The sequence below is a fragment of the Phaseolus vulgaris genome, chromosome 9, assembly GCF_000499845.2.
Source record: "Phaseolus vulgaris cultivar G19833 chromosome 9, P. vulgaris v2.0, whole genome shotgun sequence".
Classification (NCBI taxonomy): Eukaryota; Viridiplantae; Streptophyta; class Magnoliopsida; order Fabales; family Fabaceae; genus Phaseolus; species Phaseolus vulgaris.
In genome coordinates, this window is record NC_023751.2 from 11,560,509 (window position 1) to 11,704,687 (window position 144,179).

The 144,179-nt window shown below is 30.6% G+C and overlaps 9 protein-coding genes, 1 long non-coding RNA gene and 1 pseudogene across 12 annotated transcripts; 5 read left to right on the plus strand and 6 right to left on the minus strand.

Moving 5' to 3' along the window:
• Positions 1-18,679: 18,679 nt before the first annotated feature.
• LOC137822514 (heat stress transcription factor B-4-like) lies at positions 18,680-20,634 on the minus strand. Its single transcript, XM_068627411.1, has 2 exons — positions 19,934-20,634; positions 18,680-19,837 (listed from the first exon to the last, which is right to left on the minus strand). The coding sequence occupies exons 1-2, from the start codon at positions 20,180-20,182 to the stop codon at positions 18,992-18,994; spliced, it is 1,095 nt and encodes a 364-aa protein (XP_068483512.1). The 5' UTR covers positions 20,183-20,634; the 3' UTR covers positions 18,680-18,991.
• A 22,984-nt stretch (positions 20,635-43,618) lies between these two features.
• Positions 43,619-51,515, minus strand: LOC137820188 (probable E3 ubiquitin-protein ligase RHG1A). 2 transcript variants are annotated; one of them, XM_068624105.1, is made up of 7 exons: positions 51,201-51,515; positions 50,639-50,871; positions 48,701-50,486; positions 47,842-47,892; positions 44,438-44,539; positions 44,156-44,296; positions 43,619-44,072 (listed from the first exon to the last, which is right to left on the minus strand). In XM_068624105.1, exons 3-7 carry the CDS (start codon positions 50,390-50,392, stop codon positions 43,941-43,943), a joined length of 2,118 nt encoding a protein of 705 aa, XP_068480206.1. In that variant the 5' UTR covers positions 50,393-50,486; positions 50,639-50,871; positions 51,201-51,515; the 3' UTR covers positions 43,619-43,940. The 2 variants fall into 2 exon arrangements, with proteins under 2 accessions (XP_068480206.1, XP_068480207.1); XM_068624106.1 differs by having other exon boundaries at positions 50,725-50,871; positions 51,201-51,504.
• Positions 51,516-56,315: 4,800 nt separating this feature from the next.
• On the plus strand, positions 56,316-60,213 carry LOC137822219 (uncharacterized). Its single transcript, XM_068627118.1, has 5 exons — positions 56,316-57,363; positions 57,637-58,025; positions 58,233-59,154; positions 59,908-60,148; positions 60,210-60,213. Exons 1-5 carry the CDS (start codon positions 56,316-56,318, stop codon positions 60,211-60,213), a joined length of 2,604 nt encoding a protein of 867 aa, XP_068483219.1.
• Positions 60,214-60,230: 17 nt separating this feature from the next.
• Positions 60,231-60,749, plus strand: LOC137822220 (uncharacterized). Its single transcript, XM_068627119.1, has one exon. It carries the CDS (start codon positions 60,231-60,233, stop codon positions 60,747-60,749), a length of 519 nt encoding a protein of 172 aa, XP_068483220.1.
• Positions 60,750-72,985: 12,236 nt separating this feature from the next.
• Positions 72,986-75,735, plus strand: LOC137822671 (uncharacterized). 2 transcript variants are annotated; one of them, XR_011082958.1, is made up of 5 exons: positions 72,986-73,649; positions 73,784-73,941; positions 74,842-74,973; positions 75,058-75,227; positions 75,380-75,735. It is a non-coding gene; the product is annotated as an uncharacterized lncRNA (long non-coding RNA). The 2 variants fall into 2 exon arrangements; XR_011082957.1 differs by lacking the exon at positions 75,380-75,735 and having other exon boundaries at positions 75,058-75,299.
• Positions 75,736-82,550: 6,815 nt separating this feature from the next.
• LOC137822986 (uncharacterized acetyltransferase At3g50280-like) lies at positions 82,551-84,135 on the plus strand. The gene has a single exon (XM_068628050.1). It carries the CDS (start codon positions 82,651-82,653, stop codon positions 84,028-84,030), a length of 1,380 nt encoding a protein of 459 aa, XP_068484151.1. The 5' UTR covers positions 82,551-82,650; the 3' UTR covers positions 84,031-84,135.
• A 10,360-nt stretch (positions 84,136-94,495) lies between these two features.
• Positions 94,496-95,134, minus strand: LOC137822223 (uncharacterized). Its single transcript, XM_068627120.1, has one exon. It carries the CDS (start codon positions 95,132-95,134, stop codon positions 94,496-94,498), a length of 639 nt encoding a protein of 212 aa, XP_068483221.1.
• A 4,659-nt stretch (positions 95,135-99,793) lies between these two features.
• On the minus strand, positions 99,794-101,666 carry LOC137822983 (uncharacterized acetyltransferase At3g50280-like). Its single transcript, XM_068628047.1, has one exon. It carries the CDS (start codon positions 101,441-101,443, stop codon positions 100,055-100,057), a length of 1,389 nt encoding a protein of 462 aa, XP_068484148.1. The 5' UTR covers positions 101,444-101,666; the 3' UTR covers positions 99,794-100,054.
• A 2,317-nt stretch (positions 101,667-103,983) lies between these two features.
• On the minus strand, positions 103,984-105,663 carry LOC137822984 (uncharacterized acetyltransferase At3g50280-like). The gene has a single exon (XM_068628048.1). The coding sequence runs from the start codon at positions 105,577-105,579 to the stop codon at positions 104,194-104,196; it is 1,386 nt and encodes a 461-aa protein (XP_068484149.1). The 5' UTR covers positions 105,580-105,663; the 3' UTR covers positions 103,984-104,193.
• A 9,744-nt stretch (positions 105,664-115,407) lies between these two features.
• Positions 115,408-117,737, minus strand: LOC137822979 (uncharacterized acetyltransferase At3g50280-like; annotated as a pseudogene).
• Positions 117,738-133,751: 16,014 nt separating this feature from the next.
• LOC137822985 (uncharacterized acetyltransferase At3g50280-like) lies at positions 133,752-135,264 on the plus strand. The gene has a single exon (XM_068628049.1). The coding sequence runs from the start codon at positions 133,783-133,785 to the stop codon at positions 135,160-135,162; it is 1,380 nt and encodes a 459-aa protein (XP_068484150.1). The 5' UTR covers positions 133,752-133,782; the 3' UTR covers positions 135,163-135,264.
• Positions 135,265-144,179: the final 8,915 nt, after the last annotated feature.

The window sequence follows — 144,179 nt, forward strand, 5'->3', positions numbered from 1 at the left end:
CTTACTTACCATGCAGCTACAGTGAACTACTTTGCCTTTAATCCTTATTTAAATTAAATTATTGAAAGTTAAAGAATTGAAGATGGAGAAAAAAAAAGAAAAAGGAATGGAAATAAGTAGAAATTCATAGTTGTTTAAATTAAGTGAAATACAGTGAAAATGAGTGAAATTTTTTCTTTCATTTATTATTTGTTATGTTTTTTTTAATTATTTACTAATAAAATGTTTATAATATAATTAATTATATTGAAGAGATAATTAATTATATAATATACATTTACGTAAATATTTTAAAAATATTTATGACAAATGGATTATATTTTAATATAATTTAGTATGACATTTTTCACATCTTAAAATCCGAACTTTTCACACACAAGTCAATCAAAATAAGGAAGGGAGACAACTTTCAGCCGACAATGGAAACACATTGAATTATTTTTTTTAAATAAAAGTATTTTTAATATTAGTAACAAAAAAATTATTTTATTTTTTTCAATTTTACATAAAAACAATAAATTTATTCAATTTTTATGCAAACCTGTAACAGTTAAACTAAAACTGTAACATTCTATAATTAAGAAAATGAAATAAAAGAAATCGACGGTGTAACCTTCAGTTTTCAGCATTCACCAACTTTTCATTGACGGTATCCTTTTGTAAGTTTTACAAAGTTGAATTCATTTTGTAAATTTTAAATCAGGCAATTTAATCATCGTTCACTTGAAATTAAAACCAGTTGTGAATCCGAAAGTTGTTCCAAGTGTTTTAAAAACCAACATGGATTCACGAGATTTAACATGTGCAGAAAATATGACATAAGTAAAGTAATAAGGACAAAATTATGAATGAATTCAAGGAGTATATATTAGAATAAGAATTGTTTTTATTGAGTTTTTTTAGCATTTTACATTAATTAAAAGATGAATGTAAATGTCACCAATATAAGATAGGAAAGTTCCAACTTTTATTAATAAATAATATAAAACATAGATATGTTATATTTGTTACTATATATAACATATCCTCAGTTAGACTTAAAACATTACAATATGACTTATCTATATGAGTTGTATCTATACCAGATGATGAAGAAAACAAATACAAAAAAAATTAGAAATTGCAAGTAATTTATAAAAACCACATTGTCATCAACCCATCCAAATCCAAACACCAAACAAACAATTTCTAACTTCACCACTTCTTTTTTTTATCACATTAGGATTTAAACAACTTTAAACACAAATCAAATTAAATTAAATTCTGAAAGTACTATTAACACAATAAATATTAATTAAAGCAAAAATACTGTGATTTCATGTTAGACATATTCTAAAAATATGATAAAATTATAATATAACTGGATTGATACAAATTTTCTAAACCCACTTTTTTTTGAGTTAGACTTCAATTTTATTTTCTTAAAATATATTAAAATTTATCAATACATTATCTTAATAAAATTTATTAGACGTAATTTGACATCCACTATTGATTTTTCCTACATTTTTTTCTTCCATTTCTTTGTTTAATATCTTTAATAAACATTCGATATTTTTTTTTATATGAGAAGGTGTATTACAGTTTATGCATCATCTATATAACTAAAATATATAATATATATATAAAGTATGATAAGTATTTTACTATTTCAATTTAATTTTTTAAAGTTAAGTTGATTTAAGTTTTATTTTATTTTATGAATATAATAATTAAAAAATTAGAAATATTAAAATAGTGAAAGATGAGAAAAATTCTAAAAAAAAGACAAAATTATAAATAACAATAAAAGAGGAAAGAGAGTGAAAGTAAAAAAGGGAAATTAAAAAAATAAAACAATAAATACAGCACACATCTTTTACCATGTTAAATTCTAAATACTACACCTAAATCTTATAATAATGTATAATATATAAGTTATTCTAACAACAAATAAAGTTAATTTAAGAAAATTTTGATATGATGTAAGTTGGACAATCTTCTACCATGTTTGCACACACTATATATTTGCTTGAGTGTTAATATTTTGAATATTTATTAGCCATTATTTACATGTGGACCCCGCACGGCACAAACTATAATGAATTTCGAAGAGACACGATTGAAGATGCTACCAGACATTTTGTTTCCACCAATAAGACAAGTACACTTTTTGTTGCTAATTTTAATAATTTAATAACAAGCTTTTCTTAATTATTTTGGAGAGAGAATTTTACAGTTTTTTTTAAACACTCACATATATATTAAGATCAAATTCATTTTGTTTAAATTATTTCATTTTTAAAAATATTTTGTTTGGATAAAACAATTTAAATAGTGAATTCTATATTTTTTTCCAATGAAGTATTTCAACTACCACAAAGTTCAAAAAAAATATTTAAATACTAAATAATTATTAAAAAATTAAAAATAGTAATATTTTTATTTTTTTTTAGTAAATCTGGAATGATAGTTTCTTTCTTAGATTTTAAGATTTTTTTATTTCATTATAATTTTTTTCTCAATTTAGATTAAATGTTATAAGATGCTAAATTAAGTCATATCCAAGTAAGATAATATAGGGCCACACTTATCTAAAATGTGTTGAGTTTGGCATGTTAGAGTCAAACCAAGTTGACCCGAGTTCAGATTAAATCAAGTCAGCTTGAATTCAAGTTGAGCTAAGTAGATCGACATCCAAACTAAGCTTAGTTGACATGGAACCAAATCAAGCTGAGTTAATCGGGCCTAGATCTAGTCGAGAGTTTGGACCCAAGTCGATTCAGGGCAAAGTCCAATCGAATTTAGGTGAGTCCACATTTAGTTGAGTCGGGGGTGGGTCCACAATCATCAAAGTCAAGCCTAACCATTTTAATTGAGTTGGGATAAGTCCAAGTGGGTCTTAGTCTAATCAATACTAGGTCTGATTGGCTTAATCAAAACTAGGTCAAATTAAGCCCAGGTCAAGTCGATTCAGCTCGGACCCAGTCCAACAGAGTTGGTACAAACCAAGTTGAGTCAGCTCGAACCCGGTCCAACAGAGTTGGCGCAAACTAAGTCGAGTCAAGTCAACCCGAATCTAAGTCAAGTTAAGTCTAATCACATTAAGCTGGGTTGTGTTATGTCTATATCGAGTTAAGTTCACTCAAGTACAACTCGAGTTGGATCTAAGTCAGGTTGGGACCTAGGTGAGTCGAGACAAATAAGTTAGGTTTGTCCATGTCGAGTTTCGTCCGTGTTGGATCGAAACATTGAGTCCAAGTCACATCAAATTAAGTTTGGTCGATGTCACGTCAAGTCGAATCAAGTCTATTTAAGTCTATGTCGAGCCAAATAAGCTTGAGTCCACGTAATTTTAAAAAGTAAAATATATATTTAAGAATGTAAAAAATTATAAATTTATACTTTTCTAGACAAAATTTAAAATTTCAATTTCTTTCAAAATTCCTTACCAAAACATATTTGGTCATAAAATATTTTAAATTCTCTAAAACAAATTCAAAAATTCAATGAATTAATTTTTTTAGCTGAGTAGTTAAATAGATTCCTCTATAAAATAAAGAAGGAAAAGAAACTCGAGTTATGTTTCTTTCTTAAAGTGTTTTCTTTTTTTTTAGAAGACGTTTCCTAAATTAATATATATTCTTTTTAGTTTTATATAAAATACATGTTTTACTTATTATACTATTTTTTGATTTAATTCATATGCATAAAATTTCCTAAACCCGTTATAAGTGTAAGCGTTATCAATTTGATCGTCAATGTCGATTTACGTATGATTATCATTCTTATGCTTTTCACATCTCAATTGCTTGTTTTTATGATATAAAAATTTTGTTGTTTAAAATGATTTTATAAGGTTGTTCTTAAAAACCATGAAAATAAAGCACAGAAACACATGCAAAATTTAGTTATGCAAAAAAGAGAGGCTAGAATCGTATACCTAAATTGTCCTCAACGAAAGAAAGTTAATTATGACTGTTGGGCTTGCAAAATAACAGATTCTAAGCCAAAGCCAACGATAAAAGGTTTTTATAAAAGTTTTGAAAAAAATATTGTTTTGCTTAGGTTTTGTTTGGATTGAGGAGGGAATTTGTGAGGAGAGAAAATAGATTTGTGAGAATTAGAGAGGATGTGTGAGAATATGTGATGTTGTTTGGATTGAGGGATCATAGAGTGAATCTGTGAGGATGGTTTATTGTAAATTTACAAATTTATCCTTATTATTAAAAAATATTTGAATAATAAATTATAATTTTTTTGTAAATTTGAATTAATTAAATATTTTTAATATATAATATTTATAATTATTTATATTTTTTAATAAAAAATTAAAAAATGTAATGAAAATATTTCTGTGTTAAATTGAAATAAATTTATTAAATATATTAAAATTTATGAAAATAATATTTATTATTATATTCATTTGTTACTCTATATAACTATATTATATATATATATATATATTTTGTGTTGATATATATTATAATTTTTATTTTTTTATTTTTATTATTTACAATTATATGTTGTTATTAATAGTATAATTAAATATTTTTAAATTATAAATAATAAATAAATTTATATAATATTTAATTTTATACATTGTAATAAAATGAATGCAAAAGGATATTTTGGTAAAAATACAATAATCCACATCAATCCCTCCAATTCTCTTCATTTTGTGAAGAGTGAAATAAATCATCCACCCTTTCCCCCATCCTCTCACCCACTCTCAAAACCATGGAAACAAACACAAAAAAATACCTCCTCCCTCCTCCCACTTGGAAGCAAACACACCCTTACACTCGAACCAAGTTCTTTCGGTGATTAAAAAAAATTTATTAATCACTAAATCAGACAAATTCTTTCATTTTTATTATATTTATTATTATTAATATAATTTATATATATTATTATTAATAATTATATTATTAATAATAATATAATTTATATTCATATGTTAATATAGTTAATATTGTTAATATTATTAATAATAATAAGTATAATAAAAATTATAATAATACTAAAGAATTTGTTTGGGATAATGGTTAATTTTTTTTTGGTAACGAAAGAAACCTGGTTTCAAATTCCGTATTAATGCCTTTTTTAAACCATGATAAATAAGAAAATTAACAAAGAGGAAAAGATAGAGTCACAAATAATTTTATATATATATGAACAAAAAAGTGTATCATTATTATTATTACTAGTGGAAAGACATATTGCATTTTCCTTTTTTATTCAATTTTTATGATAATAAAATTTTAATATACATACAAAAATAATTTTAGAAGAATCAAAATTGAAAAACAAAAAATAAATTAAAATAAGAAAATGTGTGAGAGTATGCTCTCTCTTTCTTCTTGTTGCCTTAAAATAAGGAATTAAGAAAAGAGTGGTGAATCATATAAAAACTGTACATTAATATTAATTTAAAAAATAATTATATTTTTTTAAGTATGAAATGACAAAATATTTCATTGTATTAATAAAATGAGTTATATTAAACAGGAGTAAAACTGAAAAAAAATTGTGTACACCGATTATAAGGGATCATCCCTTTATATATTATTATTATTATTATTATTATTATTATTATTATTATTATTATTTTTTCATTATAGAAAACATTATTCTAATATGCATCTGTTGTATATGAAAACAAGAAATCACAACCTTCACTTATCTCGTAAGCCTTCCCACATGAACATATGTGTTTTTTTTAAAAAAAATTGGCATCGTATGCTAGTTTAACATAATTCACGACTTTACAGAAATAAATTACTAAATATGTACTCTAATAGTATAAATTTTCAAAATTTAAATAACATATTAAAAATAGATTTTTGCAATACTATTCGGTAAATTTAAAATTTTAAAATCTTGTTATAGTTTGTAGTATTTTTTATACCATGATTGAATTGGGATTTAAAAATGTATAGTTGTATTAAATTGTAGACTTAAAAAAAAAAAATGTATATAATAAGGGAGGGAGACAATTGTCTGCAAGAAAAAGTTGGAGAAGATAAAACGAATCCAAAAGGGACAGATTTTGATTTGGGTGTGTGATATTTTGATTTCTCTATTACATTATCACCTTATCCTCTCTTTCCCACGCATCCAATTCCTTCTCATTATTATTACCATCACATTCAAATAAAGAAAACACATATGTTTGAATTAGCTTTAATGATTTAAAATTTGGAAAATAAGGTTTATGAGTAATGAGATGGTTACAATATTTGATGGTCCCAGGCAGGTCTTTGTCGCTGAGAAACAGTGTGCCTGCTGCGACAGCATGAGCATGCGCGTTTGTGGGTGCATGATTTTCATCGCTCGCAACTTCAATAATTTTCTGCTTCCCCAATTACGCAAATCTTCAACTCAACAACCTCATTTCAATTGAATTGGTTTGCGTCATAATGTGATGCTGATCTCACCACTTGAATACTCCATTCCTTAATTTAGCATATTTCTTCTCTGAGGGTGCAAGTAGCACAATAAATTCCCTTGCCATTTACGCCCACAATTTTCAATAACCACACTTCACAACTTCTTTCATCCCTACAACCAATGGTAAGTTTAGTGTTTCCATTCCCTCTACAATTATGTCAATTAATTATCATTTTGCAAACAACACAAAAGGGGCAAGTACTGGTCCACCTCATCCCTCATTCCGATTATCCTACTTCCCCTTTAATTTCATTGTCTTTTTCATCTCGCCATTTTTAAATTACTAAACCACCTGTATCTGTATGTCAGGGTCAGAATAATGTTGATCCACGTCGATACGTAATTGTTATCGTGATTGTAACTATCTAATTTTTCGAGTCCTTCTTCCTTCTCGTGTGTGTTCGTCCGGTCGGCGAAGTACTTGCGATTGCACTCTGACGCTTAAGTCAGTGCTAGTGTTTTGTTAAGTCTTTCTGATATTATGAAAACGTACCTTTCCCCCTTTCAGAAGTTCCTTTTGTAGGTTGACTTGGGCTTTGGTTCATGTGGACCAAGTAACCGATTGCTAAAGACATGCGTAGTGGTCTTTTGGTCATGTGTAGTGGTTCCCTGATATTAAATGAGTGTTTCTCGAAGTGTCTCTGACTTATTCAAAGCTGGTTACAACCGTTTTCTTATCACGTATTTATCATATTTTATTATTAATATGTAGCCTTGGTCGTCCGGGACTGACCAGTACACCACCCTTCAAATTTTTAAAATAAAAATTTCTTTTAGTTTATTCAATATTATTTTCGTTATGAGTTCATCACAGATTAAATCATCTCCTGTAAATTCCTCCACTCTAAAAATTATAAAGAAAACCATTATTTCTAAAAAAAACACCTTCATTTTTATGCAACTGTCTCTTAAATTTAATTATCTTATTTTTCAAATTTTTGTAGTCTATTTATTTAAATACAACTTTAACTTCCTCTTGTTTTATATATATATATATATATATATATATATATATATTTCAAGGAAGCTTATGACAATCTTAATTAAAAATAAGATTAAATTACATTATATTAACGAAGTTAATCTTCATTTAATAAGTTGGATGGATTGTTGAAGATGGATTATATTTAAGATCTCTTTTTCATATTAAAAGTGTGTTTAAAATCTTAAATTCAAGATATACATATCTGGTGATAAGGTATATTAAAATATGAGTAAGGATAATTTGTACCTTAAAGAATGATTTTGGGAGAAATAATTATATTTAAATTTACTTTTTAAATATGAATAATTGCTTAAAAAACATTGGAAAACATACTAGTATTAGATAAAATGAAAAAAAAAATTGTGAATAAAGGGTACCTACGGTATGTACCTTCCACGTCCTAGGGGATGTATATATAAAAAATAAACAAATATTATATATATATATATATAACATTTCCCTTTCCTGTAGGATGTGGCACACTATAGTTTGGTTATCCCCACATATCTTCATGTTCTATTTACCTTTCTAGCATCTCTCCATAGTGGTGTATTGTGGGTAATTTGATTTTGTTAGTTAACTTTGTGTTTTCAATTGTGGTTAGGCTTAAGGGACTTCTTGCCTTTAAAAAGAGTCCTGCAGAGGGTAAGAGATACCAAACACTGCAAGCAACCATGACTCATCACTATTCTAGAAACTTTTTATTTATTTATATTCTAGCATTCTTGTTTTCTTATTTCGATTCCTTTTATTCTCTCTTCTTAATAAAATATTATTTTTAATTTTTTTTAGTTTTTATATAAGGGTTTGGACAGTCTGAAGTGTCCCCAATTTAATTTAATTAAATTTTTGTTAAAAAAAATTGTTTTTTAATTTATCTAACTAGTTTATTATTAATTAATAATCTTAAAACGCGGTTTGAATGGAATAAATTTGATAACAAGACAAGACGAGGCAAGATTTGTCCTGCCCTGCTCCATTTTAATATATCATTAAATTCCTTTTATAAAATATTAAACCAAATTTGCCACAACTAACTTGAACAAAAATATTAAACAAATCTACAAATTTAAGCATAACTATTATAAACACATAACTTTCAATCCATATGTTATATCTTTCAATATTTTTAAAATATATGGTAATAAATTAATTAATCAATTTATCCTTATGACACGAGTATTTTAACTATTTCATAACCATCTTCATTAGAATTATTTAGAAAAAATTTGCACAAAAATGGATCATCACTACTTTTATACTTAATTGAACACTTTCTTTCTTGTATACAAATTGAAATAATTCAATATCTTGTACTCGATTAATGCTCTTTGTAAGTGAGGAACGCAATCCAAGGATAGTTTAGAAACATTGTTATAAAATTTTTACTCTCTTCAACTTTTTCACCTATTATATTGAATTTATTTTCTTTCCAAGTCAAACTTATTTTTTTTGACAAAAAATAAATAAAGAAATATAGAATATTTGAGGGGTGTTGTAATCCTATTACAAAAAGAAGGTTCAACAAATATGACCTACAACTTAACCTACAAGACCCAAGAGAACTACATACTCTTGTGTCCTATGTAACAAAACAAAAAACATTTTTTTTATTTTTATGTAAAACTCTGCTCAACTAATTAATTACATAAAAACTAGCTACTAAGAAGTTCCATTTTAGATATATGTATTTCAGAGTACAAAAACACACATGCTACATAAGATATATATACAATATTCATTCATATTAAGATCACAACTTTGTTTAAACTCATAAAAAAAGTTGACCTGAGACACTGCTTCCACTTAGTCCATTTATAAGAAGAATGTCCAAGCACAATTTTGTGCACTAAATTGAAATGCACAATTATGCATAAAGAACTATAACACCAAAGTATACAATAAAAAACTCCACATCAGTATCATTCATTGATAGATACCTTTTCCTGACTGCATTTATTAATCCTTGCTATCTTGCACTCCAATCCAGACCACGAGATCATTCCTTACTAGCCAAATATTGTACCCTGCATTACTAACAAAAAAACCTTCCACAACCAGCTAAATGATTTATAGCTTAAAGAATACCTTAAAGCCAACAAGAAAACAAAACAACCATACATTCGATAAAAGGAACAATTCATTCAAGAGATTTTAAGCATAAAATTGAGTACATGAATTTGAGTTGGGTTATTTGCAAAATTTATCCGACATCAATAACTTCTTGTTCGAAAACAAGTAGTTTATATATTTCTATACTTGTCATACTATTACAAACCACACTACCTTCCAATAGTGATTATGCTTTTTACTCAAAGTCAATCAAAATTGCTCAAAATAATTAAAAAAATTATTGTGTTGGACTCCCCAAATAAATAGTCACCTACCTAAACAAGAGTTCCATACATTCATTCAAGAGATTCAATAGATTTTAAGCATAAAATTGAGTACATGAAATTGAGTTGGGTTATTTGCAAAAATTTATCCGACATCAATAACTCCTTGTTGAAAAACAAGTAGTTTATATATTTCTATACTTATCATACTATTACAAACCACACTACCTTACAATAGTGATTATGCTTTTTACTCAAAGTCGATAAAAGGATTAAAAGGATTAAAAAAGTTATTGTGTTGGACTCTGCTTTTTCCTCAAAGTCAATAAAAATTGCTCACAATAATTAAAAAAATTATTGTGTTGGACTCCCCAAATAAATAGTCACCTACCTAAAACAAGAGTTCCATACATTCACAGCTATTTCACAACCCAAAAAATTGAGATTATGCTACTTTTGTGATATACTAAATTTACCCCTTTATTACAAATATATATTTTTTTAATTTACTTTAACCAATAATCCTATAATTTTTTAGCTAATGAAATTTTCAGCCGTTATATGATAATAATTATCCACATTATTTTCGAACAAATAAAATATTTTGTTCCAGATGTAAGTTTAAAACCAAAACTTGAAAAAAAATTAAGTTTTTCATAAGTTGTCTTCCCATTACACCAAACAGATATTGACTTCTTTAATAAATACGCAGCCAATTTTTTTTAATGAAAAATCATTATCCATACCTATATACATTAACGAGTTCAGGGGTCTGGGTCCTATTTCTTTCTCATTATTTATTATTATTATTTATTATATATATATTAAGATTATTTTTTTATTAAGAAAAAATAATGAGCTTTTAAATATTATTTATATTTTTGTTTTTTTTTATAAATTTTACTGTGAAGAGAAATAATATTTTTTAACATGAATATTACATATATTTTAGTTTTTATTATAGGATGCTTTTAGACAATATATTGTACTATCGTTGATTAAATAATATAACTAAAGTAATTTTTGTTTAATAATCATTATTTACAACAAAAATAATCAAATAATTAATGTAATTAATTGTAATTTAATATGTATTAACAGTACAATTATAAAAAAAATCCTTAAAACAATACAATTTATTATAATATAAGTATATTTAATTTATTGTTTATGTAAATATATCTCTTTAACACATATTAATCATGAGTGTTATACACAAACAACCCCATTTTCTACACCTATCCAACATTACAAGAAAATCATAGAATAGAAACAAATTTTTAGAGATCAAAATAATTAGTTGCAATACTAACTAAATTAGAGACCATTTTAGAAACTAAAAAATTTTTTTGGTTTCTAAATTAGTTTCTATTATTGTGAGATAGTTTCTAAATAGGTATCCAATTAGCTACCAAGGTTTTAACTACCAATTATTTAGATTCTAAGTTATTTAGATTCTAAGTTTGGTATCAAAAACTTTAGTTGCTAATTAGATACCAATTTAGAAACCATCTAACAATAATAGAAACTAATTTAGAAACCAAAAATTTATTTAGTTCCTAAAATGATAATTTTCTTGTAGGACAACATCAATAAAATAACACCTTTTATCTTAAAATATAACATAATTTGGGATGAATCATTTAAAAAAGTTCAAGTATTATTTTTATTATTAAGTGAGAAAAGGGCGTAGAAAAGTTGAAAGGTGTACAGGTAAAGTTTGTGTTTATTCATTTAAATAATATATAATTATTTTGTATAAAATGTAATATTTTGATATTTATTATTTTTATGATATGATAAGCCCTCTAGTGTAAAACTCTGGCCATCCTCCACCTATTAAACCCTAAACAGAAAGGAAGACACTGAGTCAATATTCCTCTGCCGTGTTAAACAGATAAATTCTATCAATTGCAAAACTATATATGAAAAATACAACCAAATCCTATTTATCTACCTCCCACTTCAACCCATTACCCTTTTTGTTCTTGTTCATGAAAACTTGATGCTCTTTATAAATGAATTATAGTAAATTTGAGTTAGTTTAACTAGTTTGATATGATTATGGTTCTCCAATGTATAAAATAATAAACGTTTTATAAAATGGAAGTTCGAAAAGATATAAGAAAAATTGGTTGAAGAAAGTTATAAAACCAATTATTCATGAACTTTATAAATATAAATTCTGCTGTGTTTTGTTTGATAGTGATTTATGAATTTAGGCATTCTCTTAAATATCATCTTACTACTAATGTAATATAAGTTACTGCTAAGTTAGTATTTTCTAAGGTTAGTCTTTATTTACCAATGATGCCTAATAAATCATAATTTCATTTGGTTATATCTCAGTCCATAAGCAAACTAAGGGTAGAGTTAGAGGGATGGGTGTCATGATATAAAGTAAAAAAAACAGAGCACTTAAGGAAGTTCATCATTTTGAACTATACAGTGTTAGAGAGAGCTAGTTTAAGAAGGGGGTGTGTGATTCTGTATATGGGAATTTTGATCCATTGCAAAGAAATTGTTTGGTGGAAGTGTGAACGAGATGAAGATGGTGAAAGCAGGCCCAACGTTCAAGTATAATTTCTGCAAGGCAATTTCTTCCTGCAACATCTCAATTTGAATCAGCACCAAAAAAAATTGAAATACCAAATTTACCCATAATTCATATTGACTGTTCCAGATTTTAAATTCTACAATTCAATTTTTCAATTTCACCATTGACCTTCCAAAATCTATTCAATTGTATCTATTTTTTCTAACATGAACTTAATTTTTACTCAAAATATTATGGATCAGGGGTTTTCAGATGAAATTGACATGTGAGGGAGCGTAAATAATGTTGATATAGAACACTCAATATCTTGTAAAACATTAGATAGTGAATGTATGGCTAACAAATGTATTGATGTGTTTTAGAAAAAGAGATAAACGTCACTGTGTATAAGTGAAATGTACATATTACATTACTCGGATGTAAGTTACATTTGAACTCATTATCCATCAATCTTGATGTGAACTCATGTGCCAAGTTACACTTAAATCTATTGTCCATCTTCTATCATGTAATTGTTTTCTACCATTAAAGTCAATTACTGTTTCGCTCACCATAATATTGTTGCTTCTAAGGTACTTGCAACACAACCTTGCAAGGTTAATGCTTTAGAGTGTTTTCCTCCATTCTTCATATGCCATCAATCTTGCTTCACACGCCCTTTTTTGTCACAATGGTAAAATTTGAGATGCTTCTTACTTAAATACTTTGATATATCATAAATTTGACTCCCACTATACCACATCTTTTTTACAACCTCTCATCATCAATGCTTCGACTTGCTTTGAATTTTTCACCCTTTCTACCTTACTTTTTCGCTTGGATTCTTCTCCAAGAATAGCACCGACAACATTCTCAAGGTGTAGGTGTTCATCAATATTATTATTAGTCATATTGATGAAGACTTGATCATATGAATCAGATAAACTATGAAGTAGAAGTTTTGTACACTGATTTTCAACTATGTTAAAATTCGCATGAGACTTTCTTCAATTGTGAGAAGCTTAATTGTTTTTTCTCAATATTGTTTTTTATCTTTAGTTTTCACAATGAGAATTTATATCCATTGAACTTTTCTATTCCATATTTTGTTGTGATAACTTTAAAATTGACTTATGCATTTTTTATTATGGATAATATTGTCTAAACTACGGTAATTGGGAACGATCAAACTAACTACAATCATTGAGTATATTTAGATTTTTCTACAACACTATTTGTAGTGACAATAACAACAAAATATAATCATGAACTTGACTTTGATATCACTATTGGGTACTAGAGTAACAAGATAAGAAATCACAACTATAAAATAAAAGATAAAAAAGGAAACAAAATATACATTAAGCAATAATTACTAAAAAGAAAGAAAATTACAATACCTTCTCTCCATCTAAAAAAAAAAAAAACAATAACACTCTCTTTTGAAAATAGAAAAAAACAACTAAAAGAAATCGTAAATGAAAAACTAATTTTCGCTCTTATTTTTTTTAGTGTAAGTATACTAAGTAATAGAAAAGAGAAAGAAGAAATTTTGGTGTGTTCTATTATGGAGACATTGTGCTCCTTTTATAACATGAGCAATAAACACCATATTAATTTTTTTTAGTGAGACTTCTCTTCGCACACCGGCCAAAAATATTATAGAAAAAATAAAAATAAAAATAAAAATAAATTTATACTTTAGTGTTTAATAAGTATAAGTTATACTAATTTTACAACTTTTTATGTGTTAACCGTTAATTTAAAACATAAAAAATGTAATAACACATAAAAATGAAAAACATTGAAAGGATATATATAATTAATAAGTAACTCAAAATTATTTGAAAATAGAAAAAGTAAACGTTTTTAGTGAAGAAAAGCTTAAACGACTATTATAGAGAAGAAAAGGAATTTGAAATTATATAGAATTTTTTTATTTTGATTTAGAAATAAAAATAAATAAATTATAAAATTGTATAAAAAATTTATTGAGAGACAGAAAAAATTATTATAATTCTGTGTGTAACATCCTAAATTTTAGCCATATATAATAAAATAAAAGTAAAACAAGCAATATCTAATTACAAATAACATATACTACTTTCTCTTATGTGTATCTCAAAAGAAATATCCCACTTCATAGGGATTTAATATATACATCAAAAGTTTTAACAACAAAACAAAGCATTCAAATAAAACTATCTCATTCTCCAGCTGCTCACTAAGGAGCTCTATTATCTGCAATCTCATCTGCTCCCGTGTAAAACGATCATCACAGACAAAGAAACAAACACAAACAAATAACAGGGTAAGCTATCTATATAATTTTTTTTTATATAATTCAAATTTTAAATTAATGAGCATAATGAGCATAATTCATCAATTCTCATACGATTTCTCAAACCATCAAGTGTCTATTACATTCATAAAATTCATATTTCATATGTCGGACTTCTACTGACTCATAACACATAGACTCTTGACTCTACAAATCCACACAGTTATGCGCATAAAGAATCTCAATATCATATCTCTCCTAGTATGACAGGGTTAACTCATATAACAGGTCAAGTTAGTTATCTTTCAAACAACTTACCCATTCATATGAACCTCCTTCGACTCTCACCACCTGAATAACTTCATCTATATGATTTCATTATCTCAGGAGAGTCAGGATATCTCCTTTTAGACGAATCCCTAGTCAATGCACATCCTAAACAATCTTAACACGGTATTTTCTTTCCTGAAAATACTATGTTTTGATTAAAAAATATATTCTAAACATTAAAATCTCCAACATCAAACAATCAAATCATTCCACCATTTAGAATTTCCTAAACACACAACAATTCATTCACTAATCATATAAATGTCTTGAATCAAAAGGATTTCAAAGTGTATCTAAATAACATCAAGTTTTACCATCCAAAAAGAGAGACAATAAAAGAGAATGAAATAAAATTATCTTTCAACTACAACTATATCCAAACAGTATTTAATAAAAAGGATGAGGAAGCCACAACATGAAAATTAAAGTTTGATCACCAATTGTTAAACCCAACAACTAACTTATCTCAAAAACACCAGAATTCAGATTACAATCAACATAGCTCTCAAAATAATCAACTCATAATTTACTTTAAAAATTGTCACAAACAATTTTAGTTCATAAACTGAATCATCAGGAAATATTCAAAATATATGCTCTTTAAATCAATCATCATCTGAAATCTCACAATCACTTCTCATCAAACACATCTCACTTAAGTAATTCAACAAAATATTTAAAAAGAACAGTTCAACTCATTTATATTATCATTCAAACACTTTCAATTCTCAATCACAAACAATTTCAACAAATTATTCACCTTAAAATCAATATAAAAGATTCAAAATCAACCATTTCAGTCAATATATTACTTTACTCTTCAAAAGAGACAATACTGCAAGCAAAAACAATTGGAATTGGTGACACGTCACCTCCAAATCCAGAATCTTCTAACATAGGGTTTTATTGAAAATAATAAGACTAGCTTCCCTTACCTGAACTTTAGCTGATGCTCAAGAGCTCCAAATCTACCAAAAGCTTAAAGGTAATTAAGTTGTACCACGAAGTCCTAATCAAAATTTAACTATATAACTAGGAATTTAACAGAGATTAACCCTAAAGCTAAAAGAGTCACATGTAAAACTCATGTAGAGACAACCCTATCAAGTTCAAAATTTGACTCAAAGAAAAAGGCCAAAAATGAACTTACTCTGTTTAGTATTTTGATCGGGCAATCTTGTAGAGTTCATTGCCAGGAGTCCAATGGCAGACTCCGATTGTTAAACTGATAACTGAGGATGTCAGAATCATAGAAAGAAGGAGAGGAAAGGAAAATGGTACAAAATAAACTTAAGATTTTGATCGGGCAGTCTTGCAGACTTCGTTGTCAGGAGTCTAATGGCGTACTCTGATCTGATCGTCAAACAGATGAACGAGGGGATCAGAATGTTAGAGAGAAGGGAGAGAAAGGAAAATGGAAACTTTTAGAGATGGTGGATATTTTAAAATGAAACCTGAATAACTGAATTTTCTATTTATATGTCATTTTCATTTTAATAATAAAATATTCAGATATCATTTAAAATATACCACTTCTACTTTAAGGTTATTTTCTAGATCCTTACACTGTATATCTTCAAACTAAAATATAAAATTAAGCTAAAATTAAATTAACTTACATTTGATGAATGGAATAAATGTTGAGTCACTTAAAAACACACGAGAAAGCTTAGTAGTATAATTTTTTTGTCACTTTTTATGTTCGTGCTTTTCGCAGTTATTTTATTAATTAAGCGTGTTTAATTTTTGTTCTCTCCCTATCTAGATTTAAATACATTTATTCTAAAATATTACTGATTAAGCATCTTAAGAAACTTTAGAAGAATTTGATTTGTTTTTTGTTTTATAAGCAGGAATGTTGGTGTTGAATTTTGGGGTGTAATTGAAAGAGTGCTTTAGCGAGTAGTTCGATGCGGGTGTGTAAGATTTAGCAACAGCTATATCCGATCTCATATGCGTTTAAAAGTGTTAAACCGAAAGCTTCTTTATGCAGCATGATCGGTATCCACTTTTGAAACCCATCACTCACTTTATCTTCTTCGAACTCCAACTCCATCTCACTACTCATCTCTTCTCGCCCCAGACATTCGGATCTGAACCTCATCTGACATTCCACCCTTCCCTGCTTCTACACGTGCACTAACCTATCACGTGCCACACTCACCTTAAACAAACCAAAAAATCAATATTACTAATCATTACTTAATACAACACACAATTGCATACTTGTCTAAACTAGGGTTTCCAACTTTTTTTTTTTGCTTTTATATTATTTTTACACTTTTTATCCCACCTTTGTACTCCTCCTACCTTTAACCACCTTTGTTTTTATGAAGACTCAAATATCAAATATAGACATTGCTTATTGTGCTTTCTCTGATGCCTTTCAGAGTTTCTCTGTTTGAGATTTTAACACTCTGGAGTCCGCAAGAGTATATATATATGGTTATGAAATTATGAACGCATGATATATAATATAATAAAATAAATGATAGAACACTAGCTAGACAAAACATTATGGGACACTTTACCCTTATAGGGATGTAGGAGTAGGGCAATGCGACAAGAAAAGAAGACTCAACTCAAAGGAGCAAGAATCACGAAGTTCCGGGCAAAGGCACATACATGATACATTGTTTCAATGCTCGTGTTATTGTTTATGTAAGAAACAAAATATATGGAGAAAAGTGGAGGGAAAATAAAACAGACCCGATTGTGAGAGAGTGAAGAAGGAGAGAAATGGAATCCTAAGAGTGCTGAGAAAACGTTAATCAGATGACTACTCGAAGTGGGGAAAGACAAAGGTTTCTGGTCCTCAGAAGCATAGAAGAAGCCTTGATAGAAACATTTCAAACAACATTTTCAGTCAAGCTTCCCTTACATTTCGCTTTCATCGAATAATTCACTTCCTTGTTTTTTCTTGTAAACCTTCCATCACCACTTTGAATATTTTATTCCCGTGATCTTTCTCTCTCTACAGTTCTCCTTACGTTCTTATGGAGGGAAAGGAAAGGATAGGGACTTTCCTTTTCTGCCACTGACAATTTATTGCCTGCATTTTTCTGTCTTTTTATTGTATCTCTGCATTTGTTATTCTTATCTATCTCATTGTTATGAAACTTATTATCAGATATTTACGTACAAATGATTTTTTTTCATTCACTAATACGTGAGGCAGCACTATAAATAACCGTCGCTCTATAAGAAACATTATGATAACCTTTTTTCTAAAATCATAGTACTCTACACATCTCGACATCAAACAAAATGATTAATCAATCTTGATTACTAAATAGTATTATTTAATTAAAACGACTAATCACAAATCGTACACCTAATAATGGGAATATTTTTTTGAACGAATCAGTGATTTACTGTCAGCTCCTTTATAGTATGGATCTTTTGTAATATCACTCGTCTTTTCATCGGGTTTTGAATTGAGATGCAATGTATTTTGTGTTCTTTGCTTCGTACACGGACACCATTAATGAGGCTAGCTTCCTCAAGAAAGCCTTGCAAATTTGTCATTAAGCCAGCCTGTTACATTCTCAGTTCTCAGCTTTTTACCCAATAAAAACTGTAAGCAACTCTTCATCATTAACACACACTCTCTCTCTCTTTCTTGCTGGCATTAGCATTAATGCAACTGGAGGCATGCAGATACCAAAATAAGCGAAAGAGACTATGAACAAACAAGACGAAAAAAAGAATGATCCCACACAATCCAGGACAATAAAGTGTACCAATGAAAATAAGAAAAACCCGTCCTGAAAGAGGAGTTGGAGAACATTTAAAGTTTGCTTTAATTTCTGACCTTTTACTCTAACCAAAACCCACCTATATCAATAGATGATGGGTCGGGAACAAAGATAATAATATCGGCGCTAAGTTATATGTACACAGAATCACAAAAACAGTCACACAAACGAGCCCACGCACGCACACACACGTTTCCATCAATATCATCTGCCTCCTCCAAGACTCAAAACTTGAGAGTAGTGATGCAAAAATTAAAAAGAAAATGAAAACAAATCAAAGCAAGTAAAAGAAAATTAAGCTAGCTTGGGATATCTTAGAATCAATCAGTGGAACTAACAAGTGGATGGAGGCATGAGATTCAACCCCAAGTCATCCTTATCCAAAACCAAACGAGCCTTGTTGGTCTCCGAATTAGATCCATAATCAGGGTGCACCCTTTTCTTTGACTGGAGCGACACACCAAAAAGTTTTGTCTTGCAGCTGTTAATGTTGCCGCTAGGTCCTTCGACAATCGTTATAGAACTCCTTGAGGTGTTGGAGGGGGAGTTAACATGGTAGGTCTGAGGTTGATGTTGCTGATGTTGAGTTAATGGAGTAGTTCCTTGCTTAGGGTTAGTAGAATAATACCCCAGAAACTGGTTCATTGGCCTTTGCATCATTGAAACATTGGCACCATTTATTGGAGTAGCAGCAGGTGTATTGCATAGCAGCAAAGAAGAAGAGTAAGAGTTGCTAGGAGCCACTGGCTTGACATGGTTTTGAACAAAGTAGATAATGTCGTTATAAAGCTTCTTCATGTGCGCAAGTTCCGACATGAGCATGTTGTTGCTTCGCCTGAGTCTCTCGTTGTCCTCGGAAAGCGCGGTGACGGAAGTGCTGTAGTTGGCTGCACCGTTCATCAATGAGGTGGCTCCACGTGGAGGAGAGTCACACCAATTGGTTTGGTCGTCGGAGTCGTTGGAGGGGGAGATGCTGGCTCTGCTGGAAAAGGGAAAGAAAGTGGGAACGCCAACGTTGACTCCAAGTGGAGAATGTGAATGGTGGTGATGGTGATTCATGCTTCCTTGTTGAGGCTGAGCGGTTTTTCTCCTATGGATCTCGCACAGCAAGTGTTTCTCTCCCTTCTTGAAGAATTCGTTAGCGAACTCCCATCGGTCCGGTACAATCTTTCTGAAACCCTAGTTGAGGCATTCAAAATGAAGCATGTTAATTGGAAGAAGATAAAAGAAAGAAAAAAAGTATTGAAGAAGGAAGATGGTATGCGAATATAGTACATAGGTGTTGAGCTGGCGAACGAAACTTGAGAAGTTGTTGTGTTTGAAGTAGTTGGGAAGAAGGTCCCTAGCGAACTCAGGAGGACGCCAAACGACGAAAGTGGTGTCGTCTTCACCCCAGGAAACTATGTGATCTGTGGCGGGATCATCCACAAGTTGGTATGTTTTGGTGAGGAAAGGAGCAGGCACTGATTTGTGTGAGTCCAAAGAGAGTAGAATGCCTTCACAGTTGTCAAGAAGAAGAGCCATCAGAAGAGGAGAGAAAGAGAGGGTGGTGTGGTGTGCGTATGAGAGTGAGAATGAGAATGGTGAAGGGAAAGGAAAGGATAGATAAAAATGTTTAGAGAAGAGGAGAGAGAAAAGGGGTGGAAGGAGTAGTAGTATTTATTTACCTTGTTTTTATACATATTTTGTATTATTTTAATGTGAGTGTATATTAGATGTATTAATTTGGGTTGTTGTTTTGGGTGAAAGGATATTGTCTGGTAGGGGCATTATATTTTTTGTTACCCTCATCGGTTGTGTTGTGAGAGAGAATATGTGTCTGTCTGTCTAGGACTGTGAAATAAGGGCCTTTCAAGGCAAACCCGTGACTCACTTTCTCTCTCTCTCCTTCTACGTGTGTGGGTGAGTGTTTGTGATGCAGAGAGGCTTCTGAGTTCTGACATTGATCCCGCGCACACCCACTTAAAATCACGCACAAGAGGAAGAAGGTGCAGACCAATGTTATCTATTATCTCTTACAAATTGACCGTTCAACCCTTCCTCAACTCAATCAATCTCTCTTCCTTTTTTATATGTGTTCCATTCCATTAGTGGTAAACAGTCAAACACTTCCTATGCAACAGCCTTTTCCCTAATCATTATTTAAACAAGTTTTAATGTTTTTAGTTAACAGTTGTTGTTGTTGTAAATAATAATTAATTGAAATGTCTGTTCCATATATATGTGGTGGAGTGTTGGAATGATTATGTCATGAGGGGTATGGTATTGAATTTCGAATTCCAAAGGTAAGGGAATCTCGTAGAGAAGTACAATCTGATATTTGACAAACAATGTGATTTTTTTTTGGGTATTGACATTACATTTTCCGTATCCAAATAAAATATTGGAATTGGAATCAAGCAAAAGATGTATCAGAAATGTGAAGAAGGTGGGTTTCACTTCACGTCAAACGAGTGTCCTCTTTTCACAATTTGTACCTTTCCTTTTGTTGTTTAATGTCACCAGCCAAACACAGTCTCTAATTTCGAATCCCCATCAGTTATTTTTTGTTCTTGCGTTGCACATCTCTAGCAGATATAATAAGGCAAAGGATACATCGAAGTACGTGACGGAATTCAAGACTGTTGTGGGTGATCGATCACATTTCTTCCCTTCCTTCCTTCCATTTCCACTGCTTCTACCATTTCTCTCTTTCATAAATTGAAAAAAAGAAAAACATAACATATTTCAAACTTCAAAATCGTGTGCTAGAGACGTATGCTCACTGTGGCCACTAGTACCTTTTACTCCCTAGCTTACAATAGGTAGCTATAGCTACCCGTGTTTAGCTTCCCTTTACTTTTACATTACATTGAGCCTCCAACTTTGGCTCCGCTTCTTTTCCTCATGTAGGTGATTCAATTGAATTATTGACCCCAAAAGTTCCCATCAAACAACTACCCAAAATTTCACACCTTTTCCACCTCCATTATATTTTTATTATTATTTTATAATACGTACACACATATCACACTTGTTTCCTTTTTACATAAATGTATGCGTATATATAAAGGTTGTCCGTGTCCCAAAATGAATGCAACTACAGTAGTACTATGTAATATGTATAACATATGAACAAGCTAATTAACAAATCATTCTGTCCATTCATGATTTCACATCAACAATCATGCAACAAGTTTCTAACATTTCTTTGATTGTCTAGCTTATTAGTTTTTTTTTTTTGTGGGTGGGTAGGGTTGTGTTTGCATAGTAAGCTACAGGTTTGATAATTTAAAAGAAAAGAGGAGGTAAAAAAAGTTGCTTGAAAACCATAGAGTAATAAGTGGACAGTGAGGATCCAAATAATTAAAATGAGAAGCGCATTGATTTTGTGATAATAAGTGAAAGTAGAATAGTAGGGACGCAGAAGCAGATAGAGGGCCAAAGCAAAACAATGGGAAAATGATGACTAATTATTTCGGATAGATACCACAACTGATTATTTTGATAGTGTCTATGATTCTCATTATTGGAAAAACAAAGCTAAACTGTCCCGGTTCCCCACCCATGTAGTAATTATTTCTCACTTTACAATTTTCTTTGCTTTCCTCATATAACAATGTGAATATAGTTTAATAATAATATCTCAAAAGTTGCTCATTACCCAATTCAATCTTACAACACAACCTCCAACTTTATTATCCTCGGTATACCCCAATACATCAACTATTAACAATACAAACCAAGATACCTTCATTGAAAGAAAAACTCTTATTAACCTGGGAAATCAATAATGAAGAAATGGAAGATGAGATCATATTTTATTTTATTTGGTAGAAATGTGAAAATAGTAAAAAAAATAACCAAAAGGAGAAAGGATGCGATAATTTTTTTTTAATTAAATCCACTCAAATGAATATATAATCAATTTTATTATTACAAAATTTAATGTAAATACGTGTTTTTTTATATCTATAATCAATTATGAAACAACGTAATCCAGCTGTGAATTGTGATTCTAACGATAAATAATTTAAAATAATAATATTATGAATAATAAATATAATTATTTTTAACTAAACAAACTTTTCTTTCAATTCATTTTTACATCTTTATCCCTTTTTAACCTTTTCTATCCAAACCCAGCATTAGTTTGTTGCATACACAGTTGATAATATAAAACTGGTATCCCACGTGAAGTTCGAAATGCTGATGAAAAAAAAACCGTGAAGTTCGAAAAACTATAATTTACTGTCTACCTGTTTAACAGTGTTTATTAACGTATTTTTTTGCCTAAAAACTTAAACTATGTATTAGTATATGATAATATACTTACAGTAGTAAATAATTAAGTTAATTATTAGAAGAGGATAAAAATATACATTTCAAAGGTAGTGGAATGCATTATATTGCTAGTGTATATTTCTAAAGTCTATATGAGTAGCTTATTTTTCTTAGATAAAAGTTACACTACCTTTTTCTTAGAAAAAGTTGCACTACCAAAGATAATCGTAGACAGATGCCATTTTTATCAGTAAATGATTTTTTTTATACTGTGATAAAGAAAAAAATGAAATTTATTAGTGTAGTTAATAAAAGAAAATTTTGGTTTAAAATTGTACTATTGGCCTCATGGATTTAAAACAAGATTCGATTTATAACTCTTTGGTTGATTGGTGTCGCAAGAAAGATCTGACCACTAATTATAACCTCAAATATTTGTCCCATTATGGAAGTATTTTGATAATAAGACCAATTTGTATGGTCACAAACACCCTATCCTCACATGTTACACCAATATTTTAAAGATATGATAGTGCTCTAAATAACTTGGAAAGCAAGGTCCATGATCTCAAATACCTTGGCTTATAAAACCTAATTACTGGAAAAATAGAAAGAAGTTAACCTTGGGAATATTTCATAAAATAGGTCCATTTATGAAGTTGTTATATAATTTGAATGTTTTAGTTTAAAGTTATCACTTTTAACTAGAAAAAAAAAGAGTAATGGAAAGAAAGAATGCGTTATTTAATATTCAATAAAGAAGGTAAAGCTAGGAATAATCCACATTATGAAATTTAAATCGCCCTTGTAATTTTGTTTGTTTGAGAAAGTAAGTAGAAATAGGGAATATCTGTATGAATTTTTGTTTGTTTAATTACTAGAATGAATATAGTATAACAATGGTACAAGAAAAAAAAAGTAAATCAGATTTATTTAACTATTTCATGTGCTGGAATATTTATATGAAATATATATTATAAAAAATTGTAAATCGATTTATTTAACCATTTAAACCCAGTTTGTTTTCAATCACACGTTAATCATGTTGAATACAAGAGTTAATCTTTGCTGAAAAAAAAAACAAGAGTTAATGGATCAATCGAAATGGCCATTTTTATTTTAAGAAAATGTGATATATTATTTTATAATTGAATAAGCAGTAAATTATCTGTAATTATTCTTAAAAAGTAACTTTCCCTTTTCAGTTATTACTCTATCGGAGTTAAAACAATGGTTTTATCTTTAAACAACATTTGAATTGCACAAGAAGTTTACTTAAAATTTGGTTTTGAGGTAAAATATAAAAATATTAGACAAGAAACAAAAAACGTGTAGTCCTTTTTTGAGTAATACACAGTGATTAGTGATTTTATTAAGGTGGTGTAGGTGAGCATAAAGAAAAGAAGCATGAGAAGTGAGAAATAGTGCAGCATGAGGTAACAATGCCGGCAGCTTCAAGTCCCAATAATGAAACGAGAATGGAGGAATGGATGATGCGTTCTTGTTCTTCTTCCCCTACTCTATTATTGTATTGTAGGCTAGCATATGATAGAAAGAGAAAGAGAGAAATGTGAAAAAATAATTAAGAACAAGAGGAGAAGAGAAGAGAAGAGAAGAGGTAGCTATGTATGTATGTTATGTGGGAAGAGGAAAAGACCAAAGTGATAACTATCTGCCAAGTTTGTAAACAATCATGCCCTTGTTTCTATTTCTTTTTGCTTCTTCTTCTGCCCCCCTTCTGCTTCTTCCTAACCTTTTCTTAATTCCCAATTCCCAGTTCACACCCTCCTGACTCTTTCGCTGTACTCTACTGCACCGTAGCAGCAGAAGCAGCAGCGGCTGACATGGAGACAGTAGTAGTAGTCCTTTTTATTTTTTATGCATCTGTGAGTATTACTAGTCTCGTGATTCTTCTTTTGTTTTTTTCCCTTCCTAACATATATTTATTACCACCACCTTATTCCCTAGTTCATGTTACGTGCTTATTTATGGGAATTCTCCACACTTTTTTTTTTTAATTATTTTTTTCATCATACTAAGCTACCCTCAACCTTCATCTTCTCCTAGCTAGCTGTACAATTATCAATTTTAACGTTATCACTTACCCCTCCTTCTGTCCTTTTCCCTAGTTTGATTGCGTTTCCAATTAAGCTCACTCTCTTCTTTCAAAACAGGAGCGGGTGAATATTAAACAATTTCATCAACATGGAAACTTTTTCTATGTCCTCCCCATGTTTTCACAGTCCATAATATCATCTTCAAACTCATTCTTCCAGAATTATGCCCGCTTGATTGCCTTGACCACAACAACATATAATTTGACCTAATTATGTGTTTATAAATGAAACATAATAACTAGACTGGTCCTGGTCCACCGATGTGGGGCCCCCAAATTTGGTTTCAGGGCTATTTTGGTAAAAGAACTCTAGTGTGATGCACGATCCAATCCCACCAACGTCTCATTTTATTTTATTTCTTGGAGTGTGGTTGTTAAATTGAAATGGAAGAGTCCTTGCATTGTGATTAGGATGATTGTAATTTTAAACAGAGATAAGGAAGGGATGTGTATTATTAATTGTTTGAAAGAGAGAAAGAGAGAAAGAATGAAGATGGTGGACCCAAAGAGCAAGGAAATCTAGAAAAAGAAAGGCTGATTTTCCCTCACAAGTTGTCAGCAACTGAGACAGATCCTAGTGAGCCCACCAAGAGCAAAATCACTCCCAAAATTCACCCAACAAACAAATGATCGAAACTCACATCCCTCGCTCGCTTCACGCACTTCACACTCACTCACGTTGAAGAGCCAAGAAGATTCTATTCTAATTTCTAAAACGCAGTGAAAGTGAACCAACCCCACCTCCAGTCACATGACCACCGCCGGTACCTCTCAATAAAATCATTTTTCTTATTATTGGACAAAACTCCAATGGGAATTTCAAGAAGAGACAACTACAAAACACACACCCAATACGGATAAACCATTTTCTTTTTCATCTCATTCCAACCAACCAACTCATATTTTAATTCTCCACAGTACCAAACCTTTACATACTTAGCCTTAAGCTACCAACATCCTATGTTAATAACGAATATATGTATTTAACCATTTTAAAAGAAACAGTATAATAAAAATAATCTGTATTCTCTACACGACAACCCCACTGAGGTTCTTTCTTTCTTCTTCTGTCTGTTTCCGCGCTCTTTTTTGTCTGTTCCACTGACGCCCTCTTCAATTTCCATAAAACACACTTTTTATATTAGTTAAATTGCAACATACAGATACGTACATGCTTGTTAAATTTAGGAATTAAGATTGGATTAATAAGTAAAGATGTGGGTAGTTCATACGAGGTTTGAAGTTGTAGTACATATTTTGGCTATGATGTAGGTTTTTTGTGTGTAGAATTATAGAGAGAGATGAGTCAAATAAGTTGAATTCAAACTTTTTTTTGGCATAATTGGAGGGTCACGAGGGGCTATGAGGCTATGACATATGAATCCCACGAGGAAATGACACTGATAATAATGTAGAGGACAAGATAGCCGTTTGTTTTTATAGTGTCATTTAAATTTATATAGAAACATTGATGTAGCTGAGCCCCAGGTTCTTTTTGCTCTGTTTCTCTATGGATCATTCAAGTAATCCCTCCTACACCACACTCGTGCATAAATTTCCTCAATAACCAAGACGTTGCGTTTTCTTTCTTTGCTGCCTATTTCTGTTTTCTTCCAAATAAATATTATTTATAATAAAAAATTATTGAAATGAATTATTTTTGACATAACAAACTAATTTTAACTATATTATAATATTGTAATATTCATTGTTTGATATGTATATCTTGTTATGAACATTGCTTATTAGTTGGAGAGATAAAAAAAAAACCTATTTTCTTTAAATAAAATCCCAAGTTTAAAATTTTGAAAATCGAAACAAAAGTTTTATATTCTATAAAACAAGTTCACATATGTCTCAAATTAATCAAGGATTTAGAGACAAAAAAAATTATGTCCTACCAAAACATATACTAGCAAAATATAAAAACATTAAAAATAAAATTGTATCAAGCATTTAAAATTGATTTGATTTTCCTGTTAAAACTCTTCCTTAACTCTCTTAACTTTTGTATTTTAGTAAAGAATAAATTTTGTTTTGATACTCCTCTTTTACTCCCATTTCTATTTTATAACCCTTTTTAATAATAAAATATTATATTCAACCAATAAATATAAAAATAAAAATTTAAGATAAAATAATAATATTATTAGTGATCAAATGAAGTTTGAAAAAATTAGAATGTCAGAGTATGATTGCCTATTTTTTTAATTAAATTCTCTTCAAACCGGAAATTTAGGATTAACTCTTTGTTTCATTTATATATGCACCTTTCTTTATGAGCAAAGCATTATTAAGAGTACAAAGAGGTTCTAAACTACATACAACAATTACTATATTAGAAAAGCTAAAAAGAAACAAGTTGGGTGAATGTACAGTATGAAAATTAGCATTATGCAATGATCTTAAACCATGTCCACAATCGAACCTTTCATCAAACTGAGTACCTTCTTGAAAGTTAAAAGTAACACACTAAGACACAATACTCTTAGGATAATCAAAATAAGCACTGCCATTATCAACCTAAAGTATCCTCTTATTTATTTATTATTGATAAAAAAAAGACACTGATAACATGAAAAATAAAATTTTCAATATAAAACAATTTTTCTTTTAAAAATAAAGTTCAACGTAATATAATGAGCAAAAATATAAAAGTCCATAAAAATTAAGTCATGCCTACAGTACGTTCTGGATTTGTTTTGTTATTAGACATAATAAAAAAAATGATAATTATCTTCCTCAACGTGAACTAGAACAACAATATATTTTAAACCAAAAAAAAACTCAACTGTAACCGCCTATATGCAGAGTTAATAATCAATGGTATAAAACAAAAACTTCTAAAGAACATATTTAACAGTAGCACTTTAAAATAAAGAGAGTATACAACCTCACTATATGAGACACGATGCATCCAATCCTTACACATCTTAAACACTTCTCACTCAAACCAACTAACATAGACAAACTTCCTTCACAAACCGCAAAGTATACACCTGACAACCTATAGAAAATCATTTGTTTTTCGTCGAGTACATATAAATTAGGGGATCGAGACACCAATTTGAAAAAAGGAGAACCAAGTTGAAGGAAATTTAGAAGTTGTCCAGGATTAGACTTTCAATTGAGTCATGGAGAAGATTTTAGAATGATCAATCACTCCACCTTTAAAAATGTGTATATTTCTATATCTTCAAATCTCAATTACCAACGCAATCCAAACATTTCCCAAAAATAAATTAACAGATGTGCACCATGCAAATTAAATTGCAAGGAATGTGAGGTAGAATAAAGATGATCAGCCGAACTCAACGCTAACCACATGTAGCAAAGATTCCAAACTTGTCAAACAATTCTACATCCAAAAACAAATGACTTGTTGTATCCTCATTTGTCAACGCAAAATACTTTCAACCACAATCTCATATCTCTTCAAGTTGACCTTAGTAGCAATTTTATTTTCCGGTACTCTTCCAAAAATTACATAGTTTGAGAGCAAATCTTCCAGAAAGAACTGTATAACCGCGTAAATTCCCCTTCTTCCTCGCCCCTTAAAACAGTACAAGAAAATCATGAAATAAAAACTAATTTTTAGTGACAAAAAATAATTAGTTGCTATAGTGACTAAATTAGAGACAATTTTAGAGACTAAAAAATTTTTGATTTCTAAATTAGTTTCTATTATTATTAAATGGTTTCTAAATTGGTATCTAATTAGCAACTAAAGTTTTTACTACCAATTATTTAGTTTTCAAATTTGGTAGCAAAAATCTTGGTTGCTAATTAGATATCAATTTAGAAACTAATTTTTTTTTAGTTTCTAAAATAGTCTCTAATTTAATTACTATAGTAACTAGTTTTTTTTCTTTCTAAAATTAGTTTTTATTTCATGTTTTTCTTTTAGTGAGATTGCTCTTATATAAATTCACCTAAGACTTCAAAAGTAGCATAAATGCTAACAAAATTATTAGTAGCACTATCCGTAATTAAATAAAGACTAGAAAAAACAGTAAAATAACAATAAATTTGACAACAATCAAGTGGTGCTGCTATATACAATCATTGGAATGCAACAGTTATTCACCATCCAGCGTTATCCTAGATTTTATTAACAGTCCAGAACGGAATGGAAGAGAAAACCTGATAAAGGTTGATAAAAGGAATGATCACCCTCACTCATCAGATAACAGATATGCAATCTATAATGCGGATATATTTGTTAATAAAAAGTTATTTGATTTTTAGTTGTAAGGGTCTCGCCTTGAAACTTGATTAAGATAAATATACAGAAAACAAATTAGTTGTGGTTTCTGATATGATGTAACAAACAACTTTATATAAAAACACTTGCTGTGTAATTAAACAGTAGGTACTAAGCAAGTCCGCAATCTTACAACTAGTTATCTAAACACTACAGAGATGGTGATATACGAAAATAAGATGTAACATACATATGCAAAACTAGTATCCATAATTGATGAAACGAAAAAGTAACATAAAGGTGGTATATAGAATAAAGAGTATGCTGTACATGGGGGAAATGGGTTTGCATGCAAAAGTTAAATTGTCCTGGAAAAGACGTTGTAAAGCAGCTTCCTGGAAGAATATTAATATCTCTATGATCAAAACATTATACATGCATGGCATATTGATACCTCTCATCAACAAAAGAAAGTTCATTTTAACATACTTTAGAGTTACATTAAAAGGAGAGAACAACAAGAGAGGTCTTTCTTCCTCTGCTTTTCAAACCTTTCTTTTTTTTTTCCTCTCCTTTCCCCCCTTTTTCTTTCCCTTTATTTTTTTTCCTTTTCTTCTTTCTTTCTTAAAGCCATCATCCATACGACTTCTACGTGAAGAAAAAGAAAGATCCTTCTATTTATTATGCGAGATCATGAGATACTTTGCCTAGTACCAAAGAATAAGAATAGAACGGGGTAGTATATTCATATGCTAGTTCTACTACCTAACTGAGGAAAACACCAAACACATATCTTTTCTTAATTTATTAATGAAAAGAAAAGAAAAGAGAAGTATTGTGTAGTTGATGGGATGTTGGGCCTGAGAAGGTCACAATTTGAAACAAACTTTAAATTTGATGGATGATGAAGCACACATTAGGATGCATGCATGGCCGACCTCGCATGTCTAGCAGTGGGACCCAAAATGTGGATTCAGTACAATTAGCATTGAAATGTGGATGCTTGACCTAAACATGATTAACCAAAAAGCGAGAGTCACCGAATGTAAAAAAAGACAGAGATGGAAGCAATGGTTGGTGGTTTGATTTGGTTTAGAAATAGAGTGAAGTATAGAAGAAGGAAGATATGATAGATAGATATCTAGCTAGAGGTGGGAGGTAACGGGGAACATAAAGTCTGTTGGATCACATGCATATCACATTCTTTTCTCCTTCTTCTTCTCCTTCTCTTCTTTTCATACTGTGGCTGATTAATCGTTTAAAGAGAAAAAAACAAAAATAAAGGTGATTACTAAGCAACAAAATATTAAAAGAAAGAAGCAAGTAAAAAGGGGAATGGTTAATTCCACATCCACATTCCATATTCCACAGTTTGAAGGCTGCTTCTGCTACACCCTCCTCAATCCAAGGGATTCCATGACATGATGAAACTCCTTCATTCTGCTTCTGGGTCCCCCACGTCATCATTTCATGCATATAGTTGAAAGACCCACCTCTCTCACGTCCATAACTTTGCAAAGCATTCCCTTAAAGTGACATTTTTTTCTGATGCCAGCCAATAATGCATGACTGCATGTTTATCAAAATGGCAACCCCCTCACTCCCTCACTCACCACCACTCTCATTATCGTCTTGACATCGACTTTCAGTAAACAACCTAAATTAACTGAATCACAAACCCATCGCGTTTTATAATTATGTTGTCACCGGAAAATCATTTGATTTGTTTGATAGATTCGAACTGTCCAGTTTCTTGCTTCAACCTTTGCTTTTCTTGCTCCTCATAAAAATATAACATGTACTGTATACGCATATGTCTACATCTATAGTGCTAAAAAAACACAGTTGCCTTGCCACCAAATTTTCCACTAAACCAAAACCCTTTTGGCTGAGTCAATCATGTCTGATATAAAGTTCCTTTCGCTAAGTGATTGGATAGTGATACGCGTCTTGTTCGATTAACCAGGAACTATAATTTGAGGTTTTCCGTTCATAATCAGGTTAAATATATATTTATAGTGAGTTAAGCAGTCTAATCCAGTCGAATCAAATTAATTAACGATAAGAGGTTTCTTCATACATAACTTCAAATTAATTTTGTTTTTGTCTGTGGACGTACCATGTAATCAGTAATTAAATTAATCTCTTTTTAGCGTAAATATCACTGGAGCAAACTCAGTCTTTTATCTTTCTATGTATAGGAATAAGAGTGAAACCCTAATTATACATTTAATATACCCAACTATCTGTCAATTAGGCACACTTTGTTGTTATGTTTAAAAAATAATTGTAGCAGCATCCTTTTGAGGGTTCTATTCATTAATTTAGTGGCACTGGGACTTTCTTTACACTTTCATGGACACTATATTTATCTTCATGGTTTAATTTCTTGTGGCTATCTCTGGGACAAGTAATTCTCGAAAGCAATTTGGAGACTGGGAGTAGAATTGTTTGCGACATGTAGCAGCCTATTTTTTCTGTAATGTGTTGTCTTTGGTTAAATGACCCACACTTTAAGAATGAAGAAGTCAGTGTGTATACTTATTGTAGGAATATGTTTGATGCAGTTTTTTACATATTAGGTAAAATCTTCATTCTGGTGAATGTAGTATTATGTTGCAGGGATTCTACTTTAGTATCTTATTCTGTCTTGGGAGCTTTGATTCTCTATTATTTTTTTTATAAATGTTACAACATCCCTTAAATGGTCAAATTTCTTCTGTTTAATTTTTACTGATAAAAAATATTTCTGTTGAAAAGTTAACAAATGTTACGTGTTATTCTTTATTAAAGAATTTTTATTTTCTGCTTTGAATGAACTTGTGTTTTTGGTTAATTTTGAATTCCAATATTTTCATGAAGGTCTTTTTGTGAGATAAAGCATCGTAACAAAATGAATAAGTTGGTTAAGTAGAAAAAAAGACATTATCCTTTATTAAAAATTATAATCTTTTGGCTCCACAACCCTATGCGTCTAGTTATCCAAAGTGCACACCAGAAAAGAAAAAAGTAATCAAAATTATATTACTGTTATGGACCGACGTTTGCCCTTGCCGGAGAACGAAGCTTGCCTTCATTTGCCGCGTCTTCTTTTTCTACCCGGAAGTGTCTTGTGCCTTATGTGCTAGTAACTATCTAACAGGTTTTTAACACATTAACTCGTATATAAGATATCCTTTATTAACCCCCAAGGAATTAAACCACATGTGTCATGCTAGGTGGTGCTGCATTTATTCTGGAGCAGTTCTTGGTGATGCATAAGAGGAGCAAAACAATGTCAAGCTGGTTAACTGCGGATATGAATTTGCTGATAAAAAAAAAAACTGCGTATATGAATTGATCAATGATGGTTAGAGGGTTTTTATTCAGAGTTTTGGGTATATGCTTTAGATGTTTGTTATTAAGATGTAGACTATATGGTTTGGTTAATGTTCTCTTCTGAATTTTTCTTTGTTGTTTTTGTTATTATCTATGTATATTTGAAAATATTAATTTAAGTTGTTTTGTAAAAGGTTAGAACATCTTTAAATACTCAAATTTGTTGTCGATAAAAAACAATGATACTTAGTTAATTGAGTATTGAAGTTCTTATATATAGTGACCAATGAGTTCTTACAATGTTTGTTGTGCTCATGCTATTCATTCCTTGCCGTCTTTTTAAAATTGCTTATAAGTATCTATTCTAGTTATTGTTAATTACGAACAATTATCATGAGTTTTATTTTCATTTCCTGAAGCAAGAGATCATATTCCAATTATTAGGAAAAATGTTATGTTAACAAATGATGAATGCTTTGTGCCTGCATATAATTGTTACGTCGCATTGTGCACCGATGTGACCAAATTAATTTTTTGTCCAGTCAAACATTAATTTTTTTATCAAACAAGAAAAAATAAATAAATGTTATTCACGACATGCTCCAAACATTAATGAAATTATTTTAATTGGGAATTACAAGGACTTCCGGGAGCGGAAAATGATTACATTGCAAGGCAAAGAGATACAAACCTAAGACAAAGAAGGTAAAGTAGAGATTGTAGTGTTTTGAAACAGTGCAGTGAAGTAGTGTCAAACAATAAAGAATGACGAAAGCTTTTAAAAGAATAGCAACACTGGTAAGGTTTACAATTACATTGATTTTTTTATGGTTTTTTATTTATTTAGGGTTTATTGACAAATTTTATGCATTTTTGTTTGTGATTTTTTTTGCACTTTTTTGTTGTAGTGGTGGGCATGGTTGCTGCAGTATGCACCTAGTTTGGTTTGATGGTTATTTTGCTTTAGAGTTTACATATTAACGGTTTGGTGTTATGTATTCGTAAGGTTAATTTTTTTTTTGTGCTTTTTGTGGTGGTCGTCGTGGTTAGTGCATTATGCACTATCTGTGGTTTGTTGGTTATTTTTGATTTTTTTGTTTAGGGTGTAATTATTGACTGGTTGGTGATTTTCTCTATTCATGGAAAATTCCACTCTCTGTCCATGAAGAAAAACACTTCTATGATTTTCAACTAAAATCTGTTATAAAATAAAGGATAACAAGAAAAAAATGAATCACTCACACAATATCAAAATGAAAGGATTAATAAAGGGAATGAATTTGATTGAATGTTGAAAAGAAGTTAATGTACATAACACATGCTGCCACAAACACACATCATCTGTTTTTATAAAACAAATCATAAGAAGATGGAGAATGTTACATTTTTTATTTGTTGTTGTGTATAATTTACATGTTAATAGCATTTCAAAATAATGATAAGATAAAAAATATAACATATTTTAGTTGAATTTTCAATGAAGTGGTTGATATTTCTTGTTTTGGATAGTTTGTGAAATGACTTCTTCAAGTTTTATGGAAAAATATGATGGTCAAAACTTTGATGGTAAAGGAATGGAAATGAATGTTTGATTGTTTATATTACTAGATTTTTAATAGGTCATTTAATTTTGAAATTGTATTGAATACATAAATTTGCTTTGTATGCTGATTTTGTAGATAAGAGTGTGACACAGAGTTCACACTTAACATATTGTTGAAATCAATCGTAATTTGACATTATTCCAACATCGAATAATAGAGTGGACACCTATTAAGTGGATTCTCAAATTAGAAGATGAATTGCACATATCAAGTTATTTTTGGGAATTAATTAGTGAGTGTAGTGTTGATAATAATTGTTTAAGAATAAGGCAACATTTAGTGCCTTTTAAAGTTGTGGATATCTCTTTCGCTCTAGGGTTGCGAGTGGTCGAAGAACAATTAAATTTGGAGGATGAAGGTGATGGGTTGGTGAATGAGGTGTTTGATGAAGAAGACATAAAAATAGATATTATTTTGAAAAAATTGGTCAACAAAGTTTATCAAAGGAAAAAATAATGTTGATGAATTTTATAGGTTGTACATACTTCTTTTGTAGCTTTTTTATTTTATTTTCTTAGGACTTAAAGTTTTTTTTTTTTCATTTCCTTTTAAGATTTTAGAGAATTTGTATAAATTGGGACAATGCAGTTTATGATTTAATAGTTTCTAGTTTAACACGGACATCAGAAATATATAACAACCAAAGGAATGCGAGTAAAATATACTTGGTGATTGTGTTGTTACTTTAATGGTTAGTAACAATTTTATGACAAATAATTATATAGTTCAAATGTAATAAATTTATGAAATTGTTAAGGACCAAGTATTATTTTTTTGACTCCAATTTTGGATTGTTCAACATGTTAGAAATGACATCCGTGTGAATACAATTTCGTTTAATAAATTCAAAATGGTCATACCCATCAGAAACAAAAAACTGAAAACTCTTATTTGTTTGAACAACATCATTATCATTTATATCGAGTTTTCTCTTTAAACTTATTATTCTATTTCCTCTTAAACAACCTAAACTTGATTAGATTTATGTCGTGTGAATGTTCGCGCACCTTTAGCTATATGAGATATGCATAATACATGAATTATAAGAGCTAAAGAGAATAGCTTCAGCATGAGATATGGGTTTTGATGCAGTGTATGTGTTTTTTAAATCGGAATCAAACATATGCCTAATTCTATTTGTCTTCTTTATTTAATTAAAAACTTAGTTGACTAATAAATAATTCATATTGTTTTAAAATATGGCAACATTCTTTCTATTATTGTTTCCTTTTCTTAGTGATGTACTATTTTTTTTTTCTTTCATTAAAGGAACGTAGAAGAAAGCAGAAATAATTAAAGAAAAGGTGATTATTTGATTCCCAAAATCGTACTAATACTATCTCAATTTCATGATATAGGAGAAAGCATAGCTTTTTAATTTGATTGTACTAGTTTTTTTATCCTTTTGTTTAGCATGTTCGATTTCTCCTTGTGGACCAATGTAGCTAGCCTGTTCCTACTTGAGCTATTCCCCTTAGGTATACAATCATATACGATTTTTTAGGCAGATTAGATCGATTATTAGACAAAAAGTACCTAATCTAATTATAAAAGTAAACTATAGTTCAATTTTAATTAATTTAGACACGTATATAATCTTTTGTAATAGGAATTGGATCCATTATTTAACTATTTTTACCTTGATTTTGGTTTATATAAAAAACACATATGAGATAAAATAGATAAATACATAACAAATAAATAGAAGAAAGAAGCTTCCCCAAATTATAAAATTTATATCATCACCTCCCAGCACTGTCCAAATTATAAATAGTTAATTAAACAATGTTAAGATTTAAAAAAAAAAATAGATAGATAAACTCTACAATACTTAACGAAAATTCCTACCTCTCTTAGTTAGATTTATCACTTTTTTCCTTCTTCTGTCTGTTCTCTATGTATTAAACCTTGTTTTTCAATATAAAACAAAAATTTTAACTATATAATAGCAAACAATGAGATTAAAAGTTTGCAAACTCACACTAATAAAAAAAATAGTTTAATTAAGTTTTAGGTAATTTATAAATTTTAGTATTTTTAATTAAGCTCCTACTAATAATATTTGTTTTAGTGAATATCCAAAAAAAAAACTAGCTAAGTACCTTGTTTTTTCTAATTTTTTTGTAAATGAGATAACGTAGTTGTTATGTTAGATATCTCACATCGACTAGAGATAAGATCAATTGTAAATTGGTTTTGTGAGGATCAGTTAGACTTAAACTCACTTCTTAATATCATATTAGAGTCTGTCCTAACGAGCTTTATCGGGTATATTATGTCAGTCACTATTAAGTTGTTATCAGATCGTTCATAAATATTTAGTGTCACACTCGATATGTATATGCTTTGGCATGAGAATATGTTGGAAATCACATCAACTTTCTTAATATCATATTAGAGTCTGTCCTAGCGAGCTTTATCGGGTATATTATGTCAGTCGCTATCAGGTTGTTATCAGATTGTTCACAAATATTTAGTGTCACCCACACGCTCGATATGTATATGCTTTGGCATGAGAGTATGTTGAAAATCTCAGATCAACTAGAGATAAAACCAATTTTTCGTATATAAGTGAGTATAATCCTCATCTTATAAGTCAATTTTGTGAGGATATTTTAAACTAAAACTCTCTTCTTAATACATTCTTATGTCTCTTATCTTCAACTTGGTGCTCAACTTATTCTTTCTCTCTTCAATATCCTCCAACTCACCTCTTAACTCTTCAACTAAATTTTGGAAAGGGAGAATACAAGTTAAGGAGTTATGGGAAATTGAGCTAGTTGATTGGTGAGTTAGAGAGAGAAAAACAAAAATAATAGTTGTGTCATCTTATTGACTACAAAAATCAAATAAAAAAATGCTTATAAAAAATTAAAAAATATTGAGTACTAAATATAACAAAAAAAATATAAACTTAATTAAAAATACTTAAATTTATAAATTACTTAAAACTTAATTAAGAAAAAAATTGATTTACTAATTTATATCATATTAATTATATGAGCTCTTCACCAAAATTATATATATATATATATATATATATATATTATTTTATTTTTATTTTATTTTTATGTGTGGGCGCGCGCATAATATTCAGATCATATAGGATTGTGTCTAAGTTTCTAAAATCACATCTAAAGTTTGATCCATTTCAATCATAAAATTTGGTTTAGTTATTTAAAGTTAAATTTTGTTTACCGTTCTCATTGGGAGTGGTTTATGTATGAAATCTCTATAATTCATTCCCTAATTTTGAAGTATTTCCCAACATGAAAATGATATTTTGATAAAATAAAAAGGTTAACAAAGAAGACATATATAGAATAAGATTATTAAACATCATGTGGTTTTGTAAGTGATTCCCGTGTCTGGTTTGAGATAATATATACCAGTTAAGATTTGGTAGGTGGAGTAAATTAATGTGCATTAAGATAATGCATATAAGGCAATAAAAAGGTAATGAGATAGAAAAAGATGGTTTTAGGGTAAGTGATGAGGTTAATGTATAATGTATGAAGGACCGCATCACTGTTACCAAAAGTGGAACCAACATCCTATTATGGTCCGGGGCTTCTTTGGTGTTTGGCTTTATTTGCAGAACAAGAGTGAAGCTGTTTTCACGTCCCACCCAAAAAAGCAAAGCGTACGCACCAAACTTTTGTAGATTTAAGTGAAACAACATAAGCGTACAACCATGTAAGACAAAGCGTACATCCTAGTTTTCCATGTTCCACACACTACCTTCAAATCCATTCTCATCATTCATTTTAGTGTTCCAACTTCAACATTCAAATAAAAACAATACCCTCCCCACCCCACTCAATAAAAAAATACATATAACAAAACAGGTCCACAAGGTTTATTTCATGAGTTAATATTACTTTAGGTATACTTTATAAGAAATTCTTTTAATGACTTTTGACAACAAAAACTGATTATTTTTCTTTGGAGTGTCTATATCCTGATTATATATTCTTACCGAAGATTCTGATAGAAAAGAAAAACAAGTTGTTACTAGAAGAGGTGGCATTTGGATTAGTGATGAATATGAAATTAAGGATACGATGAAAAAGAAAAGATAAGACAGGGACAGGCATATGTATGTATGTATTCTCCAGGTACCACTTATATGTGCATAATTCCACAAGGTACTATAAAGTTACTTACTCATCTCCCAAAGTCCAACACAAGGGTAAAGAATATTGGGTTTTACATATCCTGGCAAAAGAACAAATGTTCCATTTACGTGGGGGAAGCTTTGCATCAGAGCGCAATATATCCATCAAAAGCAGAAGCTGTGGGCATAACTAGCTACATGGTTCAGCTTAAAGAGGGAATAACTTTGACTGCACAAAAGAACAGAGATATTGGTGGAGTCCTAAAATAAATTCATTATGTATATGGTTTCAGTGGGGAAAAAAAAGAAAAAAGAAGAAGCATATTGTGATACAAAGTGGAAGGAAGCAGGCCTAGAGAATACCCCACAAAGAGAAAGAAGAAAAAAAAAGTATAAAAACAGCTTTATGGGGAATAAGAGGATGAGGTTGCATGATTGAACTGAAGTCTACACTCTCACTCTTGTATCAAATTTACAACATCTTTTGGTATGTACAAATATACATACACTTAATTTTAGTTCTAGTGTATTTAGAAGAAGATGATGACTCCTTTACTTTTGAAGAGATATAAGAAGAAAAGAAGAAGAAGAAGAAGAAAGAGAGAGAAAAAGGCAAAGGGCATGAGTAGGACAGGACTAAGATCAGCTGGAATTTGCGGTGGAAGGTGGTGGAAGTGGAGGAGGTGGTGGGAATAATTATAATAACAATAATAGATTGCAAGATATAGATAGTTATAATCATGGGCGAAGCACATTCACTTTCCTCTTTGTCATCACTTTCTAAGGCATGATTAGAAAAAAGTTCACCAATCCTTCAAAGAAAAGCACTCTCTTCTCTCCTTCCTTCTTTCTTCCTCTTCCTATGTTCCCAACTCTTCTCAAGTGCGTAGGGAAAAAATATAAAACTTGCTTCCCAAGTAGTTGAATATACAGCAAGAAAAGTCTGAGATAATCCTCACTATTAAACTATATTAATTAACCAACAACCATGAAAAGGTTATTTGTCTCTTGCTTTCGTCTTATAAAAGATGAATATCCGCCAATGGCTAATGAATTCTTGAAAGTGATTTTTAATCATGGATCTCTCTCTCTCTCTCGCTCACGAAGTGATTTTTAATCATGGATCTCTCTCTCTCTCTCGCTCACGATTTACGCGGTTATTAATACTAATTGATGAGAAAGAGTAATTATGATTAGGATTAGTACGTGGTTACCAAAATTAAAGGCTTCTGTTTTTATAAATAAAAGTGGTGTTGGTGCAGATGTTATGGACTTTAGGAAGCACGGGTTAAGATTTATTTTGTGTCTGCTGATAGGTGGATTTTATATGTTTTTGTGGCATTCACTTTTTTATTTCTTCACTCCTTTTTTTTCTCTCTCTCCCTCTCTTTTCATGATGGAAGGAATAGGGTGTTTCACTTAGCCCAACAAAAAAATATAGTATTATTAATTGCAATTGGGTCAGTAAAAAAGGGATGAAGGTTGATTGAACGTAGTTAGCCCAACCCATTAAATGATGCACTTTACATCATAGGAATTCTTGAATCTCACACTTCATATTGGCCACACAAAGCTGGCTTTTCTACACAACGGGTGTAATTTTTGTCTTAAATTTGGATAAATCGTACTTAAAAAAAAATTGTGCATGCAAGTCGACAACAAATGTCATACACATTTAATTTAAATAATTGGTGGTGCAACCATGAGGTATTTTAAGTTTTTTTAACTACTTTATCCTTATGTAATTGTCAACTTGTTACTTGTAACGGTTAACATATGTTGAACCAGTTTACGGTCTCCACAATATCTAAAAGGTTTATAAAATTTAATTTTATCTAATTCAAAATAAAGATTATTAGTCAACAGATAAGATTCAAACTTCATTCTTGACCCTCACATGCATCATAAACAACTAGGAAGACCAACAACTATTTGTATCCATAGCGAAATGGATCAACCAAGTTCTGCCTTTTTTTTTCACGGAATATCCTATTTTTTAACCTTCATTAGTTAGTACTATTTTCTTCATTTTTCTATGGACGTTTGTATCATCTTCCACCTTCTTGTCAAACTCCAACTTTCACTTCTCTAAAATATAAGAGATTTTTAAAGAATTCAATTTTTTTAAATAAAATTTCTTAACATAATTTATAACATTATATTTATTAATCATTTGTATTACTTTTTAAAACTAGCCTATAGTTATTAAAACTCATCCTTCCACTATTATCTCTTAATAACTTTTCATATGCGTGCTATAGTAATTTATTTTAACCTTTATAAGAAATAAGATAAATTATTGATTTTCGTGATTCTTGAGATCAATGATTCCTCTAAGTTTTCTTCAAAGTTTGTAACATAGAACATAATTTAAGTTCATAAATAAAAAAATAAAAAATAAAAAATCAAGTCGATGAAATGTTCAATTTAAATACAATAAGCAAACAATTTCTCTTATCATAATTATCTAAAGATTCAAGTCAAGTTTGATCAATTAACTAATTCAATTAATCAATTATATGAATCAAATTAAATTATCATTTATATAATTTGTATATAATTATCAAATCAATATTCAATTCTTTCCTAATTTGATTTTTAAAATTAGAAACGCAAATTGTAATCAGAAAGTGCAAAACCAAAATTATAGAAGAGAAAAATAAACTCAAAGAATTTAACCATCAATACATAACTCAATTTGACATGTTGGATCTTGATTCCGTGAATTAGTCCTCAAGGTTTAATTTTCTGTTAATGAAAAGCAAAAAATGAAGATGAAAGGATAAGAGGAAGATTCAAAATGAAAATTGAGATATAAGAAAGAAAGCAATGAAAAGACCATTCCAAAAAGTGAAAAATTAAACAAATAATTTATGTGTACAAGTTTAGATCACATCTAACCTATATATAAGATGTGAAATCTAAAGTAAGCATAGGCTTGAATGTGAGATCTAATTAGTTCATAAGCTCATTTACAATAATCTAAACTAAAATTAAAGAGAATTGAATCTTCATGTATTATTTTATTAAATTCAAAAAATCTATCTCAACTTCAAAATATCACATAGAAGAGATATATGTGTTTTGGATTCTTAAAAATGTAGAATCCAATATAATTAGAATAAAAATATATATAAAAAAAGTTAGACTGAAAACAATGAGTAGAGATTAAAAGAACTAAAAATACAAAATTAAATCAAATATGTAAAATGAATCTAATCTATTCCTATTAAAAAATAAATGAGTTAAAGAACTTAAAATAAAAAGCATATGAAAAGTGCTTTAGTGTACAATAAGTTATAATATATATATATATATATATATATATAATTTCATCAATTATGTTATTAGTTTTTAGTATTTAATGTTTATTATATATAACTAATGATATCTTGATTAAAAATAGTTAATGTCAGAGATAAGTTGAAAAAAAGGTTTATAAAAGAGTCAATAAGGATCATTACTATAAAGGAAAAAAAAAAGAGAAAAGTATTAGGAATGAAGTTGGAAAAAAATGTTATAAAGTTTTTTTTTATCAGAAAAAAAATAAAAAAAAATGTTAAAGTAGTAAAGATTATTAAGATAGGCATTAGAAAACTGGAGTGTTTAGTGTTTACCGCATAGATGTTAAAAGTTTTATTTCCTTCTTGACTTTTTGTTTTCTTAATACTCATTTATAACTCTTTATTTTCATATTAATTATATATAATCGAGATTAAGTGTAGAGTTAGATTACAGCATTAAGTACGCATAGACGTAACGTTAACATACAACTTTTTTTTCAAATTTCTTGTAACATCCTTACATATAATATTAAAAAATTAGATCTTACAAACCAATATATATATGTGTGGATGTATTTATAATATTTTAAAATATTATCATAAAAGAAAATAGTTAATTGTTATTCTCAAAAAAATTTACTATTTATATTGACATCATGAATTAATATACAATAATCAAGATTACAAATCATAAGAGTTGACTAATATTATTTAAAGTTAATATAAGAATTCAATTTACAACATTTATAAATTTAGTATCAACTTTTAAAGAATTCTAATTTGATTCGTCACTCAAGAACTTTCAAAAGATACATATTTTCACTAAAATTTAACATCTAAGTCGGATAGTTCCTTACAATGTAAATAGTATCCATGTAAACATCTAAGTAATTTGGAAGATTATGAAATCAGAATACTCTTTCATCAATGACTCAAATACTCAATACACATTAAACTCTAACTAAGCCAAAATCCCCTTTAAAGATTTTCACTCGCATCAATCCATCATATTCATTTTAAAATAGTAATTCTCACTAAATATTCTGATTACAAGTATTAAAAAATTCAAAAAATACTCATATCTATTTAATCAAATTAGAACTATAAATATTAAAGTCATTTAAACAATATAATCAAATAGTAAAAGGTCAGTTCTTTCTTGAAAAGATTGTGTCGAGAAACCTTTTTAATACTAATAGTTGCACCCTCTAATATTCCTGCGCTTCCTATTATCAAATCCCCACAAATCAAAATCTATTTTTTTTATTATCTCTTCCCCTCAAATTCTTGCGCTTCCCATTATCATAGGCAACTCTAACAGTAAGAAAAAGGGAGAAAGTGAAAGATAAGCCAAACGTGCAATTTGCAAACAGATTCGCATATGTGGGGAGATTGAAAGGAAGTGGAAGTGGGTTTTTCAAGTTTGATATGAATTGCGAAGATTCACAAAGAAAGAAAAGGGTGTTAAGCTCAAATTTCCAGTTAAAAATCCGATAAGATGAAAAAAATAAGCTCAGTTTTCCAATGAGATTCTACTGGAATTAGTAAAATGTAAGTCCCCAAGAGTTATTGGTTTAAAAAAAAAAAAGACTTTTCGATGTGGTTCCTTTGTTTATAGAAAATCTGATAGGACTGAAGATTTTCTCTCTTGGTGTGAACCATTTCTCTAGTTTTATTCCAATGGGTTTTGATGAACTTGTTTCTCTTGAAACTATGAATTTAAGGGGTAATAAATTTAATGGTAAGGAAATGATGGAGTTGAGCATTTGAACTAAGAGTTATTCAAAATCTATCATCACTTTACATTATAATATTTATATTATAATACAGTCCACACGTTTACCATATGACAAACAAAATTCATGAAGTCCAGTCCAGGAATGCAATAAGTCTACATTTTCAGGAACAAAATTTTTATAATAGTTCCAGGTCAAAAACATTTATTCCAAAAAGAAGCACCGCATACTAGAGAATCCAGTACCTTTGATTCTTACATTTGTATAATATTTCTTGTACCTAGTTATCCGTTCCGCATAAATCCAAACCGATAAATATGAGCAATATAAAAAATTTCATAAGCGAAAACAAGCCTTGTCAACTTGAGTTAAGAAACTGCTTCATCCAAACCAATCATCCATCACCTAAACAAGGTGATCATTGATGGCTTTGGATAAATAAACAAAATGATATAACAAATTCGAGGGAGGGACTCCGGTAGGAGAAACCTTTGTCAGTCAGGTACGACAATTTACTAGGCTACAGATAGAAAACAAGGTATGATGACAAGGCAGCAGCAAAGCGCCAGAATTTCCTGGGTAAATTGTGCATTTTGTTCTTCATGATCATGGTAATTGCCTGAGGACAGAGTCACAGACATCATGTTGCCAAGCCTGTTGTCTTACAAATCGGACACAGATTCTTATGCATTAGCCACTGTTTGATACAGTCACTATGGAAATCATGGCCGCAATCAAGCGTTCCAATATCATCTCCATCACCATAATCCTCCTGCAGACAACGTAATCAAGTGATGAGACCCGTGCAAACAAGCATGCTGGGAAATTTAAATTAAGTCAGCTAGTCAAGTGTACCTGACAAACACAACAGGGTTCTGCATCAATCTGAGTTTCTTTTTCAACCGAGTGCTTTTTCTGTTTCAAAAATTTCAATACGGTTTCCTCACTCAATCCAGTACTCACATTTCCAATGCGCTCTTCCAGAGCCAACAACTCCTGTTGTTGTCATAAATGTCAAATGAGAAACTCTCTAAAATGAAGAACCAACTTGAAATATAATCAAGGGATAAAAAAACTGAAACTATGGTTGAATTGATATATTAATATTAGCATCCACTTGAAGAAATGAGATTTTACCTCGTACGACATGTTATCAACATCAAGTCGCATATCTCTGTGTCGATCATGAACATCAGCTATTCCAGAAAGAAAAGACTGATGATCAAGGATCACAACATCCTGCGACAAAATGAAGACATAACCCTTACACCAGCATTTACAAGCTTACGATAAAATATCCATTAAGCCAAAAAATAGTAAACAGCCAACCAAATTGGGATTATGAACAGATAAAAATCCATAGTAGTTAACATCAAATTACGATCTTGCTTATAAAGGGTGTGGGAGGTTGGTTGGCATGGGAAATTTAACATAGTTTTACACAGATGCTATAGAAAATGTGCCTTTTGAAAAAACAAGGATCTCTTATTTGGGGCATATTATATGAAAAGTGGAAGTAGCAGTAGATACCCAAAAGATTGAAGCTACTTTACAGTGGTCCTTACCAAGGACTATCAACACCTTAAGAGGGTGTTTAGGAATTATTAGGTACTGCAGGAAGTCTATATGCTAGCCGCCGATTGACTGCTTATTGAAGAAGAATTTTAAATGGACACAGAGAGTCCAGAAGCTTTCACCAGTTATAGCAGGCTGTTACCACTATTACATATCTATCCCTGCCAATTTTTTCACAAAAATTCTCCATAGAATGTGATACACAGGGAAAAGGAATAAGGGTTGTGCTGACACAAAAATAAAATACCAATTGTAACTTCCACAAGGCCTCGGCAGATTCTACACTTGCTAAGTTTACTAGCTATCCAACATTGGAAGACATACCTGTTAAGTAAAATATTTACTGTATTTACACCGAAAAAGTTTAAGACGTCTCTTGGAGTAGATAAAAACCACTCCAAACCAGCAAAATTGGCTGGCAAAGCTGATGGTGTATGAATTTGTGATAGTGTACAAGGTGGGAGCTTCCAATAAAGTTGTGGATGCATAGGCTAGGAGGGATGAAGATAAAGAAATGCAACCCATATCAAGACCCTTTTGGCTGGACATTGCAGAGATTAATGAAGAGGCTAAGATCCAATTTTAACCAAATTTGGGGAAGATTTAAAAGATGGTATGGATTTATATCCATGTTTTACCTCTCGCAGGTGCTTTTGTTCTATACAGTCAAAGTCTTGGGCAAATTTTATACTTTGGGTAAAAATTGATATAATAGCAATGTCCAAGGAGCTGAACACTGCATCCCATTTGAAGTGGTTTACGGAAGACCAACACCTTTGGCTAAATTTGTCCCTGGAGAAACATGAGTGGAAGCAATTGCACAAGATCTTATTAGCAGAGATGAGGCTCTAAAGCAACTCCAATACCATTTACAGAAGGCACAAAATCAGATGGCTCACTGTGCAAATAGACAGAAGAGTTTCTCAGATTCAATCAGGAGATTGGGTTAATCTCAAATCCAGACCACATACACAGTTTCCATGCCTATCAAACTGCATCCCAAGCTGGCTGCTAGATATTATGGACTGTATTTGGTATTAAAGAATATGGTAATATAGCCTTTTTAAACTACAACTTCTAGAACAAGCCAAGATACACCCAGTCTTTCATGCATCACAGCTTGAAAAAGTAATAGGGCATCGTCCAGTTGAAAAAAGAGCTTCCAGCTGAGTTACATAATACAATAGATATTTACCAGCCACTGCACTTTTTGGGAACAAAGCTACTCGAGAATATATCTCTTCCATCAGAGACCAGTTTTCCATATTTCAAACTTGAGGAGAATGTTGTTTTGGAGGGAGGTACTGTTGGATCCAGTGTACATAATAAACATTCATAGGCTTCATATAGTAGAAAGCAAAGATTATATTACGGACATATATAGTTTGTTATAGTGCTAGTTGGGGTTCCTTTCTGTTTTCTGTTACAGTTTGTTAAGGAAATGTAGTTTCCTTTATATAGTGCCCTGCCTGGTTTCACCAAAAGGAGGTTAGGAATTTTGATTGTGTAAACTGAAATTTCTAGTGTAGAAAAGGAAAGTGCTCCTTTTGGGGGTAAACCTATTTACCTTGTTCGCTTGTAATTCTTGATACTTGGAGAAACAAATAAGTCATTCGTGATCTATTTCTGGGGGAGGAAGGAGTATTCGTTTCCAAGTTGCACTTTAGCAAACAGGATTGGCATGATTAGAGGAGAGGATTTCATATGCAGAAGCATAGACTGAAAAACCAAGAGATGTAGTCCAACTTGAAAACTAAAGATTTGAAAGAAGGAAACTAAAAAGTAATTTTATTTCTAATACAATGATTAGAAAATCGAAGAAATCACTCCTACACATACACTGTCACATTTAATTCACACTCCTACACATACACATACACATACACTGTACACTAGTTGGGTTGGGTCAAGTTTCTGCTTCTTTATTTGTAAGACTCAATCCAACCAAACCTTGTCCTTGGATTTTAGAGTAATTGCTTTAAACAATATACTATATTATTTAATATTTTCTGAATGGAATAATACAATATTTCAAAAATAAATTAGTCAATAGAATAATGAAGTAAATTGAATAATAGTTATATTAATGTTAATAATTTTGGTTGAGTTGGGTTAGGTATGGAGTTCATCGAACATAACTTGTCACTCAATCTGTAGGAGATTGGTTGGGTTGGGTTGGGTTTGACCAAATCACAAAGTAACCCCAACCCAATCTGTTTGGATTGAATTGGGTTATAAGATTATCTGATCCATCAAACACCCCTAAACCAAGGAAATTTAATTTTATAATTACAATTAATTATACTCTAGAAAAATTCCTAAGATTGTTAAGGGGTTGTTTTAGTTAGAGGAGAGTTTAATAAACTATGGTAAGAGTTAGCTAGGCTGAAAGAATAAATAGGGAAAACTAGAGAGGGAAGGGACAAAAAAAGTTGCATTTCAGGAAAAGGAGGGAGAGAGCCCTGGATCTCACGAACATCCAGGAATTCACCCCTTTTTTTGAATATTTTCCATTTCTTGGTATTATACCCCCATTAGAGTTGGATTGGGAACTAGGGTTCATTAATAAAGATTCATTCTTTTGCTCACAATACTTGATACTGCTCTATCAGAAACATACAAGACATACTAATGTTTAGACTTTAACTTTTTCTCAAATAAGAATTTTATCATTCTTGCTTTGCAACTTCTGGACAGATATGGACAGAATATACCTTTCGGAATCCACGTGTAAGTCCAATTAAAATCACAAATAAATCAACATCATTGGTAGGCCTGTTAAGGGCCAATGTGACAACTCAATCCTTGCTGATAAACAACAGGACATGTAATTATACTTTTTGTATTAAATCTGTATAGGAATTAAACCATCTTTAATGTGATTATGGCAACATCAGAAAATCAGTTAAAGGTAAAGGAAATAACATCTATCTGTCAATATACACCATTCATTTAGAACAACTAACCTCAAAACGCACATTCCCACCTCTACGCATAAGGCCCAACACATTGCGGAGCTGCATCATGAAAAAAAGAGTCATGTAAGATAATAGTTATTCAGAAAAAAAAAATACATCAATTTTCAAGAGTATTTAAATAACAGAGCTTAAATATTGTCAGGAGAAGGCAGAATAGGATATTGGTAGAATATGTAGTTTTATTAGCTACTGATATATTTATTCCTTTCTAGTCATGCTATTGGATGTATATTAAGTATTCAGTGATCTCTGGGAAAAGGATTTTACTGGCTTCACCCTATTTTGGATCCTTACGAACATTATAGGCTAGTTATTGAGGTTCAACACCATCGAAGCATTGGAACTAGATCAGACTATTGTAGATCCAAAGAGAGCAATCAAACCAAGTGTGATGATTGAGCTAGAGAAACTAAACATGGGAGTAAATGTTATCAAATTTGCTCCTAGATTCATTTTGTTTGTCAGAAATCATTATGAACGGTTAAATTCAAGATCACCTCCTTCAGTCAGGAATTTGCTTTAAATAAATTTGAAGCCAAATATTGTTTGTAGCATAGAGACTAAAAGAAAAAAGCTTGGCTAAGGTTCATAAGAAATAACAACTACAGGCTACTCATCAGTCTCACGTACCATGAAAACCAAGTCTTCGAAATTGAAGCTGCAATTTTTAAATAGGCAAGTATCCACTTAAACAATTTCTGAAACAAAAACTTAAATTTTTCAAAGAAAAGGGTGCCATTCACTTGATGCCTCCGAACACTTCATACAATCATTAAAACAACAATCTTTACCAGGACAAAAAACTATGATTATTGAAACGCAAGTGAAAAGACAGCTAAATACAAACCTCAGATACTAGTCTACTACTTCCTTCACTTGCAACAGCCAGAGTACGTAGTGAATAAGGAATTCCAAATTCACTTTCTCCTTGCCTCTCCATCCATGGAGATGATCTCAGATTTGCCCCAGTTCCAGATGATAATGGCCTTGGTTCAGAGGTAGAAAGACCAGAGCGCAAGGAAGAATAAGCATTGCTTGGATTTCCAATAACATCAGAACCAGGAGAAAACAAGGACCGACGGACAAATTCAGATAGCCTCCGTGGATGTTGCGGAGGATTAGGACGAGAAACCCAATTTGAGGCAGATGAAGGGTTGGTAGCTGGATTGGATCCAGTCCGTGATGAAGAAGCAACATTTCCTGGAATACTTAAATTTTCACTACTTGAACTCGAAGCTCTAACAGTTGGATTTTGAACCAAATTTCTTAAATCAGTTGAAGGTACAAAGACAGGATGTTCTAAAATATTTCTAGACATTCGTCTTGAGCTTGCATCTTCTTGGTCTCTGTCGGCACATATAACTGGGTTTGATGAATGGATATTTCTTGAGCTAGAACCACCATTCCATCTAAACGATTGCCTATTCCTAGGCAAAGCAGGAACATGGATTACAAGTGGCTGGCTTTGAGGAATCACATTATCTATCGGTGGAGCTGATCTCAAATTCAGAGAATTATCAACAGAATGAAACCTTTGTGATGCTTGAGAGGATGAAGAAACACCAGACTGCCTGATCATGCTCCCAGTTGAGAATGCAGCGGGAGGAACAGAATTTTGTTGATTTGAAGGATTTAACCGCAACCGGAAATTCCTGTGAAAGCTTTCTGAGCTTCCTGCAATGTTTGAATCAGGAACATTTTCAGATGCTTCATCCCCCATTCCCAGGCCAAGTCTTGCATTTACCTGCTCTGAGGATACAGCTCTGTTTGAACTGCTTCCAGCATTATCCTGAGTAGGAATTGCATGCCAAACACCATCTGCATGCTGATTGTAGCTAGAACTTCCAGCATCTGAAGATTGTCCATTATTTCCATCAACAGCCTTTCTTTTACAAGAGACACGTCGAGTATCACGAGAACCTGGCCTACCATCAGAACCTTCTACCAGGAAGCCATTATTTGCAGAAGGAAGCAAAAAAGAACCAGATCCAACAGTAGATGGTAAGCACTCATTTGCTGACCCACTAGACATGTGTAAGTTAGGGAGCTCCAGATGTTGACTATTATCACTTCCACTGTCTGCTAGACCTGCATTTAGGTTGAGATTCTGGGACATCAAACGAGAATCGGGACTGCGCATGTACATAGGACCTGTATTATCATTGTCTAGAGAAAGAGTATTGGTTGGTTCAAGGTGCCTTTCTTCTAGCCTTGCACCAGGCAATGCACCACCAGTAATGGTTGATGTCCATCCATGTTCTCGTTTTTGCTCATTATTGTTAATCTCATTTGGGGTATTGCTGGAACTTGGCTCGCCTAAGCTCCATCCACTCAAATTTTGCCATTCATGATTAATAGAATTCACATAAGGTGAGTTCATATCACCAGGAGAAAGTATATAATCAGGTATTTGATTTTCTGCAGGATTCACATTATTCCAGCAAATCTGCTGATCCACAGTCGAATTACCTGGCGTAGAGCCACAATCAAATTCTAAGGTTTCTGGCATTGGACCAACTGTACCTCTCTGCCCTTGCATTGAAGGAATCTATTGATTTTCCCACACAATAAAATTAAATATATGAAATTAATCCCTCAATAAACCAATAAGCCAGGCACTAAACTTGGCAGCGCTGTTCAACAAAACAAGAAAATGTTCATCAGGAAAACTCAACAATCAAAATGTTCATGTAAGATGTAAACCACATATGCTTCAGTAAAACCTAAGATATAAACAAAAGTATCAGAGTACAAGGCAAACTCAACAATTAAAAAATAAACAAACCTTAACACAGGAAGGTCATCTATTTATAAAGTCAATGCGTAACTAAGAAGCCAATGTGTAGGTGCTTCTTAATCTTATGCCCTAACCTTCTCAATTGGCGCACAGAACAGGTTTGCACCACCCAAATCACAAGCACCACCACTCAATCCTCGATAATCAGCTAAGAATCTTGCAGTATCAATCCCACTAATGCAGCATTGCCAATTGATTAGTCCCAGAAATTCGCGCACCCCCTGGAATAGACGAAACCTCAACAACAAAGTTAGCATGTTTTCACACAACTTAACGAATAAAATCGGGGGAAAAAGAAATTGTTTTTTTACAAGATCAGCTCCCATGTTTCAAAACACCAAACTAGGTTCAACAGACACATAACCAAGCTGAATTTACGAGAGTCGTGAAAAGAAGACCAACAAAAACCCCCGTAGTTTAACAACCAACCCTCCTAAAAAATCCCGTCCAGAAAAAACATGAAGATTCAAACTTTATAAATTTCTGAAGCGCAGCAAATCACCCAGTAATCAGAGCAGAAAGATAGATAGGTTAAATGGATGAAACTGACCAGATGAAACGAAAAACGGCCGATCTAATTGGATAATCAAGGTATGAGTGGGTCAGAATGAATAGATAAAGAAAGCGAGCATGTTGGATAGGGGGTGCTTTTTATTCGATTTAATGTTCCCTTTCCTCCTGGGTAGAAAAACGAAGAAAGGCAAAAACACAGTGAGAAAAGGGGAGAGAAGAGAGGGTGTGGGATGGTGGAGGATATCAAAATCAGATAGAAAACTGAAAAGAAGAAAAAAGAAAAGAATAAAATAAAAATGTATTGTAATGAGGACAGAAACCTTCAATTTACAAAACCATCCAAGAGATATATATTACTATATTAATTTAAATTAGAGTAAAGGCTCTCTGGCCTCGAAACAAGGAAGAGAGAAAACGGAAATTGAAAAAAAAAATTACATTGCTAATTAACACAGATTAATTAATTAATAATTAATTTACTAATCAGTGATTCCGTAATGAGAAAGTGGGGAGAAGGGGTGCCCTGTTTGGCAGTTTACCAATTGAGGGGAGGTGAGGTGCGTGTCTTTAGTTCTGACCTTACTCAATCCATATGGGTCTGCCTCTGTCCCCAAACACAGCAGATAATAATGATATTAATAAATTATCGGTGTTGGAGTTTCTGCCTCAATGCAACCCCTTTTCCCTTTTGCGTTCACATCTATTCTACACCACCTTCTTTCTCTCTCTTTCTTCTGCTCTATTCTACTATGTGTCTCAAAGGAAAACAAAACACAAAAATCATGCATCACACCCATTCAATTTACTTTTTTCACCTAAAATAAAATTCATAACTCATTACTTTAATTTTACTCTCCACATATGTTTATAATGCTAACTATATAATACAGTTCTTTTAAAAGGAAAATGACCCTTTTAATAAAAAGATAAAATAAAAACATTTCAATTTATTCATTTGATACTTTTTATGATATTAAATAAATGGATCTTTCTTTTTAAATGATATTGATTAAGAAAATCAATAATTCTTTTACAAAGAAAATTAAATTTTAATTTTTAAACCTTTTTTTTATATCTATTGCAATTGAGTGTGTTGACCGTGTATTGTAATCAGAGTAGTATATTCAAAAAAGTAAGACATTTCATTCTGGATAATATATATATATATATATCCATAAGGATTCATTCCACAGGTTTCTGCTTTCTACCCATTCTTTTAATAAATTTACATAATATTCACCTGTTTGAAATATTTTCTGATTAATTTTTATTCATTACGTCCTCATTTTCTTGTGTATGTGAAAAAAAAAATCTACCTCTTTATATTTTTATGCTCGTTTGAATAGTTCTATTTTTCTAATATCTCTTTTAGTTTATTTTTCTGTGAGATCTCTTTTTATTTATTTACTTATATGATTCTTTTCATCCATTTGAATGATGACGTTTACATTATTTTTCCTACCCATTCAAGGACATTTTGTTTCTCTGGTAGATATTTTATAAAGTTTCATGGCTGTGCATATTTTAATATATTCACAACTAATTATTTTATTATTTGTATAACTGAATTTTCTTTATACCTTACATTGCATTAAAAAAGGTTTTAACGAATAATTCTATAAACAAATTTAACTTATGGAAGTTTTGTTAATTTTGATTAAGTTTTAAAGATTCTTTTAAAAACTTCAAGCAAATAATTGATATTTTTTTATTCTAAAAACTCAAGAAAATAATAATATAAATTTATTCTTAGTTAAATTTTAAAAGTATATTCTAAAACAGTAAAATAATAAAAGTATTTTTTATTAACGTTAAATTATAAAGATTTATTGTTTTTAACAAAATATTCTAGATTTTTTCAAATTTATGTAAATAAATATAATTAATTAATTTTAATAAATATATAATTAAAATTTATACATCTATACCTAAAGGGATTCCTCATTATAAACGTGTTTTTGTGTACACAATTTTCTTCCAATTCTACCATTATTTTATATATCTCATTTTATTAATACAATGGAGTATTTTGTCATTTCATATGAATTATTTAAAAAATAAAATTATTTTTTAAATTAATATTAATGTACAGTTTTTATATGACTCTCCGCTCTTTCGTTAATTCCTTACTTTAAGACAACAACAAGAAAGAGAACATACTCCCCACACATTTTCACACTAAATCTCACATATAATATATAGGCGCATTTGCTTGCGCCTTTGTTTGCGCTAGTATGTATAAAAAAGATTCTTCATTATAAGTGTTTTTTTGGTGTACACAAATTTGTTCTTATTTTATCATTCTATCAATATTTCATTTTATTTTGTCATTTTATAATTATTTTAATTTAAAACTTATAAAAAATTAACATAGAAACTTATTGATGTACATTACATTTATGATTTGAAAAGAATTAGTGAAATTGAACTTTGAATTGGAAAGTGATGTGGTGGACACTTACTTTAATTATTTTAAAATATAATAGGGATTTAATTTAAACTTCATAAATATCTCATCAATGCAAATTATTTTTTTATAAAATTAAAAAATTTAAAATTTGCTTTTATTAATATTAATGGTTAAATTACATGATTTTTTCTTAAAAATTTAGAGAATTTGGATCCTATGTAATACTTAGGATCTGTTAATAATCTGAATAATTTATACCTATGTAAAGAGGATTCTTCTTTAAAACACTTACACAAATGCTTTTCCATTTTATCCTTACTTTAACATTTTATTTTATTTGGGTTATTCAATCATTTTGTAATTATTATAACAGTTTATAGAGCATTTCTGGATTTTGAAATATGAAGATTCATTTATTTTATTTTTCCTCTCTCGTAAATATTTTAACTCGTCACTTCTTGGTTAACCTCCACGATTCCCTTTAACTACTATCTCCTTTAACTCCTTAATTTAAGTGCACAACAACAACGCATAAGAGCGTGCATTTGGAGCGAGGCATGAATGGTTCAGTTTGAAAAAAAGGCTTAACATGCACATCTTGCAGGTACCTCACTCAGTCTGCTGTAAGGATCTAGAAGTGGTATATTTTAAATGATACCTGAATATTTTATTATTAAAATGAAAATGACATATAGAAAATTCAGTTATTCAGGTTTCATTTTAAAATAACCACCATCTCTCTAAAAGTTTCCTTTTCCTTTCTCTTCCTTTTCTCTAAGATTCTGATCTCTTCGCTCATCAGTTTGTCGATCAGAATATACCGTTAGACTCCTGGTAGCGAAGACTACAAGTCTACTAAGTTCAGTTTTGTTCCTCTTTTTCCTTTTCTCTCCTTTTCTTTAAGATTCTGACTACCTCGCTTATCAGTTTGGCGATCGGAGTCTGCCGTTGGACTTTTGGTAATGAACCCTATAAGTTTGCCGGATCAAAATATCAGATAGAGTAAGTTCCTTCTTGGCTCCTTTTTCTTTTGAGTTAATTTTGATCTTATTAGATTTTGTACGGGTTAATCTTAGATTTTGTACGGGATTAGGACTCTGTGGTGCAGGTTAATTACCTTTTTGGGTAGATTTGGAGCTCTTAGTGAGCATAAGCTAAAGTTCAGGTAAGGGAAGCTAATCTTATTATTTTCAATAAAACCTAGGTTAGAAGATTCTGGATGTGGAGGTGACGTGGTCACCAATTCCAATTATTTTTGCTTGCAGGATTGTCTCTCTTGAAGAGTAAAGTAATATATTGACTGGAATGGTTGATTTTGAATCTTTTATATTGATTTTAAGGTGAATAATTTGTTGAAACTGTTTGTGATTGAGAATTGAAAGTGTTTGAATGATAATATAAATGAGTTGAGCTATTCTTTTTGAATATTTTGGTTGAATTACTTAAGTGAGATGTTTGATGAGAAGTGGTTGTGTGATTTCAGATGATGGTTGATTTAAAGAGCATATATTTGGAATTAATTATGTGTTTTAAGTAAAGTTTGAGATATATTTGGATTGTTTAGAAAGTTTATATATGAAGTGATTGAGTGGTGCATTGATATGTTAAATGATGTATGTAATGAGGTTAAAGTGTGATCAAGACGTAGTATTTTCAGGAAAGGAAATACCATGTTGAGATTGTTATTAGGGTGTATTGATTTGTGAGTGTCCTGTGAATGAGACGATCCTGACTCTACTGATATAATGGAATCAAATAGATGAAGTTATTCAGTTGGTGAGAGTCGAAAGAGGTCCATTTGGTTGATTCTGAGGTTTGAAAGAACTGGTCAGAGCATATCAAATGGATTTACCCTGTCATATGAAGATGATGAGATGAGATATTGAGATAATTATGTGCATGGCTGTGTGGGTTTCACAGCAGTAGTATGACAGGTGCAGGTCTCTGGATGCTAATTTCAATACACGAGTCTTCCGGAAGTAGAGTCAAATGTCTATGTGTTGTGAGTCAGTAAAAGTCTGACATATGAAAAATGAATTTTATGAATGTAATAGACACTTGATGGTTTGAGAAATCATATGAGAATTGATGAATTATGCTTATTAATTTAAAATTTAAATTATATCAAAACATTTTATATAGATAGCTTACCTTGTTATTTGTTTGTGTTTGTTTCTCTAACTGTGATGATCGTGTATTTACACGAAGCAGATGAGATTGCAGGTAATAGAGCTCCTCAATGAACAGCAGAAGGTAGGATTAGATAGATTTAAATTGAATGCTTTGTTTTGTTTTTAAACTTTTTGGATGTATATATTAAATCCTTATGAAGAGGGATATATTTTGAGATACAAATATGAGGAAACAATATATGTTTATATGTTAATTAGATATTGTACGTTAATTAGATATTGTACGTTAATTAGATATTGTACGTTAATTAGATATTGTACGTTAATTAGATATTGTACGTTAATTAGATATTGTACGTTAGTTAGATATTGTACGCATATTTTTTTTTTATTTTTTTTAAAAAAAGTAAAAGTTAGGGATGTTACATTATGGTATCAGAGTTGTTCGAACCTTAGGAGACCTAAGGGTTATGGGATTGTTTATGTGTGCTTTAGTTAGGTTGTTAGTAAAACTACATAGTTATGATTTTTTTAGATTCATCATAAATCTTTCTTTTCTGTTGTATAGCATGACTCCTAGACCTCCTACCCTCCCCAACCTTCTTCTGAGATGAACCAGATTGGCAGGGCTATTGAGATGATGGCAAATGCTATCCAACAACAGAATATGGCAATGGCTCAGAATCACCAGGCAGCAATGCATCATTGGAAGACTGCTAGATCTGGTGCAACAGCTTCCCATGTCAGTCAGCCTCAGGAGCAGATGGGACTGACAGAGTTCATGAGACACAACCCACCTAAGTTCACTGGGAATGCCACTCCTGACCAAGCAGACCAATGGATAAGAGAGTTAGAGAAGATCTTTAGAGCAACCTCCTGCCCTGAGAATAAGAAATTGGTATTTGCTACATATTTATTGTCTAAAGAAGCAGAGTTCTGGTGGATGGGAGCTCAACAGATGATGGAAGCTAGAGATGAAGTATTAGACTGGGAGAGTTTCAGAGTGAAGTTTTTAGAGAAATATTTTTCAGATAGTGCAAGGTTTGCAAAGGAAGCTGAATTCCTCAAGTTGGAACAGGGAGAGATGTCAGTGAATGCATATGCTATTAGGTTTGAGTACCTAGCTAGATTCTACACCCAAGCTACCTCTGAGGCTTGGAGGTGTAGGAAGTTTGAAGAAGGTCTAAAACATGAGCTGAAGAAGACTATAGCTCCTATGTGCATTAGAGAGTTTCCTGCCTTGGTGGAGAAGGCAAAGATGGTGGAGACCCTGGAAAATGGTGATTCCAGGGTGATCAGATCACACCAAGGAGGGTCTTCCAGTGGGAAGGCCAAGGTGCAGCATCAACAACATAAACCTTATGCTAGACCTCCACAACATAGGACAGGAACATCTCTACCACAGTTTCAACAACAACAACCATGGAGACCCACATGTTATCACTGTGCTGGACCCCATTTGAAGAAAGATTGTCCTCAACTTTCATCGGAGAGAAAGTGTTATACTTGTCGGAAAGAAGGACATCTATCAAAAGATTGCCCTAATAGGAGGAGGATAATTCCTGGAGGTAACTTGCAGTCAGGAAGAGGAGGAGGTGGTAGACCCCAAGCAACTGGAAGGGTGTTTGCTATGTTAGGAGCTGAAGCATCTCAGTCAGGTAACTTGGTACAAGGTGTATGCTATATAGCTGGTAGATATGTGAAAGTTTTATTTGATTCTGGAGCGACACACTCTTTTGTGTCGAGTTTATGTGTAGCGGAGTTGGGTCTTCTAGTAAAGGAGTTGTCGTTTGAATTGTTGGTCTCTACACCAACATCAGGAAAAGTTTTAACCTCTACAGTTTGCTCTGAATGTCCAGTAATAGTAGAGGAACGCAGGTTCAAAATAAATTTGATCTGTCTACCTCTTTAGGACTTAGATGTTATCTTAGGGATGGATTGGCTATCTGCCAATCACATTCTCATAGATTGTGGTCGACAGAAAATAGTGTTTTCAGATTCCAAGAAGTCATATGGGATGTCTGCTCAGCAAGTGTGGTCAGAATTGAAAGAAGGATCAAAGTGTTTTGTAATGTTAACTCAGATGGAAGTTAAGAATGAAGAAGAAATGAGTAGTATACATGTGGTGAAGGATTTCATGGATGTATTTCCAGAAGAAATACCTGGATTACCTCCTAAGAGAGAAGTAGAATTCTCTATTGATTTGGTACCTGAAGCTGGGCCAGTGTCAATGGCACCTTACAGAATGGCTCCAGTAGAGTTGATTGAACTAAAGAAGCAAGTTGAAGATTTGTTGGAGAAACAATTCATCAGACCAAGTGTATCTCCATGGGGAGCTCCGGTGCTTCTAGTTAAGAAGAAAGATGGAGGGTCTCGGTTGTGTGTAGATTACAGACAATTGAATAAGTTGACCATCAAGAACAAATATCCTCTGCCCAGAATTGATGATTTGATGGATCAGTTACATGGAGCCTCAGTATTCTCAAAGATTGATCTGAGATCTGGATACCACCAGATTTTGGTAAAGGCTGAAGATGTTCAGAAGACAGCCTTTAGGTCTCGTTATGGACACTATGAGTACGTGGTGATGCCGTTTGGAGTAACAAATGCTCCAGCTTTGTTCATGGATTACATGAATAGAATTTTCCGTCCTTTCTTGGATAAGTTTGTTATAGTCTTTATAGACGACATACTTATTTATTCAAGGACTAAGGGAGAACATGAAGAGCATCTGAAGACAGTGTTGGAGATTTTGAGGGAGAAGCAATTATATGCTAAATTCTCTAAGTGTGAGTTTTGGCTGAAGGAAGTCAACTTCTTAGGGCATGTAATATCAATTCAGGGGATCTCAGTGGATCCAGCCAAAGTGGAGGCAGTGCTTCAATGGGAACGTCCAAAGACAGTGACTGAGATAAGGAGTTTTGTGGGTCTAGCTGGCTACTATCGGAGGTTCATTGAAGATTTTTCCAGGGTAGTAGCTCCTTTGACTCAGTTAACCCGCAAAGATCAACCTTTTGCTTGGACTGACAGATGTGAGCAGAGTTTCATAGAGCTGAGGAAAAGGTTAACTAGTGCTCCGGTGTTAGTGATTCCTGATACAGGAAAACCTTTTGAAGTTTACTGTGATGCTTCACATCAGGGTTTGGGTTGTGTCTTGATGCAAGAGAAAAGACCAGTTGCATATGCTTCAAGGCAACTAAAAGTTCATGAGAGAAACTATCCAACTCATGACTTAGAGTTGGCAGCTCTGGTGTTTGCTTTGAAGATTTGGAGGCATTATTTATATGGAGCTCAATTTCAGGTGTTCAGTGACCATAAAAGTTTGAAATACTTGTTTGATCAAAAAGAGTTGAATATGAGACAAAGAAGATGGATGGAGTTTTTGAAGGATTATGATTTCCAACTGATGTATCATCCAGGGAAGGCTAATGTAGTTGCAGATGCTTTGAGTAGAAAGTCAGTACAGGTGTCAACCATGATGATTGAAGAACAAAAGTTGATTGAGCAATTCAGAGATCTAAATTTAGGAGTGAAATTTCATGTTGATCATATTAGTTGTAGTAAGTTAACTATAACTAATGATTTTCTTGGAATGATAAAGGAAAAGCAGTTAGAGGATCCTACTCTGAAGCGTACTGTGGATTTACTAGGTACAAATCAGGCTAAAGACTTGGTGATGGGAGAAGATGAGATCTTAAGATTTAATGGTAGAATTTGCATACCTGCAAATGAAGAACTGAAGAGAATGATCCTAGAAGAGGGTCACAAGAGTTATCTTAGTCTACATCCCGGTATGAATAAGATGTACCAAGATTTGAAGGAGTCATTTTGGTGGGCAGGCATGAAGAAAGAAATAGCTTTATATGTTGCTACATGTTTGACATGTCAGAAGGCAAAGGTAGAACATCAGAGACCTGGTGGTTTGTTACAACAGTTAGATATTCCTGAGTGGAAATGGGATAGCATTGCTATGGATTTCGTTACTCATTTACCAAGATCAGTAAGGGGTCATGATGCAGTCTGGGTAATAGTTGATCAACTGACGAAGAGCGCTCATTTTCTTCCAGTTAATTTGAGAATATCTATGACTAAGTTGGCACAATTGTACATCAAAGAGATTGTAAGATTGCATGGGGTGCCTTCTAGTATTGTTTCAGATAGAGATCATAGGTTTACTTCACGGTTTTGGCAGAGTTTACAAGATTCTTTGGGAACTAGATTGAGAATGAGCTCTGCATATCATCCTCAAACAGATGGGCAGTCTGAGAGGACGATCCAATCCTTAGAAGATCTGTTGAGGACATGTATCTTGGATCATCTGGGAAGTTTGGATGAGATGTTGCCTCTGGTGGAGTTTACTTATAATAATAGTTATCATGCTAGTATTGGGATGGCACCATATGCAGCTTTGTATGGGAGGAAATGCAGAACTCCTTTATGTTGGTATAAGGACGGTGAAACAGTTTTGGTTGGGCCAGAGTTAATTCAACAAACCACTAAGAAGGTGAAGCAGATACAAGACAAAATGAAAGCTTCTCAAAGTAGGCAGAAATCATATGCAGATAAGAGGAGAAAGCCTTTGGAGTTTGCAGCTGGAGATCATGTGTTCATGAGAGTGACACCAACCAAAGGTGTAGGACGAGCTATCAAATCAAGGAAGTTATCTCCTAAGTTTGTTGGACCATATCAGATCCTAAAGAAGATAGGTCCAGTGGCTTATGAGATTGCTCTACCTCCTCAATTAGCAAACCTGCATAATGTCTTTCGCGTATCACAGCTAAGGAAGTACATCCCAGACCCTAGTCATGTGTTGGAAGTGGATAATGTGCAAATCAAGGATAACATGTCTTTTGAAGCAAAACCAGTTAGGATTGAAGACCATAAGAGTAAACAGCTCCGAAGCAAGACCATCAGTATGGTGAAGGTGGTGTGGGATGATAAATATGGTGATTCAACTTGGGAATTAGAAGAAACCATTAGAAAAACCTATCCATATCTCTTTTCTGGTAAGTCAATTTTCGGGGACGAAAATTTTTCTTGTTAGGGAGAATGTAAGGATCTAGAAAATAACCTTAGAGTAGAAGTGGTATATTTTAAATGATACCTGAATATTTTATTATTAAAATGAAAATGACATATAAATAGAAAATTCAGTTATTCAGGTTTCATTTTAAAATAACCACCAAAGTTTCCTTTTCCTTTCTCTTCCTTCTCTCTAAGATTCTGATCTCTTCGCTCATCAGTTTGACAATCAGAATATACCGTTGGACTCCTGGCAGCGAAGACTACAAGTCTACCCGATCAGAATCTCTTATAGAGTAAGTTCAGTTTTGTTCCTCTTTTTCCTTTTCTCTCCTTTTCTTCGCTTATCAGTTTGGCGATCGGAGTCTGCCGTTGGACTCTTGGTAATGAACCCTATAAGTTTGCCGGATCAAAATATCATATAGAGTAAGTTCCTTCTTGGCTCCTTTTTCTTTTGAGTTAATTTTGATCTTATTAGATTTTGTACGGGATAATCTTAGATTTTGTACGGGATTAGGACTCGGTTAACTCAAGGTCCTAGTTATATAGTTAGATTTAGGACTCTGTGGTGCAGGTTAATTACCTTTAGCTTTTGGGTAGATTTGGAGCTCTTAGTGAGCATAAGCTAAAGTTCAGGTAAGGGAAGCTAGTCTTATTATTTTCAATAAAACCCTAGGTTAGAAGATTCTGGATGTGGAGGTGACGTGGTCACCAATTCCAATTATTTTATATTGATTTTAAGGTGAATAATTTGTTGAAACTGTTTGTGATTGAGAATTGAAAGTGTTTGAATGATAATATAAATGAGTTGAGCTATTCTTTTTGAATATTTTGGTTGAATTACTTAAGTGAGATGTTTGATGAGAAGTGGTTGTGTGATTTCAGATGATGGTTGATTTAAAGAGCATATATTTGGAATTAATTATGTGTTTTAAATAAAGTTTGAGATATATTTGGATTGTTTAGAAAGTTTATATATGAAGTGATTGAGTGGTGCATTGATATGTTAAATGATGTATGTAATGAGGTTAAAGTGTGATTAAGACGTAGTATTTTTAGGAAAGGAAATATCATGTTGAGATTGTTATTAGGGTGTATTGATTTGTGAGTGTCCTGTGAATGAGATGATTCTGACTCTACTGATATAATGGAATCAAATAGATGAAGTTATTCAGTTGGTGAGAGTCGAAGGAGGTCCATTTGGCTGATTCTGAGGTTTGAAAGAACTGGTCAGAGCGTATCAAATGGATTTACCCTGTCATATGAAGATGATGAGATATTGAGATAATTATGTGCATGGCTGTGTGGGTTTCACAGCAGTAGTATGACAGGTGCAGGTCTCTGGATGCTAATTTCAATATACGAGTCTTCCGGAAGTAGAGTCAAGTGTCTATGTGTTGTGAGTCAGTAAAAACATATGAAAAATGAATTTTTTGAATGTAATAGACACTTGATGGTTTGAGAAATCATATGGGAATTATGCTTATTAATTTAAAATTTAAATTATATCAAAACATTTTATATAGATAGCTTACCCTGTTATTTGTTTGTGTTTGTTTCTCTAACCGTGATGATCGTGTATTTACACGGGAGCAGATGAGATTGCAGGTAATAGAGCTCCTCAATGAGCAGCAGAAGGATTAGATAGATTTAAATTGAATGTTTTGTTTTGTTTTGTTTTTAAACTTTTTGGATGTATATATTAAATCCTTATGAAGAGGGATATATTTTGAGATACAAATATGAGAAAACAATATATGTTTATATGTTAATTAGATATTGTACGTTAATTAGATATTGTACGTTAGTTAGATATTGTACGTATATTTTTATTTTTTTTTTTTTTAAAAAAAGTAAAAGTTAGGGATGTTACATCTGCCACCTAATTGAAGGTAGAACTCCGTGACTTGATCATTGGTGCACATTATTATGCTCTGATGTTGCCGCCTACGTGTCTCATGAAAATAGAGTTTTTATTATATAATGTCATGACAACTTTCCTTTTTATCTTTTTTTTTATTCGTTCTTTTATGATAATTTATTATTTACTTATCTCTTTTCTCCAATAACTATAACAATCTGAACCGTTTTTTGAAAATACCATTATCTCTGTATTGATCTAAGTTTTAGTAGGATTATTGAAAATGTATAAACATTTTAACTTTGATGTGATATGGCTTGAATTATTGACTTTTTTTTTATGTTCCTTTTTAAATTGTTTTTTATTTAATATTTCTATAATATGAAAGTGTGTACACTTAATATTTGTATAATAACAAAAATCGTTACCAAATTTTTTTTTTAAACAAATAGAATTTGAAAAAAATAAATAAATAAATTAATAGATAAGTTTATTATTATTATTTTTTTAGTCTGGGATTTTATAGAAAAAGGTGTTGATTATTAAGGTAGTGTTTTGATGACGTTCAAATAAATAATTAATATTAATTTAAAATATAAGTTGTTGAAACATTTATTTTCTATCATGGATAAAAATGATATTTATTTTCTATCATGGATAAAAATGATATTTTAATGTAATGTATTTAACGTGTTAAATAAATAATAAATATTATTTTGACAAATTAATATATTTTGATATCATTATCTTCTTTTTTTTTTTCTTATCATTTGGAAATTAAATTTAAAATAAAAGGTAATGAAATATATGTTTAATTAAATTAGAAGAATTAACAATATTTTATTTTATTTCTTTTAATAAATACAGTGTAACTTTTTTTATTTCAAAAAATTAACTCAAAGTAATTTAGTCTACATAATTATTATAGAAAATTTAATTTTGTAAGTACTGGAGTAGAAAATACTATTCTCCATGAAATTTGATAATCTGTAAATTTTATTGAATCATGATTTTTATTTTTTATAAATTTATTTTATTAAAACAAAGTTTAAAAGAAGTAGAAGTTGCTCAATCAACTAAGAAAAACATATCTTATAATAATAAGTCTCACTAATAAAAATACTATTTATTCTCAAGAAGATAAAATAAAATTTGGATTTTCTTAACTTTTAGTATATCTTTAAATTATATTAAATTTAATATTTTAAAATATATTATTATTTTTTTAATATATCAAAATCAATATAATTATATATATATGAAGGGATTCCTTATTATAACGCGTGTAAACAAATTTATTTCTATTTTATTCTTTTATTAATATTTCATTTTATTATTTTATTTTGATTATTTTATTATTTTATAATTATTTAAATTTAAACTAAACAAAAGTTAATATTAAATTTGAAAGGAAAAGAGACCATATGCAATACATTTATTATTTGAAAAGAATGAGTTAAATTGAACTTTAAATTGAAAAATGGTTTGACAGAAAATTATTTTAATTATTTTAAAAAATATTAGAAATTTAAGTAAAACTTCATAAATATTACATCAATGCAACTTATATTTTTATAAAGTAGATAAATTTAAAATTTAATTTTATTAATATTAATGACTAAATTGTATGCTTTTTCATAAAAAGTGAAAGAATTTGGATCGTATATAATATTTAGATCTGTCAATAATTTGAATAAAAGATAAATTGTATATAAACTAATATTTAAAATCAAATAAAATATTATTATTCATATATTTGTATTAAAAATATAAATTTATAATTTATTTTAATAAATATGAATATATTTTATCTATATATTAAAATATTATTCTTTATAACTAATTTTAAGAATGATATTATAATTTAGTTTTTTTTTAAACGGCTACCCTTAAAAATAATTATATCAATAAATATATATAAATTATTAACTTTTTTGTTTCTCCCCTGAAAATTTGTGACTCACTAAACAACTTTTTATTTTTTCTTCCATTTTCATTATGCCTTTTTTGTTACCTTTCTATTTATCTCAGGTTGTAATTCGATTTTTTTAATGATGAAAATCAAATAAATTATAATACTTAGGAATCATGATAGCTATTTAACTTTTTTTTTAATCTTGATAAAAAAAAATATGCAAATAAAAAAATAATAAATAAATATTGTAATTTTTAAAAATTGAAAAATTGATGAATGATATGTTCTATACAATTTGATTATTGTCATAATTTAATTAATGAAGATATACCTTAACAATACTTTTATTTCTTTTGAATAATATACATAAAGACATCTCCGATCTTTACCTTTTTTTTTCCCTTTAAAGAATAATTTAATATTATTTTTATTTAAAAACACATATATATATATATAGAGAGATAGATAGATAGATATAGATAGATAGATAGATATAGATAGATAGATAAATGGATAGATAGATACATATAGATAGATAGATAGATAGATAGGTATAGATAGATCGATAGATATATATAGATACATAGATAAATAGATATAGATAGATAGATATAGATATATGATAAGTGCCTAATTTCAGTAATATTTCATATTAAAATATAGGCACTTATGAGGATTTATTGCTAATTTACATATAAAATAATCCCTAATTTATGAATTTATACCTTTTTATATTTTTTATGATCTTTATTTAACGAAGAGTATTTTATTCCCAAATGTAGTGTTAATTGCAGATTTCTAAGGAAGATTGGAGATTTGGATTTAAGATGAATGATTTGAGCTAAAAAGATAAAGATAGAATGTCCCATAATGAAAAAATATGAAAAGAAAGATTGGGTTTTCTTATGTTTTATCATTTAGCCCATTAGCGCGACATAGGAAACAACCTAACCCTAGAAACCTAGGATAAATAGAGGGCCAGAGGCTCAATTGTAGTGTGCCAGATTGAGAGGAAAACACCATAGAGTGAATTGTAACCAATTGGGAGAATGGAAGATGATAGAAGTATGCGTGGCTAATTCTACCTTTTGGGATTGGGAGTAATCTGCTCAAACTCTTATGTATTGAGGTTATATTTTATATATTAATATTCAGTTATTGATTGATTATTGGTATTGTTGTTTTACTTTTAATTTTCCGTGACAAATTGAGAATCTTAAATCTGACCGGAAGGTATTTTTAGGGTTCGGACCTAAACAACAATACTTAACATATTGAAGTGCTAGGAATAGACTTGAAATGTTAATTGCTATTAAACGTCTGAGCTTCGTTCTAAGTTGTTCTTATAATTATGCGAGGGATCGATAGTTAGGGGACATTCTTAAGGATTTTATATGCGAGGAATCGATATAGATGATTTTTATACGGGCATCAATTTCAATCAAAGAACTTAATATTGACATGCTAATCAAAATACACACATGAGAGGGAGAGAGATGAAACCTAATCCCTATTTTTCCAATTGAGACAATTAATTCTTTGTTTGTTTTCTTATTGATCATTGCCAACACAACCACTTTCAATACACTCTTTTAATTGTTTTGTTATATATTTAGCGATTATTGATAATTCACTGTTCCTTGTGAGATCGATATCCGTCCTTAGGGACAATTATTACTTTTGACAAAGCGGTGCACTTGCCGTAAAAAGTCATCAATATATAGATAAATAAGGATAGATATATAGATATAGATAGATAGATAGACAGACGGATAGATATAGATATAGATATATAGAAAGATAGATAGATAGATATATAGATACAGATAGATATATAGTTATATATATATATATATATATATATATAAATATATAGATATATATAAATATATATAGATAGATATAGATAGATAGATATATATATAAATATATATAGATAGATATAGATAGATAGATAGTCCGAGATTGATAGATAGAAATAGATAGATAGATAGAAAGATAGATAGATAAATATATATATATATATATAGACACTTAGATATAGATAGATAGTTAGATAGATAGATATAGATAGATAGATAAATAAATAGAGATAGATAGATATAGATAGATAGATACATACAGATAGATAGATAGATAAATATAGATAGATAGATAAATAGATAGATAGAAAGATAGATAGATAGATATAGATAAATAGATATAGATAGATAGATACAAAGATATATATATATATATATAAATAAATATAGATAAATAAATAAATATAAATAGATATAGATAGACATATAAAGATAGATAAATATATATTGATAGATACATAGAGAGATATATAGATATAGATAGATAAATATAAATAAATAGATAGATAGATATAGATATAAATAGATATAGATAGATAGATGAATAGATGTAGATAGATAAATAGATATTGATTGATAGAGAGATATAGATAAATAGATATAAATAGATAGATAGATAAATAGATAGTGATTGATAAATAGATATAGATAGATAGATATATAGATAGATAGATATAAATAGATAGATAAATAAATAAATAGATATAAATAGATAGATAGATAGATAAATAAATAGATATGGATAGATAAATATGTATAGATAGATGGATAAATAGATAGATAGATATAAAAAGATAGATCTATATAGATAGATAGATACATAAACATATATATAGAAATAGATAGATAAATAGATATAGATAGATAGATAGCTAGATACATAGATAAAAATAAATAGATATAGATAGATTGATTGATAAATATAGATAGATGGATAGATAAATATAAATATATAGATAGATACAGATGGATAGATAGATGGAAAGATAGATAGAAAAATAAAGAGATAGACAAATAGATACAAATAGATAGATAGATGAATATATAGATAAAGGTAGATAGAGATAGATAGATAGAGATAGATAAATAGATATAGATAAATAGATAGATATATAGATATAGATAGATAAATATATATTGATATATAGATTGAGAGATAGATAAATAGATATAGATAGATAGAGAGATAGATAGATATAGATAAATAGATAGATAAAGACAGTTAGATAGATAAATTTATATATATATATATATATATATAGAGAGAGATAGAGACAAATAGATAGATAGATAGATAAAGACATATAGATGGATAAATAGATAGAGACAGATAGATAGAGAGATTTATATATATATATATATAGATAGATAATTTGATATTTAAAATATACAAATACACCTAGATATATATTTCATTTAAATAAATATAAATACATATAATAATAATAAAAATGAAAATATGAATAAATGGATACAAACATTTAAAATGAATTATAAATTTATACTTATAATATAAATATGCAAATAATGATCTCGTTTATATGAATTTTAATACTAAAAATAAATATATAAATAAAAAAAAGCTGATACACATTTTATAATTTTAATATATTTTATTTTCCAAAAAATTTCGTTAATTTTAATAATAACCTTTTGTGATTTAAGAAGCAATTCAGTTGTGTGCAATAATTTGGACCAGTTTTTTCAAAATCCTAAAATATGTGGTGTAACCGTGATTTCGGTGGTGTGAAGAGTTATATCATTATGTTTTTTTTTTTTTTTTTAATTGAATCAATTGGATCTCTCTTCTTAACTAAAGTGATTTTGAAAACTTGAGAGCGGAAAATAGTGCACTCTTGGAAGAATTGCTAGTGAAGAAGTTGCAATTTTCTGGTGAAAACGGTTAACGGAGAATGCTTTAGTTGGAATTGGTTCATGTAAGTTCTTCTTCCCCTTCCGCTTTCGATTCGATAAATTTTTGGTTTTGCGTTTTGCTTCACTGTTCTTGGTTTTCGCTTAATCGGTGAAATGAGTTTTGCACTTTTGTTTTTATGCACGAAAATGGGAGCAACGACGCCAGTCTTTTGAAGGAACATATCAACACATGGGTTGTGCAGAACACTAATCATACTAATCATGGGATTCTATCATTATTAAATTAGTTGCATATAATTGCGTAAAATATCGTAAAATAATTTATTGTTGATAAAAAGAATTGTAACATAATTGCATACAATAATTACGTATAATTTGATAATTATTATTTTCTTAATAAGTCACTTTTGATAATGTCATGTTTTTTTATAATTTTTATTGTAAAAAAATATTTAATAAATATTTGTATGCGTAAAAATGTGAGTATCAATATTTTCATTATTGTATTATAATAAAGATAAAACACAAATTTATAAGAGTGTATGAAGACTTTCTCTTTCCAAGTTACAAGTTAATTAGGTAGGGATACAATAATCATGAAATTTAATTATTATTAAATTAATTGCATATAATTGCGTACAATATCGTATAATAATTGCATAAAATGATTGCATATAATTTGATAATTGTTAATGAGACACTTTTGATTTATTTGCTATATTGTTTCAAAATTTATGCAATTATAATTTATTTATATATTTATTATTTAATATAAGAAAACTTATTATTATAACATCAAATTATTGATAATATCATTTTTTTATCTTTTGTAAAAAAATATTTAATAAATATTTGGATGCGTACAAATGTGAGTATCAATATTTTCATTATAATATTGGAATGAAAATAATACACAAAATAAGAATGTATGAAGTCTTTCCCACTATAAATTACAAACTAATTAGGTAGGAATATAATAATCATAAGATTTTATCATCATTTTTTTTTTTTATCTTTTGTAAAAAAATATTTAATAAATATTTGGATACGTACAAATGTGAGTATGAATATTTTTCTTATTGTATTAGAATGAAGATAATATATACAAGTATATGGAGACTTTCTATTTCCAAATTACAAACCTAATAATGAGGTAGAGATTCAGTTATTATGAGATTCTATCATTATTAAATTAATTGTACATAATTTTTTTTTTTTAATATTTTATCTTTTGTAAAAAAATATTTAATAAATATTAGGATGTGTACAAATGTGAGGATGAATACTTTCATTATTGTATTGTAATGAAGATGAGACACAAATATATAAAGTTATAAAGAAACCATATTTCTTTGTAACCCTTTATATGCATTACCATCTTTTTTTATTTGAGGTTGGTTAAAATTATTATTTCTAATTAATAATTTTTCTCTTTCGATGTGCAGCTTCAGTTTCAACTGCTATTCTTCCTGCACAATATAATTAATAGTTTATATTTAGTGGTGAAGGTAATTATAAAAATTAATATATCAAGAAATTAGGAGATACTTTGAATTCTATGATTGCTCTGATTCTGGTGGTGTTGTCTGCAGTGTCATTTCCACCGGAAAGTCAATCTCTTCTTGACGAGCAAATGGAGTATAACTCTTCCCTATGTCATTGCTGCCGAAATACCTCCTTGAACTTTTATCTCATATCTAAAGTTTATTAGTTCAGAATCACCTTTTCTAAAAAGTTTTGGGAAATTTTTGGTTGTCATGAATAACTCTCAATTGTGCTAACATAGTAGTGATTTTTCCTTCTTTTTTACTAAGAACAAATCCTCTTCATAAATAAAATCATATATGTTATAATAAATAGAATGTAGGGTTTCACCTCTGGATGTGGGTGAAACCCGTGTACAAATATATCATTATAGTTTCTGTTGTCCCACTTATATAATATATTAAGTATTCCATTTCTGAAATGATTGATCTTCATCCAGATTTCGAAAGCATTACTCAATTTTTGTTTGGGACCTGTCCCATACATCTTCATCGAAGTTTATCAAAAGACAACTACAAAAAAAACAGTCCAATTTATTGGAATTTGAGGCACCATTAAGATATGTGGTGTCTATTTACCAACCAATTTTGTTTCCTTCTAATTTGATATGCTCTTTAATTTCTTACCCAGATTTCAGTATATGGTCATTAATTTTTGTGCGAAAGAAATGCTGACATATGTTAGATTTTATAATCTCATGCATAGTATTCAAATTTGTCACTATTTGCTATTTTAACATCAAATTATTGATAATATCATGTTTTTTTTTTATTTTTATTTTTTTATAAAAAAATATTTAATAAATATTTGGATCCGTACAAATGTGAATATGAATATTTTCATTATTGTATTGAAACGAAGATGAGCCACAAATATATACAAGTGTATAGAGACTTTCTCTCCCCAAATTACAATCTAATTAGGTAGAGATCGAGTTATCACGAGATTCTATCATTATTAAATTAATTTTATATAATTGCGTAAAATATCGTACAATAATTGTATACAATAAGATATTTTTGATTTATTTGCTATGTAGTTTCAAAAATTATGCAATTATAATTTATTTTTATATTTATTATTGAATATAATAAAAAGTATTATTTTAACATCAAATTATTGATAATATCAATCTTTTTTAATAAATATTTGGATGCGTACAAAATGTGAGTATCAATATTTTCATTTATTGTGTTGGAATGAAGATGAAAAACAAAATATAAAATTTTCAAAATATTTTTCTATTTTATCCTTATATCAATATTTGATTTTGTTTCACTATTATGGGCATTGCGTCATTTCCTATTTTTTCAAAAAAAAAACTCAAAATTTCAAATCCTAAACCCTTTTCGAAACAATTCAAATTTTGAAATTTAAAATTTTCAACATTTTTAAATAAGGCTTTACAAACTCATCAAACCTCTTTTTCATTTTCTATTATCATAAACAAAAGTTGCAGGATCTCCACTTACAACAATGGGTTTCAAGGTACTATAATTGTAGTTACCACAATTTTCCACAATTTGAATAAACGAGGGAGCAATTTTCCATTTGATATAAGGAACAATTTTTTTTATTTACGGATTAATTTTCCATTTTATATAATGAGAAATTTTCTATTTGATTTACTGATCAGTTTTCTATTTAATTTCGTCATTTCTTACCATTTTAGTTAGTTCAATCAAAGAACTTACGGTTGTATTGGCACATGTTTTTTTTTGTCTGTTGATGTTCGTGTTGTTCCTTTTCTCTCTCTTTTGATTTTTATCTTTTTATCTTCTATTGAGTGAAAATTAGTGTTGTCCTTTTTGTTGTTGATTGGCTGTGGATGTTTGAGGTTTTTTTACAGTGGCTTTGGATCGCTGATTGAGAAAATCTCTATAAGCTTTGGTGTTTGCGTATGTTATTGGAACATCTATCTAAGGTTGCCTTTTTTTTCAAGGAATAAAAGGAGTTGACAATTTATTGGCTTTGGTTTTGTTTCAGTGATGTAAGTTATTGGGAAAAAGAATTTGTTGAAGACCTTTTTGAGCATCATAAGAAGTTTGTTTTCGGATAATTTGTTAGCATTTATTCCCTTTAAAAATGAAAAAAAAATCTTTTACAATTAATAGCAATCAGTGATAATTTCCCACTACAGAGACTTTAGGAGAAACAAGATTCGGTTATATTTGAAATTATGAATGTTAAAAAAAAAATGCACAAGAAGGTTTCGCCGAACATATATCATGCTGATGAAATGTCTGTGTGATTTTTTTTCAGCAATTAAGATTGTGTTTTTAATGTAATATTTCAGAAGTTATCAAAGACCATTATTGAGGAATGGATATCCATATTGGATGCTGACATAGATGCTAGCAATGGGAATTCCTTGGAAGCTCATGCATTTTTACAACTAATAACAAATTTTGGTATTGCATCTGGTTTTAATGAAGAGGAGATCCAGGCTAATTCCAGTGGTATCTCTACGTCGTCAAATGTTGATTTGTGTCGTTACCTTTGGTATACATATTTGAGTTATTTACAAATTAAAATATTTATATACAATATATGTATCATGTTGTGTTCTAGATATTACTTGAAGATTGCGATCTTAAAAACTACTTTTCTTTTTATTCTCACTATTATAACATTTTGAAAAAAAAACTTTTATAAATTTTGGCTCCTCTCTACATTTTAAATTTTCATAACATAAACACCAAATATATTTATTTTAAAATGAGAATACCAAAATTATAGATTCAACAAAATAGAGATAAAAAATTATATATTTTAAAATATGATGTTAATTTTAATGTATATTGTAATTTTTACATTATTAATTAATTACAATTTTATTTCAAATAACTTTAAAAAAAACTTAAATATAATTATATTATTGGATACATAATAAGGAAACAAGTTATATATATATATATATATATATATATATTAAAATATTAGATACAAAATAACAATAAAATATTGATACATAATAATAATAAAATATAAATATGCATTAAAAAAAATAAAATACGAATACTCGCGTCTGTATTTCTACTAATATAAATAATAAAAATAAAAAAGCGGATACATAGCGAACTTACTAGTATATATAATTTTAATATATTTTATTTTTACTTTTATTTTCCAAAAATTTCGTTAATTTTAATAATAACGTTTTGTGATTTAAGAAGCAATTCAGTTGTGTGCAATAATTTGGACCAAGTTTTTTCAAAATCCTAAAATATGTGGTGTAAGAATGATTTCGGTGGTGTGAAGAGCAATATCATTTTGTGTTTTGAATTTCTTTTTAAGATTGAATCAATTGGATCTCTCTTCTCCACTGAAGTGATTTTGAAAACGTGAGAGCCGAAAACAGTGCAGTCTTGGAAGAATTGCTAGCGAAGAAGTTTCGATTATGTCTTAGTTGGAATTGGTTCATGTCGTTTTGCGTTTTGCTTCACTGTTCTTGGTTTTCGCTTAATCGGGAAATGAGTTTTGCATTTTTGTTTTGATGCACGAAAATGGGAGCAACACATGGGCTGTGCAGAACACAACCGTGTCGCTTTCTTCGTTGTAGTTGCAAGGGGCAGAGTATGTTAGTGATGAATATGATCACAAGCCCGTCATTGTCATGGATTATGATGAGAGAAGTGAGTTAGGGTTCGAGTATGAAGAATTAGTCCATTGTATGTATGTACCTACCTTATTGTGATGTAAGTCTTTTTACCTACTTCAGAGGATGGTTGGGGTGGTCTCAGATATGATTATGGAAATTTTTATGCTTCCAAATCCTTCTTTGACCCAAGCAAGAATAGAAGGGTTTTGTGGGCGTGGGCAAATGAATCAGATTCCAAAGAAGATGATGTCAAGAACGGATGGGTAGGAATTCAGATAAGCTATCATCAACATGGAATTAATTTGAATCATATGTTTATGTTATATATGGTTTAATTTGATCCTTGTTAACACACTTTTAAGTTTTCTTACGGTGTGTTCTTGTTTACTAATTTCAGGCAATTCCGAGAACTGTTTGGCTTGATTCTCATGAGAGACAATTGTTGCAATGGCCTGTTGAGGAATTAAACAGTCTTAGAGAGAAAGAAGTTAACCTAAGTAACCAGACGCTTAAAACGGGAGATTATGTTAAAGTTAAAGGGATTACTGCAATCTGGTAAGCTATTCGTCTGTCATGATCTGCGCCTAAAAAGGGGTCCCTTGGAATAGGTTCTTAATTGATTGGCTGTACACGGATGCATGGATTTCTCATTCAATAAAACATTTTTTTATAATTCTAATAACATCTCCTATCTTCTCTTTTAAGTCTATATCCAGTTGTAAAAAATATGAAAAAAAAAAGAAATTCCTGTTTTTCTCTCGTCCTAGTTTGATCAAGTCAGAAAAAACATTATGTGTAATTGTGTATGTGCAGGTATCTTTTCACAGTGAAAATATACATTATTTAAATTTCAGAGTAATTAATTATGTGCCATTTGAAGCTCATGAATGACTCTAACATTTGTTCGTCGGAAACAATTTGTTGCAAATTTTGGTTTTGAGTTGATATTCATGTTTCCATATTTGGATCATATGAGTTTTCCTTCTTAAAGTTTCAATAGCATTTTGATTAAAATACTAAGTTGCCAATATTTTCTTCGTTGAACTTTAGCAGAAGTTATTGTGCCGATTAAGCACAGAATATTCCTTAGTCATATCGGTATTATGTGCACCACAGGTTTTTAATATGCATTTTATATTTAGCTTTATATACTTTTTTATAGTATGAACTAATTCAAAATTACTGCAATACATAAACAAACAAAAATTAACTTTGTTTGCATATTCTTGATTGATGCATGTTTGCAAAGTGCTTTGTTCAGATTCATACTCGTTAACAGTCCCCCAACAAATGTAGTTCAGAAACATGAGCACTTTTATCTAGGTACTTTATTGTCAACAACGACTTTGGGTGATAAAATATCCACAAGAACCATATTAAGACATTGAATAAATGCAATGAAAATTTTCCTGTCTGGAATAATCCTCAGTTCCGTGGTTTTCTCTGATTTGACAGGGTGTTATGATTACTCATGGGAACATGGTAGCCACAACAACAGCTGTTATGACAGTGATTCCAAATTTAGATAGCAAGGATGTGTACATGACATACTTGCCCCTTGCTCATGTTTTTGAAATGGCAGCAGAGGTAATTTCCTCTTAACGTTCTTCTAACTGTAAAAGTAGTTGATGATATTATCTCTTCAGACTCTAAGTTACTATGGTTGTCCAGTCTGTTATGCCAACTGCAGGTTGTGCCATCGGTTACAGCTCTATTCTGACTTTGACTCATCCAGTAAAATCAAGAAAGGAACCAGGGGAGATGCCAATGTGTTAAAGCCCACCCTTTTGGCAGCTGTACCTGCTATTATTGATCGTATTCGAGATGGAGTTGTAAAAGAGGTGTGAATCAAACTATCAAGCTAACATTTTATATATATAGTAAATTCTAAAGAAAATGGTATGCTTGCTAGCTAACTCTAAAACTGGTATAGTACTTCACCAATTCGTTAACTACTTAACGCAATCTTAGCTCATGGATGGTTTATGGTCAGATGCCGTGGCTACTCTTGTTTAGCATACATCAGCAAAGAGGAAGAGCACATCATTTATTGTAGGCTGAGTTTTGATTTTGGTATCCAACCATTTGAATAGATGGTTTAGCAACACCAAATGAAATTTGACGACAAACACATGAGAGATAGCAGCTAGATTAACAAATCTATTAGGTTTGACAATATCTCATTTCACTGTATTTTTGACATAATTTTAGAACAATTGTGGTTGTTTTTGTGAGAGATATGAACAAGGTAGAGGGAATAAGCACAACTATATCCCACTTGATAAGGCTGCTACATGTATCATATTATGCTATAGAAGCAAAGTTATCGATACATTAATTTATAGTGAACTCTTTTCTAATGGTTTCTCCTAAACATTGACTCTTTTTTTCTTTCTTGAAAGAATTAAAGGGAGACAATTTAGGGGGATTAGTTTGATGAATAGTTTTCTCTTTACAAATTGTAAGAACTAGCATTTTTTCTGTCACTTTCCCTTGCTGTTCAATGCTTTATACCGGCATGGAGCTTGGGGATTGGAGAAGTTGGTGCGGGAAACCATTGTCTTTAAGAAAATCCATGCTGCACTTGGAGGACAACTCCGTTACATGCTTTGTGGGGTGCCCCTTTATCTAAAGATTCACAACACTCTATCAATATCTGCATGGGGTAAGGATTCTGGTCCTATCTTTATACTGCATATTATTATAACTAACTTTTCATGGATATAGATAAGGTGGGCAAAAAATCCAAATTACAAAATTCAATCCATAATTATCCATATTTGTTTTAATCCATTTAAATGGATTTATTTCAAATCCAAATCCATATTTTTGGATTTTAAATCCAATTCATTTAATTGGATATGGATTAGATATAAGATTGGATACATTTTTGGATTATCCAAATTGTATTTTGTGATGGATATTGACTTGGCCCGATCCAAGTTAAAGCCAAGACAATCCAGCCGATGTCGAGCCGAGCGCGCCTGGGCCGATGTCTAATCGAGCAGTCCCAGGCCCATATCGAGCCGAGCGGGCCCAGGCCGATTTCGAGCCAAGCGTGCCCGGGTCGTTGTCGAGTTGAGCATTCCCGAGTAGATGTCCAGCCGAGCTTGTCCGGGCCGATATCAAGCCGAGCAAGCCCAGGCTGACGTCGAGTCGTCGGGCCCACGCCAATGTCGAGTCGAATGGGCCAGGCCAATGTCGAGCTGAGCAAGCCCGGATCGATGTTAAGCCGAACGGGCTCGAGTCGATGCCGACCCGAACGGGCCCGGGCGATGTCGAGTCTCTCGGGCCTGGGTCGATGTCGAGTCGATTGGTCTCGGGCCAATGTCCAGTCGAGCCAATGTCGAGTCTCCCAGGCCCGAGTCGATGTCGAGCCAAACGGGCCCAGGCCAATATCAAGTTGAGCAAGCCCAGACTGATGTCGAGCCGAACGGGCCTGGGTCAATGTCGAGTATCCCGAACCCGAGCCGATGTTGAGTCAATTGGACCCGGGCCAAAGTCGAGCCAATCGAGCCTAAGCCAATGTCGAGTCTCTCGGACTCGGACCGATGTCAAGCCGAATGGACCCAGATCGATATTGAGTGGAACGAACCCGAGTCGATGTCAAGTTGCTCCGAGCGAGTAATCTCTTGATTTTGACAACACTGTATTCCTGTAGTGGCCTGCCAAAAAAATAATTAAAATATTATATTATTTGATTGTAAGTTCTAAAAAATAATAATAAAATATTATATTATTTGATTGTAAGTTCTAGCGAAATTGGAGATTACTTTGTTATGAAAGTACTAATGTTTCTGTCAATAATGGACCGATTCTCTTTTGTTGTTTAGATACGCCAAAAAAAAATTCTATGAATAGCTTTTATCTTATATACAAAAGGGCTTAGATATAGTACGAGTAGTAATTTATTTTATTTGTAATTTATTTGTTATATTCATTTATTTATTGAAAAATTACTTTATTAAAACATAGATAAATAAATACAATAGATATAAATAGTTGTGATTGAAAAAGCATATGAATGCTTAAATGATAAGATGAGTAAAACACCAAATGTTCTTATATCCAAAATCTATATTTTACGGGAGTTTTGAAACTCATGGTATTGTACATGGGTTTTGTGAAAACCATTGTATTTTATGGAGGTTTTGAAACTTATGATATTTTACGGAAGTTTTGAAATATGTAATATTTTATGGAGGTATTAAAACTCATAATATTTTACTATGTTTTAAAACTTAGGGTATTGTACAAAGATTTTACAATCCATTATATTTTACAGAGATTTTAAAACTCAAGATATTTTACAGAAGTTCTTAGACTTGTGGTATTCAAGGGGGATTTTGATTGAAAGATTTTCTTTTAGCGGGTAAACTGGGTTTAAAGACTTGATGGAGATTTTAACTCTTGATAATGTAAAAATAAACTTCGGTTAAAATCATTTTTTATTGTGTTATATAATGTTTTAATTAAATTAAAATTCAATATTTAAATATTTTATTTCTTAATTGCATGTTGTATGATTTTTTTACATGTTTTGCATTCTTATTGCATGTGTCTTTTGTATGGATCTTAATCTCTCGTATCTCTTTGTAACATAATATAAAGATAAAGGTTGTTGTTCCCGACCAGACTAAAAATTTATATCTAAATCTATTTTTAAATATATTTAGTAAATAAAATATTTGATTTAAAATATTAGGTTTTCAAAAAGGTTTTTCAGAAGAAATAAAAATGATAATTTTATCTACTGTTACTATATGAAGTTTATTAATATATTAGAATTTTGCGTTTGTTTATATTTTTAAACATTAGACATGTTCATTAACCTAATTAATCAAAGTTATAAGTTTATTCAAGGATAGATTTATGTATTAAAAAAATAAGAATTGAATTTTATTTTAAATAAATAAAAGAATATAATGTTTATAAATAGAGAATAATTGTTTATTCTTTATTTTTTATTTTATTTAGAATTTACTTCACCAAAAATCAATTTTTTTAATTCCTTCTAAGATTAGGCTAAGACTCTATTGTACTGTCAAATCACAGTTATTGCAAAGACAAAAGGATAAAAGAGAAGGATAGTTTGATTTGAAGTGTACTTTGATAATTGTTTCAAATCCTATCAAGACTTTCTTTCTTTTCTTTTTCATATACTGGATGGCATGCCTAAAATGCTTTAGAAAACCCTAAAAATCATGACGTACTAGGAATTATAACAGCACATCCATCTTTAAATTTTAATAAAACTAGGAATTATAACAAAAAAAAATAACAGACAAACTACCCACAATTCGTGGATTTGAAAGACGACTTCTATCCTGAGTTGTTTTGTTTCAATGAAATAGAACTCTACCCAAATACATAAATTTATTTTTTAACCCATTCTAATAAGTACAGGATAATATTGCACATTGAAAATATCGTCCTACTATTTATGTGCTATTACTATTTATGTGCTATTAGGATGCACGATATTGCATAATCACAATATTAATATTACCACTTGTTTATGTGTATATATGAGGCCTGAGGACTGATGTAGAATTTAGTTTTTAATCTCTATATCTAACCATTTTATATCGAATTAATTGGATAGGAATGGTTTATGTTACATTACAGGTTAATTTGGACTGATTAGTTATATTAGAAGTTTATGTTGAGTATTTTTTTTTTCTTTTAAAACTTCTATTTTAGTTTTAAATAAATAAAATAAATATATCAAATCTTTAAAAAAAATTATATATGTAATCTTAATAATTATTTTTTATAATAAACTATAATTTTATTTAATTTACTATTAAATATTAATAGAAAATCTTACCGAAAAATAAAATTTAAAACATATTCCTATAAAATTTGGGTTGAGTAGGATAAATATAAAATTATACTCTTCTACCCAAACTCGATTATCATTGTTCATTTTACCAACTTTATTTATGTAATATTGTCCGTACATCAGATCCAATCTAATCTTTAATCTAAATTTACTTTGAAATTTTTCAAATAATATCTGTGGTTTTTATTTGCTCAAACTAATACATATAGTAATTGGAAAAAGAACGAGATATTGCACTCAACTTCCCTTGCAATTTAAATTCATTTAAAAAAATTATTTTCATTTTTATCACATATTTTTATTGATAAATTGAACAGATTATTTTTCATGACTTAAGGTCTTTCTTCAGGTAATATATATATTTCACTCGAGTGTATTTTATGCACATGAAAAAGTATAATCTTACAAAAATTGAACATAAACGTGACTTTGATTTAAATTTGACTCATGCAGATTAAAATATTTATATTTTCTTAAATATTTTTAAAAATGATTTAAATTGCCATATTATTTTATTTGTATTTTTATCTTATTTATTATCTAAAAAACGAGTAAAATTATTAATGAAAAGATTTCTTTACTTATAATATCTGCCAAATTTTATTATTTAAAATATCTCAAACAATTAATATTTTTTTTGCATAGTAACATATAATTATATCTTGTAATTTTATTTTCCAGATAGTTGTACTGAGAATGATTTGCACTATTCCAAAGTTTACCAAATAATTTGGTATTTATATAATCATAGGATAGCATATTTGGTTTAGGATTTAGGATAGCATATTTGGTTAGAATAAATTTTTGACTTTTCTCGTAAACACAAAATAGAAATTGTAGCAGTTTTGAGTGGATGATGAGTACTTTACGACAGATTAAGAATAGTTCACCAAAACATTACTCCACCCAATAATCAAACCAAATCTGCTACTTAACACCTTGGATATTTATATATGAAAAAGAAGACAAAAGAGAAAATAGTAGAATAGAATAGCGTGTGGATGTGAAATTAGAAATAAGGTTGTAGCACATGCACATCACAGCCAAGTTTTTGTTGTTGTTGCTGTCACAGTAATGTACCACTAAGCACTAACGATAACAACAGTAAAACATGTATGGTTTCTAAAACGATAAATAACTGAAATAGATTAGACTAAAAGAAATGTACTGGAATTAAAATATATAATTTGTAAGAATTATTATAAATATATTCAAAACATTGAAAAAGTTAAGATTAATTTTTTTTATAGTACTACCTCTGTTATCGTATACATGTATATATATATAAAGCAAAAAAGTTAATTACATAAATATTAAAGAAAATAATTAAGTACCATTAAATTTTTCTAATTTTTCAATATTTGTTTAAAATATCATTTTTGTTTAAAAATGCATAATTTGATGATATTAAATCAAGCACAAGTAATTAAAAATTGCTTATATTTGATGCAGAAAAAAATTTACTTTTTTTTCTTTCTTTATAAATTAGAAGAAGTCAATAAGAGTTTGAGAAACGTGCACATGTAAAGGATTTGAGAAGAAAACGTGAAGAAAATAAAATGTGTTTGGATTAGGATATGTTTCGATCAATGTCTTTATGAAAAAATTTACTAAAATTTGTGAGTGATGTTTTGTGAGTGATGTGAGGGTTGTGAAGAAATTTTGAAATTTCTATTAAAGGTGTAAGATGTAAGTTTACAAATTTATATTTATCTTTAAAATATTTAAATAATTAAATATGAAGTATTTTTGTGTAAATTTAAATTAATTAAATTTTGTAAATTATTTTCAATATGATTGAATAATTATTTTTTAAAAAACACCAGTTTCTTATCATTAAACATGATTTTTTTTCATAAAAATAATACATTTGTGAGTCAAGTGATTAAAATTTTAATTTTTTTAATTAATAAAAGATTGAGATTACAAATTCATTTTTATATTTTAAAAAACTAATTAATTTTTTTATATTTTTTTTTATATAAATAACTACATTTATTTTTATTATATTATAATTAAATATTTGATATAAATAGAATAAAATAACATTAATTGTTATTAATAAAATTATTATTTAATTATTTTCTGTAATTTATATTTATTATCATAATTTTAAAAATTAATTTTAATTAATATTATTATTTATAATTTTATCATTAATTTATAAATTAATTTTATATTATTATTATTCAAATATCTATATCATTAATTAATATTAATTAATATTAATAATATTAATTATTATTATAAATATATAAATATTTTTATTATTGTTATTGTTATTATTTTATTATATTATTATAATTAATTATATCATAAAATTTATATAGATTATGTATAATATATAATTAAATTTATATACTATATTTTACATAATAATTATGTATATAATTTTGTAATATAATTATTTTTTATATTTTTATTATAAATATACTTAATATTTTATTTTATAATATGATCTTTTTTTATTTTTTTTTAATTTTCAGCTTGTCAACTACAATATTCTTTGCCAGAGTGAAACAATTTTCATTATTTAGAAGAATCTCCTTACTCAAACTACATTGGATTCAAATAACTGATATCAACTACTTATTTCCTCTTAAACTATATTGGATCCAAATAACTGATATTAACTACTTATCTCCTCTTGTAAAAGTATTTTTCCATTAAAATATACATGAACTTAATAACAATATACATAATTCGCCGTGTATGGTTTAGGCTATTTGGACTATTAAATACTTTTTTACATTACGTCTGTGTTGTATGATATATATATATATATATATAATCAGTTTATCTTGAATATATTTAATATTAATAGTAACTATTGATAAAATTTGGGTTGAGTAGGATAACCCAAATTATACTCTGCTACCAAAATGGTTATCATTATTCATTTTACCAACTTTATTATGTAATATTGTGCATTCATATAGGATTCAATCTAATCTTCTTTCTAAATTTTCTTTGAACTTTTTTAGATAAGATGGGTGAAGAAGATAGAAGATATTGAACTCAACTTCCCTTGCAATTTAAATTCAGTTTGAAAAAATTATTTTCATTTTTATCACATGTTTTTATCGATAAATTGAACAGATTATTACTCATGACTTCGAGCCTTTCTTCAAGTATGGCATGACAAAGCCGTCATGCTATTAATCAAAGTTAGTTTTAAAAAATTATTTAAATTGCAATATTTATTTTATTTGTGTTTTTATCTTATTTCTTAATTATAAAAATGAGTAAATCTATTAAAGAAAATATTTCTCTACTTATAATATCTGCCGTACTAAGAATGATTTGTAGTATTCCAAAGTTTACCAAATAATTTGGTATTTATACAATCATAGGATAGCATTAAATTTTCCACTCTTCCTGTCACCAACACAAAACATAAGTGTAGCACTTCTGAGAAGATGATGGATAGTCCTATCTTACAACGGGTCTCAGAATGCTTCATCAAAGCAAAACACTCCACCCAAAAATCAAACCAAATCTGCCACTTAACACCTTGGGATATTGCCATGTTATCTGCACACTATATCCAAAAGGGTCTTCTCTACAAGAAGCCTGAACCACTTGTTAATCAACATGATTTCATAGAGAATCTGTTGGAGAAGCTCAAACACTCTCTTTCGCTCACCCTCTCCCATTTCTATCCATTGTCTGGTCGTCTTGTCACTCACAAAACCAAAGACCCTCCCTTCTATGCTGTTTTCGTCGATTGCACAAATAATTCTGGAGTCAAATTCATCCATGCAACTTTAGATATGACCATATCTGATATCCTCTCCCCGCTTGATGTCCCACCCATTGTTCAATCATTGTTTGATCACGACAGAGCACTCAACCACGATGGTCACACCATGCCGCTCTTGTCCATCCAAGTCACTGAACTACTGGATGGTGTTTTCCTAGGTTGTTCTATGAACCACTGTATTGGTGATGGCACTTCTTATTGGAATTTCTTCAACACGTGGTCCGAGATCTTTCAAGCTCAAGGCCACGAACATGATGTTCCCATATCCCACCCTCCCATTCACAATCGCTGGTTTCCGAATGATTGCGTTCCACCAATCAATCTTCCTTTCAAACACCACGAGGAGTTTATCAGCAGGTATGAAGCACCCTTGATGAGAGAGAGAATATTCCACTTTTCAGCAGAGTCTATTGCAAAACTGAAAGCAAAAGCCAACTCGGAATGCAATACCACAAAAATCTCTTCCTTCCAATCACTGTCAGCGCTTGTTTGGAGATGCATAACTCGGGCGCGGCGCTTGGGGCCTGATCAGAAAACAAGTTGCAAGTTATCGACAAACAACCGAAGAAGAATGGAACCGCCTCTGGCTGAGGAGTACTTTGGAAACTCGATTCATACGCTGGGTGCAGGAACAGCCAGGTCAGGGGAATTGCTTGGGAATGGTCTGGGATGGGCAGCATGGAAGTTGCACCTTGCTGTTGTAAACCATAACGACAGAGTGGTGTTGGGATGGGTGAGAGAGTGGTTAGAGTGTCCTCTGATATATCAACTTGGTCGGTATTTTGACCCCTACTGTGTGATGATGGGAAGCTCACCCAGATTCAACATGTATGGTAATGAGTTTGGAATGGGAAAAGCACTCGCAGTTAGAAGTGGGTATGCCAACAAATTTGATGGAAAAGTTACGTCGTATCCAGGCCATGAAGGAGGAGGAAGCGTAGATTTAGAAGTATGTCTTTCGCCACTTGTAATGACAGCACTAGAATCAGATCAAGAGTTCATGGACTCAGCTTCTTCACCTTCCAATACTCACTAAGTCATTATCCATCCATCATAGTAACTCTAACGTTCCCCCACACGTTAGCTAAATTGTGTCTTTTTTACCCTCTAAATAATAATTTATTCAACCACAATTATCAAATATTATTGATCTGCGTATATTTGTTATTTATTTATCAACACAATTTAAAATAAATCTTTTTTAATAGTTATATAGAAACGACAATATTTATAATATATAAATAGAACAATATTTTTATAATAAGTTACTAGACAAATAATAATTTTATTATGTATTCAGACTGAGACGAATTTAATTCAATTTGAATTTATTATAACTGATTATACTAAATCAACCCCCAACCTAACAATTCTATTTAATTTACAAAAATAGTTGTGTTACTATGTAAAAAAGAGAAATGAGAGAATTATAAAAAAAATCCTTCCTTAGTTTATGAAAAATGTTTTATTAACATCCTTTGTCTTTATCATTAAAAGAGACTTGACACCGTTTGTGTGACATTAATTGACGCTGCAGATGTGACATTTGGTGAGGATGTGACACTGGCTCTATATTATAATATATGACCCGTAACACACGCAAAACTGGTTACCCGTATGTATAAGTGATTACTTATGTGACGCACGCCAAACTGGTTACCCGTGTGTATAAGTGGTTACTTATGTGACATTTATGGCCACCCACTCTTCATGAAAAAAAATCAATTTTTTTAATAAGAACCATATATTACATTGGTTAGATGACTTAACCGGTGTAATAATCCTACCAGAACTACCCAGTCACATGTTCCTCCACATATATTGGCACACACAAAACTGGTTACCCGTGTGTCTATAAGTGATTACCTTATGACCCACTCACTCTTTATGAAAAAAAAATCATTTTTTTAATATGGACCATATATTACATCGGTTAGATGACTTAAATGATGTAATATGAGTCATTCTGAGTAAAAAAAAATATATTACATCAGTTGTTTCTAAGAACCGATATAATATATTCTTTTTTACCTTATTTTGAAGCTTGCACCGTTCATTGACACGTCTGCAAATGTGTGTTAGAGTGTAAATATATCATGAACCTAGTTTTATATTCTTTTAAAGTAATTGTGTTAATTTGAGCTAAGAGACTGCACATTTAACATCCCTACCTGTAATAAGTAGTTATGTGTCAAATGTGCTTTTTTTATATTTTCTTTGCCAAACACAATCTAAGCCATTTTGTGTGGTCCTGAAATTTCCTTCCGGCGGAGGATAAGATAATAATTTTATTTTTCTTTTGATATCATATATAGTTAAGAAAAGAGAAAGGAAAAAGTCGCTTAAACCTGATTCACTTAGTCTACATAATAATTTTTTTTTTTACAATTATAAGTGATTTTGTCACTTTAAACATAAAAAAAAACTTTGTAATCACATTCTCATTCAGTTTTTTAAATTAAATAATTTTAATTCAGTGTTAATAGGCCATCTAGTTTCTAAAAAAATATTACGCATTGTCAATTATAACAATAATAAATATTTACATATAATATTTTAATCAAAATTTAATTATAAAATTTTAGATTTGTTATTACATACACGTATAACTATTTTTTGTTAATAATTAATAATAAATTCATAATAACCAAAATTTAATCACTTATAATTGTAAAAAAAAAAAATTTACTAAATAGACTAACAACTATTAATGGATTTAGGATTTAGAGTTTAAGATTTTTATATTTTTTTTTGGCAGGAATATATAATTCCTAAATGGCATCACCACATTACATAGTTTTCCTAGAAATGATTTTAAAAGCACGTGAATGTATGTGTTTTTTTTGCATATAGAAAGCACTATGGTTTTACCATAATAAAATAAAAAAAGAAGCCTTAGAAGTCATGTTGCATGTGTATGCCACATGTACAACCAATATAGACCAATATATATCACATGTTGAAATATTAGTTTTTAATGCGAAATATCGAGTGGTTTTATATCTAACAATTCGTAAAACTATGTTTAAATTTGAGAATGAAAAAATAGGATAAAATATATTGAGATTATAAAATTTGATTACTTTCTTCATTTATTGGACTTCCACCGTTACATGATTAAATTATATTTTAGGGTACGGAAAGGTGTTGGATTATGTACTCATACTTACCAGTTTTTTGGCTTTTGCTGCACTACATAAGTCACTAATTCCAAGTGCTTATTTGTTCTTTGATTATATGTCATCTTGGGTTGCGTGTTGTTGTCCTTTTGATTATTTTTTTTATTTATTTGAATCACAAGTATAGTTTGAAAAATAAGAAATTGAAGAAAAGAAACTTGGAAAGCTTATAAGGTTTATTTGGAAAATTATGCTAAACATACCCTCAACCGAATCAGTTAAAAATAAATGTAAAATGTCATTTTACAGAGGTTCTAAAATGTATGACATTTTACGAAAGTTTTGAAATATGTGGAATTTTACGGGGGTTTTAAAAGGTTTTTTCTGGGGTTTAAAAAAATTCTAGGGAATACTTTCTCCAGAGATATTTAAAAAAAATTTTAGCGGAGGAAAGTGCAACCCTAGGTAAATGACTTAACAGAGGTTTTAACCTTTGGTAATGTAAAAATAAACCCCGTTAAAATCATTTTTTCTTGTAGTGTGTTAATGGATTTAAATGGTGTATACCATCATAAATGAAATAGTTAATTATGAATAGATAGATTAAAAATTTAAAATTTGAAATTAAGTTTATGAAGGAATTTGCAAAATTAATTGAGAATTTTTTTTTCATATAACTGAATTACTAAATAAACTTATAGTATATAATATTCCTATAAGGATACTTTTTTTTTTTTAACTTTTTGATGTGTTTTTGAAAGATAAAAGTGTGAGGAAATTTCAAATTCAACATATACAATACCTGTAATTTACATTTTGTAAGTGATAAAATTTCAAACTTCAAAACCAACAATATCTTATATACAACCGATAATATTTTTAATAATACTAATATTTTAACAAACTTGAAATAAAAAAATAAACATATGATAATTCGATCTAACATATATTTGAATTTATTTTTGAGATGGAGCATAAACTAATCTTAATCAATAAAATATATATGTAGTGCAGGTATTAGAATTTTATACCTAAGAGTCTTACAAAAAATCTTAGTTTAGAAGATGATATGATGAGAGAGTTTTAAATTTTAAATATTTAATTATAAAAATACTTTTTTGTTTTAAAAAATTATACTTATATTAAGATATGAGTTTTTAAATAGATAAATACTGTGGATTACGTGTGGAAGTTACACTGGGTGCAACACAAACTCATTTTTCGTATATATAAGAAAGAAGACAAAAGAGAAAAGTGTAGAATAGTTTGTGGATGTGAAATCAGGAATAAGGTTGTAGCACACGGCAGTGGTGAGTGACTCTGCCACTTTTTTTTGTTGTTGCTGTCACCATAATGTACCAGTAAGATAACAACTGAAAAACATGTACGTTTTCTAAAATGATAAATCACTGGAAAAAGATTAGACTAAAAGTAATGTACTGGAATTAAAATATTTTGTGTGTGTAATATAATTTGTAAGAATTATTAGAAATATATTCAAAACTTTAAAAAAAGTTAAGATTAATTTAAAGTACTACCTCTGTTATCATATATATATATGTACATATATATAAAGCAAAATAATTAATTACATAAATATTAAAGAAAATAATTAAGTACCATTAAATTTTTCAATATTTTTTAAAATATTATGTTTGTTTAAAAGTGCATACTTTGATGGTATTAAATAAAGTAAAAATAATTAAAAATTAAGACAAAAATTGACTTTTTTTTCTTTATAAATCGGAAGAAGAAGGTAACAAGAGTTTGATTTATAGTTTTCCTATAAATATTTAATAAAAAAATTACATAATTATCGTAGTTTTGTTTGGTTTAGGTTTAATTTGATATATTATCTGTACCGGTCGATATCGATGAGACATGTCACACAGTCTCGATGATTGACCGATTGGTTGAAGATCGTTAAGACAGTTGCAAGAATTTTCCGAGAATCTGAAACACGTCCCACCAAATTCGGGTAACGTTCTGTGAGATCAATGAATCTTCCTAAAAATAAGTTAACATTAATACATGATAGATTCAACTCATTATAACGGATGACCTACTACACACTACAAATAATCCATTTCTAGATGTGTACGGTACACTTTTAATCCGTTCTTAATATACATTCTGTATACTGACTACTTATTTGATCATCAAAGTATCTTTTGAATATTAATTTCAATCGAACACCAACAAACTAAAAAAAAAATAAAAAACAAGGGAACAGAACCACCATATCAGATACTATCTAACCTCGTTTTTTCTTAAATTATCATTTATATTAATTTTGCAACAGTATTGTTGTCGGGTTGAATATCAGACCTACATATTTTTTCCACTTTATCTGCTTTCAAGGAAAGAGAAAAAAAAAAATTTAAAAAAATTGTTGCTGTAAAAAAATGTTTACTTTAGTCTTTCAAATATGTTTATTTAATATTTTTGGAAGAGAAAAAAAAATTAATACAAATTTAACTTGACATAGATTCGTTATAAAAAAATGTTTTTCTTAAGAAAAAGGATGAGAGAACTCCTATTGAATAATTTACTCCTTCATTTCGTGTGATTATTAAACTTTTTTTTCCATGTAATCATTCGGCTTACCATTTTTTTTTTTTCATTTGTCTACTCTAGTCAAACTCTCCTATTAATCGGGAGGACAATTGCAAAAGATAATCCGACGTTCAAGTAAATATTCGATATTCGGTGTAATAAATATGTAATATTAACGTACCTTTTTGTTGAAAGTTGTGTTTATTTATATGTTTATAATGAGTCTTTTAGTGTTGAGTCGAGATTATGTGATTAAAAATATATTATTTAATTTTTCATATGGTTTAAGCTTGTTAATTTTTTTTATGAACATGTCAATAGACTAGAAATGGATATCGAGACTCATTCGATTCCGATCGGTATACAAAATATTAAAATTGAAGAAATAAGTTTATAAAGAGTAAAAAACCTAAAATTTTAAATTATAAAGAAGATAAAAACTTATTTTGTAAGGTATCATATTTACTAATTTTTTCGCTTGAATAATTGTTGTACTCTTTGTGGTTTCAACAACCAAAAGTTTTTTAAGAAGAAAAAAGTGTTAAGGTTTCTTTCTTACTTAAACTATATATTGATTAGCTCACGTTGACGTTCAACGAGTTTCAGTCTAAGGGTATGAGAGAAAATAATAGAAGACTTGAGAAACACTCTTCTGCTTACTTTACTATTGGTGTATTCAGCTTCTTGAATTCAAATTCTAAAAATAGATATTAGAATTGATTCTTAGAGTTGAAGTTGATTAAGTCCTTTCAATATATTAATTACTAGGAGTAGTGTTTAATCTTGTTTTGTTTTTTTCACAGTACTTGACTCCTGAGATGAATTCATGAAATTATTATTATAAATTCTAGAAAGAGATTTGTGAAGTGATTTTTAGAATTAGGACATCATCAAATTTACTCAACGTATTATATTATAGGAATAAAATTTAATATTTTAAGAATCATGTGACAAAAATATTAAAATTGAGAAAATATTAATGGCATGTTTAGTTATTTTAATTTTGTTAACTCATAAAATTTATTCTTCTTCATAGTTATCACAATAGTCAAATTGAGAAATTTACAATTAATAGAATTTTATCCATAAATTATGAAGAAGCCATAACTTTTACTTGTTTATTTTTAAAACTAAAAACATGGCACGCTTTATTTGTATAAAATATTATTGCTGTATTTTCCTCTTTTTAAGCTACAGTTGTATCAATACAACTAAAACAATCATCATTATATAATCCATCTTAAAAGTGTTACTTTAAATCTTTATATACGAAGATTTAGTTTAATTTTTTTTAGACATTTAATAAGAATAATTTAAAATATAAAACAATTAGTAAATAAAATTTTAGTAATTAATATTAAAAATAAATTAGATACTAATTTATAAATTTTTATAATTATAAAAACTATTTGATATACTATAATTTTTTAATTTATAAAATAATATCTCACTCAATTAATACAATAATTAATTATTTTTATTTCTAAAATTAGTTGTTATTTAATAATTTTTTTAAATTAAGTATATTTTTGGAAAATCACAATATTAGTCAACGAATTTAATTTTTTTCTGTCACGTTAAATCTATTACATAATTTCTCTTTCCTTTTTACTATTTTTTTTAATTCAAATAATATCAATTTCCACTTTTAAATTAATGTAGAAAAGAGTTTTAAACTATGATTAAATATACTTTTAATAATTTTTTTTATTATTTAACAATAATTAAAAATTATCATTTTAATAATAATTTAAGTGAGAATTTCCGTGATATGTTAGAGACATTATAACATCGATTATAAAATCGATTATGTACTTAATCATCATCATATGCTCGCATTTGTAACTATATCACATTGTAATAACAACTTTGATAATGATTCTTGTTTAAACTCTCCGTTTTTCCTAGTTTTTAAAATATTTTTCTTAATGGATCTTAATAGAAGAATGAAAGTTGTTTGTTTTTACGTGAATCGGTGGAATTATTATAGATAATGAACTTTGTTTTTTAGTTGTTTTTTTGAGTATTGATTGTTGATTTTGATTAATTAAATTTTTTTTATTAGTAAAGAATAAATAAATTAAGAGGGACATTTCAGGGATGTCCCAACCCTTATACAATACCCATACGCCCCATGTGGTAAACCACATGTAGTTTAAGGCTTCCAAACCTGAGAAGGTTGTACATTACAACAAATTCCTACTCACCTGGGGTTTACCCCAGTTTCAAAAAATAGAGAACTACATTAATAAAGTGGTACTAGTCTCATCCAGCTAGAATGCGTTATCTCACGGAACTATAAAACAGCAAGAACAGTTACAGTGTTGCTGCCCCATGTATGAAAAACCTGCATTGTTCGGCAAAACTCATGGTATTTTCCCCATCCAAGGTCACAGAGGGTTTAATCCTTATTAAAACCACACTCCTGCATCACCTAAAACTCGTCTGCAGCTCCAACTTGTTCTGCGTCTGCTCATCTTCCATATGCGTACATCACCCTATTCCATAAAACCACTTTATAGCTCCAAATGGTTTACCACTGTATCCAGCATAGAAGCTTTTCCATCCTTGAGCACCCCTGCATAAAAAACAGAGAACAAGTTCTCCAATGTTACCCTATTTTTTTAAAAGGAATAAAGCTCCTTTACCACGCCCCCCAGTCTCACGCCATCTCTACTCCCCATGAGAGCATCTCACTCCAGATACACCTACCACGCCTCCTACCTTCTTCACACCGATTAGCCACCTCCCGTCCCATTTATTTAAAGCTTGTGATGCATGACATTGGATTTAAAATCCAACCCACTAAAGAGTAGGTGAAAGAGTTTGATTTATGTTTTAACCATTGCCATGATTTGATTTGGGCCTTTTGGAATATCTCCTCTGCATCTACTACACTCTGCTTAAACACCACCTCGTTCCTTTGGTCCCATATACTCCTCACAATTGCTGTCCAGACCCCTTTCCAAACACCCTTTCCAAACCAAATATTGTTTAGAATTAACCTGAAATAAGTGGAAACTCTCAAAATTGATCTTTATATCATTATGTTTGGCAAGCACTATACCAAACCATCTGAAGCACATCGACCAAACACACAGTGTATGTTTACATTCCATGAAGAGATGTTGACTGGATTCAGCCGTGGTCTGACAAAGAGCACATAAGGTATTATTCAAGATGGTGCCTTTCCTACTCAACCTCTCTCTAGTTGGTAGACTGTCCGTCAGAGCCCTCCATGCTGTGGTCACCATATTAGGGAAAGCTTTAGCCTTCCAAAGAAGTTTAAACACCTCTAGGTGTGGCCCTCTTCCTTGGTTAGCCAAGCATGCATAAGCGAATTTCACTGAAAAACACCTTTCATCTTCACTCCCCCACGTATGGCCATCCTTCTTTTCTCGACGCAGACTAGTTGTAGATAAGAAAGTTAACATCTCTTCTTCCAGCTTGGATTCCCACTCAAATCTAGCACGTATCCACCTTAAGTTCCACCGCCATACCTCATCATCCCATCTACCCACCTCTTCCACCTTTTGCCCCTGGTTCGATGACAGAGAATACAATCTAGGAAACAAGGTTTTAAGACTAGAATTCCCAACCCATATGTCCTCCCAAAACCTTACTTTATCTCCACGTCCTAATTTCCACCCTACTTCTTTTTGGAACCATCCTTCATCTCCGCCCTCCCCACAGGCTTTAGCCAGATCTCTCCACCACCATGATTGAAGTTTCACTGGTATTCGTGAGACTTCTGAACCCAAGCCATACTTCGAGACCACCATTTCCTTCCATCTCCCCTTCTCTTCGGCTATAAGACGCCATTTCCATTTAGCCAGCAAAGCAGTATTAAAGTTTTGAATATCTCTTAGTCCCAGACCACCTTCCTCTCTTGGTTTGCACACCACTTTCCAACTAACCCATGAAATGGGTTCCTTCTCCTTCCCCTAGCCCCACAAAAACCTTCTCTGGATTCTGGTAATACTCTTGCACACCGCAACCGGTGCTCTGAAAAGGGACAAATAGTAGAGTGGAACAGTAGTAAGAACAAATTTGATTAGGCATATTTGATTAGGCATATTCTCCCGCCATAGATAAAAATCTCCCTTTCCACACATTAAGTCTGGCTTTTAATTTGTTTACCACCGGATCCCAAAACTTTTTCTTCCTAGGATTTCCTCCCACTTCCAGGCCCAAATATTTAAACGGAATACCCATCTGTGCGCAATTCAAAGTTTTTGTGTAGCATGCCATATTGTGTCTGGGAACATTGATACCTGCTAATTTTGACTTATAGAAGTTAATCTTCTACCCTGAAGCCACCTCAAATCCTCGGAGAATAGCCTTTAGAGTCACCACATTGTTGTAGGAGTCCTCGCAAAGGAACACTGTGTCATCCGCAAACTGGAGAATACTTAATTCGATCTCGTCCCTGCCAAACTTAAGGCCTGTGAGTAACCTAGCCTTCAGAGATTGTCTTACTATACCAGTCAAGCCTTCTGTTATCACTAAGAAAAGAAACGGGGCTAGAGGATCACCCTGTCGCACTCCTCTAGAGGGTTTAAATTCCTCAGTGGGGCTTCCATTGACAAGCACTGAGACTGTGGTGCTTTCCATACATCCTCGGATCCAAGTAATCCACTTATTGTGAAACCCCAACCTCTGCAACATGTCATAGAGGAAAACCCAGCTGACTGAGTCGTAGGCTTTCTCAAAGTCTACCTTCAAACATAGCCCACTCCTCCCGCTCCTCCTCAGATCCTCAATCGCTTCATTGACCAAAAACACATTGTCTAGAATCCCTCTATCCTTTAGGAACGCCGATTGGCTTTCATCTATAATGGAGGATAGAACACTCTTTATTCTTCCTGCTAAAACCTTGGAGATAATCTTATACATAGCCCCTACTAAAGAAATAGGTCTATACTATTCTAGCGTTACAGGGTCCCTTACTTTAGGAACTAATGCTACGAAAGAAGCATTGCATCCCTTTGGAATATGACCAGAAGCATAAAAGGAATCCATAGCTCTCATAACCTCTTTCTTTATGACCTCCCAACTATTCTTGATAAAGTTAAAATTAAAACCATCCGGTCCTGGACTCTTCGACCCATCACATTGCCACACTGCTTCCTTCACTTCTTTCTCTGAGAACTCTGCCACCAAACTATCATTATCTTTCTGTGTTAATGCTTTAAACTCCACCCCTTCTAAAACAACCTCAAAGTCTCTTGAGGCTTTGAATCTGTTTTCGAACATCTTCTTTGCTTCAATACGAACTGTAGGCGGTTCCTCGCACCATTGACCCCTCACCTCCACACCTTTGATTTCATTTTTAAGGCGTCTCCATCTCAGAGTTGAGTGAAAGAATTTAGTACATGAATCTCCACTCTTAAACCAGTTGACTCTAGCTTTTTGGCACAGAAGGGATTCCACTTCTTATCAGTCTCCTTCAATTTACTCACCAAACCAATCCTATGCAGCCTCTCACTTTCCATCAAGGCACCATTGCAGTCTTGACAATCTAACACCTCTATTTACTGCAAAATAGACTTCTTAATGTTCTCTTATGTTACCGAATTCAACCTTGTTCCAACCCTTTAGATCACCCTTCAGCCTCTTCATCTTCTCTTTTAACACCGTAAGAGCATTCCCCTGTATTACATAAGAATTCCACTTGTCCTTAACCATTGCACCAAAACCCCTTTCCATAAACCAGACATCGATGGATCTAAAAGGTTTTGGACCCCAATCCTTGTCCACAGACTTCACCACTATTGCACAGTGGTCAGAAACCTCCCTACTTTGCACATACTGCTTACACATAGGTCATGTTTGCATCCATTCTTCGGTTACCAACACTTTGTCTAGCCTGCTCTTGGCCTTCCCATTTGAATTAAACCAAGTAAAGGGCTTGCTCACCAAAGGTATTTCAAACAGAAGATTAGCTTCGATGAAGCAATTAAAATCTCTCATCTCGCTCGTATTACTGTCCCTCATACTAACACCTTTCCTCTTTCCATTCTTTCTAATGGCATTAAAGTCACCACAGAAACACCATACCACATCTGAGGAGGCCTTTTTTAAATCAGACAGCTCCTTCCACAAAACTATCTTGTCACTTAAGGAACAGGCAGCGTAGACATTTACCACCACACATCTGCAGTTGATTTTGACATGTTTACCATAGACAACAATGTACCCCTTCCCCATCACATGTGTATCGTAGCAAAACGCTTCTTTATGCCACAAGGATAACAAGCTTCCACTACCATTATCACCACCATAATGTAACCACCCCACATTATTATCCCCCCATAGATTGAAGCATCTTGCATCCGTAATGGCACTCACTTTCGTTTCTTGAATACAGGCAAAATTCGCACCCTCTCTTGCAATAATATGTCTCAAGTACCTAGCCTTAATGCTACCCCCCAAACCTCTTATATTCAAATTTACTATCAACATATATGGTCGTTCTTGTCTCCCTCCTCAAAGTTCTTCATAACCTCTGTATCTCTCTCTTCCAAACAGAGGTATTCGTTAACTACCTCCTCCTCGTCCCCCCGACATTTAAGCCCAGATTTCTTTCCAATCTCCCACAGTTTAGATGGTTCCGCCGTAAGACTAGGCCCGACAAAAAGAAAGATTACAATTGACCTCTCCCCCATCAGATACAGAGTTTGAGCACATACCGTCTCTGTCACATGAAGAGGAATTGGCCTTAGCACGCCTTGAGATAAGTCTCACTGATCTTCTCGGAAAAGATATCGAATCCCCCAATTCAAAGAGCCCTTTCAGTTTCCGTCTATGTGGTGGGGTGGTAGTGATGCCTCCCACCGTTGCTCCCTCTGGTAGATCCAATGACAGCGTTCTTTCCTCACCCCCTACTTGAATACGCTCGTTCACCACATTCAAAGCTGACGATTCACACATCATTGTTGGGTTTCCTGTGTCGCTTCCTTCACTCTCGTCATAACTTTCCTCCTCCTTTTCACCGTTCGTATTAACGTCCAAACCTTCTTCTTTCCCTTCCTCACCTTCACAGACCTTTTGCACAGGATCTGACTCAGAACCATCCTCTTTGGTTAAGGCTAAGGTTGAGATCCGATCCACTTGAGGTTGGGCCTCAAACTTTCTAACGTGGCCCATTTTTTCGCTCACTGGGGTATAACACTCAACATCAATGACCGTTTTTGCCAGCTCATCACTTTCAACATAGCCGTTGGATGCGTAATCACGATTTTGTATAGGGTTACAATCTAGGTCTGCACCTTGAGCCACCCTCTGGCTTAAGCTTACTTCATTCGTGAAAGATCAACACCCACTCTTCTGACATGATAAAAGTTTTGGATATGATTCCCCAAAATGCATTTTTTTTTTTGCCTACTCTACTTTCCGCCCTCCGCCGTCTCACCTTCCTCTTCCTCCCCTTTTGGTCGGACAACCTCCCTAACCACCGACTGGATCTCCTCCTCACCGCTTTTGGTTGAGAAGACTGTTTCTTCTACGTAAGTGTCTGAGTTTGACCCACTATCGGACGATCCAAAGCCAAACTCGTTTTCCATATTCATGACTCCATAGTACACAGGGACCTCCTCTTCAATAAGGATATTGCACCTTTGTTTATTGATTTGCATGCTCTTCAATGTTCCAGGGCTATAATTATACCTACATCGCACTTGTAGTTTAACGTATTCCAGATTCTCCCACAGCAAAGAAGAAGTGTCAATAGATACCAGCGTAACCGATTCCCCCAACACTTTTGCATAACATTCCTTGTTCCAGAAGGGTAGAGGTAACCCATAACATCTTAGCCATGTGAGTTTATGGTCTGCCACACACGACACCATCCACGGCTTAATGCTTGTGAAGAAACCGTCAAACCATTCTTTATTATCCTTGATAATATCCCTAGCATGCTCCCCCTCTTTCGGGGTCAAAAGAATTAGGTTGTCTCCCAATGATCTTGCTCTTAATCTACTCAGGCCTTCTTTCACTAATTCCTCACCCATTTGATCGAAGTTCATGACTTCCTTGAGTTGCCCGACAACGCTTTTTTCCATCCAAGGGAGAATATGCATTTCTACTTTTATCGTTGTCCCCTTCCACTTCTCTTGTTGCATTTCCCCTTTCACAGCTTCAGCGTAGGTCATGTTCCTTTTCTTCTCCACCCAAACCTCCTTGAGCTTCACTCCTCCCCTCTTCATTTCCATGTGATGAGCCCTCGGATCCCTCCTTTCCCCCTTATGAGTTTCCACTTGATTCCTTCGGTATTTCAGAATATTAACGTGGAGTTTCATGTTCCCGATATATAAGCTATCCAGGTCTCTCTCCATGCGTCCCACATTTCTCACTTCAAAGAACCGCACAAAACCAAACCTTCTCCCACATCTGTTTAGCCTTCTTGAGATAAAGACTTCTTTCACCCTGGCCTGTTTTTGGAAGATCTTAACCATGTCCATCTTCCCATATCCATGAGTAAAATTTGAGAAGAAAGTGGTATAATCGTTTGAGTACCCATCATTACCCCTCCTACCATTACGTCTCTCCATAGATGTCCTCAGATAGTTTTCACTTGATTTTTCCAAGAGATGTGTTAAATTTGGATTAATTAAGATGTTCTATTATTAGAATATTAGCATAAAGAAGGTTGAGGAAAAAAAATTAAGATTAAGGACATAAAGACCCATTGAAATGCAAATGAATTAATTTCTTGAAATATGAATAACAGAGTGAGATTTATAAGGACGGAAATGGACTAACGACCAAGAGAAAACTACAACTCCAAACAAAATTCAAAACCCATTTCTACATAAAACAATTCTGGTTAAAATAACTTATTTATGTTTTTTTAAAGTTGTTAGGTCCGTTTAAGTTTATATTTTTTTATTAGTTGTCATATCACAACAAGAAAATTAATAAAATAATAATTAAATTTATAGACAAAAATTAATTATTCATTATATTAATCAAATTAGATACTAATTTAGAGACTAAAAAATTATTAACATTTAAAGTGGTTTCTATTATCAATAAAATTTTATAAAATAGTTTCTAAATTGATATCTAAATTAACTACCTAAGTTTTAGCTCATAATATTCTAGATTCTAAATTTGTCTCTAAAAGACTAATAGAGACTAATTTAGAATATAAAGTAATAAGTAACTAAAACCTTGGTAACCAGAAGTTAGATACCAATTTAGAAACTATTTTATAAATTTTTATTAATAATAGAAACTAATTTAGATAAATTTTTTTTTTTTAATTTATAAAATAATCTCTAATTTACTCGAATAGTAACTAATTATTTTGATATCTAAAATTAGTTTTCATTTAATGATTTTTGTGTAGTGTATGTTTAGGCAAAGGCTTTTCTTATATATACACCACTTTACTTTGCCTTATGGCACAAGTGAAATATAATTCATTCTTCTTTTCTTTTCTCTCATATTGTTTCTCTCTTACTCTCGCTGTTGCAACTGTTGCTTCTCGCTTTTGATTAGGGTTGTTGCTTCTCGCTTTTGATTAGGGTTCATTTTGCTTTCTCTTGGTTTCTTGCAGTTCCAGATTGGAGCATCTAGGACGAAATACCTACTACACCACCGATTGTAATGTGGTATCATAGCTCTTCAAATGAAGAGCTTTGTTGCGTCTCTCTGATTTTCTTTTCCCTTTTTATGTTCATATTGTTTCTTTTTGTTTTCTTGCACAATTTTTGACTATCTCTTTATCTACAAACAATGGTTGATTAAAACCCTACATTGGCCTACGATAAGTGCTAAATTTCAGTAATATTTCATATTAAAATATAAGCACTTATGAGTATTAATTGCTAACATAAGTATAAAATAATCTCTAATTTATGAATTTATACGTTTTTACATATTTTATAATTTTAATTTAAATAAGAACGATTTATTCTCACATTTGTGTTAATTTTAGGAATCTAGGGAATAATGGAGATAATTGGGCAAAAGGAAAATATATAAAGCTAAAAGGAGAAAGTTGGAATGCATCAACACTCACCAAAGTTTTCCAAATTCGCAAAAAGCCAAGATGCCATCAGTGGATCTCGCTCAAGCTAGTAGAATCTCTCTTGAGCAAGATAGTGCCAATAATGTTGGGCCTTTTTATGTTTTACTCGACACATGAACAAACACTCCAATTAACACATGTTTAATATTAATACTCTGAGTCATAAACTTAACATACAATACAAATTCAGATAACAAACAAACATTCTATACATACTAATGTTCTCCTTTGGGTGATACATTAATACACAAAACATAATGATACTTTATAAGTGTCTAATTTCAGTAATATTTCATATTAAAATATAAGCACTTATGAGTATCAATTGCTAAAATAAATATAAAATAATATATAATTTATGAATTTATATATTTTTACATGTTTTATGAATAAGAGTATTTTATTCCCAAATTTGGTGTTAATTTCAGGTTTTTAAGGGAAAAATGGAGATGATTAGGCTAAAAGAAGAATAATATAAGCTAAAAGGAGAAATCAATATTTAGAAAACATCTTAATCATTTTATGTGCGATGAATCGATATAAATGATTTTTATATTGACATCAATATCAATCAAAGAACACAATATTATCATGTTAATCAAAATACAAAAGAGTGAGAAAGATCAAACACAATCCCTATTCTTTCAATTGAAGCAACAACATCCTTGCCACCATAACAACTCCCAATAAACTTTTATTATTATGTTTTATATTTAGCGAATCTTTTCCTTCATAACTATTGTTAGAAGGTAATGAACTTAAAATTTAATCATATAGTACTTGGTACATAACATTAATTCTTTCTTTCACCAGTTCTGTTATTTCGACTACGGGTTCTCGTCCAAGTAGAATCAAACATTCTGACACCTCAATCACATCAAAATAATCTTCTCATTCTTTCTTTATTCAGAGTTGTGTCACTTGGTGTTGTTTTAGTCTCTCAACATGCTCTACGCCCTTCCCTTCATCCTAAACTATTGAATCCCTCGTTCAAATGATAATGCTTTAGCAATTAGCACAGCATTCTTTCTTCTTAAAATATAGAAATACAATTTAGAAGAGTCCATCACCATTCATGTTCCATAGGATTTCAGCCAAAAACCAAACCAACAACGATCTTCACCATTGAATCAACATATACTCCTTTGTATTTTACATACTAAAGAAAAATGTGAAGCCAACAGATGTTGGAGCCTTTCAAGTTTGACTAAGATGAAAATCATTCAAGTATTTACCATTCAAGTGCAGAGTGAAAAACATATGATGGTATAACACGGCGTGTAAGAAAACATTAACCATCTAATCTAGTATATGTTACCTAATTTTTAATGATTACCTGTTGAAAACGGTCAACAAAGTTGATAGTGTAGGGAATTGGACACAGAAACAGCTTGCATAAACTCCTCATCGGATTCTAGTAAGGTCATTGCCTTGGGCGAAAGGGAGAGTTCCAAATCTATGCTTCCCCCTCCTTCGGATCCTGGATATGAAGTCACACTCCCATCAAATTTGTTGGCATATCCACTCAGAACTGCCACGGCTCTTCCCATCCCAAATTCATTCCCATACATGTCGAACCTGGGCGAGCTTGACATCGTCACACTACACGAATCAAAGTGCACACCAAGTTGGTACACCACAGGGCGTTGTAACCACTCTTTCACCGCGTCTCGCACTACTCTGTCGTTTTGGTTTGCAACAGCCAGATGCACCTTCCATGCAGCCCATCCTAGATCATTCTCCAGCAACTCCCCTGCTGTTGTCCCCGCACTCACCACGCCAATTAAGTTTCCAAAGTATTCATATGGCAGAGGCGGCTCCATTCTTGCTCGATTATTTATGGCCAATTTGCAGCTTGTTATCTCATCATGTGGCAGATGACGTGCTCGTGTTATGCATCTCCATACATGAGCTGATAAGGATTGGAACGAAGAGATTTTGGTGGTTTTGGAATCTGAGTTAGCCCTTGCTTTCAGTTTTGCAATAGACTCTGCTGAAAAATGGAAGATTCTCTCTCTCATCTTGGGTGCTTCAAACCTGCTAATAAACTCGTCGTGATGTTTGAAGGGAAGATTGATCAAGGGACCACAACCATCAGGAAACCACCGATTATGAATAGGGTGGCGTGAAATTGAAACACCGTATTCATGGCCTTGAGCTTGAGCTAGAAAGATCTCAGACCATGTATTAAAGAAATTCCAATAAGAAGTTCCATCGCCTATGGCATGGTTCATAGAGCAGCCTATGAAAACACCATCCAATAGTTCAGTGACTTTAATGGACAACAGAGGCATGGTGTGACCATCATGGTTGACAGCTTTGTGATGGTCAAAGAATGAGTGAACAATGGGTGGGACGTCAACAGGGGAGAGTATGTCAAATATTGTCAAATCCAAAGTTGCATAGATGAATCTAGCTCCATCTTTGTTGTTGCCATCAACGAAAATAGTACAAGAGGAAGGGCCTTTGTTTGTGACAAGGTGGCCTGCCAATGGATAAAAATGGAAGAGGGTGAGAGAAAGAGAGTGCTTGAGCTTCTTCAACAGATTTTCTATAAAATCTTGTCGATCAACAAGTGTTGCAGGTTTCCTGAAAAGTAGACCCTTCTGGATGTAGTGCATAGACAGCATAGCAATATCCCAAGGTGTTAAATTGCATATTCCTATTGAATCTTGAGCTGGACCCAACGGCTTGATAAAACATTCCGAAACACTTCCTACGACAGGGGAATTCATCATCCAAACTCTCACCAAAATTTCAGAGTGGTGTCGCAGATAGCTTAGAGATGTCTGAACTGAACCGGGGAATGTTTGTGTTGTGTCAAAATGAATGTTGACAAAGGTAATCAATAGTCAGTGCTCATCATGAAGTAGGTACCAATCGATTTCACTTCAACTTTATGGCCACTCACATTCTTAAAGGATATGTTTTCCAATTGTTTCTTATAAGAGCATTCTACCTGACATAAAATTTAATACGTTCGGATTTAGATAAGAGTTGATGTTCTCAATACTTATATATTATATATATGGGATTTTCCAATTATAACGGTTTTTATATATATTAATTTTTTTATTCTATCCTTTAGTATATCTTATTTTATTAGTATAATGAAATATTTTCTCATTTTATATGAATTATTTAAAAATAAAATTATTTTTTAAATTTTTAAATTAATATTAGTGTATAGATTTTATACGCAAACTAACTCTCTCAATCTTTTCTTAATTCCTTATTTTAGTGTAACCACAGGAAGAAAGAATGAGGATACTCTCACATTTTCACATCAAATCTTACATATCAAATAAACTAACCTCATTTTCAATCACTCTCTTTACTCCATTTCAAACAATTATATTTTTTGGTAAAATTACCATTTTTTTGTATCTACCATCAAGTCAATCCCAACTTTAACATGAAGAGGAAAAACTTGAAGAAGAAGAGAAACTCAAATCGAAAAAAAAGAGAAAAGAGGTTGTTTAATTAATCAATTCATCATTTTTCTTTTATATGTTATTTTTTATTTTTCAATTTTGACTCATCCAAAATTCTTTTTGTATGTATGTTAATTTTTTATCATAGTGAAAAATGAGTAAAAGAAGAAAATGCAGATACACACCCATGTATTTCCACTAGTAAAAATATTTTTTTTTAAAACATATCGTTCTGATAATAATTAAATAAAATATTGAAAAGAGTATGAGTTTTATAAAACTGTATAAAACATTTAAAAAAGTTAAATTAAGAACTCGTACGATAATTATCATCGGTGTATCTAGCCTAAATCATAAGATAATTATCATACAAGTTTTAGTCTTTTTAATTTGAGTTACTTCTCTTTAGTTTTTCAAATTTAAAGTTAGTTTTTAGTTTCCAAATGTAAGAAAATATTTTTTTAGTTTTGCATTACTAATAATATTGGACTGGTTCGTACATGATTAACAACTGCATGTCAATTATATGTTCAACTAAAATAATGGAATGGAAATATATTTTTTAATTCTTTTTTGTTAAATTTTACTTTTTTAATCCCAAAAAATTTGAATCAAATTTTATTTTTTATAAATGTAAAAGTAATTTTCAATTCCTCAAATATAAAATTAATATTTTAAGTTTCTCAAATTTAAAATGATTTATTATTATTATTGTCCTTACGGAACATAGATTTAAAGAATTTAGAGAACAGATGACTTATATATAAATCAAGCTCTGTCGTTGATTGATTACAAAGAATAAATAAAGGATCACTTAAAAAAAACTCTTCAATGTTTAAGATAATTAATGTTTGCAATATGAAAGTCTGATAATAGAAAGTTAAATGAATATTTTTTTCGTAGGTCTTTACTACATAATTGAATAACCGTTGTCAAAATATTTAAATAATTATTATTACGTGACCATTTGGTCATATAAAATGCTTTTAATACTCGGTTATAATATTAAATGCATTGGAATTGAATAACTAGTGAATGTATATTTCTTTACTCCTGGTAGGTACAATTTTGAAAGTTGATATTGTTAAAATTTATTGATATAACTAACATACTTTTTGTAAAACAATTTTAATATTATGGGAAACAGATAGTATTAACATTTAGTTGAAGTGTATAATGGAAGAGATTGAAAAAGAGGCATGACTACTGAGAAGAGGATAATCTATGAAACATGAAATCCTAAATAAAAGGATATTATTGCCAGGCATAACATTGCTGATTTATTGACCATGGGATTTTTATTTTTTTTTTACCAAAATAGTGTCCGTTTTAAAAAAATTATAAATTTAGGCAAGTCGTGTCTAATTGGTACGACTTCATAGGCAGAAGTCGTACCCATGTTATACTAAATTCGTGCCAACTTGGCACGATTTCTGCCCCGTCATATTGAAGTCGTACCAACTTGGCACGACTTTTGCCTCGTCATACTGAAGTCGTGCCAACTTGGCACGACTTCTGCCACGTCATAATTTTTATTTTTTTTATAATTTTATTGTTTATATATTGGGTAGTAAGTTATGTAATTTTAAAAATTAATTTTATATATAATTTTTTAAGAGTGTTAGTTTTAAAGAAAAAAAATTGGATAATTGTGTATGAATTATGTTTGAATTGAATGAATAAATACATAGATAAAGAAAATGAATGTTCTAAGACTGTTATGAATGAATAAATACATAGATAAAGAAAATGAGAAAATTAATAATCAAACTTGAATTGAATTTTATTATTAAGCTTGTGCGGACAATTGATATTGTTAAAATTTATTGATATAACTAACATACTTTTTGTAAAACAATTTTAATATTATGGGAAACAGATAGTATTAACATTTAGTTGAAGTGTATAATGGAAGAGATTGAAAAAGAGGCATGACTATTGAGAAGAGGATAATCTATGAAACATGAAATCCTAAATAAAAGGATATTATTGCTTTGGCACAACATTGTTTGTGCTTAGTAAGAGAAAAGTATAAGAGGAAATGAAGGAAGTGGTTAGTGCAGGGGATTGGGCTGGGAAACAGCTTCCATGAACTCCTCATCTGATTCTAGTGCAGTCATTACATGAGGTGAAAGGGAGAGTTCAAAATCTATGCTTCCTCCTCCATCACGTCCTGGATATGCTGTCACGTTCCCATCAAATTTGTTGGCATACCCACTCAGAACTGCCACCGCTTTTCCCATCCCAAATTCATTCCCATACATGTCGAACTTGGGAGAACTTGATATCATCACACAACTCGAGTCAATGTTCACACCAAGTTGGTAAATCACTGGATGTTGTAACCACTCTTTCAGCATGTCTCTTACCACTCTGCCGTTATGGTTGGCAACAGCCAGGTGCACCTTCCATGCAGCCCATCCGAGATCATTCTCCAGCAATTCCCCTCCCGTGCTATCTGCACTCACCACACTAACAGCACTTCCAAAGTACTCCGCCGCCAGAGGAGGTTCCATTCTTGACCGGTTATTTATGGCCAATTTGCAACTTGTTCTCTCATCGTGTGCCGTCTGGCGTGCGCGTGTTACGCATCTCCAAACATGCGCCGATAAGGATTGGAGCGAAGAGATTTTTGTGGTTTTGGACTCTGAGTTCGCCCTTTCTTTCAGTCTTGCAATAGACTCCGATGAAAAGTGGAAGATTCTCCCTCTCAGCAAAGGTGCCTCAAATCTGCTAATAAACTCGTCGTGATGTTTGAAGGGAAGGTTGATTACTGGACCGCAACCATCTGGAAACCACCGGTTATGAATAGGATAGCATGAAATCGGAACATCGTGTTCATTTCCTTGAGCCTGAGCTTGAAAGATCTGAGACCATGCATTGAAAAAATTCCAATAAGAAGTGCCATCACCAATATTGTGGTTCATGGAACAACCTATGAAAACACCGTCCACTAGTTCAGTAACTTTAATCGACAACAGTGGCATGGTATGACCATCATGGTTGACTGCTTTGTGGAGGTCAAAGAATGAGTGAACAATGGGAGGGACATCAACGGGGGAGAGGATGTCAGATATTGTCATATCCAAAGTTGCATGGATGAATCTAGCTCCACTGCTGTTGCTGCAATCAACATAAATAGTATAAGATGAAGGGTGTTCGGTTTTGTGGGTGACAAGGCGACCAGACAATGGATAGAAATGGAAGAGGGTGAGAGAAAGAGAGTGTTTGAGTTTCTCCAACAGATTCTCTATGAAATGATGCTGATCAACAACAAGTGTTTTTGGCTTCTGGAAGAGTAGACCCTTCTGGATGTGGTGCAAAGATAGCATAGAAATATCCCAAGGTGTTAAATTGCAGATTCGGTCTGATTCTTGAGCTTGGCCCGACGGCTTGACAAAACATTCTGAAACGCTTCGAACGACGGGAGAATTCATCATCCAAATACACACAAAAGTTTCTGATTTCTGTTGCAGATAACTTCTAGGAAGTTTGAGTGAATATAAATATAGGTAGAGCCAGTCATAATCAATGGTCGCCTTCATCTTCAATTAATACTTAATATCCACCAATCAATTTCACTTGAATTTTTCCTCTCGGTGTTCGGTATGACGGATGAGATGAGGCCATCTACCCTAAAAAAACTTTATTTTATTTTATGATAAAATATTATAGTTCACCTCATTTTTTTTAATTAGCATGTTATTTCACCGGAGTTCATAAATTTTGTATGAAATAATAATAATAGAAGTTGTACTGGTACAAGAAATTAGCTCGGTTAGACAAGTTATGTGAAAAATACCTAGTTCAGTCTGGGACAGGTATGGACCCAATGATATATTATGAAGTCGATCCAGATGTTTGGTAGTCTATATGAAAAAGAAAATTAAAGTAAAAATAACTGAATTAGTTAAAGTGTATATATATTAAATGCAAATAAAAGTTGTTAGGGATGATGTGGCATTGTATCCGAAAATAAAAGGTAGACATTAACCGAATGTACTTACTATTGAAATTATATTTTTATTATTGAGATTATATTCTTGTTGTTGAAATAATATTCTGGTTGTTGAAAATCATTGAAGAAATGTCTATAAAAAGGGTTTAAGACCCCGAGTAAAGGTCAGTTTTTCTAAACCCTACATTGATACAAATTGATAGTTTGAATGCTCTCACTGACTTGATCGTCGGAGTGTGATCAACAGGTAGAGATCCTTTGTCACAAAACGTCTTCAACTCGTTCAACACCCTAAGCAAAATTGCTTCAGCCGGGAGCTCACTTCCAAGTCTAACCGAGGTCACCGACAAGAACATTTGGCGCCCACCGTGGGACCCGATAAAACTTGATCTCACCCACACTTGCGACTGAGCATTCCACGTGATGAGAAACACAAGGCAAAGACCGTTGGGATTTGAAGGAAGTGAGGCCTCTACCTTGCAATAAATCATAAAGGCCATAAGGGCTCTCCAGGAGGCAAACAAAGAGTATTGACGTGAGCAAGAGTGAATTCGAGAAGAAGCAAAGACCGAGCAAGAGCTTCTACGAACAGAAGCCCAAGCCAAGTAAGAACTTCTATGAGCAGAAGTCAAAGTCAATCAAGAACACCTTCGAGAGGAAACGCGGTTGAGCCAGACTCACCTTATGAAGAGATTGAGGCCTCCCGAATAACTATGGAGGAACACACACAAGCCAATGAGGAGTTGCACAAGACCAACGAGGAATTGCAGAGGAACTTGCACCGACATGGCTGACCTCCCACACAGGAGCGTTCCCCATATTTGTCATCAAGGGATGATCCCAAACCATTCTCTCAGCAAATCATGGACGAGCCTGTGTCACCCGATTACATCACACCCAAGATCGCCTTTTTCTCTGGTGTAGAGGACCCTGAAAGTCATCTAAAGTCGTTCAAGACTCAAATGATCATCTCTAGGGGGTCGGATGCAATCTGATATAAGATGCTCATGGGTACATTCACTGGAATAGCCCTGCAATGGTTTAGTCGAATCCTGGATGGTCACATCACCTTTTTCCCTCAATTCTCTAGAATGTTTAAAGAGTTATTAACGGCTAATAAGGTCAACCCCCCACGATTGTATGATCTTTTCAATGTCAAACAGGGGGAAGGGGAGTCGCTTAAAGAATACTTGAACAGATTTTGTGCAGTCTCAGTAAGACTTCAAACTTAAGATGAAGAGATTGTGGTCGTTGGTTTCGTACAAGTGATGACAATAAGCCCGTTCAGTGATTCATTAATCAGGAGTCTGGCGGAGACGTTATCTGAGGTGCGTGAACGAGTTACCGCTCATATCGAGGTTAAAGAGGTCGTGCTCAGGAAAAATGGCAGCTCACGGTCGAAGCAGCCCATGCACAAGGAAAACAGTCGAGATTGTTCCGTTAGGAGCAATGAAACATCCACCGAGAAGAGAACGAATTTGAGGTATGTCCCGTATGTTGCAAAGAAGAATGAGTCTAAGATAAAGGCCAGGGAGGAGACGACGATCATATCCAGATTTTGAGTACCCTGTAAAGAGCTCATAAGTATGGCAGGGGTAGCGGATAGGCTAAAGTTTCCACAAAAGACAAATCGATTCTTGGGATCACGAAGAGATGTCTGGTGCGATTTTCACATGGTCATTGGGCATAGCATCGAACGATGCATAGCCTAAGTTATCAACTGGTTAATTTAGTCAAAGAAGGTTTCTTGAAGGAATATCTTGAGGTCAACCAGGAGGAGCCAAAAGGAGAGGCTACATCCATGGATCAAACACATGAAACTCCGATCCATGGGGATTTGAACACCATCGCAAGAGGATTCTATGGAGGTGGAAACTCGACCTCCAAATGCAAACAATATGTGTGGGCGGTGATGTCCCTATATACAAGGAGGTTTGATTGTCTCACAGAGCCCTCCCTCTGCTTCACAAGTTTCGACCTGAAAGATGTGTTTACCCATGAGGAGGATCCAATGGTGATATCTGTTGTCACGGTAGGACGAAAGGTGCACAGAGTCCTAATTGATCAAGGGAGCTTGGCTGACGTGATGTTTTCGGGAATGGTTACAAATTTGAAAATATCCTCTGATTAGTTGAGACCTTATGATGGCTGATTGGTTGGCTTCGTAGGCGACCGATGGAAGTACAAGGATACATTGAGCTAAGGACAACCTTATTTGATGAAAACGCCACCAAGACGATTACTGTCAAGTACATTATCGTCAATGCATCTTCCACATACAACCTGCTCTTGGGGCGACCCTCCTTGAATAGGTCGAGTGCAGTAGCCTCAACCACACATATGAAGATGAAGTTGTCCTCGTCAAAAGGAGGGATAATCACAATAAAAGTCGGCCAAAAGATGGCACGAAAATGCTACGAGAGCAGTTTGAAAAAGGGGAACCTATGCAGTCACCATCAAACCAGGATAGATAGGAGAGGCAGACATCAGTGATAAAAGATGACCTGGACCTGCTGAAGAAGTGCGGGAGAGGGAGATAAAATTAAAGAAATTCAAACAATTTTTTTAAAGCATTTAATTAATATTTTTTTAATAAAATATCCCAACAATTTTATTTAATTTTTACTATTACTTATTTTGATATCTTTTTAACAAACAAAAAATACCAACATTATAATTTATTATAATTTTTTCATTCGAATTTTATTATAAAAATATATTTACAAATATATTATAATTTATTCTCCACAATTCAAAATTACTATAAAAATACAAAAAATAAAAGCAAAATAATGTTACAATTTTATATTTATTTTATCCATAATATTTACTTACATCAAAATATCTATAAAATATTTTATTATATTCTCTTTGTATTGATATTTCTTCATAAATTTTTATATATTTAATTTTTAATTTTCAAATTTCAAATTTTATTCTATTTCAATTTTATAAATATTTAAAATTTATTCACTCCATTTTTAATTAAAAATTTCAAAACATTTTTTACTTAAAAAGTTTTTTAAAATTATTTTTTTGTTTCTTAAATTTATTTTTGTTCTATTTTATATATCTTTTTTTTTCTTTTTCATTCACTCTATACCAAGAAATAAAAAAAATTAAAAACACCATCCTCAGAAACCAAATTCTAAGAGTTTTTTTTTTTAAAAAAAAAGAAATACAAAATAAAACCATAAAAAAAATTGATACTAGATAGAAACATAAAAATAAAATAGTGTTGAATAAAAAAATAAAAATGAAAATAATGTTATCTAATAAAAAAATCACATTTTACAAGATATTCGTTATGCATATGGTCAATGTTCAATTCTAAACCCTAAATCATAACCTTAAACTCAACTTCAACTTAAATTTGATTTGTGTTGAAGATAGGTTGGAGGGGCAGTATTTCCTTGTGTGAAGAGTGAATGAAGACGTAACAACTTATTCCCAAATACCAGCTGCCAAAGGTTTGCATTGCCGTGCACGTTCAACCATCTATCGTTCTTGTCAAACAAAGACAATTGACCCATTAGAATAATAGAAGTCTTTGAAAATAATTGGGGAGAAAAACAAAACAACCCAAAGCAAAGCAAATTTGTTTGGGTTTCTCTACTAAATATTGTAACGGTCTCCGAGAATGATGACGAATAAAAAGAAGAAAACATTTATTTAAGTGTTTGTCTTTGCAGAATGTCAGGTTTCTAGGTTTAGTCTCTCTAAATACTTTATTATAAATATTTCGTGTTTTTACTACTCTTAGATTAGTCATGCTGAAGGATCCAAACTCTTCAAACTGTGAAGATAACTAGAAGTTGTCTTTCATTAACAAATACTCGATATTAAATGGTATTTCTCCAAAGAGAAACACTTTGCCCATTATCAAAATACAAATTATCTTATTTTGAGGATGAACACATTCAAGCACAAAGCAAAACACGTAGTCAACTACGACGCTTTAGTGTAATACAGAATGTATATAAAATAACTTTAATGTACTAAAAAAATTATTCCAAATCAAACAAAGAAAGAAAAAATATAATCAAAACTGATGTTAACATTATGATTTTTGGGCTCTAAAAAATGGAAATTTTATTGAGTATTGAACAATTTTTGGAGTTGATTAAAATTGAAGCGAGTTTTATCACTCAGGTTGTTCTACTCGAAACCAGAAGATTACAAGTTGGTTTAATATTTTGAAAACGATTAGTGTAGTGATAAGTGTATAATTTCAGTAATATTTCATATTAAAATATAAACATTTATAAGGATTTATCGTTAATTTACATATAAAATAATTCATAATTTATGAATTTATACCTTCTTACATTTTTTATGATCTTTATTTGAATAAAAGCATTTTATTCTCAAATTTGATGTTAATTGCATATTTCTAAGGAGGATTGAAGATTTGGAGTAAAGGAGAATTATTTGAGCTAAAAGGAGAAAGTTTTAAGGTCCCAAAATAGAGAAAAGTGCAGAAAAAGCCAATTTCACAACAGGAGTATCTTGCTCAAGCGAGAACGCTCCAAGATAGTTTTCAGAAATCGACGCCTTTCTCGCTCAAGCGAGAATTCCTCGCTCGAGCGAGAATGCGTCAAACAGATTGGGCATTTTTTTTATGTTTTATCACTTATCCCATCAGCGCGCCACGAGAAATAACTTAACCCTAGAAAGTTAGGTTAAATAGAGGGCTAGAGGCTCAACCCTAGTGTACCAGATTGAGAAGAAAACACCATAGAGTGAATTGTAACACAATTGGGAGAATGAAAGCTGCTAGAAGTATGTGTGGTTAATCCTACCCTTTGGAATTGGGAGTAATATGCTTGAACTCTTATGTATTGACACTACAAGAAAATCATGAAATAGAAACTTTTAGAAACAAAAAATAATTAATTGCTATAGTGACTAAATTAGAGACTATTTTAGAGACTAAAAAAAATTTGGTTTCTAAATTAGTTTCTATTATTGTTAAATGGTTTCTAAATTGGTATCTAATTAGCTACCAAGTTTTTAACTATCAATTATTTAGATTCTAAATTTGTGCCTCGGGAACACTGGACGAAACACTGCAAGTGTCCAACCTGGACAAGTTCTTCTATCTTATCCTTAAGGGCTTAGCATTCGGTGGAATGCCCGTTGTTTTTGTGGTACCTGCACTGCTGCGTTTTCGAGGCTTGATGCCTTCCTGAGCGGAGAGATCAGCTCGACGCTGAGAGCCTCGTCTAAGATCCTCCCATTCTCGGTCGTCAGGGGGGTATATCTTAAGAACCGGCTGCCCTAGTTGTCCCTCTTCTGTCTTCCCGATTGGTCAATCGGCCCTGACGCTCCTTCTCCTCCTTCCCATTATCCCCGTTAGCCTCCGCACGGGCCTGGTTGCAAAACTCTCTCAGTTCCTTCAACAACATGTACTTGGTATCCCTCTTCCTGAGCTCGTCCAAACTTGCGGTCGGCTGCATACAAAGGCCATCAGCAAATGGTCCCAGACGTAAAGTCGTCAGCATATGGTGCATGCCCACGTCCGAGCTGAGGTTTCGAATGCTCATTACTACCTTTCTGAATCTGTCAACAAAGGTTCTCAGGGACTCCCCCTTCTCTTGGCGGATACCGACCAGGGCAATAGAGGTTAGATGGTACAGGCGGCTTGTGGCGAACTGTGTCTCGAACTTGGACATCAGTGTCGTGAAGCTGTCGGTGGAGTTAGGAGGGAGCTTCGTGAACCAGTTGAGAGCTCCTCCCTTCAGTGATGTGGGGAACACTCAGCACATGACCGCATCATCAGCGGTGTACAGACTCATGTGCGTGTCGTCATAACGATCCCTTTTGAAGCCCTTCCACTTATCCGGCAGTGGAACTTTGATGATAGCATCGATGAAAGGATGTCGGCACACTAAATCTACATTACCAGTCGTGCGGACCTTCTTGTTAGGGCAGGACTCTCCATCCATCTCCTGAGTGGGAGCCTTGTCCTTGGTTTCGTCAACCACTCTTAGGTTGGGAGGGGAAGTGTATGACCTACTCACAAGGTTGGTCGACACGAGAGACGACCTAGCCTCCTCCAACTTCTTCATATCCTTGTTCTTCCTACAGAGAGCCTAGATTTTTTGCTCGTTCTTTCTGCTCACTTCTTCATTCCTTCTCCTCAACTCAACCATCTCTCTTTGCAGAGACAGCAACAATGTGCTCTGGTCAGCTTCGGTATCCTCTCGCTTGTTGGTCGGCCCAATGACGGGACCGAGACATGTTATGTCGTACGACCCTTACCAGTACAAATAGTAACAAAAATGTTTTGTTAATATCCTCTCTCCACTAACACACACTTGACCGTCGCATACGTGATATTAGATGAGGATGTGTTAATGGGGTTTTTTTGTAATTATGATAGGAATGATGTCACACTAAGGGCAGTTTTGTAATGAAAATAAATCACTCACAATGTATTATTAGCATTCATTCTTCTTATATTATTAGGTAATTTCTTACTCCTTAGAACCTATGATATCCATCCAATTTTTTTTTTAAATTACCATTCTTTTCATAAAAAAAAATACATATAAAAAAAAAATTCAAAATAGAATTAAAAAATGATAAAAATGAATTGTATATTATGTATTATAGTTCTTTTTAATAAACAGAAATACGCATATGGTAGTGATAAAAATAAAAAAATGTAAATGTACAATAATGATAAAAAAAAATGTGCATACACATAAATTTACGATGAATTAAAATATTACAATATGAATTTATAGTTCATTTAAATAAATAAAAATACACATGATAATGATAAAACTAAAAAAATGCATATATACAGTTTGATATTTAAAAAAATACATAAACACATACATTTATGATGAATTAGAATGTTTGAGAATGAATTTATAGTTCATTTTAATAAATAAAAATACATATATAATAATGATAAAAAAAAACGCGGATACATAATAATGATAAAAATAAATAATGTGGATACATAATAATAATAATAATAATAATAATAATAATAATAATAATAATAATAATAAATAAATAAATAAATAAATAAAGATAGACATTAATAATAAAAATAAAAAATTGGATACAAAATAATGATAGAAATAAAAAAAATTGGATACATAATATTAATAAAAAATACATATACATATTAATAAAAAAAAAATGCAGATACACCGGCGCTCCAGAATATTTGGGTAAAATGTTTGTATATGGGTATTTAGGTAAAATCTGATAATCGTACGTGGAATCAACACAAATATCTTCATTTGTATCAAGCTTGAAAAACCACTCACTACTAGATATATGATAATTAATAACACAAAAAATGTTACTAAATCAAAGAAAATGTTACTAATATGATTTAGTAATATTTTATCCAATGTAACGAATACTTAATGTTACTAAAGAGTGTTAGTAAAATTTTTACATATCAATAAAGACATTTATAAAAGTATCACTAAATACTTTTAGTAACATTTATTTAATAAAAAGATTAAATTTTAAAAATGTTGTTAAATCCTTCTAGTAATACTACACGAAAATCATTAAATAAAACCAATTTTAGAGACAAAAATTAATTAGTTAGTATATTGACTAAATTAGAGACTATTTTAGAAACTAAAAAAATGGTTTTTAAATTAGTTTCTATTATTGTTAAATAGTTTCTAAATTGATATCTAAGCAAAGCTTTTGCTACCTAATTTACAATCTAAATAATTGGTAATTAAAACATTGGTAGTTAATTAGATACTAATTTAGAAACTATTTAACAATAGTAACTAATTTAGAAATAAATAAAAAATTAGTCTCTAAAATACTCTCTAATTTAATTAATATAACAACCAATTATTTTTTGTCTCTAAAATTGGGTTCTATCGGATGATTTTCTTGTAGTGTAATGTTTTTTAAATAAAAAATAACACTATAAAAATGTTACTATAAACTTTTAGTAATTTTTTTAATATAAAAGTAACATTTTAAAAATTTCACTAAATCTTTTTAGTAATATTTTTTAATAAAAAAGTAACATTATAAAAATGTTACTAAAAAACTTTAGTAACTTTTTTTAATAAAAAAGTGACATTTAAAAAATGTTATTAAATCTTTTCAATAATATTTTTTAATAAAATAATAATAATATAAAAATGTTATTAGAAATATTTAGTAAAATTTTTTTAATAAAAAAGTGACATTTAAAAAATGTTACTAAAAATTTGTAGTAAATTGTTTGACTAGAAAATTATACAAATTACTTAGATTTGGATTCTTGCATATGAATTTAATAATTTATATATGGATGTTTTATTTTGTAAGCAAGCTAGTAATACAAATCTGTCAACATAAACGTTAATAGTATTTCAATAGATTTTCAATGTTTGAAAGTGAATTAAAATATGCCTTGTTAATAAATTGTCACTTTTGTTTATCATGTAGTATACATAAGATTTTTAGCATGTAGTATCACTATAGTATCACAATCACTTCATGTATAGTGGGAATGACAATGACAGTCATTCACTGTAAAGCGTACACTTTTTCTGCTTTAGTTCAGTTGCAACTCATTTTTTCAATCTCAACCACAACTTTTGAGCTTCCTCGTCCTTCCCTTGCCAATGGAATCCTTTCAGTGGTTCTCCATGCTCCTTCAACCTTGGCTTTAATTTGCCCCACCCCAGTGATGAATTTTCAGTATAGCCACATATCCCCAAGCAAGACATAAGCAGTACGAACCTTTGTCCATATATACAAGGGAAATAAAAATCATTCTTACCAATACTTCATCTTTTGAAAAAGTTGTGGCTAAATCTTACTCCAGTAAGACAAAGTCTATGTAGATAAAGATGAAGAAAGTAAGATTAGATGTATCTTCCCCTAAGTGTAATAATTTCTCACAAAGACACAAATGAAATTAAAATTTTAAGAACCAAAGACATTGTTTTTACAATAACAATACATTGATCATTATAATCACATGAAGATTATACCAAAGGATTTCATATCCCAGATGAACTAGATCCAGATATCATTCATAAACATTGTAAAAAAATATTCACAAAAAAATTGTTAACTTTTATTAAAGTAAAGCAAATTAAATTTAACATTAAATTATTTTTTTAAACAGACAGAGTGCACCTTTGAATAAAAAATATTAATGAAAACTCACCTAAAAAACGAAAAGAAAGATATCCTTTACCATCTGAGCAGTGAATTCAAGCTTATAGCTTTCACCAAGTTAATGTCATATCTCACTTCAAAAGTACAATTGAAACTAGTTTTTCTTTTTGCAGACATTTTGCTAAAACAATTTAAAACATTAGCGTACAATACTGCAATGTATTATAAAAATGGTGTTCCAAGTAATCTCTCACAACTAAACTAACAAAAGATAAAATCTAGGAGAGTGTGATAAAATAAAAATAAAAAAGGACGTTACCCTTCTTAGATACAATGTCACCTATCTCTCAATATAACATAACTGGATGCATTAATCTTCTGTTTCTTGGAAATTCTCTTCAGAATATCCTCAAAAGCCTTCTTGTCCTGCACATAGGAAAGAAACACAGATGCCAAATTTAAACTTTTGCCGAGCAACTCAAATAAAAGTCATACATCTTCCCTTAGGTGGTCCCAAAGCTAAGAGAAAGATTTCTTATGCATACATATCATACCCCGTTTATATATCAATATGATAGAACTAGGGATTCAATATATCAAATTACCATAACATATTGTTAATGTTATATTCCCTTGTTTCAATTTGCACTTGCCAGTCAATTTCATTCTAAATAGTATTAAATGTGAGTTCTAATCTGAATTTAGCAACAAGATCCTCTTTTTTTCAATTGCATGCAAGGACAAGGCAAATTGGAAAATATAGTCTGCAGCTAAAAGAGGAAGAAGTAGGAGAGGAAGTAGTTGATGAAACGTATACGGAATGAGTTATACTAGAGTTCAGGAGACATTAATTTTTTTTTGTTACCATGTGAATAGAAATTGACTAATTCATCTTTTCTTTAGATATTATCTTGCTACCATCTTATACCAATACCAACTACTTTTTCTATCTACGCTTTTTACTAGGTGAACCCAGCGGATAAATTTAACAGATGTTCCAATAATAACTTCTCTCAATTAATAAAAAACCCAAAAATTGCCGATAAAAAAAATAAAATAAAAAACCAGAAACGAGATTACATTAATTAAGAGCTGACCCTTTATCACCATTATTAGCAAACTACAACAGCAGGGGATTGAACACAGAAACTGCATTCATGAACTCCTTGTCTGATTCCAAAGCACTCATTGTATGTGGCAAAAGGCAAAGTTCAAAATCAATGCTTCCTCCTCCTTCACGCCCTGGGTATGATGTCACTTTCCCATCAAAAAATTTATTTCCGTACCCACATCTAGCAGCCACCGCTTTCCCCATTCCAAATTCACTTCCATACATATTGAACCTGGGCGAGCTACTCATCAACACGCTGTACGGGTCAAACAAACGACCCATTTGAATTATCAAAGGAGACTCTAACCACCCTTCCAGAAATTCTAACACCACTCTTTCGTTAAGGTTTGTAACAGCCATATGCAACTTCCATGCTGCCCATCCTAGACCATTCTCAAGCAATTCCCCTGTTGTCGTTTCTGCACTCACTGCATGAGTGCAGTTTCCAAAGTATTCTTCAGGCAGAGGCGGCTCCATTCTTGACCGATGGTTTGCCATTAATCTGCAAATTGTTTTTTTGTCAGACGGTGGGGAGCGCGCACGAGTTATCGATCTCCAAACAAGTGCTGATAATGACTGGAAAGAAGAGATTCTTGTGGTATTAGATTCTGAGTTGGCCTTGGCTTTCAGTGCGGCAATAGACTCTGCTGAAAAATGGAAAATTCTCTCTCTCAGCAAGGGTGTTTCTTCAGATCTCTTTATAAACTCGTCATGATGTTTGAAAGGAAGAGAGATTGGTGGACTACAATTATTTGGAAACCAACGATTGTGAAGGGGTTGGTGTGAGATGGGAACATCGTATTCATGGCTTTCAGCCTGAGATTGTGCTTGAAAGATCTGCGACCATGTATTGAAGAAATTCCAAAACGAAGTGCCATCTCCTAGAGAGTGATTCATGGAGCAACCTATGAAAACACCATCCACTAGTTCAGTGACTTGGATGGACAACAAGGGCATGGTGTGACCGTCATGGTTGAGTGCTTTGTGGTGGTCAAAGAATGAGTGAAAAACGGAAGGGATGTCAACTGGGGAGAGTAAGTCAGATATGGTGACATCTAAGGCTGCATAGATGAATCGAGCTCCATCACTGTTGTTGCAACTTGCAATCAACAGAAACAGTATAAGAGGGAGGTTGTTGGGTTTTGTGGGTGACAAGACGACCAGAGAGTGGATAGAAATGGAAGAGGGTTAGAGAAAGAGAGTGCTTGAGCTTCTCCAACAGATTCTCCATGAAATATTGTTGATCCTCAAGAGTTGCAGGCTTGCTGAAGAGCAAACCCTTCTGGATATATCCCACAGACAACAAGGCAATATCCCATGGTGTTAGATTACAGATTTGGTTGGGGAAGTTGTTGTAGGGGTGAGGCTTCACAAAACATTCTGAAATGTGTTGAACTGCAGGAGTATCCATTTTGCAGATGAGGGATGATACTTTCAAAACTATGAAGGAAAATATATTTATTACACTTCCCAAAATATTAATATTTTAATTTAAAATACTAATATATATTATTATATTATTAAAGTAATTGTATCAAAGTGAAAATTTGATTAGTTGCTTTATTGAGTTTTTTTCTTAAACCCTACAAGTTGTCAAAGTAAGTTGTCAAAGTGGATTAATTTGAGTGTGAAGGGTGTGAGATTATTAGTCTTAATAATAAGATGAAAACGGATTTAATACTAATTTTTGAATTTAATGCTTATGAATTTATTAGTTTTATTGACTTAGTATTAGGCTAGGAGGCTCTGATATCATGGGTCAAAATAATCTTAATATCCAATGAAAAATATCACATTTATTTTTTATAAAGAGGGGAGAATATTAATTATGAAGATTGACAGTACATGTGAAGTTGTAATTAATTTGGGAATATAACTAAAAAAAAGACTCATACAAGGAAAAAGAGGAGAACATTGTCTTATATAAGGGAAAGAAGATAACCTCATAAAGGACAAGATACAACTAGGACTCAAACAAGGGAAACAACTTCAACACATGATAACAACAACTCACAAGGAGTAATTCTAACTCATATTTTACATTATACTCACTATATTTTTATGTTCTTACGGACTTAAGTAGAATATCTTCTAGCGGTGGAGCCCCTTCATTTCCTTAGAGTCAATTCATGAATTACAAGAATACGATCTGGTAACTATCTCAAAAATTAAGAAACATTAATTACATGCTTTGGTTGAGAGACTTTCTTCTTCACTAAAACATGTCCCTTAACTACATGTCACTTAATTTTATTTTCTTTTAATTTTGAATGATTTTAATTGATTAAAAATGAAAACAAAATATTATTTGATAACTTGAATATTAATTAATTGATATTTAATGTACTTACGGGCTCAAATATAATTAAAATGGTAACTTTTTCTTGGTTTTATTTTAGGTACAGGTATGATTTAAATACTATAGGTGTAGGTATTACTATTATTAAACAGACATGGGCCATGAAGTCACGGGAAAAATGTTTTAAAACTAACACGGTACCCATACACAGTACGGGATTTCTTAATTATAATATTAGCAAATAAAATAAAATATAATAACAAACACAAAATTAATAAAAAATATTATACATTAAAAATAATAATTATAATTATAATTAATAAGTATGATTTAGGTTATTTTAATGTAGATATCAAATTTTAAATATTGACTACATAATAGATTTCAAGTAAATAATTTAAAATAACACAACACATAAACGTAAAATTATAGAAGTACATTAAAAAAAATAAGAAGCACAAACAGTAGAAATGTATATATCAAAATATACATTTATATATAAAACAATATTACTTTAAAATACATTATATTATTGAATAAAAAATTTAAATGTTATAATAATTTGAATATAATACTTTTATAAGTTTAATTATTAATATTATTATTACGATCATTGTTATTATCTTATTATTTATAAATGGATTGATGTGTTACATAAAACAATATTAAATTAAATAGAATTTTTTAAAAAATTGCCCATTTTGTTCAATACATTAATAAATTAAATTAAAATTTGCATCACTTCTACATTGGTTTTACTTTTTTTTTATATATACTGCAAATATAATTTTATACAAGAATTATATTCATATTAAACCAACTATTACAACTATTATAGATAATACATCTAACTATGACAATACAGACAATACAGACGGAGTTTTTCAAAATATTTCTATTATAAGATTATGAATACAAATATTAAAAATATAAGATTCAAAACTACATTTTAAAGTCCTTTAGACTCTCCGACACCTGTGTGATCACTTGTTCATGTACGTAGTACAGTCATCGCAGTTCAAATGCTACAAGAAAAACAATGGTAAGTTAATGAAAAGAAATTGCATAACATATTTAATTCATGCAAAAAGAAAGAATCAATCAATCTAATCATTTATAAACATTTCTTTAAATGTTGTGATATAAAATTTCAATACCAATTTCATCATTCATATAAATTACACATGGATCTATTTTCAATCACAATCATTGGATTTCATTTCAATCTCATCGTCTTTTGGAAGAAGACTCATTAAGTATGTTCCTACCAGAAACTAACACTTGATTCAAAGATTACCAGCGAATCCAATAGAAAGGATCAAGGTAAGTTCAAACATTGAGTGTCTACAACGGGACCCGGTGTGTATGAACTCCCTCTTAGTTTCTCACCACCTGATATCTTAGTCTATATGACTTAGATCATCAGTGAAGCTAGAGGATCTCCATTAAACATAACCTTTTCATACTTAATGTCATCAAACAACAACTCATACATTATCCCAAATGTATGACATCAATTTCATACAATTTTCATCATTCATACATAATACATATCATTCAATCACATAACATTTAAAAGTTCATACAATTCAAGAACTTTTCCAACATCAAAAACAATATTTAACTTTCAAACTATCAAAATATAATATTTATACATGTTCACAAAAAATAAAATCAAACAATTTTATCAACTAACATCCTTGCAAGAGAAACTGAAACTTGGGACCACGTCCCCTTCACATTCAGATCTTCTAGCCTAGAGTACTATTGAAAGTTAAAGTTAGTTTCTCTTACCTGAAATTCCACTTATGGAAATTCTACCTCAAAGAGAGGAACCACTTTAATGCTTTGTTTGGATTACGGAGTGGAAATGTGGGAGTAGATTTGAGATGATTTGAAGGAAAAGTGTAAAGAAAATTAGGGTGTTTGGATTAAGTAAATAGAGTGAAAAGTGTGAAAAAAGTTTATAAAAGTTTGTAAGTGATGTGATGAGTGTGATTGAAATTATATTTTTTTTAATGGATAAAAATGTAAGTTTACAAATTTATTCTTATATTTAAAAATGGTTAAAAATTTAATTTGAATCATTTATTTATAAATTATAATTATTTTTCATTAAAATATTTATAATTATAAAATATTTGATAAACACTTATTTTATATTAAATAACATTATTGTTTTTAATTAATATAGTTATTATATAAATTTATTTTTTTATTATTAAAAATATTTATTTTTATTGTTATTTTTATTTATAATTTATTATATATATAATATGATTAATTATATTTTTATAATAATAATTTTTTTTATAATTTTAGTTATATTTAAGTTGTAATTCTATTTTAAATAAAAATAAAAATAATTTAAGTTTAAAATAAAATAAAAAAGTAAATTAAAATTAATTAAGAAAATATATATATATATATATACATATATAACTTTCTTAATGAAAAAGGAATTTCAATTTTCGTGCTCTTTTGTATTACTTGAATTTTTACTGCTTTCCTTGTTCATAGTAATTTTTTTTTTCTTATAAACAAGTTATTCAAATATTATCAATTTTTTTTATAAGTTTAATCAAGTTGAGAGAAATATATTTTTTTAACCAATCTTATTAAAATTGATGATTAAATAAAAAAATAAAAAATCTTTAAAATAAAAATTAACTTACTATGTTTATAAATCCAATCGGTATCTTGACTTCTCAACTAGATTATAACGTGATCACACTTTGAAATATAAATAAGGTATATAAGAGAAATTAAGAAAAGGTGGGAGAGGGTAAAAGAAAAAGAAAAAAAAAAAGGTGAGGGGAGTTAGTTGCTTTCTCAGGTCTTAAAAATACTGACATTTTTAAGTTTCCGGCTGGCATAATTTTTACCATATTCACACGGAAGACCTTTGAATATTTGACTTAATTTTTTTACCATAAATAATTGAAGTCTTATTATTCGCTTTATTTCAAAACTTTTCAGCCAAATGTGACCTAAATTGATTTTAAAATGTAAATTTTAAAAAAATAAATATGTTGGTGTAAATTAGAGTTGTACGGATTACAACTTAATACATGTTATTTCATTGTCTTGTCATATCCGTGCAACAGTGAATTATTGTTCTAGTACGAAAATATCTTAAATAATATAATTTTTAGGATATTTTGAATCATTGTAAATTTTAACTTATTTACCTCCATAAATAAATAAAAACTTATTTTATCTTCAAATAAATTAATTTTAAAATATAAGATGCTCTTTACCTTATTTATTAATTTCATTATAACTTTTTTCTTGTGTTTTTATTCCGGTAGCAAAAGAATAATAGCATTTTAATAGATTAAAAAATAATACTTTATGAGTTGAATAAAAAATCTTTCACTACTAATAAATATTTCTTATTAAATATTCTTCATTAGAAATTTAACAGTTAATCTATTTTAGTACTTAGGTATGTAACCTTCAGTACATTGAATTCAACACTTCTCTTACACTTGTTCAAACTCCAACATATGATCAGAAGATACAATAACCCTTCTCAACCTCTCATTTTTAGTTTAAACTTTTGTCCTTATAATTTAAGTTTTTAGCTACAAAAACTTCTTTGTCTTTTTCTATCTTTTGAAATATTATCTGCATACATATTCTCCAAAATTAGCTAGAAATTGCCAGAAAAAAATAATGATGTGCTTTGTTGGTCCCGTCATCATAAAGAAAAAGACTTCTGATAAAAAAAAATTGATGTTAATCCTGAGAAATTATTCACAGAAAGATAAGACTGGTCTTCTTAATTTTATCTTATTATTTTTTAACATAAAAAATTAGATAAAATGAGGATAGTTGTTATTTTGCTATCAAATGATTCAAGTATAGATTTGTTTAACCATATGACCATATCGTTTTTCAACAAATCTAATAGTAAAATCAGTAAATAAGTGTTTAGAATCTATTTGCAAACAAGAAAAGTTAGCAATAAAAGGAAAGATAAAAATGGTTGAGATGGTTTAACATAAAATATAAAAGAGATTAAAACAAAAAATAAAAAGCGATTGATCCATGTATCGTCTCGAATTTGATCAAACACATACCGATCAAGCCTAAGTCGAATGTATTCCTTTATTTAGTCTAAATTGTGAGAAAGCCCATGACGAAGTAAAATTAACTTACATAATTATTACAAACCCTCACATAATTATGTTAGTATAATAATATTAATTTATATAAATATATTATCGGAATCAATCTTATTAATGCATAATTAACGTGATTTTAATCCACAATATCCCAATCTCTTTAAATGCTATGATTTACTTACACCATAGCCCTTATTATATTACATATATATGTTCCGATTATATCACATATACTCCAATTTATATACATGATATTCAATTTTTATGAAAACATACTATAATATGTCACATTAAAACCTAGAGAAACTAGGGTCAAAAATCCAAGCCCATGAAGACTTATAAATACATGATCACTCACAGAGAGTACTCTCCACTCGAATTTTAGAACTATATTCACTATATACACAGAATTTGATGCACTTACTGACTTGAGTGTCAGAGTATTTTCTGCAGGTGGAGCCCCCCTCAGTCCTTGGAAGCTGAAATCACTAGAGCTTGAAGGAAGACCACTAGGAGCCCACCCGGATTCCGACCCACCTCATCTCAACGAGAACAATCCCCAAGTTCTTCCACCATTGAATTCTTCACATGTTCTCTAAAGATTAATAATTTTTCCATCCTCACAGAGTTTAAGCCATATTGAGCACGCGTCAATCTAATTCAACTTGAAATGCTCAATAGTAAAGCATGTGTCTACTGGTTTAATCAGTACCCACTTTGTTACATGTGTATACTCTATGTGAATTCTCTTTAAACATGCGCCCAAGAAATTAATTATAACAATGTGAACTAAGAAACCAAAGTTTAAGATAGTGAAGACTCTCGATCATGCATTCAAGTACCTATCACAAAAACTAGTTTTCCAAGAGATTAGAATATTAAAACAACTACTGTAGATAATTAAAAAAAATTAAACTTTTATTGATCAAAACCTATGAACTCAATAGGGAATTACAATGTTTAGTCTTTCATAAGGAGACAAAAAAAATTACAAAAAAGAAAAGAAACTAAGAAAATCATGTAAAGTTTCCCCTTTTCTCCTTAAACCTTGTGTCTTTTTATATGTTTTTTGCTCCAAGGATCTTAGGAAAATATTATGGTTTAAGTTTTGTTAACAGTTTCTAACTTTCCAGAATTCTTGTAACATTGCTTCCAATGTTATTTCTGATATATTGTAGATTTTATTTTCTCCTTCTTCTTCCCAGGTCTTCTTTTCTGTTTTGATTCAAATAAACAACTTGAACTTTTTGCATATTTGACTCGTTCACTCTAAAAACACAAAATTAACAAAAAATAATAGTTAAAGTCTAAGTAAACCAAATTATATGAATATTAATTAAAACAATGAATTTATTTATTTATTATTATAGTCCAATAATCTACGAGTAAAGTTATTAAGTGTGAATAAAATTATACTCATCAAATATCCCCGCACTCATTCTTTTGCACTTAATACAAAAAAAAATGGTTTTAACGGGGTTTATTTTTACATTATCGTTAAAACCTTTATGAAGTCATTTACCCAAGGTTGCAGTTTACCCCGCTAAATCATCCATGGGGAACGTGTTCCGTTCCCCAGGGATTTTGTAAACCTCCAGAGAAGTCTTTCAAAACCCCTGCTAAATACCATGAGTTTAAGAACATTCGTAAAATACTATGGGTTACAAAACCTTCGTAAAATACCATGTGTTTCGTAAAATGACTTGCCATTTGAAATAACCTTCAACCCCATTTTTTCACCATCTTTAATGATCCTTCTGACTTCTCTTTCCACCGTAAATGCACTGCTCTCCAGCACAAGCTCAATGGTCGTCAACGACAGTCCTAACAAAAAATCACAATTCAGCCACACTTATGTCTATTATATCTAAGGAGAAGAAACACTAAATAAGACATTATCTTCTTACTCCAATATTGTTTCTTCCATTACCTTACTGCCTCAACTTAGGTCACAAGCCACTGTTATCTAGATCAGCAACAACTAGTGTTTATCACTACTTTATATATTCTAAATAATTGCATTATCTATCCGATGTGGGTTTCAAAGTCACGTGTGTTCTTTGCTAAAGATTGCAAGAAGAAATTAACTTTATTACTTTTCACTTTCACAATGAATTATTTATTAGATGCATTTTAAAATAAAGGCCTTAATTTAAAATATTTCAAAATTATGAGAATTAAATATTAACAATTAAAAATAAAACTAAAATTGCACATGAAATATACGTACATCAAAAGTTAAAACAAAATAAGTCTGGTTTTTTGAAGTATAAACTCGTAACAAAAAAAAAACTAGGAATTATATAAACCAAGTACCATCAATCATAAAAAGTATGCAATTATTGTTCAAATACTTATTATCCAAGATTAGTTGTTGAAGTACTTATTATCCAAGTTTATTTTGATGAGTTTTTAAAATGAATTCGTGAAACTTTAAAAATCTTATTTGTAATGTTTAAAATATTTTAGAGAATTCAGTTATAAAATATATTAAAACTATGTAATTTTTAATTATTTATTTATTAATATATTTAATTATATTTATTTATTAAATTTTGGAAAATTTGAAGTGTTTTATTGAAGTTCTACATAACTCTTTGAAATTTAAAGAAGGTTAAAAAAACATCAATTATTTTGCTGATGTTTTAAAATAAACTTTCAGAATTTAAAGAAGGTTAAAAAGTCTCTGTTAGTTTGTTGAGGTTTTAAAATAAATCTTTAAAAATTAACTAAAGTGGTTGGTTATTAATTCAAATTTTATTAGCCTTAGATGTTGGTTATTAATAATAATTCTGATTTTATTACCCTTAAACATTTACCGTTATTATTGCATTAATCGTTAGTTTACAATGTTGTTAGTATTATTATTTTATAACTTTCAGTAATTGTAATTTATTATATATATATATTATTGAAGTAAATCAAAATAAATTAATTAATTCATCAGTTTTGCAATTTCGTATAATTACGTTCAATCAATTTCTACAATATTTTTCCTTTTGTTATTTTTTTCAATTAGTTTAAACAAAAAAGATTCTCGTTCTTTTGTTAAGGTTTTATAATAACTTTGAAACTTAATGAATGTTAAAAAAAACTCCATTAAAACTTTTTTTTTAATGGTAGAGACTCCTCAACAAAACACAATAAGAACTCAAAAAAATAAAAATAAAAATACAAATTTTGAATAAACTTTAAATGCTATTTTGTGGATTTTAAATTTAGAAATTAATAAAAAATAAAAGAATGAAAGTTTAATGAAAGGTCAAAATTTGTTAATGAAATTTTATGGTCATAATAAGGTTTTATTATATTGTTAGTGGAGTTTTAAATTTATAATAAAATTTTATTATGTTCTGTTATAGAAGAACTGCTAGTTTTATTTTAATTTTGAATGACTTTATGATTAAAATAAAGATTATTTTATAATTTAAATATTAATTAATTGATATTTAATGTACTTATGGGCTCAAATATAAACAAATGGTAACTTTTTCTTGGTTTTATCTTAGGTACAGGTATGATTTAAATATTATAGGTGTAGGGTATTGCTATTATTAAATTGTCCTCTAGAAGATTGACATGGGCCAGAAGTCACGTTAACAATGTTTTAGAATTAACACGGGGTACCCGTATACAGTACGGGATTTCTTAAAAAAATATAAATTATAATAATAAGAAATAAAATAAAATATAATAACAAACATAGTATTAATAAAAAATAAAAATTAAATGTAAATATAATAATTACAATTAATAAGTATGAATTAGACTATTTCAATGGAGGTGTAAATTTTAAATATTGACTACATGATAGATGTAGAAACTATTCACACACAGAAAAGACTGGTCTTCCTAATTTCATCTTACATTATCTTTTAATATAAAATAATTAGATAAAATGATGATAACTATAGTTTTGTTGTCAAATTAAAATGATTTCAGCATAAATTTGTCTACAGCTAAAGAGACGATAGTATAATTATGGTCAGATGACCTCATCATCTTTCAACAAATCTAATAGTAAACTCAGTAATAAACATTTAGACTCTATCTGCAAACAAGAAAAGTTAACAATAACAAGAAAGATAAAAATGGTTAAGACCATTTAACATAAAATATAAAAGAAATTAAAATAACAAATAAAAAGCACTTGATCCCAAGTTCTTTTGCCGTTGAATTCTTCCGTGGTTCTCCAAAGATTATTCATTTCTTAATCCTCAAACAGAATTAATTCATATTGAATATGCGTCAATTTAATTGAACTTGAAGCACTCACAAGTAAAGTATATGTCTACTGGTTTAATCAGTACTCACTTTGTTACATGTATATACTCCATGTGAATTTTCTTGAATCATGCGTCCAGGAAATTAATTATAACAATGAACTTGAATACATAGATTCTGTTTTGATTCAAAGAAGCAACTTGAACTTTTTTGCATATTTAACTCATTCACATACACTTTCTTCATTCACTCTAAAAACACAAAATTAACAAAAATAATAGTTAAAACCTAAATAAATTAAATTATATAAATATTAATTAATACAATAAATTTATTTATTATTATAGTCCATGAGTAAAACTATTAAGTGTGAATAAAATTATGTTCATCAAATATGTCACACTCATTCTCATTCTTTTGCACTCCTTGACAAAAACAACTTTAAATGTTATTTTGTGAATTTTAAATTTAGAAGTTAGTAGAAAATAAAAGAATAAAAGTAAAGACCAAGAGTTGTTAGTGTAATTTATAGTTATAATAAGGTTTTATTATATTGTTAGAGGGATTTTAAGTTGATAATAAAATTTTATTACGTTCTGTTTTAGAATAATTTATTAATTTTATTTTAATTTTGAATGACTTCAATTGATTAAAAATGAAAAGAAAAATATTATTTTATAATTTGAATATTAATGAATGGATATGTAATGTACTTACAGGCTCAAATATAATTAAAATGGTAACTTTTTTTTTGGTTTTATCTCGGGAGAGGAAGTTACAGGTATGATTTAAATACTATAAGGGTAGGTACTACTATTATTAAAATGTCCTCGGATGATTGACATGGGCCATGAAGTCACGTGAAAAAATTGTTTTCAAACTAACACGATACTCATATACGGGACGAGATTTCTTAAAAAAATATAAATTATAACATTAAGAAATAAAATAAAATATAATAACAAACATAATATTAATAAAAAATAAATTTAGATGTGAAAATAGTTGAAAGAATATTTTATGTTTTATTCAATCTATCCTTCATCTATAGCAATGATACATATATATATACATACATATATATATATATATACATATATATATATAACCATAGCATTAGAACCGTACAGATTCTTTTTAAGAATAATTATAGACCCTTTAATAGTGATTATATTCCTATAATTAAGTTTAATTATAGACTCATTAATAGTGATTATATTCCTGTAATTAAGTCTAATAATGATTTTGTCCGGTAATATTCCGGAGCATGTAAGTCTTGAATGCCCAACTTGACCAAGATGGCTCCAAACTTTTTACCACCGAGAGCTTTGGTGAAAAGGTCAACTAGTTGTGTATGTGTGGGCACATAGGATGGAAGAAGGCGCTTGTGAATGATTTCATCTCGAACAAAATGGCAGTCAACTTCAATGTGTTTGGTGCGTTCGTGGAATACCGGGTTTTTAGCATAAATTGAGATAAAGGTTGGACACTGTAGGCAAGGTCAGGTCGAGTGAAACACAGATAAATTAACCTCCCAACAAGTCTATGATAAGTAGCCGGGTCAGAAAGAAAAGAACCAGTAGCGGAGCTCAATTTGTGATTTTCTTCACATGGTGTAGTGGCGGGCCTTCGCACCCAACAATCCGACTTCAGTAATGATATCTAAGGCATATTTCCTCTGACAAAGGAAGATTCCGTTGGGGGAGTGAGCAACTTCAACCCCAGGAAGTACTTGAGGCGGCCTAAATCTTTCATATGAAAGCATTGATTTAAGTAGCCTTTAAAACATTGGATGGCAGTACCATTATTCCCTGCAATCACAAGATCATCAACGTAGACTAGCACAACCAACTGTATGTCATTATTATCGAGAGTAAACAGGGAGTGATCCTTCGGGGATTGTTGGAAGCCGTAACGAGTGAGAGAAGAAGATAGTTTAGCAAACCAACACCTGGGGGCCTGTCGGAGGCCATATAGAGACTTTTGAAGCTTGCACACTGCCCCTAGTTGAGATTCTTGGAAGCCAGGAGGGAGTTTCATATAAACCTCATAATCAAGATCACCATGGAGAAACGCATTGTGAACGTCCATCTGATGAAGCTCCCAATCTTTTGCGGCTGCTACTGCTAGAGTTGTGTGAATGGTTACCGTCTTTACGACAGGAGAAAACGTCTCGTTGTAATTCAAACCCTCCACTTGATGATTGCCAAGAATTACCAATCGAGCCTTGAATCTTTCAATTGTTCCATCCGAGTTGTATTTGATTTTGTAGATCCATTTACACCCAAGTGCCTTCTTTCCAGGAGGGAGAGCGGTGAGTTTCCAGGTGTCATTGAGTTCGAGAGCATGAATCTCCTGTGCCATAGCATCACGCCACCGGGGTTCTCGGATCGCTTGAGAAAAGAACAGGGGTTCCTGCTCGGTGTGTAAAGAGGCAAGAAAACTTTGATGATGTTTAGAAAAGGAATCACAATTCACAAAATCATGTATAGGATACGAAACACCTGAGGATTCTGTTGAAGGAGGTGACGGAACAGAGGGGCTTGACGGTATCGTGGTGGCTGCGACAAAATCGTGTAACCGTACTGAAGGCAGCTTCGTGCGATGCCCTCGCCCAAGGGGAACCGCGGCCGTCAGCGGTGGTGAAGAAACCGACGGCGCCGTCTCCGTCGGACGCGGCGGTGGATCCGCGGGTAGCGTCGAGGCTTCTATACACGGATCAGAGTCGTTGATAGTGTGGTCGAAGTCATCTGTGAGGGTAGCATCCTCCTTGGCTGGGATGGGAGATGCAATGGGTTGGTTGACGATGCATTCATCTAGGTTTGAGGAGGCAACTTCATGAAGAAAATGTGGGTCCGTTCCAGTTTCTAAAGAGTTGGCAATAATTGGGTTTTGCAATGGTGGTGCAGTGTCCATCTTTTTGGCTTCAAAATATGGAAATTTATTTTCGAAAAAATGTACATCACGAGAGACAAAGAAAGTTTCTGTTTCCAAATCAAATAATTTCCATCCTTTTTGGCCATATGGATACCCGACAAACACACATTTTCGGCTACGACTATCAAATTTATCCCGCTGTCTATTTTGATTATGAGCATAACATAATGAACCAAATACTCGTAAGTGCGCGTAACTGGGTACACATTCATGGATCACTTCATAAGGGGTTTTTCCTTTTAGAATGGAGGATGGTGTGAGATTGATTAAGTAGCCTGCAATCAAAACGCATTCCCCCCAAAATTTAATGGGAAGATTGCCTTGAAACCGTAATGACCGAGCAACATTCAGAATATGCCGATGCTTGCGTTCGACGCGTCCATTTTGTTGCGGGGTCCCGACATAGGAAGTTTGGTGAAGGATACCTTGTTGAATGAAATATTGTTTTAGACACATGAATTCGGTTCCATTGTCAGAGCGAACCATTTTAACACATTTGTTGTATTGCCTCTCAACGAGTGTGAAATTTTTTTTCAAAGTCACTGATACCTCTGTTTTTTCTTTTAACAAATAGATCCAAACTGCCCGTGAACAATCATCCACAATTGTCAAAAAATATGAAGCACCACAGGATGAAGGAGTTTTATAAGGACCCCATAAGTCACAATGAATTAAATCAAAAATATTCAAAGCTTGATGCGCACCGTTTGTTTCGATTTTTCACAAACTTCACAAACTGTATTCAACTCATCACGAGTACATTTCCCACTTATATCAGGAAGCATTTGCACAATCTTAAATGACGGATGTCCTAATCTTTGGTGCCAAAGTGCTAGTTGATTTTCCATCTTGACATGACATGCTTGAGTCTTCCGTACCCCACGATACCAATAAAGCCCATCTTTCCATTCACCTGCTCCAATCAGCGTCCTCGAAGTGCGGTCCTGTATAATACACAATTTATCAGTGAATGTTACAACACAATTTTCTTCATCCGTCAATTGAGGTACTGAAAGTAAATTGCATTTTAATTTGGGAACATAAAGGACATTTTTCAATTCAAGTCCTTCTTCAAGAGTCACTGTTCCTGTTCGCAAGCTAGAACACGTTCACCATCGGGTAACCCTACGGGGCACCTTTGTATAGTTTCCTTTTCACTCAAATTTTCCAGTGACCCGGTCATATGGTTTGATGCCCCACTGTCAATAATCCACAAATCCCAAATGCTCTTACCAGTCATTTTCTCTGATTCATTTGATTTTTGTTTGCTGATCATATCAACCAGTACCTTCCATTGTTCATTGGTCAGACCTGCCATCTCAAGTTTCTTGTCGTCATTGTTGGCTTGACTGTTGCTTCCACTAGCGTGTGCCACATTTGCACGTGTCGGGTTACCTTTGTTTCGCATCCCTTGGCGTCCCCTGCCGTTCCATTTGCCTTCACTTTTTGGTCTGTCACCCCACCATTCGGGATATCTGATCAATTGGAAGCATCCCTTCATGTCGTGACCATTTTTACCGCAATGACTGCACGTCATTAATTTTTCTACCATATCTCCACGCCCTTTTTCTTTGTAGTTGGCCTGCATCGCGAGACCCACGACCAACCCCCTTTCTTCCGTTGATTTGGCCATCATTCTCACTCTTTCTTCTTGTACCAACATAGCATATACGCGGTTCAGAGACGGCAATGGGTCTGAGGCCAGAATGTTTGATCTTACTGTCCCGTAGCTTGCGTCATCCAACCTCATAAGGAATTGATGAACCTTCTCCTCCTCCCTTCGTTTTTCCAACTGAGCACCAATCCCACACTTGCATCTACCACACGTACAAGATGGAATTTTGTCACTGTTAGCAAGCTCATCCCAAAGGACCTTCAATTTTCCAAAGTAAGTTGCCACCACCATTCCCTCCTGCTTGCATCTTGACAAGTCCGACCTTAGTTGTTGAATTCTAGGTCCATTCACGACCGAGAATCTTTCTTTAATGTCTTCCCACAAGTTATGTGCAGTCTCAGCATATGCTACTGTGGATCGTAAGCTTGGTTCAATGGTGTTTAGAATCCAAGAGACAATCATGGACTGCACGGTCCACCAATCTTCAAGGTCGGGTGCCTCATCCTCTGGTTGGATATGTGTTCCATCAATGAAGCCCTATTTTCTCCGGGCACGAAGCGAGATCTTTACTGCTCTTGCCCATTCGTCGTAATTTTCTCCGCGCAATTGGACTTGCGTGATTATGTTTCCGGGATTGTCACTCGCGTTGAGATCATGTGGCGAGTAGGTCTTCTTAGCACCTCCTCCTTCGTGCTCTGCTTTGTTGGCATTATTCTTTTCTGGTGCAGCTGCCATAGTTGTGCACCGTTGCCTTTGCTTTGTGTTTGTCGGGTATCAGAGTTTTGTGCTCTAATACCATGAAAGAATATTTTATGTTTTATTCAATCTGTCCTTCATCTATAGCAATGATATATATATATATATAACCATAGCATTAGAACCGTACAGAACCTTACAGATTCTTTTCCTAACATAACATCTGTAATTAAGACTAATTATAGACCCTTTAATAGTGATTATATTCCTATAATTAAGTCTAATTATAGACTCATTAATAGTGATTATATTCCTGTAATTAAGTCTAATTAAGTCTAATAATGATTTTGTCCGGTAATAATATTCATTACAATTAATAAGTATGAAAGGCTATATTAATGTAGGTGTCAATTTTAAATATTGACTACATGATAATGTAGAAGCCATTCACAAAAAGATAAGATTGGTCTTCCTAATTTCAATTTACATTATTTTTTAATATAAAAAATTAGATAAATTAAAATAATTCATGCATATACATGTCTAACGTTAGAATAATGATAGTATAATTTTGGTCAGATGACCCTATAGTCTCTGAACAAATCCAATAATAAAATCAGTAAATATATGTTTAAAATCTATCTACAAACAAGAAAAGTTAACAATAATAAGAAAGATAAAAAGGGTTAAGATTGTTTAACGTAAACTATAGAATAGATTAAAACAACAAATCAAAAGCGGTTGATCCCGAAGTTTTTCAATATTGATTTTTTCACAAGTTTTTTAAAGATTAACCATCTCCAATCCTAAAAAAGAATTAAGTCATATTAAACATGCATCAATCGAATTTAACTTGGAGCGTTCACCAGTAAAGTATAAGATGCGTCTAATCAGTACCCATTTTGTTGTTACATATTTATACTCCATGTCAATTCTCTTAAATCATGCACTCAAGAAATTAATTAGAACAGTGCGACTAACTCAGAAACCAAAATTTAAGATAAAGAAGACTTTGATTTAGACTTCATGCAGATTAAAATATTTTAAAAAATAATTTAAATTGCAATATTTATTTTATTTGTGTTTTTATCTTATTTCTTAACTATAAAAATGAGTAAAATTATTAAAGAAAATATTTCTCTACTTATAATATCTGCCAAATTTTATTATTTAAAATATCTGAAATAGATAATATGTTTTTGCATAGTAAGACAACTCTATTAAGAATGAATTGTAGTCTTCCAAAGTTTACCTAATAATAACTCGGTATTGTGATGATATTTTTACACTATGCTCTATCTTACACTTACAATAAAATATTAATATTTATAATAAAAATTTAAAAAAAAATTCCAATAATAAAAATTTAAATAAAATGTAAAATATTAAAATAATTTTTAAAATTATAAATATTAAAATATTAATATTTATTGAAATGTAGGTGAAACGTGTTATAAAAAAATATTTTTGTTTGGTATTTATATTGGATAGCATATTTGGTTAGAATAAATTTTCAACTCTTCCCGTCACAAACACAAAAGAAGTGCTACACTTCTGAGAGGATGATGGATACTCCCATCTTACAACGGGTCTCAGAATGCTTCATCAAAGCAAAACACTCCACCCAAAAATCAAACCAAATCTGCCACTTAACACCTTGGGATATTGCCATGTTATCTGCACACTATATCCAAAAGGGTCTTCTCTACAAGAAGCCTGAACCACTTGTTAATCAACATGATTTCATAGAGAATCTGTTGGAGAAGCTCAAACACTCTCTTTCGCTCACCCTCTCCCATTTCTATCCATTGTCTGGTCGTCTTGTCACTCACAAAACCAAAGACCCTCCCTTCTATGCTGTTTTCGTCGATTGCACAAATAATTCTGGAGTCAAATTCATCCATGCAACTTTAGATATGACCATATCTGATATCCTCTCCCCGCTTGATGTCCCACCCATTGTTCAATCATTGTTTGATCACGACAGAGCACTCAACCACGATGGTCACACCATGCCGCTCTTGTCCATCCAAGTCACTGAACTACTGGATGGTGTTTTCCTAGGTTGTTCTATGAACCACTGTATTGGTGATGGCACTTCTTATTGGAATTTCTTCAACACGTGGTCCGAGATCTTTCAAGCTCAAGGCCACGAACATGATGTTCCCATATCCCACCCTCCCATTCACAATCGCTGGTTTCCGAATGATTGCGTTCCACCAATCAATCTTCCTTTCAAACACCACGAGGAGTTTATCAGCAGGTATGAAGCACCCTTGATGAGAGAGAGAATATTCCACTTTTCAGCAGAGTCTATTGCAAAACTGAAAGCAAAAGCCAACTCGGAATGCAATACCACAAAAATCTCTTCCTTCCAATCACTGTCAGCGCTTGTTTGGAGATGCATAACTCGGGCGCGGCGCTTGGGGCCTGATCAGAAAACAAGTTGCAAGTTATCGACAAACAACCGAAGAAGAATGGAACCGCCTCTGGCTGAGGAGTACTTTGGAAACTCGATTCATACGCTGGGTGCAGGAACAGCCAGGTCAGGGGAATTGCTTGGGAATGGTCTGGGATGGGCAGCATGGAAGTTGCACCTTGCTGTTGTAAACCATAACGACAGAGTGGTGTTGGGATGGGTGAGAGAGTGGTTAGAGTGTCCTCTGATATATCAACTTGGTCGGTATTTTGACCCCTACTGTGTGATGATGGGAAGCTCACCCAGATTCAACATGTATGGTAATGAGTTTGGAATGGGAAAAGCACTCGCAGTTAGAAGTGGGTATGCCAACAAATTTGATGGAAAAGTTACGTCGTATCCAGGCCATGAAGGAGGAGGAAGCGTAGATTTAGAAGTATGTCTTTCGCCACTTGTAATGACAGCACTAGAATCAGATCAAGAGTTCATGGACTCAGCTTCTTCACCTTCCAATACTCACTAAGGACCTAGTGAGAGAATATCTCTTATTTTCATCTAGGATTTTTAAGATAAGAAGATGATATATGTTAACGGAAAGGATGATTATATTTTTACACTTTGCTCAGTTTATGTCTACAATAAAATATTAATATTTATAATAAAAAAAATTAAAAATTAAAAAATGTCTTTAATGAAATATTAGACAAAATGTAAAATATTAAAATAATTTTTTAAATTAAAAAAATTAAAAATGATTAAAATATTAATATTTAATGAGGTGTAAAGTGGAGCAATGGGTGTCAAAAAATTATTTTCCTAACTGAAAATATTTTCTTCCTCGTAAACTCTGCAAAACGACAAAATTAAGAGATGTAAAAGAAGGGTTTTTGACCATGATGGGGTTATTTTTGTTTATTTTTACCAAAATGAGATCCGTTTAAAAAAAATTACAAATTTAGGCAAGTCGTGCTAATTTGGCACGACTTCATATGCATAAATCATCCTAATTTGACACGACTCTGTCATGTCATAATGAAGTCGTGTCAACTTGGCACGACTTTTGTCCTGTCATACTGAAGTCGTGCCAACTTGACACGACTTCTGCCACGTCATAATTTTTTTAAAATTTTATTGTTTATATATTGGGTAGTAAGTTATGTAATGTTAAAAATTAATTTGATACATAATTTTATAAGAGTGTTAGTTTTAAGGAACAAAAATTTGGATAATTGTGTATCACAATTATTCATTTTTTCCTGAAGTAATAATTTTTTTTATCACAATTAAAATAATACATCTTTTAAACCTGTTTATTTTTTTTAATGTCATTTATATTAAAATATAAAAAGGTATAAGTACTGTAATTATTTTGAAATAATTAAATAATTTAAAAATAATTATATAAATTTTAAATAAGTCAAATAATATAAATAATTTGTAATTATTTTGAAATAATTAAATAATTTAAAAATAATTATATATCCAATTTTTCGTTCCTTAAAACTAACACTCTTAGAGAAAATTATGTATCAAATTAATTTTTAACATTACATAACTTATTATCCAATATATAAACAATAAAATTTTTAAAAAAAAATTATGATGTGGCAGAAGTCGTGTCAAGTAGACACAACTTCAGTATGACAGGGTAGAAGTCGTGTCAAGTTGACACGACTTTAGTATGACATGGAAGAGTCGTGTCAAATTAGAATGATTTGTGCATATGAAGTCGTGCTAAATTGACACGACTTGCCTAAATTTGTAATTTTTTTTAAACGGACACCATATTGGTAAAAACAAAAAAAAAATAACCCCATCATGGTCAAAAACCCGTAGAAGAAAAGTAATATTATGTGTTATTTTTAAATTTATCCTTATTTATTTTATTCTATTGTTGGTAGTATTATTTATTTTTTATTATTATAATATTTTTTAATATTAAAAAATGTGTTTTTAATATAAGATATGATTTATTTTTTAATTTTATAATAAATGATTAATATTTTAAAAAATTACTTGATTTTTTTTTATTATTGTTATGTTTATATTAATATGAAATTCTTTTTTATTATTAATTACATTGTACTTTTGTTGTTGTAGTATTTTTTATTTTTCATTATTACATGGTTTTTAATATTAAAAGATAGGATTATGATATTTTGACACCCTTCTCCATCTTACACCCACAATAAATTTTAATATTTGTAATAAAAAAAACCTCAATAATAAAAATACAAGCAAAATGCAAAATGTTTCAAAATTAAAAAAATTATATTTTTTTATAAATGATTAAAATATTAATATTTATTGGTGTGTAGGGTAAAATTTTTGTAAAAGATAATATTTATTTATTTATATAAGATCTGGTTTATTTTTCAATTTTATAATACATGTTTAATATTTTAATAAATTACTTGAAGTTATATTTTCATTTAATTTATTGAATACACATTTTTTTTAATTATAACTTTTAAATTATACATATATACATTTCATACATATTATTTTTTCTAATTATAATTTTTAAATTATACCTATTTAGATTTAATATATATTTATTTTCTAATTATAATTTTTAAATCTACGAATATGTGAAAATTGTTTATTACATGGTTTTTATTATTAAAAGATAGGGTTATGATATTTTGACACCCTTGCTCCATCTTACATCCACAATAAATATTAATATTTATAATAAAAAAAATTAGAAAAAAACTCCTTAATGAAAATACAAGTAAAATGCAAAATGTTTCAAAATTAAAAAAATTATAAATTTTTATAAATAATTAAAATATTAATATTTATTGGGGTGTAGGGTGGAGCATGTTAAATAAACATTTTTGTAAAAGATAATATTTTATTTATTTATATTAAATCTGATTTATTTTCTGATTTATTTTTCAATTTTATAGTACATGTTTAATATTTTAATAAATTATTTGAAGTTTTGTTTTCATTTAATTTATTAAATACATGTTTTTTTTCTAATTATAATTTTTAAATTATACCTATATACATTCCATACATGTTATTTTTTTTAATTATAATTTTTAAATTATACCTATTTAGATTTAATATATATTTATATTCTAATTATAATTTTCAAATCTACGAATATGTGAAAGTTGTTTATTTTTAAATAAAAGTAACTCATTTCATTATTAAACAAATTTAATAAGTAAAGGTAAATTTGTAAAATAACATTTTACACCTTTAAAAAAAAAATCTCACAATCATGAGATCACTCACAAACTCGCATAAACTTTTCTCAACATCCACACTAACATACCTCTCAAGACAACCTTACTTTCTTCCCACATTATTCTCACATCCTCTCCCTTGAATACTCACAAACACACCCAAAAGCTTTGTTTGGATTTAAGTGACGAGGGGAGATAGTGGGTTAGAAAATACGTGGAAGTTGTTTGAATTGAGAGATTATAGAGTGAATTTGTAAGAATGATTTACTGAGATTTGTGAGTGATGTGATAGTTAGGAGAAAATTTATAAATTATTTTAAAGGTGTAAAATGTAAGTTTATAAATTTACCCTTGTTATTAAAAAATATTTTAATAATGGATTATGGGATATTTTTTTTTAGGTTTGAGTTAATTTTTTTCTTCTAATATATAATATTCATAATTACTCTTATTTTGTAATATAAAATAATTTTGTATTAAATTCAAATAAATCTATTAAGTATATTAAAATTTATGAAAATAATATTTATTATAATATACATTTTTTATTTTATATAACTATATATGTTTTGTTGATATTATAATTTTATTTTATTATTTATATTATTTATAATTATATGTTGTTATTAATAGTATAATTAAATATTTTTGGAAATTATTAAATAAATTTATCTATTATTTAATTTTATATATTGTATATATATAACTACATTAATAATTATATAGTTATATTTATGAAATGACCAATATCTTTTCATGCATTGTTGCAAAGTTGTATTTTAAGGATATTAACGTAAAACATTCCTATCTTACTTAGACGTCCCTCATAATTTTTGCATATGTAATAGGAAAGAAAAATTCATGTAACTTGCTCCCTTGTCTCTACCCTCACCTCCAACATGTTAATTCAAACAAGGGATTCTCTCACTCGCTCATCTATGCTTCCACTCCATCAACGAATTCAAACACAGCATAAATTTAGTTTTTATTTAATAATTTTCTTGTACTGTATAATTTATTTTTGATTTAATTACCTTATTTGTCCTTATATTTAAGGTTAATATTCAATTTGGTACCGTGATTTTTAAAAAAATCAATTTGGTCCCTATATTTTTTAAAATGTATTCAAATTGGTCCTTTCCGTTAAGTTCCACCTAACAGCGTCAGGTGTTGCTTAAGTGGCAGAGAGAGAATGCCTATGTGGGAGAGAGAGGGTGTCTATGTGGGAGAGAGAGGGTGTTTATGTGGAGAGAGAGTGTGTTTATGTGGGGAGAGAGGTGAGATTGAGAGTTATTATTATTATTATTTTTTTCTTAATATAAATATTATTATTATTATTATTATTATTAATATTATTATTCTTAATATTAATATTATTATTCTTAATATTAATATTATTTTTCTTAATATTAATATTATTTTTCTTAATATTAATATTAATATTATTTTTCTTAATATTCATATTAATAGTATTTTTATTATTATTCTTAATATTAATATTATAATTATTACTATTATTATTATTAATAATATTAATATTAATATTATTTTTCTTAATATTAATATTAATATTATTTTTCTTAATATTAATATTAATATTATTTTTCTTAATATTCATATTAATAGTAATAATAATAATAACAACAATAACAGCAGTAATAATAATAATAATATTAATATTAAGAAAAATAATATTAATAATAATAATAAAAATATCAATAGTAATAATAATAACAATAATAATAATAATAATAACAATAATAATAATAATAATAATAATAATAATAATAATAATAATAATAATAATAACAGCAACAACAGTAATAATAATAATAACAATATAATAATAATATTAATATTAAGAAAAATAATATTAATATTAATAATAATAATAATAAAAATAACAATAATAATAACAATAGTAATAATAATAATAGTAATAAAAATAATAATAACATTAATAATAATAATAACAGTAGTAATAATAATAATAATAATAATAATAATAATAATAACTATAATAATAATAAAAAAAATTAATAATAATAATAATAATAATAACTCTTAATCTCACATCTCTCTCCACATAAATACTCTCTCCTACATAAACATTCTCTTTGTCACATAAACATTCTCTCTGCCACGTAAGCAGCAAGATCTGACGCTTCGGATACATTTTAAAAAAACATAGGGACCAAATTGATTTTTTTAAAAAACCACAGTCCCAAATTGAATATTGACCCCAAATGTAGGGACGAATAAGGTAATTAAATCTTAAATCTATGCTTCCACTCCATCAACGAATTCAAACACAACATAAAATTAGTTTTTATTTAATAATTTTCTTGTACTGTATAATTTATTTTTTTAAGATAAAATCGTGATAAATTTTAAACTTCAAAACAAACCATATCTCTTATACAATAGATAATTCTAATAATAATAATGATATCTTAACAAATTTTGAAGTAAAAATAAATATATGATAATTTGATGCGACATATATTTGAATTTACTTTTGAGATTGGGCATAAAACTAATTTTAACCAATAAAATATATATGTAGTGCACGAATTAGAATTTTATACCTAAGAGTCTTATAAAAAATCTTTATTTAGAAGATGATAATATGAGAGAGTTTTAAATTTTAAATATTTAATTATAAAAATATAAAAATACTTTTTTGTTTTAAAAAATTATACTTATATTAAAATATGAGTTTTTAATTAGATAAATACGGTGGCTTACGTGTGGAAATGACATTGGTGGGTGCAACACAAACTATTTTTCCTAGTGTCATATAAGAAAGAAGACAAAAGAGAAAATAGTAGAATAGTTCTTTATTTTCAAAAAAGAAAAAACTTCTCTAGCTCGTAACTTTTCTCTCTTCAATTTTCGTTTGTTTTTTTTCAATTCTTTATTGATGTGGCCAGTCTCCACTAAAAAAAAATCAATATTATTTATGAATTTTTACCTATGAATTTTAATCCATAGATAATACCTATAAATATTATCTACGAACAACATTTCCTACGGATATTACCTATAGATCTGAATCCCTAAATAAATTCAGTATTACATACCAACTATTACTCACAGATCTTATTACCTACGAACTTTTACCCGCGGATCTTATTACCTACGAATTTTTACCAACGAATCTCTATTACCTACCAACTATTATCATAATAATTATATACATAATATTAATATTATTAATATTATAACATACAGATTTTTTTTTGTAGGTAATCTGTATGTAATGCTAATTTACCTACGGATTTTGGTTGTTACCTACAATATTCTTTCGTAGATAAATTGGATTTTTCTTGTAGTGCTCTTTCATCATCCTCCAGGAAGCCTCTACCTTCATGAGACGTTCATGATTGGTTCGGGCCTCTTCCATGAGACATTATTAGTTGGTTCGGGCCTTTTCGCGAAGGCAGTCTTAATCCCGCGATACTCTTCGTTGGCTTGTTGAAGAGTTTGCATTGTCTGTATGATTTGTTGTAAGGCGGGGACTTCATCTCCATTAGACATCTGCATTCCTTCTCTTGTGTATGTCATGTTGTCTGACTACTACGGTTTATGTTTCGATGGTTAGCAGGATCAGTTTTACTTGTTCCACAGTGAACTCCAAATGTTTTCGCCAACAATTCTGAGTCGAATATTGGAGGTGGTCTCCGGGTTACTCCTTCATTGTTGCAACCTTCAAGTAGTTGGAGATCACTAAATGATGAGGGGAGTTCCACCTGTTGACAAGATTTTGACGATCAAGTTAGTGAAAATAAAAAATATCAGTGTAGTATGTATTTCATGGAATAATACTTACTTTTGTTCAGGGTCTCAAGACCATTTTGTAGAACAAGTAACTCCTTCTCCAAGAGTTTGTAACAACCTTCGAAACTGTCATTATATTCTCATTTATTCAGGGTGATGATGTACAAAGTATCGTCTTTGTTATTGTTTTTTTTTTATATTTGTGTTAAAAAGAAAACCATATTTAACTGATTTGGATGTATTAAATATCAAACACCTTCTTTAAGCTTTAATTGGTATGACCCGACTTGACCGATCCGAAAACGTTTATTGGGCCTAATGATGACTTTTTACGGCAAGTGCACCGCGTTTGTCAGAAGTAATAATTGTCCCTAAGGACGGATATCGATCCCACAAGGAACAGTGAATTATCAAGTACAATAGTCGCTAAATATAGAACAAAACAATTAAAAGTGTATTGAAAGTGGTTGTGTTGGCGATGATCAATAAGAAAACAGACAAAGAATTAATTGTTTCAATTGGAAAAATAGGGATTAGGTTTCATCTCTCTCACTCTCATGTATTTTGATTAGCATGTCAATATTAAGTTCTTTAATTGAAATTGATGCCCGTATAAAAATCATTTATATCGATTCCTCGCATATAAAATCCTTAAGAATGTTCCCTAACTATCGATCCCTCGCATAATTATAAGAACAACTTAGAACGAAGGTCAGACGTTTAATAGCAATTAACATTTCAAGTCTATTCCTAGCACTCAAATATGTTAAGTATTGTTGTTTAGGTCCGAACCCTAAAAATACCTCCCGGTCAGATTTAAGATTCTCAATTTGTCACGGAAAATTAAAAGTAAAACAACAATACCAATAATCAATCAAGAACTGAATATTAATATATAAAATATCACCTCAATACATAAGAGTTTGAGCAGATTACTCCCAATCCCAAAGGGTAGAATTAGCCACGCATGCTTCTATCACCTTCCATTCTCCCAATTGGGTTACAATTCACTCTATGGTGTTTTCCTCTCAATCTGGCACCCTAAGGTTGAGCCTCTAGCCCTCTATTTATCCTAGATTTCTAGGGTTAGGTTGTTTATTGTGTCGCGCTAATGGGCTAAATGATAAAACATAAAAAAAGTTCAATCTTTCTTTGCATCTTTTTCCATTCTGGGACCTTCTATCTTTATCTTTTTAGCTCAAATCATTCATCTTTAATCCAAATCTCCAATCTTCCTTATAAATCTGCAATTAACACCAAATTTGGGAATAAAATACTCTTATTCAAATAAAGATCATAAAAATTGTAAAAAGGTATAAATTCATAAATTATGGATTATTTTATATGTAAATTAGCAATAAATCCTCATAAGTGCCTATATTTTAATATGAAATATTACTGAAATTAAACATTTATCACCTAACTCAATGGGCCAAAAATACCCAATCCACATGATCGAGTTTTGACCCAATCATGACTGAATGATACAATAAATATTTCGTGTTTTACTACTCTTATATTAGTCATATCGAAGGATCGAAATTCTTCAAACTCTGAAGATAACTCACGACCAAAAAAATAAATTTACTGATGAATTTTTACCCACGGAGCTGAATTTGTACCTAAATTCACCATTACCTACAGATATTACCCACGGATCTGAATTCGTAAGTAAATTCAGCATTATCTACGGATATTACCCACGAATCTAAATCCGTAAGTAAATTCAACATTACCTACAAATTACTACCCACAGATCTCTATTCGTAGGTCTATTTTACATTATCCAAAAAATTTACCCACAAATTTATATCCAAAAGTAAATTCATTATTGTTAGTAATATAAATATTTGTATTAACAATATTAATAATATTAAAAATATAAATAATATTAATAATTTTAAATTTTTTATTAATATAAATAATATTAATCATAATAATTATATACATAATACTAAAAATATTATTATAATATAAATAATTATAAAATCATAACTAATAGATATGCGTACTATTTACATTATAAAATTAATAATATTAATAGTATAAAAAATATCAGTAATATAAAGAATATTAATAATATTTATAATATATTAATAATAATATTATTGGTATTAATAATATTAATGATAATAATAATAATATGATAGGATATTAATAATAATAATATTATTATTATTAATATTATTAATGATATTAATATTTTTATTAATACAAATATTAATAGCATTAATATTATTTAAATATTAATAGCATTAATATTATTTAAATATAAATAATATAAATATTATTTATAATATTAAAAATATTAAATATTTATAATATTTTATAATAATATTAATGATATTATTATAATAATTATTAATGTTATTAATTTGAGTAATAATAATATTAATGAAATTAATAATATGAATGATATTACACCGGTAAAAAAGTATATATTACACCGGTAAAAAAGAGCTTCAAAATAGGGTAAAAAAGAATATATTACACCGGTTCTTAGTAACAATCGGTGTAATGTATTATTATTTTTACTCAGAATGACCCATATTACACTAGT

Coding starts and splice junctions, on each gene's coding strand:
- LOC137822514 (XM_068627411.1), bottom strand. CDS start 20,182: ATGGCTCTTCTTCTTGACAACTGTGAAGGCATTCTACTCTCTTTGGAC. Junction 19,838..19,933: donor TTCGCCAGCTCAACACCTAT/GTACTATATTCG, acceptor TGCCTCAACTAG/GGTTTCAGAAAGATTGTACC.
- LOC137820188 (XM_068624105.1), bottom strand. CDS start 50,392: ATGCAAGGGCAGAGAGGTACAGTTGGTCCAATGCCAGAAACCTTAGAA. Junction 47,893..48,700: donor GTAGTAGACTAGTATCTGAG/GTTTGTATTTAG, acceptor TTCATGATGCAG/CTCCGCAATGTGTTGGGCCT. Junction 44,073..44,155: donor AACCCTGTTGTGTTTGTCAG/GTACACTTGACT, acceptor CGTTGTCTGCAG/GAGGATTATGGTGATGGAGA.
- LOC137822219 (XM_068627118.1), top strand. CDS start 56,316: ATGAACCAGATTGGCAGGGCTATTGAGATGATGGCAAATGCTATCCAA. Junction 57,364..57,636: donor AGCTGAAGCATCTCAGTCAG/GTAACTTGGTAC, acceptor ATGTTATCTTAG/GGATGGATTGGCTATCTGCC. Junction 59,155..59,907: donor TGTAGTTGCAGATGCTTTGA/GTAGAAAGTCAG, acceptor AGAGTTTACAAG/ATTCTTTGGGAACTAGATTG.
- LOC137822220 (XM_068627119.1), top strand. CDS start 60,231: ATGAAAGCTTCTCAAAGTAGGCAGAAATCATATGCAGATAAGAGGAGA.
- LOC137822986 (XM_068628050.1), top strand. CDS start 82,651: ATGATGGATAGTCCTATCTTACAACGGGTCTCAGAATGCTTCATCAAA.
- LOC137822223 (XM_068627120.1), bottom strand. CDS start 95,134: ATGTTGATAGTAAATTTGAATATAAGAGGTTTGGGGGGTAGCATTAAG.
- LOC137822983 (XM_068628047.1), bottom strand. CDS start 101,443: ATGATGAATTCCCCTGTCGTAGGAAGTGTTTCGGAATGTTTTATCAAG.
- LOC137822984 (XM_068628048.1), bottom strand. CDS start 105,579: ATGATGAATTCTCCCGTCGTTCGAAGCGTTTCAGAATGTTTTGTCAAG.
- LOC137822985 (XM_068628049.1), top strand. CDS start 133,783: ATGATGGATACTCCCATCTTACAACGGGTCTCAGAATGCTTCATCAAA.